Genomic DNA, 144,179 nt, shown 5'->3' with positions numbered 1-144,179 from the left:
TCGGCCTCCAAACATCAAGGAGCCCGAATTATCATTATTTATTTATTTTATTTTTGGCTGCGTTGGGCCTTTGTTGCTGGACGCGGGCTTTCTCTAGTTGTGGTGAGTGGGGGCTACTCTTTGCTGTGGTGCACAGGCTTCTCATTGCAGTGGCTTCTCTTGTTGCGGAGCACGGGCTCTAGGTGCGCAGGCTCAGTAGTTGTGGCTCACGGGCTCTAGAGCACAGGGTCAGTAGTTGTGGCTCATGGGCTCTAGGTGCGCAGGTTCAGTAGTTGTGGCGCATGGGCTTAGTTGCTCTGCAGCCTGTGGGATCCTCCCGGACCAGGGCTCGAACCCGTGTCCCCTGTATTGGCAGGCAGATTCTCCACTACTGCGCCACCAGGGAAGTCCAGGAGCCTGAATTAGAGGTGACGACTTTCCCCACTGACCATAACTTTTATGTGTCAACAGTTTCCATACCCCAGTGTAGACAGTTTTAGTTGCCTGCCACACCCTGCAAATCTTCATTGTACGGACTTCAAAATCATAGTACAGGAAAACAACTCAAAATAACAATACAGACATTTCAACAAAAGGAGTGGATGAGGGGGAACAATTTAGTTGGTTATAGAGACATCACTTAACTAATGATCATCGTGCTGTTATGTGATGAAAGTTATTGCATTTCCAATTCAGCCCGTTGTTCTCACTTATAAGGGTTAGAGACAGCCTTCAAATTATCAAAAGTAAAGAGCATCATACAGAAAGTATCTGTTTTACGAATTCAACACTGCAGAGAAAAAAAGCTGTATGTTAAAGTTCCAGTCTCTTTAACCATCTGTATTACTAGACTGTGTTTACTATGTGTTTCTGGTTCAGAAAATTTAAGAAAAAAATGGTTTATTTGCATTTCAAATTCCTGGGTTATGTCTTAGTTATGACTCAGATGTTCTGCTGATTGTCTTAAGACTGCTGTTTTATAATGTTTTTCTGACACCGTGCCAGGAATGTTGCAAAAACCAACCAACCAACCAAAAAAAAAAAAAAAAAAAACCAGATTGAGAAACCCGAGGCAAACTGAGGCAAACGAGCAACCTCCTCCGAATGTGAAAAGAACGAGCAGTTTTCACCAAATATTTCAAATGGCTGGGTGTTGTTTTGTTAAATGTCAACGTGTAAGCCAACATTTATCGAGCCACAATTGCATACCCTCTATTAAGGGCCCTGGGGATGGGACATAGGGATAAATTCAACACTCTCATTCCTGCCCTTAGCAACTTCAAGATTCAGAAATGCACTCATAATATTTTCTTCTGAAGTTCAGTTGAAGTTGACGAATAATGACTGAGGGTCTAGCGTGTTCCAGGCAACATGCTAAGCATTTGAAAGTCCCTACAGGATGCAGACAGGAATACGTAGCTTGCTGAGTAATACTGTAAAAAGCCACCACGGTGTTTACAGGTACAAGAATTGATGGTCTCTCAAAATGTGGATGTTTTCTGGAAAAGGAAATGCTGTTAAAGCACAAAGATGCTATCGTCTTTTGATCATGGAGTGCCTTTTCCCCTGGGAGCCTTGGAGCATGTACTGCACTTTGTTCAAACCAGTAGCAAGTTTGATAGTTGCCTCTTTTCCAGGTCCTTGGAGAACTTACATTATCCTGTGAAGATGTCAAGTTTTCACAGGCACCTCAGCAAAAGGCAAGGCTTGTTCCAGGAGCTAGGGACCTTGCCTTCTGAATTAGTCTGCTTGGGCTGCCACGGCAAAATACCACAGGCCAGGTGGCTTAAACAACAGAAGTTTATTTTTCTTTACAGTTCTGGATGCTAGAAGTCTGAGACTGAGGTGCCATTGGGCTTGGTTTCTGGTGAGTCTGCTCTTCCTGGCTTGTAGAAGTTGCCCTCTAGCTGTCCCCTCACATGGCCTCTTCCCTGTGGGCCCGTGGGAGAGAGATCTCTGGTGTCTTTCCTTTTCGTAGAAAGACACCAGTCCTATAGGATTAGGGCCCCACCCTTATGACTTCATTTGACTTTAATCACTTCTTAAAGGCTCTATCTCCATATACAATCATAGCGGGGGTTAGGGTTCCAACATATGAGTTTGGGGTTCAGTTCAGTCTATAACAACTTCTTTCATTTTCCATATCAGATCGTTTCACCTAGGAAATGGTGTCTGTACGTAATTGTCCCCCACCCCCAATTTTGTTAAAAAAAAAACAAACCAAACCCAATAACCAGATCATTCAAGGTGAACCCTGGAGAAGAGGAACAGCTGGATCTTATAGCTCTGTTGTTTGTCCCCACGTTCAACTGTCCTGGGGGGATCTCTCATAGGCAGCCCCAGCACCACCAGCGCCCCCATGGGGGTAGGGGTGAAGGTGGGGAGTATCATTTCCCCTTTGACAAAACTGGCCTCAACAGGGAAGCATGACCCTTCCACTCATGCTCGATAGCACAGCCGAGGTCATGTCACTGGAGAGAGGCTTTCCTAAGAGCTAGGACATGACAAAAGGCAGAGGATCACTGATTGCAACAGGAAGCACCATAGTCCTTTGGCCAAGTTGTCCCTGTTTATGGTCCACTGGAGTGAGCTGCCTTGTTCCCTGATTCTCAGGGTATGAGAGATAACTAAAGCTTCCAAATTCTATCCCACAAGAGAATTCTAAGCTCCATTTTTTCTATTTCCCATTGCCCCGCCAGCTGGCTCTCCCAGCAGTGACCACCCCTCTGCAGAGGAAGTCATGATGCGGAAATCCCCTGCCAGGAGGCCCCTCAACATTTTGGAAGAGGATGGCCCTTTGCCGGGAGTCGTCACCCCTTTGTCTCGTGGATGTGGCTCCATGGTGTCTCAGCTGTACCTCCCCAGTGCTCTGGACCAAACACCATGATGTGCCAGGCACCCTTTATGGACTACATTGCTCAAGTGTCATCTTTCTCTCTGGGTTCTAGATAGTCACCACTTTACTCCATCTAAGTCACTCTTGCATCATCCTTCCTTCCAAATGACAGACATCCACGTGCACAATACAGATCTTGCTTAGAGAGTTTAGTTTTCATAATTACTAAACAACCTCAGATAACATGAAAATCCACCCTGAAATCCCTATAGGCTCCCCCAGAGTTGCATGGCAATCATGAAAGGACTAAAAACATATATCTATACCTAGACATTATGTGAGTCTAATCTTTGTGACAACATTCAAAAAAAATACTGATTTTTATACATGCATTTTAACTACCAAATGAAAATTGAAAGAAAAAATTTCCTCTTGTAAAGGAGAGTTTTAACAGCAAACCACCAAGGTTTCATTTATTTTCCTGAATCAGTTGAAGCTATAATTCTCAGCCTTCTGATGTCACTCTTCAAAGCTGGTCCCCGGTCTGAGATCTGGGAGATGACGCCAATTCCTGATTCAACTCCTGACTCTCGTGCACAGGAGTCTTCTTTGAGCATTTTCTTGAAGAACTTAAACTAATTTACTTTCTTAAAGAGAAAATTACAGAAATTTAGAGCACTGTGTTGTGGTCTTAGTTGAGACAAATGTCCAAAAGGAGTTTTTTGGTGGTGGTGGTTGTTTGTTTTTATTTTTATTTTTAAACAGACAATGATAGAAAAGGCCAGGAAGACAGACTCAGTTTTTCTTCGAAAATGTTTAATTTCCAGGTTTCCGGTTTTGAGTATTTGGGCCTGGCGATAGCTATGAGCGAAACCTTTTCAATGCGCTAATGTCCTTGAATTAAAACAAGCCTCTCAATCATTCATTCTTACAGTAAGCATTTATCAAGGGCCACCTGTATGGGTAGCAGTGTACCAGGTGGGTCCTGAGGGATGCAGAGTGGGAAGGGGTGCCCTCCTAGCCTTCAAAGGGTGAACTGTCAGGACCTACGGTGGGGTGAACAGTGCCCTGAAGGAGCCCACTTCAGTAGTGTGGCCAGTTTCGTGGCCTTGGTGGGGAGAAGGGTGGCTACCAGGTTTAGAGCAGTTTGGAATGACGTGGGGTTGTGTCCCTTAGGACCTGAGCTGCTGGCTGATCCACAGCACTATGAAGCAGGATGTGAGGTTGTGACTAAGCAGGGCCCTATGGGGGCTTCCTGGAACAGACACCCACCCTCCATGTCCTCCACATGCCTCTTGTCTGTAGGAAAACTTTAGCCTCCTAGGCCTTCCCTGAGTTTCAAAGAGTAAATTTAATCAAAGAAGTGAGAAAAAGCAGAAGGAAAGGAAAACAGTCAAGCAAGACAAAATAATAATAATTTAGCCATTAAGCAAAGTCAAGGACATTTAGTTCCTTCTCAATGACTATAGATAATATTCTGAGCCACATTCTTTGAGCTGTTTTGCAGAGACTGAAGCCCTCACCAGGTGGGAGAAGTTAACTGTCTGCTGCCTACAAGCATGTAGACCCTAGACCAGTTGGAACCAGAAGGTTGAACACGTTGACTCCCGATTACCTCACCACCAACCAATCAGAAGAATGTCCACGAGCTGATCACACACCCCACAACCCCCTCCCTCACCCTGTCTTGATAACCTTTCCTTGAAAGCCTTCTAGGAGTTCAGGCCTTTTAAGCACTAGCTACCTGGACTCCTTGCTTGGTGCCCTGCAATGTATGCTGCACTTTCCTTCACCACCACCTGGTGTCAGTAGATTGGTTTTACTGTGAGTGTGGGCAAGTGACCCAAGTTTGGTTCGGTAACAAGTGGGAGACTGCAGCTTCGTGGCTCTCCAGGTTCAGCAGGGGATTTCAGAAAGAAAGTTATTTAGATGACTCAATAAAGAGAAGAGACAGGAACCCAAACCTCTTAACCAAACATGACTTACTCGCAGGAGGATGGGGCAGGGAGAGAAGAAGTTGGGGAGAAAAGCGTGCATCTGTACATCAGTGCAAAGGCAGAAGAGTCTAAAAGGCAAATGGAATTGACTGGATAGGGAAAACCTCAAAGTAAACACCACCAGAGAGAGCTGATGAACACAGAAATGTTCTGGTACAGGGCCTAGCAGGGCCAGCATCTCTCCTGGAAAACACTCCAAGGCCTTTGTGATACTATGAAATGAATTTTTATTGTCTATATCACTCTATAATATTTTAAAATCTCTGCGATCTTGCTTCTGCTGTTAGTCTCTCTCTCAACCACCCATGGGAATTTCCCCCGTCATTTACATTCCTCTGAGTCTTCAAAGCTGAGCTCATTCAGTTTTGTCTGGGAGGTGGCTGTGTCTAACTCGGTCAGCAGATGTCACTGTCGAGTAGTTACAGAGTCCTCCCCACCAAATCTTAGGCCAGAAGCTTCAGGTTCCCTTGGATGGATTTACTTGGTTGGCTCTGTAAGGTCTAAAACCTGACAGTGGTGTGGCCACCTCTTCATTTCAGATATGACGTTCGGGATGTGATTTGCCCTGGGGTCTGCAATCCCTGGCTTTCACCGGCTGCCAGCTGCAGCACATTGCCTCATGCCCCAAGAAGCCACAGTTGCCCTTCAAGGCTGATTCAATGGCATCTAATAGTATCTAACCCTGGCCCATTGCCCTCTGGACTTAGATCTTGAAGTTGTGGCCAAAATCTTAGCTCCGAAGATGGAGATGGGATCAGGTACCACAAGGTCCTGAGTGCAGGAGCCAGTCTGAGTGTGTCCTGTCACTTGATCGCAGACAGGCACTCTTCATCAGCTCCTCAGGACTCCAGGCGCCAGGAAGTAAGTTGAGGTCAGGGAGTTTGTTTTATCTACTGATTTGGAAAAATATTTAGCCTCCCTGGAACAGGGATGTGCATTCCGTGTGCCTGAAGCCATGAAATTTGGCAAGTCCCATATCAGATGCCTAAAACTGTTATACAACTCAGTCTAATTTAGATTGTAAGGCTTCCAGAGGGAACCAGGTCTCTCCCTTGGTCCAAAAGTCCCCTCTGGCAATTCTTAGGGCCCAACACTATCAAATCATAACAATAAAAATGATAATGATAATAATATTCATTGCCCAGATTTGACCTACAGTTCAAGACACACAGTTTTGGGTAATCAGAAGTTGATCTGGTCCAGAGGGAAATGTGAGTACTTGTGCAATAATTTGGCCATCCTACAAATGAAGACAAAGGTACTGACAGTGTCAGTTGTAGTGAAAACAACTCCCAAGCTAGTGCTTCTTCCACAGTTTGCTCTGGCAACCAAAAATGAAAAGCCATCTTTCTCGTAACTTTTCAAAGGAGAGGTAGTTGCATATCTCATATAATTTTTATTCAGAATTGTCTTAAAAAGATTTAATCCTACTTAGTTTTGCATGGTATGTACGGATCTGCAAGAGCAAGCACTAAAAAAACAAAACAACAAAAAAACAAACTTTGTTCTCTAGGAAAGTAATACTTAAAATGGAAACGCAAACTCAAAACCAGAATGTCTAACACTTACCTTCCAAATTGGGATTGACATGTGTACACTGATGCGTATAAAATTGATGACTAATAAGAACCTGCAGTATAAACAAAGAAACAAACAAAACAACTAATACTAAACTTTCTTTGGGTTATTTGTATGGAAATATGTTAATATAAATGTTTCAGACATTACATGAAATTTCTAAAAATCTTATATGTTCTGGTATAATGTTATAAGTCATAATTCTAGTTATTACTTTAAAATGTATATCTCAGAAATAACTAATTTTCCTTGTCAATTGCAAAATAATAATAATAACTTTGTTCTCTAGGAAAGTAACACTTAAAATGGAAACGCAAACTCAAAACCAGAATGTCTAACACTTACCTTCCAAATGATTTAATGGTACTTGTGTGTGTATATGTGCACGGAACCGTAGAAAGAACGTACGTTTTAGATTTAAGTAAATCTGGGTTCAACTGGTCACTCAGCAGATTCTTCAGGTTTCTCATCTTTATGTTCTGTTCCTTATACCAAGGTGTATCCTGCTAATTTTGTAGAATAGGAAAAAAAGATCACAGGAAAGAAAAAGGAACAAAAGTTAATTAAGTTTGGAAGGTGCTGGGTTAAATAAAGTTCAACTTTTAAAAAAAAATTAATTAATTAATTAATTTTATTTTTATTTTTTTGCCTGTGTTGGGTCTTCGTTGCTGTTCACGGGCTTTCTCTAGTTGTGGCGACTGGGGGCTACTGTTCGTTGCGGTGTGCAGGCTTCTCATTGCGGTGGCTTCTCTTGTCGTGGAGCATGGGCTCTAGGCGCATGGGCTCAGTAGTTGTGGCTCATGGGCTCTAGAGCACAGGCTCAATAGTTGTGGCGCACGGGCTTAGTTTCTCTGCGGCATGTGGGGTCTTCCCAGACCAGGGCTCGAACCCGTGTTCCCTGCATTGGCAGGCGGATTCTTAACCACTGCGCTGCCAGGGAGGTCCCTCAACTGACTTTTTAATTATAGGGTCACTCAGAGCCTTTAATATATTAAAATAGAATGAGACTATCAAAGAGGGGGAGCAATAGATAAATTAAAGCACAATGAATACCCAAGAGTTGCCCAAACTTATCTATGGAAACTTTTTCTCCTAGAGCATCTCATGGAATTCAGGAATTCAGGGGAATAAAGACAATATTCCTCAGGACTCTTCAGGCTTCAAATAATAGAGACCAAACATCAACTTAGAAACCATTTGCTCGGGGAACCAAATCAATGGTAGGACGTGGGTGGAGGTAGCCTCGTGGCCAACTGGAGAAGCTTCTAATAGTTAATGTTTATTGTGGGGTGACCATGTGCCAGACACCATTCAGCATGCTTCATGTGCATTAATTTGCTCAACCTCACAACAGCCCTGTGAGTTAAGGACTATTATTATCTTCTTTTTACAAAAGTAGAAACTCAGGTTCGGAGAGGTTGTTTCCTAGGGTTGCCTAGGCAGTCTGTCTCTAAGCCCACACTTGGAACCACTATTCATTGTGTGTCTCCAGGGACTTAAATGCTGTTAAAGTTTATTCTCTCTGTGTGACTCTTGTGTCCTTGAGTCTATTTCATTCTCTTCAGCTCTCCCCATAAGATTAGAGACCCGACTCCCACCTCTGAGCTTCCCCCCTCACCTCATTTCTAAGAAAGGGCTCTTCCCCCTTAATGTTCTATTAAAAACCTTCTGCAGAAGAGCTGCGATTAGCCCCTGACTTGAGGTCAGGTGCCTGATCTTGGTGGGCAGGTGGGTGGGGTATTCTATTAGCTCAGCTCATGTGCTGCTACTGTGGCCAGGAGAGTGGGGAACCACAATTAGCCACGTCCGCTCTATCAACATGGGCTTTACAGGGTGATGGGAGCAGCTCTGAAAGGTGAAGGTGTGTTTTCCAGAAGAGACCTGGGGCACTGACATTCTGAGCTCTGACACACCCAGGAACTTTTGGGATCACAGGGGAGATGTATGTAGGGCTGCCCACATAGCTCCAGGCACTGGAGTAGGTTGTCAGTTTATCGTGGCTACTCTTCTATGCAGGTTGCAGAAGAGAAATATTCTCCTTTGAGCGATGATGCTAAACTAAACAGGTGGAAGAACTAGCTGTGAAGTGTTCTTCATATGAAGCCATGGTGTTATAACAAGACGTGTTTGTCAGGTCAAGGTCTAGGTCTCAGAGGTCAGGCCAAGCTGGAGGACAAACAAAACCAGGTTAGAAGTCCAGGGAATGGGACAGTGAGATCCAAATTTGTCATAAAACACAACCATGCTCAGAGGAGACAGGCCAGGAGTCAGCTTCCAGAGGTCCCACCTCAGTGAGAGCCACAGGCAGCCCAAAGTGAGGTCTGGATGTGCCCACTTGGGCTGGAGCGTAGGATGCCAGGTGGGTGGAGGTCAGGGAGCAGTCCCCAGATGCAGAACAGGGAGACAGAGAACAAGGCTATAGATTCCAAAGTCTGGGACTCACTGGAGAGCCAAGGGATGCCAGAAAGAATTTCCTCCGATGCCTTGAAGGGAAAGTCGAAACAGACAACGCATTGATTTGTTTCATCCAACTATACCCACTAATTCTACAGGTCTCCATGGACTACTTGTAGGAATGGGCGGTCAGATCCCAGATGGTGATCCACATGGGGCCCTTGGTGCAGTGGCTTGGGTTCTGGTGGGCAGTCTCCAGGTCAGTCTCTGCAGCAGCCACTCTGTTCTCTGGATGCGTAAGGAGTGGGGTGCCTCTTCTTTGCGATCCTCATCCAACTTTGTCATTGTTTCATACCGCTCCTGCGATCAATTACCATGAACTCAGAGACTTAAAACAACATGAACTTACTATCTCACAGTTCTGGAGGTCAGAAGTGAAAACGGGCTAAAACCACTGAGCTGAAATCAAGGTGTCTGTGTTCCTTCTGGAGGCTGTAGGGGAAGGTCCCTTTCCTTGCCCTTTTCAGCTTCCAGAGGCTGCCCGCGTTCCTTGGTTCGTGGCCCCTTCTGCCATCTTCGAAGACAGCAGCCTAGCATCTTCCAGTGTCACTCTAACTCGGATCTTCCTGCCTCCCTCTTATTACGACCTTTGTGATTACCTTGGACCCCAAATCTTGCAGATAATCCAGGATAATCACCTCTTCTCAAGGTCCCTCACTTAATCATACCTGCGAAGTCCCTTCTGCCATGTGAGAAAACATATGCACAGGGTTTGAGGATTAGATATGGACGTCTTTGGTGGGGGGAATTAATTCGCCTACCACAGCTGTCATGTTCACCTTTAAACCTCCAGACAGCTTTGGCTGTTTGTCATGTGCCTATGTCATTGCCACAGTGCTTCCATTGGTCTGTTGCAGATTTTAGAAGCACCTGCCCGGGTGCCTGCAGGATGAGAGCTGCACGCCCTGGATGTATGAGGTCTCCTTGTGGAGGAGGATAGGGCTGGAAGGGCCATGCTGTTCCCTTAGTGAGGTGGGCTTCTGTAACAGCCATTGCATACAGGAGAGGCCCAGGTTACCCAGAGCCTTCCGGGACCATTATGTTCTCCTCCACGAAGGGAAGAATTTCTCAGCAACCTCTGGTTGCTAGCTATGGTTATATATATATTGCCATACTTAAGCAACCTTTATGGAAAAGCAAATGGGATGGATAGATCTCTCTGGAAAAACTCTGTTGCCTGTGTTCCAGGAAAAATGCATGAGAATATTCACCAAAATCTTGTTTGTAATGGTGAAAAACTGCAAACAACTAAAATTTCCTTCAGTAGCAGAATGGATAAACTATTGCTATACCTTACAGCAATCAGCATGAATGACTTAGAAGTATGCATAATGATATGGAAAAATATTAAAAACATAAGGTTAAGTGAAAAAAACCCCAAGTTATAGAATTATATTGTTTATGTACATAGGAGGTAAAAGTGTAAAAGTATGCTTGGCATGGAAACATTCCAGCTTCAGAATAGTGGCTTCCTCTGGATGGGAGGGAGGAAATGGCCTTGGATAAAGCCACATAGAGAACAGCGGCCGCATAGGTAAGTTTCACTTCTTTAACAAAAAAACTGAAGTGAATATGGCAAAATGGAAATATTTGTTATAGCCACGTGGTAGGGAGACTCTCTATACTCTTCTGTATGTTTTGAAATACTTAATAATAGAGCAATAATTAATTTAAAAATCTAAGCATAAGACACAATGTAGTTATTTGGGTTATTTTTATTTATTTATTTATTTTACATCTTTATTGGAGTATAATTGCTTTACAAGGGTGTGTTAGTTTCTGCTTTATAACAAAGTGAATCAGTTATACATATACATATGTTCCCATATCTCTTCCCTCTTGCGTCTCCCTCCCTCCCACCCTCCCTATCCCACCCCTCTCGGTGGTCACAAAACACCGAGCTGATCTCCCTGTGCTATGCGGCTGCTTCCCACTAGCTATCTACTTTACATTTGGTAGTGTATATATGTCCATGCCACTCTCTCGCTTTATTTTTATTGTTTATTTATTTTTATTTGTTTATTTATTTTTTGCGGTACACGGGCCTCTCACTGTTGTGGCCTCTCCCGTTGCGGAGCACAGGCTCTGGACGCGCAGGCTCAGCGGCCATAGGCTCACCGGCCCAGCCACTCTGCGGCATGTGGGATCTTCCCGGACCGGGGCACGAACCCATGTCCCCTGCATTGGCAGGCAGACTCTCAACCACTGCGCCACCAGGGAAGCCCTCTCGCTTTATTTCTAAAAACAACATTTTTTTTCTATAATAAAACGTTAAAAAGAAATTTGAACTAGTTTCATTATGGAGTCAAACTACATACCGAACCAATGAATGATTTATAGTTTTTCAACACTGTATCCGACTTAAAAATTGATTTGACTCAAATTTCAACTCTTCAATTATTATATAATTAGTAATTTGCCTACTTGTCTTTCTAAACAGCATGGTCAGTGAGAATGTATTCTCTTGTTTTCCTTTTATACAAAATTCCACGTGAAAAGGGGATAAAGGTGTTTTTTTTTTTATCAACAGTAATTCTTACTGAAAACCTCTCTAGTATGGTCATTCCAGCAAGGGCTTGCTTTAGCAGGGTAAATCAATGTTCCAGAATTTCCTCCCCAGGGACTTATGCAGCAGATGTTAATTTTTTCCATGGAATTAGATGCAGACATATGTTAGGTAAAATTTTTATATTGAATACAGAATTTCTTCACTATGATAATATTGAATATGACTTTATCCAAATGATAATATGAAAATCCAGCTTCACCAGTTCTACATTTCTGCCTCATACAAAATGTTACCGGCAAGTGTAAAAGCAACTGCCCGTTCTTCTCCAGTCACCTGGTACTTTGTACAGTCTTTACTCTGCGAGTATCATGTTGTCCTATTTCCCCAGTCTTCCCAAATTACAAGGGTGAGGTTCCTGACACTCTGCAGGGAAGGAGAATTTATAGTTGAAAAACAAGATTTTAAGAGCTGAGAGAGTGTAGTCAGAAATGAACATGTAACAGTTCTTACACAATTTTTTGTTGTTCACTAAAGCAGTAAAGATAATACATTCAGGGCTGCTGCCAGGTCATACAGCTACTCTGTGCAAAATTTAAAATGCACTCTTTCTCTGGGTGGACACAGCCACAACTGGCCACATGCCCTTGTGCAGTACACAACCTGCCCAACCACACATGGCAGCTCTGATTATCCATAGTGTTTTATACATCCTAAAATCGTGGATATGTTACAAACAATTTAAATGTGCAACCCCTTGCTTGGCAGAAATTTTTTAGGGTCTCTTTCCTCTGAACTTGCAACAATATGCATGCAAATGTGTTTGCTTTGCTGAGATGGCATGTGCAGTAAGAGGCATTTTTGTTCCTCTGCATCTGCATGTCCATTCAGATGGTCTTTGAGTCAGGACTGTTGAGTCATTTCTCCCACTCACCCATTGTTCCAACATGATGGCCCCAATAGAGCCTGGGGAGGGGTGGTGGGAGCAGGCATGTGTTCAGGGCAGTGATCCATGTGGGGCTCCAGCAGCATGAGAACAGAGTAGTACAATGGTAACTTGGTTCTGCACACAGACGGCACCCTTGAGTAGAAACAAAATAACCTGTGCGCCAAGCTATATCTCCTAAATATTTTTGCAATGCCCACATGAAGGCTCCTCCCGTCAGCTGAAAGTCAGCAGTCCCAGGAGACTGGAATTCTGAAACTCAGGAAAGCATCGCACTGGGAGCTTCTTGTGGCTGGAATACGTGACGGATTTCTTTTATTATTTAATATGCCTCCCTATAATTGGCTGGGATTAGAAAATTCCAAAAGGAAAGAAAAGCTGGAAATGTCCTGTTGAATTTTTTCAGACCATTGTCTCTGTTTCAATCAGAATTGAATTAGTGTTTCTATATGCACTTTAAGAAATATATATGTGTATACATAATACACACACACACACACACACACACACACACACACACACATATATATACATAATTTTGGACCATCACACAGAAAAGTTGCAAGTACAACACAGAGAACTTCTTTACCTCTGAAACTTCTCTTTTCCCCTTTGTAATTAATAAGTATTTTGTGGGGAGAGAATCTGAAACTATGTAAATATGTTCTACCTGTAAACTTACAATTCATTGGTTGTTTTATCAATATGAATATGGGTACATGTGTTTGGGTAATGATCTATGACTACCATAATTTATCTTGATATATTATCCCTGTTTTGCCCCCATTCAAGCTGGCTTTTGTGTCCTTTTGGCATGTCCCCTCATTCTTTGAGCACCTCTTACTTTTCTGGCATAAGATGCTCCAGGCTTACCTTATACTTTCCCCGCCCCAGCCTAGAGTCACCATTTCCTCAAAGAGTCCTGGTTCCTTTTAGTGGAGAATGGTGTTTAGGATTCAAGAACTGGGGACTTAGGTGTGCTCATTGCTATTGGGGTGTTGTTGCTCCCAGGCCCTTTTAGTGGATAGATTTTCTGCCTGTCTGTATGTCTCTCTCTCAATTGATGTATGTATATAAACACATACTTCCATCTAAGTTTATTGAAAACCATGACGTCACACCAATATCACCAATTCCAATCCATCACCATTGAGTTCATTCATCCCTCTCCATATTTACACCTCTCTTCTACATGAGAACCCTGGCTCCTTTATCTTTATTTACTCCTTTGATCAACCCTCCTGTATATTGTCAATCTACCATCTCTGCTGCTATCCCTTCCCCTGCCCAGAGGCCCTCCTTACTGGTGCTGACATCCCTTGCTGGGCTGCCTTTCCACAAAGACATCCTTCTCACCCTTGCCCCTATGCTCCACCTGGCACCTCCTCAGCGGGGACACCCTGTGCAAGAGCTCTGATTCCCCCCTGACTGTCCCCGTGTGTGGGTACCGTGTTCTCCTTGCTGAGCTCTGATACCTGCTCTGGGTCATCACGGCTCTTTCCTCTTCTGGTGCAAAGCCGCCTTGTCCTGCCTCACCTGAAAGCCTTAGAACTGCATTGTTTGAGAAGGAAAGAGAAGGGCAGCAGAAGGAGGGGGAAGAGGAGGAGTTATATGCACTTTTTTTTTTTTTTTTGCGATACGCGGGCCTCTCACCGTTGTGGCCTCTCCCGTTGCGGAGCACAGGCTCCGGACGCGCAGGCTCAGCGGCCATGGCTCACGGGCCCAGCCGCTCCGCAGCATGTGGGATCTTCTCAGTCCGGGGCACGAACCCGCATCCCCTGCATCGGCAGGTGGACTCTCAACCACTGCGCCACCAGGGAAGCCCTATATGCACTTTTTAATAATAAAAAGCCCCTAACCCTAACCTCACTAAATAAATGTTGAGCCATTTTTAAAAGTAGCATTGGTTTGAAAACGTGCTACATTGACGGCCTTCCCGGGCACCTTGTGTCCCTGCTCAGCCCTGGCTGTCAAGCCCTCTTATGTATGTCTTAGTTCCTTCCTTCTGTATGATTCCAGAGCACAATTCTAAGGAAGTAGGCTTCTCTCAGCTTCCTTTATCTTCTTAAGCGCTCACTGCAGAAATGCTCTGTGATTTACCTTCGTTTTCTATTTTCAACAATCCCACTTCCACCCCTGTTCTTCCTTATCTAAATATGCCCGTCAGGAATGACTTGGGTTTACTGGAATCAAAATTCTCAGGCTTGCCAAAGAGATGGATAGCAGTCAAGGTTTGTTGCTAGAATTCGTCTACCAGGAACTCGTGACTGAATTTCTATACGTGTTTATTCCTGAGTCTGAAGCTTTTTTAAAGTAAATTTTTTTGTCTTTTAAGACTTGGCATTGTACCTGGTACATAACAGGCAGTCAGCGTATGTTTGTTGGATTATAACAAGTGATCTTGCTTGATATTATAGCCCACAAGATTCCAACACCTGAACCGAAACTAGAAAAACTGTCATTTTCAGTCTTCTGACTTTTAAATTTTTGAGTAGGTTGTCCCTTTGTTCTGGGGAGAACCAGTCAGAATGGCCTTTAGCAATGAAAGGTGGAGCAAAGACCTTCTTCTGGAACGGAGAGGTGTGCGCTAAATGATCTGTCGAATCGCGTACACGAGGGCCATTACTGGGCCGAGCTGCCTCGCTGCTCTCTTCCCTTCAGGGAGGGGAGGGCTTTCTAGGTCCAGATCCGGGCTGTGTTGTTTTGTACGTCGCTGCTCCAGATACTGGAGCAATGTGTGTTCTTCAGGGTCTCTTCAGTGGAGATCCTGGGAACACACACAGGCCACATCTTCCCTTCCCTTGTGGTGGAGGAGAGACTGTGTCAAGGAACTTTGCTGGGAGTAAAGGGACCGTATGGGATTATGGCTGACCCCACACGGTGTGATTAAAGAGTGAACCCTCTTGGCAAACATCCTGATCTAGAAATATGTTCTGATGTCTTTCGGAGCTAAGGAACACTATCCAGTCCCGGGGGTGGAGGCTGGAGTCTCCCCTGAAATGAATGGAGAGTCTGACCACCAGTCATCCTGAGAAGAGGTGGGAGCATAAGAGGAGGGGGAAGAACGTCCTTTCTCTCCGAGGCCTTGGGTCAGTCGGGCCTGGAGGCTGACAAGTGGAAGCAACCTTGTGTGGTGGTGGAGTATGCAGGGCTATGTGACCTGAACACAGATGGGGAAGGACCCAGACAGGTGAAGTGTTCGAATCTATTCTTTATGTTGTACTTCTTTTCTGTGATTTTGAAAACACACACAGACACACAGACAGAAACATACACACAGAATTTAAGTCACCTAGGTTGGAAAAAAAATCCCTGGAGCTATGGGTAGAGTTCATCACCTATAAATTAAAGAAAATACGCCAGGCCACATAGGGTTGCTGTGTGGATTAAGTGGGGGTAACCTCAGAACACCTGTAACTGTGCTCATTAAATGTGAGTTTCCTCTACTTTGCACAGTGAGCTGCTTTAGGAACTATCTCCAGGGAAGCTTCTGTCTCACAGACTCTTAGACTTGCCTTGAGTCCTTCACTCCAACCAACCAAAGCCAACTCCTTACTCCACATTCTTAATTTTGATAAACGTGCTCATGTGTGTCATGGTGGCTCGCAGCATTTAATTATCTGGTTCATCCGACATAAATGTAAAGAAACAATGACAGAAAATAAAGTGATGAAATGTCCGAGTGAAAAGAACTTAGAGGTGATCTAGTTTAGTTCCACAATAGGACTCTGTTGGTTTTCCAGAAATAAAACAAATACAAACCAAAATTTTGTTTATGGGACTATTCCGCCTGCTCATCCGCCCACCTTGTTACAGGGCATTTAGCGTGTTTGATTCCCTTAGTTTTTGTGCCAACCAAAGGACACCCCACACATTTCCAACTGACCCCGAGGTGGGAGGAAATAATGTTCTGTTGAGAACCATTAAAACTTTCATTTTCACTTGAAGATAGGTAGGGCTGGTGAAGTCATATGATGTGTTGAAATTACAGACCAGATAAGAGAGCTAGAAAGGAAACCTACAGGTAAATCTTATTACCCTCTTTACCTGGATAAAGGAATTGAAGTTCAGAGTGGTTAAGGACATGCATTACATCACACAGTTCATAAATGGCAAAGCCTGTATTCAGCCCCAGACCCAGCTGGTTTCAAAGCCCACATTGTACTTCATTATGTGGTGCTCATAAGCTGATTCACATTCAGTTAGAAAATGAAGACCCTGACATGCTTGACACTTTCTGCTGGATGTTTCCCCCACTCGTAACTCACAACTAACCCAGGGATAAGCCAGAGATTTTCTGGTATTTTGAAAATTACCTAATTTTCTCTTGTAAGTTACTGTAATTTTCACTCATAAGTTACTGTAAAAGTGATAGATAATATAGAAACCTCTAGAGAATTTGTTTTTGTTATTACCTACCTATTATCTCATTTTGAATTGTGCAAATAAACTTGCCCAATCCTACATTCTTTCAGTATGACCAACTTCATCACAGGAGTTTTCATACAGAGATATAAAATGTCGGTGGAACATTTTACCCTAACTGTATTATTAATAAAGGCCAATTCTTTGAATAGCTGACCATGGAAGTTAAAGATAATTATATTTCATAAAATGAAACTAAATATTAAGAAAAGGTTTCTGTATAGCCTCTCTTCACAAACCTAGCACTTTATTGATAGCTCTGTTAATATGTCATCAGAATCATTCTGTCATTTATAATACAATCAGTACACACAAGATTGCCTTTTCTTATATGGATGATATGAGAGCTATTCTTCACCAAAATATTCTTAGTGCTATCTGTTTGTGTTTCCAATATATTTGTAAACAAGGCATAATTATAAATTAAAGAGACTGATTTCACCAGTGAAAATAAAAAGATTTCTCATTGTTATAACACAGGTGATCAACCAAATAAACCATAACATACTAATATATAGTTTTTTGAGATTATTTTAGATATATAAATGCAAAATTTAAACATTCTTGGGGCACTCTTATCTCACATATGAAAACATTTCTTCACAGCTATCAGTGCTCTGTCCTTTTTTTAAAAAAAAGGTGCTGTAATTCTTAGTGTAATTCAGCCATGTAATTTAGAATAATTGTTAGAATGCAATTAGAAAGACAATGCATGTAAAATTTGGTTATGTTGAGGACCCTCAAGATGGTGGAGGAGTAAGATGTGGAGATCACCTTCCTCCCCATAAATACATCAAAAATATATCTACATATGGAACAACTCTTACAGAACACTCACTGAATGCTGGCAGAAGACCTCAGACTTCCCAAAAGGCAAGAAACTCCCCACATACCTGGCCGTCTGGCTGACAGGGTCTTGGTGCTCCAGCCGGCTGTCAGGCCTGAGCCTCTGAGGTGGGAGAGCTGAGTTCAGGATATTGGACCACCAGAGACCTCCTGGCCCCACGTAATGTCAATTGGGGAGAGCTCTCCCAGAGATCTCTGTCTCAGTGCTAAGACTCAGCTCCACTCAACGACCAGCAAGCTCCAGTGCAGAACACCCCATGCCAAATAACTAGGAAGACAGGAACACAACACCACCCATTAGCAGAGAGGCTGCCTAAAAGCATAATAAGTTCACAGACACCCCAAAACACACCACCGGACATGGTCCTGCCCACCAGAAAGACAAGATCCAGCCTCATCCACCAGAACACAGGCACCAGTCCCCTCCACCAGGAAGCCTACACAACCCACTGAACCAACCTTACTCACTGGGGGCAGACACCAAAAACAATGGGAACTACAAATCTGCAGGCTGTGAAAAGGAGACCCCAAACACAGTAAGTTAAGCAAAATGAGAAGACAGAGAAATATGCAGCAGATGAAAGACCAAGGTAAAAACCTACCAGACCAAACAGATGAAGAGGAAATAGGCAGTCTACCTGAAGAAGAATTCAGAGTAATGATAGTAAAGATGATCCATAATCTTGGAAATAAAATGGAGAAAATACAAGAAACGTTTAGCAAGGACCTAGAAGAACTAAAGAGCAAACAAACAATGATGAACTACACAATAAATGAAATTAAAAATTCTCTAGAAGGAATCAATAGCAGAAAAACTGAGGCATAAGAACAGATAAGTGACCTGGAAGACAAAATAGTGGAAATAACTACCACAGAACAGAATAAAGAAAAAAGAATGAAAGGAATTGAGGACAGTCTCAGAGACTTCTGGGACAACATTAAATGCACCAACATTCGAATTATTGGGGTCCCAGAAGAAGACTTGAAAAAGAAAGGCACTGAGAAAATATTTGCAGAGATTATAACTGAAAACTTCCCTAATATGGGAAAGGAAATAATCAAGTCCAGGAAGCACAGAAAGTTCCATACAGGATAAATCCAAGGAGAAACATGCCAAGACACATATTAATCAAACTATCAAAAATTAAATACAAAGAAAAAATATTGAAAGCAGCAAGGGAAAAGCAACAAATAACATACAAGGGAATCCCCATAAGGTTAACAGCTGATCTTTCAGCAGAAATTCTGCAAGCCAAAAGGGAGTGGCAGGACATATTTAAAGTGATGAAATGGAAAAACCTACAACCAAGATTACTCTACCCAGCAAGGATCTCATTCAGATTCGAGAGACAAGCAAAAGGTGAGAGAATTCAGCACCACCAAACCAGCTTTGCAACAAATACTAAAGGAACTTCTCTAGGCAGGAAACACAAGAGAAGGAAAAGATGTACAATAACAAACCCCCCCAAATTAAGAAAATGGTAATAGGAACATACATATCGATAATTACCTTAAACGTAAATGGATTAAATGCTCCAACCAAAACACAGAGACTGGCTGAATGGATACAAAAACAAGACCCATATATATGCTGTCTACAAGAGACCCACTTCAGACCTAGGGACACATAGAGACTGAAAGTGAGGGGATGGAAAAGATATTCCATGCAAATGGAAATCAAAAGAAAGCTGGAGTAGCAATTCTCATGTCAGAAAAAATAGACTTTAAAATAAAGACTATTACAAGAGACAAAGAAGGACACTACATAATGATCAAGGGATCAATCCAAAAAGAAGATATAACAATTGTAAATATTTATGCACCCAACATAGGAGCACCTCAACACAAAAGGCAAATGCTAACAGCCATAAAAGGGGAAATCGACAGTAACACAATCATAGTAGGGGACTTTAACACCCCACTTTCACCAATGGACAGATCATCCAAAATGAAAATAAATAAGGAAACACAAGCTTTAAATGACACATTAAACAAGATGAACTTAATTGATATCTACAGGACATTCCATCCAACAACAACAGAATACGCTTTCTTCTCAAGTGCTCATGGAACATTCTCCAGGATAGATCATATCTTGGGTCACAAATCAAGCCTTTGTAAATTTAAGAAGATTGAAATCATATCAGGTATCTTTTCCGAACACAACACTATGAGACTAGATATCAATTACAGGAAGAAAACTGTAAAAAGTACAAACACATGGAGGGTAAACAATATGCTACTAAATAATCAAGAGATCACTGAAGAAATCAAAGAGGAAATCAAAAAATACCTAGAAACATATGACAATGAAAACAAGACAACCCAAATCCATAGGATGCAGCAAAAGCAGTTCTAAGAGGGAAGTTTATAGCAATACAATCCTACCTCAAGAAACAAGAAACATCTCAAATAAACAACCTAAACTTACAGCTAAAGCAATTAGTGAAAGAGAACTACCTCCCCACCAAGTTAGCAGAAGGAAAGATATCATAAAGATCACATCAGAAATAAATGAAAAAGAAATGAAGGAAACAGCAGCAAAGAGCAATAAAACTAAAAGCTGGTTCGTTGAGAAGTTAAACAAAACTGATAAGCCATTAGCCAGACTCATCAAGAAAAAAAGGGAGAAGACTCAAATCAACAGAATTAGAAATGAAAAAGTAGAAGTAACAACTGACACTTCAGGAATACAAAGGATCATGAGAGATTACCACAAATAACTATATGCCAATTAAATGGACAACTTGGAAGAAATGGACAAATTCTTAGAAAATCACAACTTTCCAAGACTGAACCAGGAAGAAATAGAAAATATGAACAGAGCAATTACAAGCGCTGAGATTGCAACTGTGATTAAAAACCTTCCAACAAATAAAAGCCCAGGACCAGATGGCTTCACAGGCAAATTCTATCAACCATTTAGAGGAAAGCTAACACCTATCCTTCTCAAACTCTTCCAAAATATAGCAGAGGGAGGAACACTCCCAAACTCATTCTATGAGGCCACTATCACCCTGATACCAAAGCCAGACAAAGATGTCACAAAGAAAGAAAACTACAGACCAATATCACTGATGAACATAGTTGCAAAAATCCTCGACAAAATACTAGCAAGCAGAATCCGGCAGCACATTAAAAGGATGATACACCATGATCAAGTGGGGTTTATCCCAGGAATGCAAGGATTCTTCAATATAAGCAAATCAATCAATGTGATACACCATATTAACAAATTGAAGGAGAAAAAACATATGATCATCTCAATAGATGCATAAAAAGCTTTTGACAAAATTCAACACTGATTTATGATAAAAACTCTCCAGAAAGTAGGCATAGAGGGAACTTACCTCAACATAATAAAGGCCATATATTACAAACCCACAGCCAACATGGTTCTCAATGGTGAAAAACTGAAACCATTTCCACTAAGATCAGGGCCAAGACAAGGTTGCCCACTCTCACCACTATTATTCAACATAGTTTTGGAAGTTTTAGCCACAGCAATCAGAGAAGAAAAGGAAATAAAAGGAATCCAAATCGGAAAAGAAGAAGTAAAACTGTCACTGTGTGCAGATGACATAATACTATACATAGAGAATCCTAAAGATGCTACCAGAAAACTACTAAAGCTAATCAATGAATTTGGTAAAGTAGCAGGATAAAAAATTAATGCACAGAAATCTCTTGCATTCCCATACACTAATGATGAAAAGTCTGAAAGAGAAATTAAGGAAACACTCCCATTTACCACTGCAACAAAAAGAATAAAATACCTAGGAATAAACCTACCTAAGGAGACAAAAGACCTGAATGCAGAAAACTATATGACACAGATGAAAGAAGTTAAAGATGATACAAACAGATGGAGAGATATACCATGTTCTTGGATTGGAAGAATAAACATTGTGAAAATGACTATACTACCCAAAGCAATCTACAGATTCAGTGCAATCCCCTTCAAACTGCCAATGGCATTTTTCACAGAACTAGAACAAAAAATTTCACAATTTGTATGGAAACACAAAAGACCCCGAATAGCCAAAGCAATCCTGAGAAAGAAAAATGGACCTGGAGGAATCAGGCTCTCTGACTTCAGACTATACTACAAACCTACATTAATCAAGACAATATGGTATTGGCACAGAAACAGAAATATAGATCAATGGAACAGGACAGAAAGCCCAGAGATAAATCCATGCACTTATGGTCACCTTATCTTTGATAAAGGAGGAAAGACTATACAATGGAGAAAACACAGTCTCTTCAATAAGTGGTGCTGGGTAAACTGGACAGATGCATGTAAAAGGATGGAATTAGAACACTCCTTAACACCATACACAAAAATAAACTCAAAATGGATTAAAGACCTAAATGTAAGGCCAGACACTATAAAACTCTTAGCGGAAAATAAAGCAGAATACTCTATGACATAAATCACAGCAAGATCCTTTTTGACCCACCTTCTAGAGAAATGGAAATAAGAACAAAAATAAACAAATGGGACCCAATGAAACTTAAAAGCTTTTGCACAACAAAGGAAACCATAAACAAGATGAAAAGAAGAATATTATGAAAAAATGTTTGGTTATGTTGAGTTGATCTTTTTAAATAGAGCAGAATGTCATTTAATCTTACTGGATGAGAAATATTTCAAAATCAAGTCCTGTGTTTCACAATCACTAGTCAGTGAAATTCTCCACATGTGCATTTACTCAGGAGAATAGCTAATTATTAGCAATTTCATAACTAGAAGAATGGTCTGAATCTTAAACTGTACTCATGGATTCAATTTACATGCTTTTTTATACAATTTGAAAAATATATATTAATATATTCATGGAAAGTAGAGCTTTCACCTACTTAATGGAAATTATCAGAAGGCTGTAAGGTATTTTTCTTTTTAAAATACATTTGCAGAATATCAAGGGCCTAAGAACTATCAGAATGCATGTGGAAATTTTACACCACATACCTATCTAGGAATTTATAGCAGCAAATCATTGCCATACCCTTCAAAGGGTTTATCTTAGGAGGGTACACATTTATGCTAAGGGGGATGCCATTGCTCTAAACCGCTTTTTCTCAAACTGGGGGTCATGATTCCTGGGGTTCCAAGGACATAGTCTCAGATCCTCCAATAGATAGTTTAAAAGTCGCATTTATATTTCTAAGTTATCTCAAAAATTTCATATCAGCACTCAGTTATGATCATCTGAGTGACCAGCTCATAACTGAGAAGTGCCAAGAATTGTTACACCTCTATTTGCATTTGGGTTTTCAATTCATTAACAGCAAGTAACAGTACTCTAATTATCATGGGCTGATAGGGAGAGATATTTTCACACCAAACGAAGGCAAAGTAATGAACTGGCCCAGCTGTCGCAAGGTTTTCCAGTGTATTGAAGGGATAAATGTTGGGGGAATCGAGTCATCATAAGGCAAGCAGTGGCATAGCAATGCTGAGCTCCAGGATGCCCGCAGTATAGCCATCAGTACTACGTTCACGTCGGGAGTCACAGCTCAGTTTCAGAAAAATATCACCTGTCAGGTTAAACTTAGGTAAGTAATTTGAATTATATTGGTTTTGTCATTTTGTTTGAATTGAGTGGCTGTTGTGTTAAACCTTGTTGTGGCTTTATAATTTTATAAGTGCTATAAATCCAAAGATTTTTACCCCTAGTTTTATATTGGTACACATCTAAGTAACATTGCAGTAAAAAGGTAATTGAAGACAACACTAGATGATCCACGAGGGTGTTTGTTTTATAATCTTTTATGTATTTTTTAAAAAGTGGTCCCTTTGAGAAACAGTGCTCTAAATGTTTTGGGCTCTTTATCAATTGCCTCTATGTGCATTTCTTTTTATATTTTCAAGAGTATAAATCTTTCTCTCTGATCATGGATGTGTTAAAGTCATTGCAGCAGACCTTTTGCACTTGCTTGCCTAGCACCCGCGAAGCCTTCTTTTGGTTACTTCCCCTCTGTTTTCCTTTCTGGAATGCAGTCTTGGTGGAGCTGCCAGTCACAGTGCCCCATCCTTCCTCCACCCCCATCCCCTGGCGTAGGGCTGGACAGAGGATCCAGATGATGTCAGTCATACTCTCCCTGGAATTTGAGGCTTGAAGCAGAGTGACACAAGGACTGAAAATAGTTGAAGCTGATTCATCCCAATGGTGGAGTCTGTCTACTACTTCCTGTTACCTTATTCCCTGCCTTCGCCTGGATTCTGTCCTTTCCAAGATTTGCTGGTCAGCTGCTGCTTAAATTCTGTGGACTAACCTGACCTTTCAACAAATCCCTTTTTTTTGGTAAATTTAGCCAGAGTTGGTTTCTGTTTAACAAGCCACCATTGATGGGGATGTAAGAGTGAAGTCTGATATAAAGGGTTAGTGATAATTCCAGGAAATTTTGTTCGGGGTCAGTAAAATAATGTGGAAATGCTACGGATAACATTTACTGGGGCTCCTCATTTGGCTCTTCATTCTATAAACACTACTGAAAGAAGCCATGGAGGCTTGTGGCTTTAGCGTCAAAGAGCTGGTCCTTTCACTTACCAGCTGTGTGACCTTGAGGATGTTACTTATGTTAAACTCTCTAAGCCTCAGTTTTCTTCATGGATAAATGGGGGGATTAAAATGGTGTATACCACATGGAATTGATGTGAAGATTAAATGAGACAAGGTATATAAACCATATAGTAAACATTCAAAACATAAAGATTATTGTTACGATAATTTTGATATCACAAGAGGTCGTTTTATGAGGCCACAATTGAGCTACATGCTGGGGCTGCAAAAATAATAAAAGAAATTAAATCCACTCATATTCTTCTTGGAAAAAGCATTGACTTTGTTTGAAGCAGCACACTGATATTCTATTTCAGGTAGAAAGCAAGGAATTAAGTACCCCCAAGGAAATGCTTAATTAATAGTCGAGTGAGCATGGAGAGAGAAGAGACATTAGCCAGGGAATGACAGATTAGAGATTTTAGACTGAAAAATGATGTAATATGATCCAGCCCGTGTAAAATGAGGGGACAATTGCCATCTGTGTTTAATTCTGGCGTTCTATGTGGGATTATTGAACTAAGGGACAAACCCAGTTATAATTTATATTCGTTCTCTTTATACATAGAAAACAGATCCTTGAAACAGATTTTGGGATTGGATTGTGTGTATGTTCAAGGAGCACAGAGATTACTTCCTTGACAGGGGTCAGGGGAGTATGGGCCGTGGGTAGTTCGTGGCCTGGAGTGGCATCATGACTATTCCAGTCATCACTGCGTGGTATCCAGGAGTGAAGTGCAGGTGGCAGGAAAGGCGGGGGGAGATCAAGTGGCCGTGGGACTTAGTTGCTATAGTGACAGTAGTGTTTGTAAAGACTGTGGAGTCACTTGGCTTCTGAGAACCCTAGACAGTACGAGAGAAATGAAAAGCTATGATCATAGACTTAAGAATACTCATAGGGAACCAGAAGCCCTCCACACAGCTTTGAAGGAATTCTCCATCCCTTCTAACTTCAGGGTTGATACAGCTGAGGGGTAAAGGATGAAGAATTGTAAGTCAATTAAATGCTTAAATTGCTAGGCTTCTTAGCCTAGGGTAAGGGCACTCGTGGGGCTCCAGTGGGACAGGAGCCATGGCTTGAAGACATTAGGACAAGGCTGAGAACTTGGAACCTGTAAATTCCCTTCCACTCCCTTGCCAGCAGAGAAAACCTCACCGCCTCCGAGGGAATAAGCCTTCCTCTGCTAAAAGCCTTTAAAATGGAAACATCTGGTGATTGCCTCCTAAACTAATGTTACCACTTATTGCCTTGAGGCCTGTAACAAGAGTTAAAATCCAACAGAGCCCTGACTGAGAGGCACAAAGGCCAGGCTTGGAAGAGAGAGTTTATACAGAGTTACAAGATGTCACTGATCAGGCTTGGCGAGAGTCTGAGGAACATACATGAGAGTGGATTCTAAAGGTGTTAGACCAAATAAGACAACATTGAAGGCGCTTTTGGCTGGAATTGATTAACACTGGAGCATTCTTACGGGATTCCAGATTTCACGTGCTGGGTAGGCTCAGCCATGGTTCGGCAGCATGGTGTATTGTCCAAGGTGTTTGGAATATATATCCCATCCCGTATATGTCAGTTCTCTTGCTATCACAGTATAGTTTGGAGAAATAGTGGCCATTTTGATATTCCCATAGTAGTTGGAATTATGCTAATGGGACTTGGTGATCAAGAAGTAGAAAATTCTTTTGATGCCTTTGCATGCCCCGGTATGAAAAATAAATACTGAGAAAGATTAGGGCTTTGCCATCTTGGTGAATTTCCAGAGTCCAGTGATCTGGGTATTTGGGGATGTTCTTTCTACAGTGAGAGAGGTGTTGTTGCACCACGCCTTGCTCACCAATAAGAACTGGTGAGCTTCTGTGGAGTTTGGAGGCCTATCCCATAGGGCAACAGTTTTGAATGGGACCTGGAATAAGAAATGGCTCTGCAGAAGGTCTAGGCTCTGACCCAAGCTGACCCTGGCTGCCCTGCCACTGGAGCCTTGTGACCCAGCAGAACCAGCAGTAGGAGAAAATTTCTTTGGGAAAAGAAACTCCAGTATAATAAAATAAAAATAAATATTTTTATTGTCTCATCTTTTCCCATTATTTTCTCATTTTTATAAAATAATACATACTTATAGAAATTTTAAGAATATAAATATGGAGAAAGAAGAAAATAAATCAACTATAATCTCACAGCCCATATCTACGGTGGATCCCATCTTGGTGCACATTCTCTGTATCCTCCCAGCCTCTTTTTTTTTAATGCATGTAAATACTTTTTTTTACAGAAAAGCAGATCACCTAGAACACAGAATTTTGTAACTTACATTTTTCATTAAGTGTATTGAAAATATTCATTGTTCTTCAGCAACATTATTTGAAATACCTGTTTCATGTTTCATTGTATGGATATCTCATCATTTACTTAATCTCTTAGCTTTGGGTATTTAGATTGTTTTCAATTTCTAGCTACTCTGATAGGTTTTGCTGATAAACACATGTTAATTTTTATTCTATTCAACTAAACCACAGCCTAGAAAAGAAGGAAAACTGCTATTGGAAAAGTAATATACCTTTAAATAAAAAATGTTAATGCAGAAAGAAATATGTACATATGTACAGTTTTTTTTGTTTTTTTTTTTTGTTTTGGCTTAAGACAACAGAAATTTATCCTCTCACAGTTCAGGAGGCTAGAAGTCCAAAATCAAGGTGTCAACAGGGCCATGCTCCCTCTGAAGGCTGTAGGGAGAGGATCCTTCCTTGCCTTTTATAGCCCTGGTGGTTCCAGGCATTCCTTGGCTGGTGGCAGCCTCATTCCAATGTCTGCCTTTATCCATATATACATTCTAAATTGGAGAGGAGGAGGGCAAAGCATCCATCTATCCTTACAATAATGTAAAACTTCCTGAACTTAATTATACTTCTGTGATTTAGGTTATTAGTTCAGTAATATATTCTACCAGCATTGATCAATGTTTGGGACAGAACCACATATAAAATCCAGAGATTGTAGATTTCCTCTTTTTTTTTCCGTAAGACTTAATGAATATTAAAGAGCAGTTCTACCATGATATTTTGTTTTTGGTTAACTCCACCAAAGAACAACTTGCCTAATAGTTGCCTTTTGTATTAATCATGATCTTTATCTGCTTTGACATCTCTGGCCACCCTTGCTGGCTTGGGAGAGACGGCCCCTCCAGGATGAGCTGCTTCCTAGAGAGAGCAAACAACTTTTCCATGAGCTTAACTTTCGTATGCACACTAACCCATCCGAAGACCCTGTCCCTGGCCACCTCCTTTGTTTAACTCACACACCAAACCAATTTCCTTGCCCTCAAAATCAGATACTGGACAACTGGAGACCACTCCAACAGCCCATAGCCCTACAAATTATTCAAATGATTCAATTCTACGCTTGTTCAAACTTGCCAACCCTGCCTTGCCCATTCCTTCCCTCAGAAACCACGAAAAAGTCTCTGGCCATACTTCTTCCTTCTCCCCTTCTGCCTCCTGACCCACCCACTTCGGTGCTTCCCCACGTGGTCCTGCGTGGTGTGTCAAGCCCCCTTCTCTTGGGAAATGTAAGCAATAAACTCTTCTTTCAAAGGCAGTGTCACTTCACCATACCTGATTAAAACAAATCCCGGGTACATTTTAGAACACCTTCTTTCTCTTCTTAACCATAAACATTCCAAGCTGCCTGGGGTCCCAATTCTATGCCTATCCTCAGCGCACTTTTCCAGTTTATAGCAACATCCAGGCAGGGTCAGTGTGCATCTGAGGTTTTAGGATTGCCCAAGCCCTGAGGCTCTGCACACTGTGTGGGCAGAGTTTTTTCCATAATACAGAATGCCTTTTGGATATTGCAATTTGTTTTTTATTTTTCTTGTTTTTTAACTGTGTCTTCACGGTTCTTCCTTGTTCAAAGGAAGAAGAAAACAATCTATTACTTTGCTTCATCATCTTTGAATAGCTGAATGAAACAAGAGGCCCCCTGGATTTTCTATGACGAAAATATGTCTACGGCTATGCAAATTTTACACAGTGTGAATCTTTCCCCAAAGTCCAGTAACTAGTCATGTAAAAGATGTGTCAGCCAAAGCTTCCGTTTGATCTTTGTGGCTCTGGCAGCTTAAAAATAACTCCCGTTGAGAAATAGAAGAGTGTCTACTCATGATGACACTAGGAAACACAGGAACTTTTAAGAATGAGTGATTCATTAGGAGGATAAACCAAATAGAAATATAACCCAATTAAAACCATTATTCCTGAAAAATAAGATGTGTAGATTTTAAAAAAGGACTTACTTGATAAAAGGCTGAATATAGAAAATTTAGAAAATTAGGTCAAATACTAAACAATCACCGAGTAACACCTCCACACACTTCAGGCTCAGAACAAAAATCTCCAAAGTTCTTAATAATAATGTATGATAACACAGTAAGACATATCCTACTGAGGGATGCTAGAGTCGTGATGCCTTGCTTCTTGGCTTGGCTTTATTTGGTGGCACTGGCCATTCACGGAAATTTCTAGGCTCTCCTTCGTCTGTGAAATGAAAGATGGGACTGGCTGAATTCTTCTAAAAATTTGACATGTGAATAATTTACTTGGGATTCATTCTATGACTGTTCAAAGCCCATCTTTAGGTCTTAAAATAGAAGCCCCCAGTAGTAGAGACCTTTCCTCTTAATTTATTAGCAGTACCTAACACTTTTGATATATGCTGAAAAATAGATGCATGGACTTTACATTTTGTAATAAATGAAAAATGACCTGATTTCCACAGCAGGAGGCAGAGCGCCGAGCCCCACCCATATCACCCTAAAATCGGAAGGGGTGAAGGTTGGGGAGGCTAAGGGAAGAAAAGCCTGACAAATATTCATTGCAGCCATCACTTTGGCCTCTCGATTTTCACCCTCAAGAGTATCCCCATACCTCACAGCCAAACAAGAAAATCACCTCACATGATAAGTTATTCCTCCTGTGCCTAAAAAGGCACTCACTCTTTCTCCTGAGGAAGAGCAACTCAGATCACATTGGTGATAGTAACCAGACTCTGGATCAGGAGTTTTCGACAGGGTCCATTATTTCTCTAATTCTGTGATGATCCCATCTCAATATTCCACAGCTGATGGACCACATTGTAAAGTTATCAATGTGACAGTGGAGCAAACAGAGAGAAAAAGAGAAAGTAGGTAAAATATACAAACATACGCGGGATAGAATGAGGATGGAAACAAGAGTAGAGATCAGAACCCTCAAATTTGTACCAAATCAGGAGGCTATCATGGGGTTTAGGGACTCTGCCATGCCGTGGATCCTTTGACTTCAGCCGGTATCTCAGCTTGTTACTGCTCTTCACCTGATGAATTGACCCCCAAACCTTTAATCCACTGGAGTCTGATTCCTTGGCTCAGATATGCTGCCTGTGTTCTGAGGGTTCTGGTAGTCAGCCCTGTCTGCTTATCACTGGTGTTTTCATGCGAGGAGGACCTCATGGGGGCCCTTTAATTCCATTCATGTTTCTGTGTTTTGGCACACCTAGTTCCCCTTAATAGTTAGGATTAACCCTTCTAGACAATGTAAGACCAACTTAGGACTCATCCTGTATTTTGCTTATTTACTCATTGGTACACAGATTCCGAGTAGCCATTGTCAATTGTGAAATCATTCCTTCCTGGGTTCAAAACCAGCAGAACCCAGAGTCACAGAGATGGCAGCATAAAATTTGAAAGTGGGTCATTAGGAGTAATAATGACATGTGACAATCCCATTTCTGTCCCTTCATTCCTAGAGCCATGTATTCTGGCTGTGGAAGCAACAGCAACGTATTTTGATTGAACCTTAAATAGGTTTTTCCTATGTTCTTTAAAACTAGCTGCTTCTGACAGATAGTGAGTATGTGATAAAACCTGCAGATCTCATGGGAATGAGATTATTACCTACCTTTTTTCATTGTAAAGTTAATTCCTTGGTCATAAGTAATGGTGTGTGGGATACCATGAGAGTAACTCCACAGATGATGGAGCTGGCAGAAGCATTGTGATAAGGAAATGAATCCAAATACAGAATAAGTATACATTTCAGTGAAAATATTACATTGCTACCCAGAGGAAGGGATTCAGTGTAGTTAGCTTCCCTTCAGAGAGGTGGATGTTTCACCCAGAGAATGGTTATTGCAGGGTTGTTCCCTGCTGTTGTCAAACTGGGTACTCATAGTAGCAGTAGCTAAGCCAGTTTTGCTAAGGCAAAGTCTATTTTGTGGAGGTGATGTATAACGTCTGCTCCTGACAGCATGGATAGTTTGTTTATGAGTCCTTTGAACAGCAATGGAGTGGCTGGGGAAGGAAGTTGCTAGACAAGGTCATCTTTCCCACCTGAATAACTAAGACCCTCCTCCAGGGTAGGAAATTTCTGCTGAGCATTGACATGGAACACAAATATTCTCACACTCTAGGCCCATTCAAAATGTCTATCAACATACCTTATCCCTACATCTCTTTGTCAGCAATCTTCAAATCTTCTTCCGACCAGAGCTCTGACCATGGAGTCATTCCATTAATCTTTTTCCATCACGTGAATTTGGATTAAGTTCATCTGCATATCACAGAAAAACTCAATGTAGTGGCTTAAGCAAGAAAGAAGATTATAACCTAGAGAAATCTTCAGCTGTACCATTCAGGGCTATCACTACCTCTTCTTCTTTAGGTGAGATCCTCATCCCTTGATCCAAGATAGCTTCTTGAGCTCTAGACATCATGTTTCCTTCTAACTGGAGAAAGGAGGAAGGGGGCAGATAGCAAACTCTGATTTCTTTCATAAGCCTCTCTGGAAATGACACATGACATTACTGCTTACATCTCATCATTAATCACATGTCTACATCAAGCAATGTGCCTAGCTAAAATCACCAAGACTGAAGGGGACAGTGGATCTTGAAAGGCAATTAACAGTCTCTCCCATATACATAAATCAAATATTCTTACTCAGGCCATATCTCCTTCAAGGTAAAGTAGACAGGTAAAACCTTTTCCACTGTCTCTTCGAGGCCACTTGCAAGTGGGTGAGATGGGGGGCTGTAACTTCAGAGTCTGCTTCTAGCTGATGCTAATATACTTTGCAGCATTATCCTTAAACCAGGCTTGTTTTTCTCCCCTTCACCAGTGAGTTGGCTGGAATATATTTCCTATGACCAAAGGTGTAAATTAAGGAAGGAGTATCAGTATGGAATGAGTAGTATTTATTCAGAGAGAGTAAAAATCTTCCCCATGACCCTCCAGTATCTGGTGGGCTTGAACTTATACATACTTCTTCCATTTGATGTGGGGAACTGCTGGGCATGTTTGGCTTTATGTGAAGGGATTAGATAAAACTCAGTTCAGGATGGACAGCTCAGGACACATAGTCACTTGGTGGTCCATGGTCAGACATTCTGTCTTCATCAGGGTCCAACAGCAAGCCGAGGAATGCTCCTCACGAGGAGACTATTTACTTGCTCCAACTCCAAGGCCAGCTATTGTGATGCTTCTAATGAAGCTTGTATCTAGACAGTATCTCCATCTTCCACAGACACTTCAAGGATCTCCTACATCATAATGACAAGTAGCAGACTTCTTATACTTCAGCCTAGACTTGTTGGAGAGCTTGCTTTTACTTTGGTCCCCACTTAAAGCTAACAGTCTTTCAGTTTAGCTGGGTCACTGTAGCAAACCCAAACACAGTATACAGTGCCTCCAAAATTCAAAGAGGCCCAGCAAGTGAAATGTATCTTTCTTTTTTAAGGGTATGGAGTATAAGATGCGTAAATTTGTCCTTTATTTTACAGTGCAAATACATGTATTTTCATGGGTTCTATCTTCTGTCTTCACCTAAGCATATATTTTAAATGGTCTGAATAGTATTTGTCATTTTATGTTTCCAGATACACTTAATATGTTACAAAAGTACTTGATCAGTGTGATGACCTATGAGATATTAAGACAGTCAAGGTGCCTGCAAAATTATGTTTCAAGCTAGTGAGTTGAAATACACCTGAGGTGCTGTCATAAAAGTATATTGCTTTCCCTGCCAGGTCAAAGAAACTTGATCTGGGGTTTTTAATTTATTAGGCTAGAGCTGGTGTCAGAAAATTACAGCTTTCTGTTCTTGTAAATCAAGTTTTATTGGAACACAGTGATATGCATTCATTTATGGATTCTCTATGGCTGCTTTCATGCTACAAGGACAGAGTGGAGTAGTTGAGACATACTATATGGCCAGCAAAGTCTGAAATATTTACCATCTTTATTGGCAAATTTTCTAAATCCTGGGTTGGAGAAATAACTTGTTAAGTCAGTAGTTGCATAACAGTTTCGAGGGGGCTGTTTGGTTTGCCCACATCTGTTTAGATGACTACAAATACTGTCTCTATAAGATTGAACATCAAATAGTTCACTGTCATTTCCCCAAGATTATACTCTTTTCATTCCAGCCAAATTGGACATATAAATGGACATGTGATAGGAATCATCCTCTTCCCTCACATATAAGAAATATTTCATGATGCCCCCAATCTTGGTAATTTCTCAGAAATGCAGAATTGCTTTTGGTTTTCAATTTTGGAAAGGAGGGGAAATCCTTGAGTTTCCACTTGGTCCTGTCTACTAAAATAGTCTTTACTCTATGGGTTAGAAGGCAATGAAAGTATTCTTGAGTTGCTGAGGATATCTATATTTTTGGTAATCATGGATAGTATGACTGTCCCATTGGATCTCTGGTGAGGTGGATAAAGTTAAAGAAAAAGTCAGCATATCGTGTGTCCTTTATTATCTCTCCTGTGATTGGTAGACTGTAGTGATATCTGGGAGCTCTGGGAGTTAGAATTACCCTTGATTCAGTGTAACAATAGTTTTCCAAAATTTGGGGTATTTCCCTTTTTTCTTAGTGCATGGTTATACTGATGAATAGCTAAAGGTCCCTTTGGAGAAGAGTCGGAAGAAGAGCCACAGTACTCACTTGTGGTGTTACTTCAGGTTCCTTCTTTCCTCAATGGAACCCAGACTTTTCTTCACCAACTGTGTGAATGGATTCAGGACTGAAAATTGGGCAAAGTGTTGTTACTCTTAGGACTTTGTGTTTTTTATTCAAGTCAAGTAGGACCTTAGCAGTTTAACTTTATATTTTTCTTCTAGGGACCAAATAATAAATTAAAAGTCACCAAAGTTTCACATGGATCAGAACATTTTAATTGCAATGATGACATTGCTGTTTATAAGAGCAGGAAGGGGAGGAAGGTAAGGCAAGCAAGGTGCCTAGGATACAAAATTTAAGGAGGCACTCACTCTCGGGGGTAACATGAGTGCTAAGCCCTTCACTGCCACAACCTTGAGAGTGATTAAATTTTGTGTCCGGTGTGTCTTGATTGCCTCGCGCTAGTCCCAGTCCTGTGGAATAGTAATCATGTGTTTCTACTTTACCTTGGATTGCTAAGTACTGCTTCTGGGTCTCCAGCATCTCTAACACATTGGATTCATTCATTCCTGTTGATATTTAAGAGACCATTTCACTTGCGGTGTCTCCTCGGCTATGGTGAATGTGTTCTGTGCTTTCCAGATCCCCGTTTTAGGGCAGAGACACACTCATTCCATCAGCTGCTGGGAATGTTGGTAGCTGAGGACTGTCAGCTGAGTTGCTCTCCAGGAATTGCCTTTATAAGCTGAAGAAAGCCACTTCATCCAAGGTCATTCATCTCTTAGGGGTCACACTTCAAGGTGAAGCTGGATACCTTGCTTCAAACTTGGGCATCCTAGCTCCAGAACTCTTGGTGGGATTGTATTGCAACTCAACCCCTCTCTCTGCCTAATTCTCCTGCTTCACTCTCCCACAGATGTTCTCATCATGAAAACATTTACCAGTAAATTTCCTGCATACAAATCTTCTCTTAGAGTGTGTTTCCCAGAGAACCACATCTATGAGAGTTGGTGTCAGGTGTGGTATGAGGAAGCCAACCCTACAATGAGATTTTGGAGCCGGATCATCTTCCAGCTGACTGGCATTGAGGACAGCATCAATGGTGGCAAGTGGAACACAGATCACCCCAGGCTTGTAGCAATGCATTCATTAAAACTGTCACGGTTGGTGTACTGGGATGGGATACCAACGGAAAGGAATTTATGGGTGGATTGTGGAAAGGAGTGCAGAGGTAGGGGCAATACCACAGGTGTCTGAGAAGTTTGGTGGAAGTAGTTATTATAAGAACTGTGGAATTGGATGGCTATTCCTGAGGAAAATTAATCAAATAGAGTAAGACAATGAAAACTGAGGGATATTAGCTATTAATTAAAGGTTAAGTATGAAAGTCAGAAGGCCTTTTGGGCAGCATATAAGCAGACACTTAAAAATCAAAGGGATCAGGCATAGTGCATATAAGAATACTAGTGCTCCAGAGGTGGTTGAATTTTTAACATTAGAAAGTCTGTGACACCAAGGCCATGGCCCTGACTGGGAAAAAGTAGTAGCCTATGACATGAAATGGGGAAATCGGAACTTCCTAGGGCTGCAGAAAGGGCCCACTACTCCTTGTTAAAGGACCTTCCCTCCCACCCTCTTGCTTGAAAACAACTTGGAAGCCTCTGCCACGCAAGACAATAAGAAGTGCCCTTGGGATCCACACCCATCTCACATCCTGGCTACCAGGTCAATAATTAGGGTCAAATCACAATAAAACTCATCTGTGGAAGTGCTGGCCTGCTAAGGAAGGATAGCGACTCTACCTGGAAGGAAGTGCAAGAACTTACCAACATGGTAGCTGCTGCTGGGAGGATGGGTATGGAACTGGGTCCTGAGGGTGCTGCACGAAGGGAAGTTAGAACATAATAAAGGAGTTTATCACGTGAGCACGCTTCCATGATACATGATTTAACGATATTGGCAATGACCCTGAAAAGAAAGGGAAGGCTCACACCAAGCGAAATAGAAATTCCAGAGCTGCTGTGGTAGGCAGTGAAAAACAGATCAGAAGTTTCAGAGAAGAGGGCATGCTAGAATAGACATACAATCTAAGGTCAGTCAGCCCATTAGCTGATTATGTTCTGGGAAAGGGCCCAGAGAATAGTCTATTTATCAATGTATTAAACAAATGCTCTGGTGAGAGGGCACCAGATTCAGTGAAATGCTCACTGGTATTTGTCCTTGATGATAGGAGACGCTGATATAGAACTGAGCTTCCTGGTAACAAGGGGATAATAGGATTCTAAAATAATAAAGACCTGTTGGTCTTTAATCATCAGAAGAAACGAGGCTACAAAATCAGAGGGGCATGGAGTGAGTGGGTTTGACCTCTAAGAAGGCTCAGGGTTGGTTAACAGAAGATGTCTTCCCTAGGAGCAAGACAGAAGGCAGGCAATAAGGGTATTGCTTAATTTATGCAACAAGAGAAATCAAGGATGGATGATAAAAGGACTGAATGCAGCCAGACCCAAAAGTCATGATCCTTTGCTCAGTTTCCAGACCCTGAGCTGTTTTAAGACCTAGAACCCCTGAATTAAGGGAGAGGCCATATCTCCAGGAGGAAGGACCCTGCAATACCATGGCAAGTGTATATGGTGACAATCCCCCTAGTCCTTTCCCAAGGACACCTATGGCATTTACGCAGATAACCAATCACTGGGGAAAAGGCAATACCCAAACATTACAAGGACTGTTGGACCTGGGGTACAATTTAACATTGCTATCCAGGGAACCAAAACATTTTTGTGGACCACTTTTATAGTGGGGGCAAATGGGAGACCAGGTAATAAATGGAGTCCTGACTCAGGTCCATCTCACAGTGGATCTGAGGGTTCTATAGACCCACCAGTGAGAAAAGTCTTCAAAGGACTTTTCTGTATAACAGGAAAGAATAAAAGGAAAGTAAATACCAAGTTTCAAGAAACCACAACAGCCTAATTTACATAATACAAGTTATTCAACCTACCTTGATGGACTAGGTTAGGACTAGGTTCATGTATATTGACCAAAAACTCAAACAAAGAGTGGCATAAAAATATGAATTCATTCACTCTTGTAAAAGAAGCCTGCAGGTCTATCATAGGGGACTCAGACACTGATTTTTCTATTCCACCATCCTTAACATGAGGGCTCTATTTTCAAGGTCATTTTATAGTCTGATATGATTGCTGGAGCTCCAGCCATCATGTACATATACCAGGAAGGAAGAATAGAAAGGAACAAGCGCCTTAGTGTATGCCCTCCCTTTAAAAAGAGCCTTCCTGAAATTTTTACCCAACTTCTAATGTAACTTGTAGTTACATTTGATTAGCTAAACTTCGTTTCACATGGCCATGATAAGTGTCAAGGGAGGATGATCAATAATAGTTTATCAGCAGAGAAGATTGTTTCCTTGAATAAAGTGGGGTTCTAAGAACAAAGGGGAGAATGGACATTGGATGGACAATAGCCCTGTCTGCCATTGTCATAGACGGCATCCATGGCTCAGAAGCTATATTCAGTAGATGTCCTTCAGCTTTAAAGAACTGGGAAAAATCCAAAGCCACATTGCCTGTATTTTGTCTGTACCTTGAGCTCCTCTCCAGAATCCATGGGGAGTTTTCATCTTAGAACCCATCACCTCAGTGCTCCCTCAGTCTCCTAGGCTGGCTCAAGCCAGAAGAGACAAATTTTTCTCTGGGCTTCTCCTACTTGGTTTCAGTTTTTGGCCAGGGAGTCATACCTCTTCCCTAGGTGACTCTCAGTAAAACTCACCATTTTAGGGTAGTATGTTGTGGAATTTTCTGTCCTCTAGCATGGTAGATTCTTATTTTAATGGCTGCCAATGAATCATGCATCTGGTACTCACTCCCTTATGTATTGTATCGCCTTCCCACACTGACGCTGGCCTTGGCCATGTGACATGCTCTGGCCAATGAGACATCAGCAAATGTCAAGCCAGAGACTTGATATGTGCTTTTGTACTGGGACTTGTATTCTTGGATCACCTGTAAGAAAGTGTAAGAAAGCTAGGTCATCTTGTTGGAGAGGTTGCATGGATGAGAACTGAGACTTAACAGCCAGCAGCCCCAGCTAATCTCCAGGCATGTGAGTGAGGCCCTCTTGGATCTTCCAGCCCTAAATAAACTACCAGATGATTGTAGCCACGTGAAAAATCATAAATGAGAAAAATCCCAGAACCACCCGGCTGAGCTCATTTGCAGAATCATGAGTAAATAAATGGTTGCTGTTTTAAACCATTATATTTTGAGGTGATCCTTTATGTAGAAACAGAAAACTGAGACATATTGGAAATTGCTCAGAGAAGTTATGGCTAGGGTTAGGGTTATGGGTTGGTCATATCCCCTAACCACAAGGCTATGGTTTTAAGAATGTGCTCTTCAGTAAGCATGTGTTGTTTTTGGCCACCCAGCATCCGTTCCTCCCTCATTTGGTAAGAACACTAGGATTTTACTCAGGGCAATCAATTATTCAATTCTCACATGTGATTCCTTTGGCCACAGTGTTTAGACAGGAAGAAGTAGGTGACTTAATTCAGACAATTAAATGTCTGGTCCAGGACTTTTGTTCAAACTCTCTTTTCATCTAGAAAGCAGACTCTGAAGTTATGAAAGACCTGAGGAAACTGGTTTGGCCCTCCTCTTTGGTAGTGGAGACATACCAAATAGCCACTGGAAACATACTGAATTTTTACTGTAAAGAAGTTCCTAAAGGAAACCCTCATGTAGAGCTGGAGGGAGTATAAATTGATGCTGCCATTCTGTTGTAATCTGACCATAATAAGTAAAGTAAAAACACATATACATGTTGATGCAGCAAAATATACCCCAGGGAAACTCTAATATAAGTCCAAAAGGGGACACAGATGAAAATCATCATCAGAGCAGTTTCTGGTAGCAGAGAATGGACACAGGTATCAAAAACTAGGAGAATGGGAGTTCCCTGGTGGCCTAGTGACTAGGATTTGGCACTGTCACTGCAGTGGCCAGGGTTCGATCCCCGGTCGGGTAACTGAGATCCTGCTAGCTGCACAGGGAGGCCAAAAAAAAAAAAAAAAAGAAACTGGAGGAGTGAACAAGTAAAATATGGTAGAATACTATGCGGCATTCAAAAGTAATGATGTAGGCCAGCAACATGGCAGGCTAGGAGGTCTCAACGCTTGCCTGCTCAACAAAAACAACAAAACAATAAATGAGCAACTACAAACTGATAAAAATAGCTCTGAGAAAGCTCTGGACTGTAGTGAAGAAGTAGTAGAAACTCTGCAGGGCTCAAAAATGGAGGATGGCCACATGGAAAAGAGTAGGAAGCATTTTACCTGTGTCACCCATCCCCCAGTCCAAAGCAGCTTGGCACTGAGCGGGATCCCCTTGGAGGGATTTTACCCCAAGAGGCAAGGGACAGCAGTAGAAACCCAGCAAGCCTCATTGCTGTGGACGTTTGCAGGCTTTGCTACTGAGAACCCCCGCAGTCCTCACCAGCACCAAACTCAGCTAATGGAGCTGCCCACTGCTGTGTCCCCACTGCTGTGTCTTCCCCAGGGTTGAAACTGTCACTGTGGTGACATAATAAAGGCTATATATGACAAGTCCACAGCTAGCATCATACTCAACATTGTGAAGTTAAAAAGACTTCTCCCCTAAGATCAGGAACAGCAGTTGGCCACTCTCACAAGGAAAAGGCAAGGAAAAGGAATAAAAGGCATCCAAATAGGAAAGGAAGAAGTAAAATTATCTCTGTTTGCAGATGACATGATCTTATATATAGTAAACCCTAATGGCTCTCTGAAAAATTGTTAGAACTGTACATGAATTCGATAAAGTTGCAGGATATAAAATCAACAAACAAAAATCAGTTATGTTTCTTTACACTAACAGTGAACTATCTGAAGAGAAATTAAGAAAGCAATCCCATTTACAATGGCATCAAAAACAATAAAATACTTAGGAATAAATATAGCCAAGGAGGTGAAAGACCAGTACACTAAAAACTATGACATTGATGAAAGAAGTGGAAGAAGACACAAATAAATGGAAAAGATATCCCATATTCTTGGATTAGAAGAATTAATGTTCTTAAGATGTCCATACTACCCAAAGCAATCTATAGATATAATGCACTGCCTATCAAAATTCCAATGGCATTTTTCACAGAAATAGAAAAAACTGTCCTAAAATTGTATGAAACCACAAAAGACCCCTAATAGCCAAAACAATCCTGAGAATGAAGAACAAAGCTAGAGGCATTATACTTCCTGATTTCAAACTATATTAAAAAGCTATAGTAATTAAAATAGTATGGTTCTGGCATAAAAGCAAGCATATAGATCAGTGGATCAGATTTAAGAACCTAGAAATAGACCCATGCATATGTGGTCAACTAATCTTTTTTTTTTTTTTTTAATTGCGGTGCGCAGGCCTCTCACTGTCGCGGCCTCTCCCATTGCGGAGCACAGGCTCCAGACGTGCAGGCTCAGTAGTTGTGGCTCACGGGCCTAGCCGCTCCGCGGCATGTGGGATCCTCCTGGACAGGGGCACGAACCCGTGTCCCCTGCATTGGCAGGAAGATTCTTAACCACTGTGTCACCAGGGAAGCCCAGTCAACTAATCTTTGACAAGGGCACCAAGAACGGAGAGTCTCTTCAATACATGGTGTTGGGAAAACTGGATATCCACATGCAAAAGAATGAAATTGGACCTCTATCTTACACCACTCACAAATAGTGACTTGAAATGGATTAAAGACTTAAATGTAAGACCTGAAACCATAAAACTCCTAGAAGAAAACAGGGGAAAAGCTCCTTGACATTGGTCTTGGCAATGATTCTTGGATAAGACACCAAAGCACAAGCAACAAAAGCTAAAATAAACAAGTGGAACCACATCAAACTAAAGAGCTTCTACACAGCAAAGGAAACAGTCAATAAATTGAAAAGGCAACCTATGGAATGGGAGAAGATACCTGTAAACAATATATCTGATAAGGGGTTAATATTTAAGATATATAAGAACTCATACAACTTAACAGGAAAAAGCAAATAATCCAATTAAAAAATGGACAAAGGACCTGAATAGACTTTTTTTTTTCCAAAGAAGACATACAACTGGCCAATACATATATGAAAAGATGCTCAACATCACTAATCATCAGGAAATGCAAATCAAAACCACAATGAGATTATCACCTCTTACCTATTAGGATGACTCTTACCAAAAAGGTAAGAGATAACAAATGGTGAGGATGTGGAGAAAAGGGAACACATACACTTTTTGGTGGGAATGTAAATGGGTACAGTCATTATGGAAAACAGTGTGGTGATTCCTTAAAAAATTAAAAATAGAGCTTCCATATGATCCAGGAATGCCACTTCTGGGTATATATCCAAAGGAAATAAAATCAGTATCTCAAAAGAGATATCTGCATTACCGTGTTCATCACAGCATTACTCACAATAGCAAAGATATGGAAGCAACCTAAATATCCTTCGATGGATGAATGAATAAGAAAAATGTGATGTATATGTATATGTATGTATGTATTACAATGAATATACAATGGAATATCATTCAGCCATAAAAAAAGGAAATCCTGCTATTTGCAGGACAACATGGATGAAAATTCAGGACCTTATGTTAAGTGAAATAAGGCCAGAGAAAGAAAATTACTATACACTGTATGGTATCAGTGGAATAAAGAAAAAGTTGATTCCATAGAGAAACAGTGAATAGAATAGTGATTGCCAGGAGCTAGGAGGAGGGGCATTGAGGAGATGCCAGTCAAAGTGTGTCAACTTTCAGTTATAAGAAGAATAAGTTCTGAGGATCAAATGTACAGTCTGGTATTGTACACTTGGAAGTTGCTGAGAGTAGATTTTAAGCATTCTCACCACACACACACACACACACACACACACACACACACACACACACAAATGAGTTACCTCTATGAGGTGATATATGTGCTAATCATCTTGATCTTGGTAACTACTCCACAATGTATATCACACCATCACGTTGTACATTAAATACGTATAATTATATTTGACAATTATTCGTCAATGAAGAGATGACTAGTTCTAAAAACTAAACAAAATGAAACTAATGATGTAGATTTTCTCCCTAATAGTTTTGTTAAGATCAATCCATGACACTGTCTGTGAAAATAAGAAGTAGCATAATACAGTTTCTGTATTAGAATAACACATGTATGCACAAGACACACTCTTTTTTAAGAACATAGACTTATCTACAGTATGTATTAAACACATAAAGAGGATCTTATAGAGTGAAGGGAATATGAAGGGAGCAATGAAGGGGAGAACTTAAAATAAGACAAGAACCGTACAGATTGATCATGAATGTGCCAAGAATTGAGCCTATAGTTAATTAAAACAGTTGTACCTGAGGTTAAACAAAAACCCCCAAATGATTCACTAGAACATGAATGACTTGCAATTTGAGACAATTTGTACACTTATATACACTTGAATATGACAATTTGCCCAAGTGGAAAGTCATTTCCATATCTCACCTCCAGACTTCCAAAAGTCTGCAAAGCAACAGGGTTTATGTTAAAATAATTCTTACTATTTTCCCCAGGCAGTTAGTAAAGGGAAAAAGCACATAAAGGCTGAAAAGGGAATATTTTTGTGGGAAGGATGAAGAGAAAAGAAGAGCATTTAATGTAGAGGAATTACCAACAACTGAAAAGTAACAATGTTAACTTGATGAAACAGTTTTCTCCACTAGTGTCAGGGCGAAATTTGATGTCACAACATGATCACCAAAAATATGAGAGGGCAAATGTCAAGCATTTTCCTGATGTTTTCCTCATGGCATTCTATTCTATTTTAGTCTCATGCATCAGCTTTCCAAGATATAATACCTCTTGGAATGTACTTGCTGGAAAGAAATAAAAAACTGTATCTCACAACATTGTACACGGTGGTAACACAAATTTTCCTCATAATCTTTCATTCCTGTTCACAGCGTTACAAAAGATAATGTACTGAGTTTTTCTTTTTTCTTTTTTTAGAATACTGCATTTTTCTCTTAGCGAGGAAATAATCAAGAATTAGGTATGAGTGATGAGGTGCTGGTATGTCAATGTGTTAAGATCTCTTGAAGTTAGTATTTAGGATGTTTGGCTTATGATATTATTTGCATAATCGTAACTCCAATGTGATGATATCTGAATATTTAAAAAGTTATTTTAGAAGTTATGTATATGAATATATATGAGCTAATTTCTCTTTGAATTATCTTTTCCTTTCACTGCTTTATTATTTCTCTTCTAAATTCTGTTTTATAGGAAACTTGCATTTTTTGGATTTATCATTGGTGAAATGAAATTTCAAGTGCCTACTACATCATTCTTGAAGGAGAGAATGCAGGATTAAAGAAAAAAAATATCCCAGTCCTCATGGAGTTTACATTCTAGTGGATTAATGCTGATTAATTTGGAGTATAAACTGCTCAATATTGTGATGTAATAACATCAGGAAAATGATTTTTATAAGATTTTAAAAAAATATTATGTTTATAAGATGAAATTTGATATATTTTTGTCCTGATAATGTTTCTCTTAAACTTTGCACACGCGACTATCACATAGATTCAAATATAACTTGGGTCAAATCATATCCCCAAATAAAACAAGTGAATGTCTGATGCAATAGGTTTAAGCTAGAGAACACCATTGTCCTTGACACACTGTAGATGTTTAAAAAGGTTTTTTGAATTGGACAAGAGCATTCAGCCCTGGGTCTGACAATTTTACAGCCTGGGTTTTAATACATTAGGACATTCTACTCTTTTCTCATTACTTATGGTAATATCCATGATCTATAAATTAAATACATTCCTTCCAGTACAATCCTCTTCGTGCTTCCATACAGCATTTGCTCCCCTTTATCTTGAAGGTCCGGTCCCTTGCAGGCACCAGCCACTTCTATTTCTTCCATTTTTAAAACTGCTCTCTGATTTGCCCCATTTCCCCTTGCTCCCTTTAGCCTGAGTTTCTGGAGGAGCCTTAAAGCTGTGAAGGGTAGCTATGCGAATGAGCTCTTGTTCTCTTTGCCCCACTATGCAGAGGAAAGAACACTGAACAAGCTCCTGTCTCAAGCTTATCAGGAAATATCTGAGTCTGGGAATCCAGGGCCAATATCAGAGTGATTGCCAAAAAGTTTCCTCCAAAAAAGCCACTGTTAAAGTTAAAAAAGAAGGCTTATTAAATAAAGTCTGTTGTGATCAGGCAATAGATAATTCCAAACAAGGTACGCATAAACCATCGTGGTTTTGGGTTTTAAATTCATTCATTCACTCATTTCATAATGAATTTATGGAACATTGATCGAACACTTACTTGGTATAGTACTCTTCACCAGGCATTGAAGGGAATGTAATAGCAAGAGCTGCCATTTATTAATTTCCTACTGTATACGAAGCACTGTGAGTCTCTCAATATTTTTTTTTCTGACTCTTACTTCTACAGCACCAGGGCAAGACCGTTATCTCCATGTTAGAAGGAGAAAACTGAGGGAAACGAGGAAACTGAAGGACAAATAAGTGAGGAGATAATCTCGGGACATGTTGTGAGGCTTCCAGCTGCATGCTGTTCCCGCAGGACACTGCTCTGAGGACTTGATCCCTATCCAGACTGCTTCCTTGTAAATGGAAATAAAATTGAGTGTGATCACGACCCTGAGGGATGCTGTGGGAACTCAGACGGGAGAGGGGACCATTGCCGAGGCTTGCAACTGTTAGTAAAACCTTAAGAAAAAAAGTAGGAGAGTAGGATGCAATGGCTGTGCATTTTGCCCTGAGAAAAATTCTCTAAAATTCCATTTTATATTTTTACATACCTTCTTAAGTCCTTTTTGGAGTAATGCCATGTACAACTAAATAAACCAATTAAATGGAGTCAGAAGTGTTATGGATAAAGTTGAGGCACATACACTTGTTTTTGTGAATCTAATGATTTATATTAAATGACTTGTCTATAAACGGTGAGAATTCTTGATGTAGCTTGCAAATCCTAGAAAACCTTATGCCAGCAACTCAGGTTAAATCACAGATGAGTTCTACATTTTTCGGAAGTGTTTCTAATGTCATTTTATCTCAGGACATCTCCAAAGACATGAAGAGAGATTGCGGTTGATGGAAACCTAGGAGGACAGTAATACAGAAACAGATCTGATCATAAGGAGATAAATCTGGTAGAGCGGCATCTTCAAAAGAATCCCTCGAGGCCACATTTAACTGCATTTTCTGATGAAAGTAAATCATAAGTTTAAATAGAAAAAATATGTAATTGCTTTTACTTACAGTGCTGGCAAAAAATTGTAGATTTGTATAAAAGAAGAAAAGAGATCAATTAACAGAGTCCCTGCTAAGGAAAGCTAAAACCTAGAGGCAAGGTTTCAATTTAATTTTTTGCCCTTTATTGATTTTCCTCCCATGTCTTGAATGGATGGTTCCCTCTAAAAGATCAACTATATGTTAAAAACAAAATCTCAACACTTATGGAATTACAGAAATGTTCTTGAATTATGTGTAATATTCTTTCATCTTTTCTGCCTCTAGGGGGAAGTGTGTTTTCAACAATTCTGTCCCCAGAGGACACTTTCTTTGTGGGCTACAGGCTTCATAGGGTTATTCTTCAATATGACTTCAGGGCTGGCTTAACAAGGGAGAGGAGATACTCTTTGAAAGGCACTTTAGAGATTGCTGCGCGAATTCTGAGGGAGATCACACAGACTGTGACAGTTGGTAGAGAAAACTTCCTTCTGATACAGCATTTCTAACACATTTCAAAGAATCACCGGTTGAGGTTCCCTATAGAATGTTGTCTTCCCTGGTGGAAAAGGAATGCCATAGAGACATGATTTCATTTCACAGATGGAAAGCAAACAGCTGAATACTTTATAGAAAACTTGCCACTTGATTTTAGTAACAAAGTTAAAAAATATGATTTGTGGATATCGATGAGAGTTCTAAATCCTATAAAAAGTCTATTATTGATGTTTTCTGTAATATCACATTTAGGGCTAACATTGCTTTTTATTTGGCTAATTTTATTTTATTTTGCAGCATTTCCCTGTAACTTCCTTTTGTTTTCATTCAGTAATTGTAGTCAGAAAGAATGCACTCGGTGAAAAGGTTAGCAATCTTTTGAATGTTAAAAAAAGTGCTTCTTTTTCCCCCCATTTCAAGTTTTACAGAATTGAAGGGAACAATATTGAAAAATTGAGTCCAAGGGATGAGTTATTTCTATTTTTTCTTTTTTCCTACCTTCTGGATTTGATTCATCTTTGTGATTATGACGCTGCAAAAGTTATACTATAATCTATTAGTAATTGTGTTACTATGCTGCATATTTTCAAAACAGCTTCGTATAAAATCAAAGTTTGATATAAAGCATGTTACTCCTTAATGAAATTTAACTTTGTTCCCAACACTCTTTTACATGGTATAATAAGTATTTATTTCTAATCCAATCCCATGTAAAAATATTCTCTGGGGATGAAGAGGTATTTATATTCTTTGGCCTAGATTCTCCACATAGAGAGTGAAGGGTCTCAGGCTAGGTGACTTCTAAAATTTTTCCTGCCCTAAGATTGGAGAACTTCATGATATGCACACTTTCAGTTGCCTGGGAAAATCTAATTTGATGGAAAGTGAATAAAACTGGTAATGTTAAATCCATATACATATATTACTTGGCAGGTCTTCCTATAATCTTGTGGCTATTTTCATTTGAAAAACTTTCTTCAAAAATCCTAAATTCTATAAAATGACGTCATGGGGATGTAATGTACAGCACGGTGACTATAGCTAATAATGCAGTATTGCATATCTGAAAGTGGCTAAGAGCAGATCTGTAAGTTCTCATCCCAAGAAAAAAAGTTTTTGTAATTCTATGGTGACAAATGTCAACTAGACTTGCGGTGGTGATCATTTCACAATATATACAAATATCATATCATTGTGTTATATCCGAGACTAACATAATGTCGTATGTCAACTATACCTCAATAAAAAAATCCTGCTCAATGGAAAAATTTCTGTTCAATGGAAAAATGTAAGGGGTGCTTTGAGCATTAGCAAGAGAGGTAACATTGGCTTTTCTGGTACTGCTGCCTAGTTTGGGGGCTCTCCCTTACACGGTTTGTCAGTGCTCTTGAATGACAAACTGGAAGTTGAGAGCTCTGATCCAAAGGCCACTGAGAGGCTGCGATACTCGCTCGAACATAAATGCACTGACTACCCTGCCCGTGACCCTTGGCGCGAACGGGCAGCGCCTGTTAGGGGAGAGGCGTTCACACCCGGTGCCACTGAAACCCCAGCCTTTCCGACTAAGCCCACGTTACACAGTGTGCGGAATCATATCGCCGTTGGCCAGTGTTCCCCAGACACGGGGCATAGCGAGCAGTAATAGTAAACCTTGGGTCCTTCACGTCTCCTGGCAACCAGTTTCGAAATCCATTAAGACCCTTGGAATTCGGGATTTAGCTTGTTTCTCTCTCTCCCTCTTCCCTCCCTCCCTCCCTCTTTCCCTTCTTCCCTCCCTCTTTCCCTTCCTCCCTCCCTCCGTCCCCCCTTCCTAGAGTTCAGGGGGGATTTTATCGCTGTGAAGCTCTACATCTCAATTTCCAGTATGTGAGGACTACCCTTTGTGTGGAATTAAATTGTACACAGATGCCTCGTTTGCTACTGGTTAGCAGCTGTAATAAAATAAATGAAAGTTTTCGCAGGAGTAATAAGGTCCTACTTGAAGATTCAGGGATCACAGTGCATAATCTGAACTCTAAATGCCCCGGAGGATGAGACGTTACTCATAATTACATTTACGGTGCCAGAAAGAGCGATAAGGAGGGTTCTGTTAAAGGTGACGAGCGCTGATGCCTGAAATTGCCACATCTCCGGAAACCCCAATTTGCCTTTTTATCGTCACAAATGAGAGCGACTGCTCTTTGAGGCCTCGGCGTTAAACAAAGAAAAATAAAACAAAGACCAAAAAGCAAACTCAGCGCCTGGGGTGGTGGCATCGGGGTTACAAGTCAGCTACAAGTTTCTGCCGAAAGAGGGCGTTGGTCTAATAGACTAATAGAAATTTGTGGACACGGACGCCCAAATGAAAGACCATTTTCAATTTATTTTAATTTGTGGGACTTCAGTGTCAGAATTCACCCGTCCAATGTAGTACGTTCCCAGCGCAAATGACCTCGGTGTGTTACCACGTTCAGAGGGTCAAGCTCCCATTCGGACCTGCCCTGCAGCACGGCGGACTCCGGCGAGGCTCCTCTGGCCACGGACTTCTCCACGGCCGTTTCCACCCTCGTCTCCACCGCTGCTGTGCCTGTGACAAGTGGCAAGACTGGGTCTTGGACGCAGGACCTTCCTCGGCACTACCGGAGCACAGGGTCTCGAGCTGCCCGCAGGAGAAGCGGTGGGATTTCAGAGCGCACGGATTGGAGCGGAGGACGCGCCTCCACCCAGGGGACCCTCGGGGTAAAGCTTTAGGGCGAAGGTCTCTTTATTTAATTACCTGGCTTAGCAAGTAAAGCCCAGACGACGCCTTGGAGATGCTTTTCAAGCTTTCTTTCTGCCACCTTCAGAAGAAATGTTCTCTCGCCTTTGGAAGCAACAAGTTTAACTTTTCTGCTCGCAGCGCGCCGGCGGCGATGTCAGTGCGCCGGGGACCCTGGATGCCCGGCAGCACTGCGACTCTGGCGCGAACTCGCGCGGCTCTGGGGGAGGAGGCCGGCGGGGGTGGGGAGCGCGGGAAGGAGGGATAGCTGGGACGCCTGGGCTAGCTGGGCGCTCCAGGTCCGCGACCGAGCCGCCTGCCCCGGGACCTTGGTCCCTGTTCCCTGACCTTGCGCCAGGGGACCGGGAAGGTCGAGTGCACGCCCCGAGTGGGCGCATCAGGAGGGAATGTGGCTGGAGTGAGAAAGAGGTGAGAGTCATCGGGACCCTAGGGTGTTTTTTTGTTTTTTATTTTGCAACGAAACCACCAATTTCCAGGGCCACCTCCTTCCTTTAATCCTGTTGTTTTTTGCACGGCGTGGGGTGTGTGTGTGTGTGTGTGTGTGTGTGTGTGTGTGTGTGTGCCTGCGCGCGTTTCTTTACTTTCAGACATATTTCCATTTTTAAAGCCCGGAACTGGAAAGAGAGCTGCCGCGTGCGGGGCCAGGGAGAGGCGGGGACCCCGCTACACCCAGGTGGCTGTGTAGCGCGTTGGGGGCTCCCGCCGGTACAGAAGTGAGCGACTGTGGCTTTAAGGAAAAGGCCCAGGTCTGGCGGGGAGCTGGGAGTTAGGGACAGGGGAGGGGTGGGAAGAGTAGGGGTGCGGGGAGGAGTCCTGATGTAAGAATGTTAATGAGAGGCTCCCCTAGCCCAGCCGCCACCCCCCCCCACCCTCCCCACCCGCTGGAAATACAAGCCGGGCCTCGGCGCGCCTTGTGTGGTAACACGCTCCGCCGCTGCCACGCTATTTAAACGCGGGTTATGGATCCAGGAACCGGCGCGAATCAATGAGATCAAACGCGAGGGAGATGCACCGTCAATTACAAGCACTTGGACAAGTCTAACTTTTTCTTCTTTTACAAATACGCTTTCAAAAGCAACCTTAGCAATGCCCAAATAAGAAGCCACCTCTAAGCAAAATAGTATATATTAAAGGGAGGGCGAATATATATATTTATAAGAAGTATATATATAAATATATTACAGACGTACAGGTTTACACCCGGTGAACTTTTTCTTTTTTTCTTTTTTTTTAAACGAGTGGCATTGCAAAGGAGGACTCTTCCTCTCTCTTTCGGCGAGTTAGTGAAGGGGGTATTCTGTTTTCTTAGAGCGCCCAAGGGGGCGCAGGGACCTCGGAGAGAAGAGTGGGGAGGAAAGAGGAAGGGTCGGTGGGGGGCAGAGGGCGAGTCCGCACCGAGGGCAGGCGCTTTCCTGCGGCACGATGCCGTCCCTGCTGGTGCTCACTTTCTCCGCGTGCGTCCTGCTCGGTTGGGCGTTGCTGGCCGGCTGCACGGGTGGCGGTGTCGGCGGGGGCGCGGGCCCGGGCGGCGGGCGCCGGGAAAGAGAGGCGCTGCCGCCGCAGAAGATCGAGGTGCTGGTGCTGTTGCCCCAGGACGACTCGTACCTGTTCTCCCTGGCTCGGGTGCGGCCGGCCATCGAATACGCGCTGCGCAGCGTGGAGGGCAACGGGACCCGGCGGCGGCTTCTGCCACCCGGCACTCGCTTCCAGGTGGCCTACGAAGACTCGGACTGCGGCAACCGCGCACTCTTCAGTCTGGTGGACCGCGTGGCGGCGGCGCGGGGCGCCAAGCCCGACCTCATCCTGGGGCCTGTGTGCGAGTACGCGGCGGCGCCGGTGGCCCGGCTAGCGTCGCACTGGGACCTACCCATGCTGTCGGCCGGGGCACTGGCAGCCGGCTTCCGGCATAAGGACACGGAGTACTCTCACCTCACGCGCGTGGCGCCCGCGTACGCCAAGATGGGCGAGATGATGCTCGCCCTGTTCCGCCACCACCAGTGGAGCCGCGCCGTGCTGGTCTACAGCGACGACAAGCTGGAGCGGAACTGCTACTTCACCCTCGAGGGGGTCCATGAGGTCTTCCAGGAGGAAGGCTTGCACACGTCCGCCTACAATTTTGATGAGACCAAAGACTTGGATGTGGACGACATCGTGCGCTACATCCAGGCCAGTGAGCGAGGTGAGCAGAAGTGCGCCTCGGGCCCCAGGCCCTAACCCAACCGCTCTCCGCGGCTCTCGCTACACGCTCGTCCGCTCCTCTGGGGACCCCACTACCCGCTGCGGCACTGAGGACCCGGGGAGGGCGCGTGCGCTTGGACTCGCCGGGCTGTGCGCTGTCTGGCTGCGACGACCTTTGACCATCATCCATGGCTGTGGTCGGGTGTACGCAGAGCGTCCCGGGGAGGTGGTGGAGCCTGGGGGAGGGGCATGTGAGCTCGCAACTCGCTAGTGCTCTGGTCCAACAGGTGCTGTCAAAGCTCCTGGGTTTTTTCTTTCTCGCTTCCCTGGCTCCGGCGCCGGGCTTGTGGTTAGGGGCTCACTACGGGTGCCCTTCTCCAACCAGGGTCTGAAAGCGTGACGAGGTCGAAGGAATTTGTTACCCGGTCTTTGCCGACGTGCGCCCCCTCCGAGTGCGGAAGTGTACGCTCTACAGCAGACGCTCCGCCTCACGGTTCGCTCCGGTCTCCGGGTTTCCCGGCTGCTCCTCGCACAGATCCCAGCTTTCTTTTAAAGGCTCATTGTATCGCCCTTCTCATTCCTTCCCTGGCCCCTCCAGCCGCTTATGAACGGGCTTCTGTGGTTTCCATCAAAAATGCCTCGCAGTGTCTGGACTCTGGCGACACTCACTGCCCCCGGCGCGTTCGGCATCGCGGTCTAAAGCGCCGGCAGCTAGGCTTTGCTAGAGCGCGCGCGCTGGGGAAGCGGGCGCTGAACCTCCTTTCCACGTCCTCCCGCCCCCGCCCCCTTGAAGTTTTCTCCGCGGGTCTTTGGGGGTTTGAATAACCACCAAACTGGCCAAAGAGCTCAAGGTTGAGGGTAGTGTCTATGGCTACAGGGAATGGGAGGAGAAGCGGCTGGTCACGGATATATAATCGCGGAATCCCCCAGTGCGGCTGCCTCATTGTACTGCAGAGTAGACCTGCGGGATGGCGGGCGGAGATGCCAGCATAGCGCAGCTCCCTCCTTACCGATGTCAGGTTTGGGTGCATATCACTCAGGGAATCCTGCCTGCTCCCGCTCGGCGCGCACGCGCCTCTATTGTCAGTGGGGTGCAACCCCAGCAAAGCTCCCCACTACCCGACACGGGGAGATGGAAGGGGAGAGGGGCCGAGCCGGGCGCGGGGCTAGCCCACGACTTGGCACGGCTGGGCACCTGGGCGCTGGCCGTGGGAGACAGCGCAAGCGGAGGCAGGGGGCCTCAGGAACAGGTGAGAGTGGGTAAAGGTTCCAAAGAGGATGGCGCTGCGGTCATCCCCCTTCCCAGTTTGACTACTTCGGACTCGGAGTGAACGCACTCTTTAGAGCGAGGAGGCGGGAAGTGTTGACAGTGGGGATGCACGGCCAAGTTTTGAGCATTCGAACTACAGGCTGTCTGCGCCGAATTCCTGCCAGCCAAGCAGGCGGGGCGCCGGCTTTGCTGATTATGAAAAAGGGCGCTTGTATACAATGGCTGCGGATTCGCCACGCCAGGCTGAGAAAGCCACATCTGCTCTCCCACTCCCAGTCCCCAGGTTACGGCAGACCCCTGCACACCTCGGGCTGCTCTAGCCCCCGAACCTGACTATTCAGCTCTCGCTCTCGAGGGCTTGGAGCTAGGAGTTGGAGACTTCCCAGCTTGGGCTGGGGCTGGGGGTGTGTCCCCCTACGGGCGAGATCCGCGGTCTGCCAATGCGTCCGTGATGCTACTGCCCTGAAGGTCTCAGTGCCAGTGGTGATCTCCTCGCACGTGGCCTGGGATTCGTGGCCGAGGTCGGCCCAGAAGAGGGCAGATCGAGGCCACCGGGGCCCCTCAGCCTCACAAGGGTGTGGCTGAGCCAGAGGGTAGGGAGGGCGTCAGGGCCCTAGTGGGTCTGGGGGCTTCAAAGAGATTGGGCTACAGTCTTGCTGCTGATTATTTTTTAATTCCGAAAGCCTCGTAGATGTTCCCAAGCCTCTTTACTTTTTTTTCCCCCCAAGTTTGAATCTAGCGGTGAAAGTTTGTTTGACTGACCGGTATGTTTTACAGGTGAGAAGGTTACCATTCTTACTCTAAAATACATTTCCAACAGTGACTTGGCAGTTGTTCAGAAATATGAAACAAAATAATTTCTCCCCTAAGCCCTCCTCCCTCCCCTGAAATTCCCTACTCTCAGGAGAGAAAGCTGCTTGATAACAGAGCTCTCTCTGGGGGTCTTTCAGTTTTACTAATCACCTTTATTTCACCATAAGTGGTTAATGGGTTAAATAGGGGTCCAGTACAAGGATTTAGTGGCGTTTGAATTTTCAGAGCTCTTGGCCTGGCTGAGGCATTCACTGGGGAGGGAGCTTGGGCTGCCATAAACCTCTGTACCTCGGGCTCCTCAGGTAAAGTGGGGGGATGCTGGGAGGAGCAAATGAGCTATCTTACAGGAATGCTCTGAAACAGTGCAGATGCCTCCTGAGTGCTTCATAAACCTAGGTTTTATTAGAGTTGTTATAATTATTTTATATATATGGTGATAATCTCCTTTACCGGAAGGCGAGACCCTGTCAAGGGTGAGAAGCAGACCCTCTGGATCTGGCGGCTGCACTCAGCTGCTGCAGGGCCTGCCTAAGTCACTTACTTTCTCAGAGGCCGAATTTCCTCTTCTGTGAAACGGAGGTGGGATGAGAATCAGGCCTCTTCAGACTGGTATTTGGTGGTTCTGATTTCTGCTCACTCGAGTGTAAAATGGAACTGACTCTATTTTTGTCTTTGAAAATTCCATATTAAATATCATAGAACTAGAGAGTCACCCCCCCCCTTTTGAAGATAATGCTTTTAGCATCTTTTTGGACTTAAGTTCATCTTTAAAATCAGATCACAAAAGTTTTAATCTCTCTTTTTTTAAAAAATTAATTAATCAAGTTTTTGGCTGTGTTGGGTCTTTGTTGCTGCGTGCAGGCTTTCTCTAGTTGCAGGAGCAGGGGCTACTCTTTGTTGCGGTTCACGGGCTTCTTATTGCGGTGGCTTCTCTTGTTGCGGAGTACAGGCTCTAGGCACACGGGCTTCAGTAGTTGTGGCACACAGGCTCTAGAGCGCAGGGTCAGTAGTTGTGGCGCACGGGCTTAGCTGCTCGGCGGCATGTGGGATCTTCCCGGACCAGGGTTTGAACCCATGTTCCTTTCATTGGCAGATGGATTCTTAACCACTGTGCCACCAGGGAAGTCCCAAAAGTTTTGGTCTCTTAAAGGGTAAAACTGATAATGCCACCATCTCTAATAATAATATAACTAAAATTTCATTTGGCTACGTGTGTGCTATAGAATGAAAAACTGAGGGGTATTATTTATTCTTCTTAGGGATTTACTATCAAAATCAATAATTAACATTTTTTCTCTCATGTTTTTAGCTAACATATATCACTAAAATACACACACCTGAGCATGTATTATTTTTAAAAAGTCAACTACTACCCTCAATATTTTATACTCAACGATAAATTTATTTTTAAAAAGGGAAGTTTAAAAAGAAATATTTTTTTAAGCAATAAAAGCCAGCAGTTGTTTTGTCTATACATCTCATAAGATGCAGAGCCAGAAGTGTGTGCACACAACATTTTTGTATGAAGAACTGTAGTTTTATCTTTTTAGTTATTAATATGTCATTATTCTTGGCCTGCATAACAACTGTAGTGATAATAGTATTTAATCAGTAGAAGAGTCATTTATTTTTAGAATTAGGCTGGGGTAAATGACAGAGAGTTTGGTCAGAGTTTTTAAGCAAAGAACCCATGATAAATGTAAAATAACTAATTCATAGCGGGGGTAAAAGAAGCATTGTAGGCTGCAGTGTAGAAATTCTGAAAGCCTTTGGAGTAGATGGAACTTTGTGAACAAAAAAAAATAAAGGTGCAGTCTCTATTTTGCAAATGAAACCTATTGCTTATGTAAAGTAAAAACAGCCAGAGAGAAATATATATTTTTAAATAATAGATTTTATTTTTATGAAAGTTATACAGCTATGTAGTTTAGAAAGTCAGAAAATGACACAACTGTTACTAGGAGTAAGAGTTTCCTATCTCCTGCTCCCCATATCTCACCTCCCAGAGGCAACTATTTTCAACTCCTGTAGCTATGTCTGTAGGTATTTGACTTCAGACCTCTAAATAACATTATTTTTTATTTTTTTCAGGTTTAGGTCTTATTTCTTGCCATCCCAGGGGAAGATAGTGATTTAGTTTTCTTCTACTGCCTGTTAACCACACACTCAAGCTTTCCTTCCAGTCATCCTTTCAATATGATCGTGTCAGGTTTTTTTTTTGGTTAGCTCAGTATTCAGTGTCTGTATTATTATTACCTTCTAAATGCTATATGTAGTTGAGCCATATAAGCTACTACAATGATATTTCTTTATTGCCCTACTTGTTTTCCTTGGGGTTAAAAATATAGTCTATTTTTGCTTAGTTTCCTATGAACTTATAACTAAATTATCTACCAATTCTCTATTTTAAGCCTCCTGAGTTGCTCCAGTTTGGTTATTTTCTAAGCATACCACATGGTTGCCACTCTGGATTCTTTCTTCCACATCCTCTGCAACTCTATCACCTCTCCCTTTTGAGCTAGATCCCTATGTGTTCCTATTTCTTGGTTTATGGCCTTCTTTTGGTGGAGCACATCCTCCAGGAGCTTTCTGAGAAAGGATGGTTGAGAGCTAAAGTCTGAGACCTTTCATGACTGAAGTTTCTTCTTCCTACCCTTATACATAACTATAGAATTCCAGGTTGGAAATAATTTTTCCTCAACATTTGAAGAATTGTCATTTACGTTCCAGTGGTGCTATTGGAAAGCTTGATTCGATTGTGATTTTTGACCTATTGTTTGCTATTTTTTCTGTAAATTTTTAGAATCCCCTTTTTCTCCCAGTGTTTTAACATTTCATTTTGATTGTACTTGTATGCCCATATTTTGCCGTATGCCCTTTAGGGTATTGAAGGGTAAGTCTCTTCCGTGCACAAACTCATGTCTTTTAGTTCCGGGAAAATGTCTTAAATTATTTCTTATATCCCCTCATTTTCTCTGTTCTCTCTTTCTACAATTTGTTTTATTTGTATGTTAGGCTTTCTGATTTGGGACTCTGTTTTTCTCATCCCTTTTCTCCTATTTACCACCTGTCTTTTAAAAAAAAGTTCCTCTTACTTAGATGTTTCTTTGGCTACTCCCACAGTTACTATTGAGTTTTAGTTTTAAATTTCTGCTGTCATATTTTCAATTTGCAGTACATGGCATATCTTGTTTTGCTTCCATGGAATAACCTCTCTTCTCCCTTGTAAGTTTAGAATTAAATAGAAGATGGATGCAAGAGTCAGATGGAGAATATGAAAATGTCATTTTTATTATTGATAACCTGTTGGAGAACATGGGTTTAGATCTGTTGCCAAAAGGGCCTGCCTGCTATTACTTCCCCTCATAATTAGGCAGGGTCATCCACTAAATCACAGGTAGCGCTGCAGGCCCCCCTCCAGGACACGCCCCTTACTACAGGGTGAAAGTTGCCCGTAATGTGTACTCTCTGCAAGCAGACACACCCCAAAGAGGAAGGAAGAAAGGGCTGCGTCCCGTATGCCCAGTTGTCTTTTCCAGACTCAGCAATCAGACAGTTCCCTCCTTCTCCTCCCCCACGGGAATGGGGGGAGAGGGACAAATGAAGGCACATGGGGAGATGAAGAGTGGCCTTCTGTTAGAGGTTGCTCCAAATGTAAACCTGAAAGGGGGAAAGGGTATCACCCTAACTCAGGTATGCTTCCTGGATTGTTTTGGGGTCTCTGAATTGACTTCTCTAGCCACCCCTTTGTACTTCTCTCTGCTGTTCTTAGAGTGATTGCAAGAACGTGTTGCAGTAGGGAGAAGCCACTTAACAGAAGACATTGTGGGAATCAGATAGTGGAGGGTAACATGGAATATCACAGATAGTGGAGGGTAACATGGAATATCACATGTTCTTTGGCAAGGGGGAAAAAATAGAGCAGAATGATGAAAAGTCTATCCAGAAACTTGGAATTGCATCATCATTTCCTCTTCTAGAAGTTTAACAATTTGACCAAAAATGTTAGTACTTATATATTTAAATATCTATTTAATATACTTAAATATACTTAATATATGTTTAAATATTTATATATTTAAATATACTTAAGTGTAGCAGAAATTATTTTAATTGACCTCCACTTAAGCAGCTTGCAGCGTTAGCTGATGCTCTCCTTTTCTCTATAAACTTTATTGGCTGTCAGTGAACGCTGGTAGCCGGTATACTTCTCCCATGTTTGCCAGCACATTTCTCATAAATCTGTTTAAAGCAGTTGTACTTATTATTATAAGTATGCAATTTAATTAGTTATTATGTAAACTGATGAAACATGAGTAAGAAGAGAAAGCTATTTCAGTGAAAACTATTTTCAACCTTCCGAAAGATTGTATAGAGGCATGTTGCTAAAAATACTTGCTGTTGAATTAGGCATGAATGAAAAAGCCATAAGAGATTAAGGAACATTCTACAAATGTAGAAGGACTCTGCATTCTGACTGCTCGGCCAGTGTCATTAAGTGCTTGCTCCAACTTAAACTGGGCGATAATGTGCACTATGGGTTTGTTTTGTGGAAGAAAAACAATACCTGACCCATGAAGATGGGAGTTAGGATTTCGTTTTCAGAATTGGACCACATCGTCCACACAAAACAGATGGGATCTACAATAATTCCAGTCTGCTCAGATAGGCTCAGTGCTGCTCTGTGTCACTCTTGCTTGGTCCAAGCAGGTACTGACATTTAAAGAAAGAATGTGTCTATCACAAGGGGTTGATCTTAGTGGTGATGGGAAGAGAGAGAAGGAGAAGGGCCAGGGCTGTAAACATAGAAAAGAAGTGACAGAGAGGCCAGTGTTGGGCTGACAGACAGCCCATCCAGGACTTGGGGAAGCCTGTGCTCTGGCCTGAGGACACAGCCTGTTCAGGCCTGGGCCAGGTGTAGCTCTTAGACGGATGCTTTGGGTTATCAAGACCTGATGCCTTTGGATGCTTGAACCCTGCAGCTGATCTCCCTGATTCTGACGTCACCCTCACTAACATCCTTCTGCTTATAATTTGGCTCCTCAATGAGCACTCCCAGGTTTATGTCGGCACAAACATGTTTGTGACCACTGTGGTCCTCATTGAAATTAATCTTCACTTCAGATTATCTAAAAATATCTGAGTTAGGTTATCGGGACTCTGCTCCCCCAAGCAATGACTCTACTCTTTATGTGCTGACAGAATCAGGTTCTGTGTCTTAAGGTTTAGAGCCAGACTCTGGACTATGGTCAAGTGATCAAAAGATGATGAGGTCTGCCAGTGGAGAGTCAGCCAGGCTTCCTGGAGCCTCCCGGTGCTGCCCACCCTTGGAATCCACACTCTTCCAACTTGTCCAGCCTTAGCCCAGGTTGTTTTGGGAGACACCTTGGCTCTTTTGTCATTTAGAGGACTAGAATCAAATCGGAGCTAAAACAAGTGTCTAGATCACAGTGAGTAATGAGGAGTTTCTTCAAAAGCTTCCTTACTGAGACATCTTGAAATTTGACTATTCATCCCAAATATATAACTGTATTTCCAGGCACAAACAACACCTACTCCCACAGTTATAAATCTATCGGAGTTTTGTATTGTTTTAAAAACTTGTTCTGCAGACTTTGAGCCTGTCGCCTGAGCCCTTTTGTCGAAAGAAATGTCAGAGTCATGATCTAACGCTCTGAATTAACCTGTGCAGTAAACGAAATGTCAGCAAGCGCCTGGCCCTTCGCGCAGGCTGCCAAGGAGGCTTTGGCACAGCCTGAAGTTTGTTCTGCATCTTTCAGCACCCATGCTTTTACAAAGAACATACACAACCTGCAGGGCTGGCACGCATGGCGATAATGTGGTTATGGCGCCCAGGCTTCTCCTCTCCTCCATGTGTGCAGAAAAGCACAGCGGGCACTGTCTTGGGGGCCAGGGGCCATCAACAGTGATCAAAATAACTGGATGAAGGCCAGGTCCCCACTTCCCTCTAGTCCGTTGCAGCTCTTACGTGGCAGACAACGCTATTCTGCAGCTGCTTAAAGCCTCTCAGCTCTGACAGTGTGGCTGTGAACTGAGAGCACGTGGGGAGGGACCTGGAATCTTGGTAACTATTTCCTATATATGTTGAGATAGCTTGAGAAAAAGGGTTCTACATTCAGACTGCAGAAAGCCTGTAGCGCTCGCTGCATCCTCTGATTTGCCAAATGAAAGCTTTCTCAGGAAAGTAGGTTTACTATGCGAGTAAAAGCATAAAAAGCAGCTGACAAGCCTCACTATCTTATATTGGGCAAATCTGGGAATTTATTGGAAGTATTTTTTTTAAAGGAATTCATTCTGAAACAATTGTGTATGTTTGGAAAAGACGTAAGAACGTATAAAGCACCTCCTATAGCCTTCACCCAGATTTTTACCAATGGTTAGCATTCTGCCGGTATGCTTTGCCATTCTAATCTCCCCCTTCCCTCCCTTGCCCCTCCAAATATATACACAGGTACATATACATGCACAAATATTACTATCTTTTTAATGAACCATTTGAGAGTAAATAGAGCTATCATGCTCTTTTACCCCTGAAAACTGAAGTGTGTGTTTCCTAAGAACAAGGACATCCACTCATATAACCACAGTAGAATTATGAAAAGCAAGAACTTTAACACAAACACAATACTATTATCCAATTTACAGACCTTATTCAAATTTCTCCAGTTGTCTCAATAATGCCCTTTGTAGAAAAACTTTTATTATTATTTTTCTAAGGTCCAGGATCCAATCCAGGACCACACACTGCAGTCAGCTTTCTGTTTCTCTAAGTCTCTTTTAGTCTAGAACATTTCCTCAGGCCATCTTTGTTTTTCATGAAAGTGACCACTTTGAAGGGCGCAGGTCCGCTATTCTATACACAGTCCCCCAAGCTGGGTTTGCAGAGCCTTCCTTCTGATTAGATTCAGGTCGCCCACTGTGAGGTTTGGGGCCCGGGGTGTGTTACACCAGGGGACTCCTGAGTCTGCTCCCATGGTGGGTGATGTTGATGTCCATCACTTTGTTATGGTGGCGATGGATAGCTTTCTCCATTGTCAAGCTATTATTCTGCCCTTTGTAATTCATGAACAATTTGTGAGGATTCTTTAGGACTTTAGCCGTGCCCTGTTCCCCGTCAGATGCTGTCCTCCGTGCAGGGGCGTTTCACGCGTCTGTTTGTTCCTCCCCGCAGTGGTGATCATGTGTGCGAGCAGCGACACCATCCGCGGCATCATGCTGGCGGCGCACAGGCACGGGATGACCAGCGGAGACTACGCCTTCTTCAACATCGAGCTCTTCAACAGCTCTTCCTACGGTAACTCTGCCTCCGGTTTCCCCTCCCACTGCCAGGGTGTCAAAAAGGGATTGTGAGACAGGGCCAATAACTTGAGTCATCTCTGTAGATTTGATTTCCATAGATAGGGTTTTAGAAATTTGTGATTCTGAACACTCCCACTTCTCATAAGGTCTCAAGCTTTCCTTCTCTGAGAACTCAGAGCAAAAAGTTACCACCACCTGTGATGCCAAGGGACTTGGGGAGAACATAGCTCACTCCAGCACTCCAAAGGATCATAAATCCAGGCCCTGAGGACCCCTCCCCAGTGCATTTCCAACTTTGGGTTGCCACCATGATGGACTGCTGGAGTAATTTTAGAGAGATTTGGACAGAATTTTTAGTAGCATGGAATAAACTCGAACACATCAACGTAATAGAATAGAACATGTCAAAGTGTGTCACACATAGCATATGTACGGTTTCATACAACTTTTATTTTAGGAATATGATTACATGTTTGTGTGTATATATTTATGCATGTTACACATGTATTTGTAATGGACCACAATGTGAAATAAATAAAATAACCATTACTGTAAATCGAGGTAAAAAATTTTGAAAGGTGCTGCTCCCAGTCCCTCCTCCTTCCAGATTACTGTCTCTTAGCTTCTCTTATAAAAAGTTGGGGAGCTTGGGCTTCCCTGGTGGCGCAGTGATTGAGAGTCCGCCTGCCGATGCAGGGGACACGGGTTCGTGCCCCGGTCCGGGAGGATCCCGCGCGCCGCAGAGCAGCTAGGCCCGTGAGCCACGGCCGCTGAGCCTGCGCGTCCGGAGCCTGTGCTCCGCAACGGGTGAGGCCACAACAGTGAGAGGCCAGCGACTGCAAAAAAAAAAAAAAAGTTGGGAAGCCACTAACAGTTACAATCAAAAGCATTTAACTCCTTAAAATGGATCTGGGGAAGTTCCCAGGGTTCCTGTGATGGAGGGTGTTCTAGGAAGTCATCAAGATCGCAGGTATAAAACATTTTCCCCAAATGTGTTTAGGGCTCTCTCTGAAGTAAACAGTGTAGGGCTATGGACCATTTTCTCAAGTCCTGCACGTTGGCAGTTACAGGGGAACTGTAAGTGTGTGTATCACGAACAGCATGTTCACGCTGAGCTCCACTTCTCAGTTATCATGGTCGAGATACAGTTAGATGGGATCTAAACCTTAAAGCATATGCCTCAGTTTCCTGCTCTGATAAGCTCCTGGCTTACTTAAGCAGTAGATCATTGTGTATAAACATAATGAATCATACTTCTCACGGGAATAAAGCAAAGTTGTTGAATCAAAAGTAACCTCTCTTCCTGTAGCGGATAAAATTGAAGATTTGAGGCTTGCAGGATAAACACCCAGTTTTCCCCTGCTTGCTCCCATCACTGTCTTTCCCCCTATCTTTACACAAGCAGAGTGGCAGTTTTGCTTCTTGACCCAAGATCAGAATGTAATTACATCATTGGTTACAGTATTGAATTCATTGAGACAGTGGTAGAGACTGGTGAAAAATGAAAAAAATTTATTCTGAGTTTTGCAAGTTGGCTACTGCAAGCATAGCATTTTGAGGCAATGCATGTGAATGCATATTATAAGTGCGCAAGTACAAATTAGGTACTGGAATTCCTTTCATCCACGGATAGAGCTTGCATTACTTTTCCCTGCTCATTACAATACACAAGTATTACAGAAACATAGAGAAGCATAGGGAAGAAAATAAGTTACTGAAACTCTGCCCTGCAGATAAAGGTACATTGATAATATTTAGATGTCCGTCTTGTCTATTTTATTAAAAATTATATATTTATGAAAAATGTTCAATAAAATGATCATACTATCTACAGTATGAATACATAGTATTTTATAATGCTGATATGCCATCTTTCTTAATCAGTCTTTTGTTTTTTAATATTTATGTCGTTTCCAGCTTTTTGCTGTAAGAGCAATGCTATATTGAGTTGCCTTGCCATGTGCATTCATGTGTGCACATACATACACACGTATGTATGTGTGTGTAATCTGTAAGACAAGCTTCTAGAAGTAGAATTCTGGGTCAAATGTTACATACATTTAAATTTTGATGGATATTGCCAAAGTTGTCCTCTAAAGAGGTTTGCCAATTTACATTTTTGCAACGGTGTATGAGATATTTTGTTTTCCTGTATCTCTGTCAACACTGTATCATCTAACTTTTAAATTATTTTATTTATTTGAATTTCTTTTTATGTCCATAAGCAGAGTTTTGCAGTTTTCTTTATTTGAATTCTGCACCGTTCTTGCTGAGTTCATTCTTAGACATTTTATGTTTTTTGGTTTTTATTATGTTCATGATCTTTTCCTATTACATTTTGTAACTGTAGTTGTTATAGAGAAAACAAGAATTCCACATATTAAATCCTCTGTTCTAATAGATTTTCTTAATCACTTTCAAATAATAACAATAGTTATGCCTCCATTTTGATAGTTGAATGTTATATTTATCTTTCTTTTCTTACTGCATTGGCCGTAGCCTCTAGAATAATATTATATAACAATGGTGATACTTAATTTCTAATATCTTGTCAGAAGTAGATGTTAAAATATTCTTTAGTTTATGAAGTGTGGTTTTAAAAATTGGAAGTGAGTGATGAGTGTTATCAAATATATTTTATCTGTACTTTTAATAAATTTCCTAGTATTGAGCCATTATAGTATTCTTGGAATTAAGCATAGTTTGTCATGATTTTTTTAGATGTATTGCTGATTTTAACTTTTTAGTGTTTTATTTACGATTTTTGAATCTATACTCATGAGATTAGACAGTTTTCTTGCATTCAGGTGGTATTGTCAGATTTTAATATCAGGTTAATATTAGCTTTATAAAATTAATTGGGACACTTTCCATTGTTTTTATGCTCTAGAACAGTTTATATACCATAAGAATATTCCTTGAAACAATTCAACTCTCGATCTGGACCTAACTTCTTTTCAGAGGTCATTTTTGGAAAATTAAAAAACAAATCTATTTTGAAATAATTTTAGATGTACAGAGAACTTTAAAAAAAATAGAGTTTGTGTATACCTTTTACCCAGATTCCTCTAATGTTAACAATTTAAATGGGCATAGTACAGTTATCAAAATAAGAAAATTAACATTAGTACAATACTACTGACCAAACTACAGGCTTTATTTGAAATTTACTACGTTTCCTCCGAATGCTCTTTTTCTGTTCCAGGATCCAATCTATTTAGTTGTGTGTCTTCTTTTTGTTTGTTTGTTTGTTTGTTTTGCAGTACGTGGGCCTCTCACTGTTGTGGCCTCTGCCGTTGCGGAGCACAGGCTCTGGACGCGCAGGCCCAGCGGCCATGGCTCACGGGCCCAGCCGCTCCGCGGCATGTGGGATCCTCCCGGACCGGGGCACGAACCCGCGTCCCCTGCATGGGCAGGCAGACTCTCAACCACTGCGCCACCAGGGAAGCCCAGTTGTGTGTCTTCTTAATCTTCTCCAGTCTGTGATAGTTCTTCAACCTTTCCTTGTTATTTATGACCTGACACTTTGGATAAGTCTGTTATTTTGTAGAATGTCTCTCAATTTGGATTTATCTGGTGTTTTCAAATGATAAGTTGAGTTTACACATTTTTGGCAAGAATACTACAAAAGTGGTGCTGTATCCTTCTCAGTGCAAAATACGAGTGCATAAGAAGTCATGTATATGTATATACATAGGTATATGACTTACTATTGGCTTTATGTATGTATGACTTATTGTTGGTGATTTTTGGGACAACGTTTTAAAACTTATTTTTCCATTAGTTCAGTTTTTCTGCTTCTTGAAAACTGAATTGCATGGAGTTATACAATGTGCTCTGATACAATCTACCAAATCCTTGGTTTTTCTTTTTTCAAATTTTTAAAAATTTATTTATTTTATTTTTTAAAACTTTTTACTTTATATTGCAGTATAGTTGATTAACAATGTTGTGATAATTTCAGGTATAGAGCAAAGTGATTCAGTTATACATATACATGTGCCTATTCTTTTTCAAATTCTTTTCCCATTTAGGTTGTTACATAATATTGAGCAGAGTTCCCTGTGCTATACAGTAGGTCCTTGTTGGTTATACATTTCAAATATAGCGGTGTGTGCATGTCAATCCTAAACTCGGTAACTATCCCTTCCCCCGACCCTTTCTTTCTGGTAACCATAAGTTCGTTCTCTAAGTCTGTGAGTCTGTTTCTGTTTTGTAAATAAGTTCATTTGTATCATTTTTATTAGATTCTACATATAAGTGATATCATATGATATTTGTCTTTCTCTGTCTGACTTACTTCACTCAGTATGACAATCTCTAGGTCCACCCATGTTGCCGCAAATGGTATTATTTCATCCTTTTTAATGAATGAGTAATATGCCATTGTATATATGTGCCATATCTTCTTTATCCATTCCTCTGTCGATGGACATTTAGGTTGCTTCCATGTCTTGGCTATTGTAAACAGTGCTGCAATGAACATTGGGGTGCATGTATCCTTTCAGACCATGTTTTTCTCTGTATATGTGCCCAGGAGTGGGATAGAGGGATCATATGGTAGTCCTATTTTTAGTTTTTTAAGGAACCTCCATACTGTTCTCCACAGTGGCTGTACCAATTTACATTCCCACCAACGGTGTGGGAGGGTTCCCTTCTCTTCATGCACTCTCCAGCATTTATTGTTTGTAGATTTTTTTTAACTTATTTTATTTATTTATTTTTTTAGATGTTTGGGGTACGAGTTTATTAATTAATTTTTGCTGTGTTGGGTCTTCGTTTCTGTGCGAGGGCTTTCTCTAGTTGTGGCAAGCAGGGGCCACTCTTCATCGCGGTGCGCAGGCCTGTCACTATCGCGGCCTCTTTTGTTGCGGAGCACAGGCTCCAGACGCGCAGGCTCAGTAGTTGTGGCTTACGGGCCTAGTTGCTCCGCGGCATGTGGGATCATCCCAGACCAGGGCTCGAACCCGTGTCCCCTGCATTAGCAGGCAGATTCTCAACCACTGTGCCACCAGGGAAGCCCTGTTTGTAGATTTTTTGATGATAGCTGTTTTGACTGGTGTGAGGTGATATCTCACTGTAGTTTTGATTTGCATTTCTCTAGTAATTAGCGATGTTGAACGTCTTTTCATGTGCCTCTTGGCCATCTATATGTCTTCTTTGGAGAAATGTCTATTTAGGTCTTCTGCCCATGTTTTGATTGGGTTGTTTGTTTTGATGATATTAAGCCACTTGAGCTGTTTGTAAATTTTGGAGACTAATCCCTTGTTGGTCACATCATTTGCAAATATTTTCTCCCAATCTGTGGGTTGTCTTTTTGTTTTATTTATGGTTTCCTTTGCTGTGCAAAAGCTTTTGAGTTAAATTAGGTCCCATTTGTTTATTTTTGTTTTTATTTCCATGACTCTGGGAGACAGATCAGAAAAAATCTTGTTGCAGTTTATGTCAGAGAGTGTTCTGCCTATGTTTTCTCTAAGAGTTTTATAGTGTTCAGTCTTACATTTAGGTCTTTAATCCATTTTGAGCTTATTTTTGTGTATGGTGTTAAAGAGTGTTCTAATTTCATTTCTTTTACATGTAGCTGTGCAGTTTTCCCAGTACCATTTATTAAAGAGACTGTCTTTCCCCCATTGTATAGTCTTGACTTCTTTGTTGTAGGTTAATTGACCATATGTGTGTGGGTTTATTTCTGGGCTTTCTATCCTATGCCATTGATCTATATTTCTATTTTTGTGCCAGTACCATACTGTTTTTAAAAAAAATTTATTTATTTTTGGCTGCATTGGTTCTTTGTTGCTGTGTGTGGGCTTTCTCTAGTTGCAGTGAGTTGGGGCTACTCTTCGTTGCAGTGTGCAGGTTTCTGATCACGGTGGCTTCTTTTTTTGTGGAGCATGGGCTCTAGGCTCACGGGCTCAGTAGTTGTGACTTGCAGGCTATAGAGCACAGGCTCAGTAGTTGTGGCGTATGGGCTTAGTTGCTCCACGGTATGTGGGATTTTCCCGGACCAGGGCTCGAACCCGTGTCCCCTGTATTGGCAGGCGGATTCTTAATGACTGTGCCACCAGGGAAGCCCAGTACCATACTGTTTTGATGACTATAGCTTTGTAATATAGTCTGAAGTCAGGAAGCCTGATTCCTCCAGCTCCATTTTTTTTCTCAAGATTGCTTTAGCTGTTCAGGGTCTTTTGTGTCTCCATAAACATTTTAAGATTTTTTGGTTCTAGTTCTGTGAAAAATGCCATTGGTAATTTGATAGGGATTGCATTGAATCTGCAGACTCCCTTGGGTAGTATCGTCATTTTGACAGTATGGATTCTTCCAATCCAAGAACATGGTATATCTTTCCATCTGTTTGTGTCTTCTTTGATTTCTTTCATCAGCATCTTATAGTTTTCAGAGTTCAGGTCTTTTGTCACCTTAGGTAGGTTTATTCCTAAGTATTTTATTCTTTTTGATGTGATGGCAAGTTGGATTGTTTCTTGAATTTCTCTTTCTGATCTTTTGTTGTTAGTGTATAGGAATGCAACAGATTTCTGTGTATTAATTAATTTTGTAACCTGCAACTTTACCAAATTCATTGATGAGCTCTAGTAGTTTTCTGGTACCATCTTTGGGATTTTCTACGTATAGTATCATGTCATCTGCAAACAGTGACAGTTTAACTTTTCTTTTCCAATTTGGATTCCTTTTATTTCTCTTTCTTCTCTGATTGCCATAGCTAGGACTTCCAAAATTATGTTGAATAAAAGTGGCAAGAGTGGACATCCTTGTCTTGTTCCTGATCTTAGAGGAAATGCTTTCAGCTTTTCTCCATTGAGTATGATATTAGCTGTAGTTTTGTCATATATGGCCTTTATTATGTTGAGGTATATTCCCTCTGTGCCCGCTTTCTATAGAGTTTTTATCATAAATGGGGCTGGATTTTGTCAAAAACTTTTTCTGCATCTATTGCGATGCTCATATGGTTTTTATTCTTCAATTTGTTGATGTGGTGTATCACACTGATTGATTTGTGGATTTTGAAAAATCCTTGCATCCCTGGGATAAATCCCACTTGATCATGGTATATGATCCTTTTAATGTATTGTTGGATTCAGATGGCTAGTATTTTGTTGAGGATTTTTGCATCTATGTTCATCAGTGATATTGGCCTGTAATTTTCTTTTTTGGTGACATTTTTGTCTGGTTTTGGTATCAGGGTGATGGTGAGCTCATAGAATGAGTTTGGGAGTTTTCCTTCCCCTGCAATTTTTTTGAACAGTTTCAGAAGGATAGATATTAGTTCTTCTTTAAATGTTTGATAGAATTCGCCTGTGAAGCCATCAGGTCCTGGGCTTTTGTTTGTTGAGAGTTTTTAAATAACAGTTTCAATTTCAGTGCTTGTGACTGGTCTGGTCATATTTCTGTTCTTCCTGGTTCAGTCTTGGGAGATTGTACCTTTCTTAGAATTTGTCCATTTCTTCCATGTTGTCCATTTTACTGGCATACAGTTGCTTACAGTAGTGTCTCGTGATCCTTTGTATTTCTGTGGTGTCAGGGTTTTTCTGATTATATCCCCTTTCTTTTCCCTTTTACAGCCTGGTTGCTTAGGCTTTGCACTCGGCTGTCAGCCTGCCTGAGAGTCTGTGCCATGTACTAGCTCTTGGCAAACTGACATAACCCTGCCCTTCCCCTGCAAGTCTTAGTTTCTTCTAATGATAATAATAGTACTTATCTCATGGCATCAGGCTGAGTAATAACTGAGGTGGTGTATGTGAGAGAAACAGAAAACTTCTTGGAACATGATGAGTGTTTAGTGAATGTTCACTATATTTACTATTAATTTTAGTTTACTTTGACCATTACATATAGTACTTTAAAAGTGATAAGTTTGTACATTTTCTTGTGGTGCAGTTATATAGCTTGATTTAGGCCATACTTTTTTTTTTTTTTTTGTGGTATGTGGGCCTCTCACTGTTGTGGCCTCTCCTGTTGCGGAGCACAGGCTCCGGACGCGCAGGCTCAGCAGCCATGGCTCACGGGCCCAGCCGCTCTGTGGCATGTGGGATCTTCCCGGACCGGGGCACAAACCCGTGTCCCCTGCATCGGCAGGTGGACTCTCAACCACTGCACCACCAGGGAAGCCCTAGGCCATACATTTTTTTGTTACCAAATTAGTCAACTTTTATCTAGCACATCCTCAGGACCTGGGTACATTAGGAATTATATCTGCCTGCAAATAACCAAGACTTCCAGCTATAGTAATTTAAACAAATGTAGAGGTTTATTCTCTCAACTGTAAGAAGTGCAGAGGTGGGCAGTCCGGGGCAGAATGATGGTTCCATAATGTCATCAGGGACCCAAGCTTCTTCTTGTTTTCTACTCCCTCAATCCTAGTGAATGGCATCCATCCTCAAGATCATGAGATAGTGGCTAGGATTCCAGGGATTGTGTCTTAATTCTAGGCAAGACAGAAGGGGAAAGATGAGAGGCAAAAAGAGATCCTTTTCAGTTGACTCAGTTCTGTTTGAAGGGCTCTCTGGAAGCCCCACTCATTAACTTTCGCTTACGTATCATTTGCTACCCGTGGTTGGGAGGGGGGCCAGGAAATGTGTGCTTTTAGCTGGGCTCACTGCTACCCCACATCAATTCAGGAATCTGTTACTAAGGGAGTAACAGAGAGAATGGATGGGAGAATGGATGTAGGGAGGTTTGCCGCAGACCCTGAAGCACTTTTCCTCTTCAGAGTAGAAGCAGGAAATAGAATCTTATGGCAGGCACAGTGACCTAGACCAAGGTTCTGGTGTCTGTCGCTCATAAAGGACTTTCTCTGAGATTTTTATACTCTAAGAATCAGATATATTATCCTGAAAATTTCTCCAACATCCTCTTCTCCCTGTGCTTCCTCACATCAAAGTCTACACCAGTTCTAGAAAAAGGCTCTGTTTTAAATAATACTTGAGATTGGTTTTTTAAGAAAACATATTGATAGCGTGTCCATATTTACTGATTATTACATTGTCTTGGTGAGCACTCAGAAAAATTCTCAGATCTGCCCCAATTATATTGTTACAGGAGTTCTGAATATATTATGAGGGAATTCAAGTGATGGAAAATAAGATTGAAAGGATAGGTTTTAAAAAAATCCAGAGTGAAGATGACATATATTGCGCTGCAGGGTTTTGAATAGCACCTGTTGGCATTTTCATTCGCTGGCATTATGTTCTTTGGATGTAAGTTAGGTGGAAAGTCATTTGCGCAATCTTGTCTGGGACTGTAAGGTTATTGTAGAGCTTTCCTGACTTCCTGAGACCACAGAGGCACTCAGTAAGGTGAGGATGGGAGAATTCCAGGGCTGGTCATGCACATAAATTACTTGACTCGCTAGAAGTAGAAAAATGGCAGAAAAACTGGGGAAGGGTTAGATTTATATTTTGCTATTAAAGTGATATATTCCTGTTATCGTCAGTTTAGGGTAATGAGAAAAGAGAAGGAATTCTCACACAGTCTTTCAACTGTAAGAGTTGTTAAACCACGTTTAGACACTTCTTCCTCTGATCTTTCTTCCTCTGTTACTTTTATTTTTAACATTCTTGTCCTCCACTGAATTTGAAGTTTTAAATCTTAGAACGCACCAAACTTTGATGAGATGAATGAAGAACAGGAACCGCACTGGAGTTTGGAGGCTGGCTTGCGTTTGAATCCTGCTTCTACTTATTAACCAAGTGACTTCGGGCATGTTAATCTCCTTGAGCCTCAGTTTCCTTATCTGTGAGATGGGGATCATACTTAAATATTCCTCATAGAGTTTTCATTAGGATTAAAAAATGAAATGCTCCAGGCAAAGCCGTTCACAATGGCATCGCTCAGGAAGTGGTGCTGTTATCACTGATGGGAGAATCTGGACCAGCCTCGCTCAAGGCAAGCAGGTAACTCCTGGGTATTTGGAGAGGTTGGGGTGAGGCAGGGTGGCCAATCCTTTTGTCTCACTTAATTGGCTTCCAGAGGGCAAGAGCCACGTACTCTGCAGCCAGCCCAGGTGTACTCCAGGCATCATTTTTTGGATGTAGTCTGTGATGTCTCAGCTCCGTCATTCAGCGCACATTTACCGAAGGCTTTCTATGTGCTGGGTCCTTGGTAAGTGCTGAGAGCTACAGGATGACACAGTTATCCCCGTACTGCCGGCTCTCACCAGCTCCCTGGCTGCAGGATTGCCAAGCACAGGGCTTGGTGCTGAACAGGTTATTTCCTCTTTCACAAATATTCTGTACCCTTCTCACGCTAAATGCGAGCTTGGGGCTCCATGATGTTTAAAACCAAACCAAACAAAGAAAGCAAATTCACTTTCCCTTATTCCTGAAGCAACTGCAAGCATCACCTTCTCTGCCCTACTTCTCATTAGCCGACTTCTTTCTCCTCTTCTTAATCCCTTGTTCAGGACCATTGTAAGAGTATGACAACAAGACCCACCACTCCTCTGAGAGTGTTAGGTCGCCGCTGACCTTCTCATCACCAAAGCCATCAGCCTTAGTGCAGACCGTGCCTACATGTCTCTAAAGCAGTGTTGTCCAGGGGAACTTTCTATGATGCTGGCTGTGTCCTACTGTGTTGCCCAGTACAGGAGCCACTGGCCACATGTGACTATTGCACATTTAAAATGTGGCCAGTGCGAGTGAGAAACTGAAATTTTATTTAATCTTGAGTAATTGAAATGTAAGCAGTCACCCATGGAGCTAGTGGCTGCTACAGTAGAGCTATATACAGCTGTAGTCCTTGCCGTACTGTTTCCGTCCATTTCTTTCCGGAAACCCTGTTTTTCTTAGCTTTGGTGGTACAGCATTCTTTGGGCTTTCTCTTAGCTCTTCTGTCTCCTTTTAGTCCTTTGCCCACTAAAAACAGCATCCCCAAAGTGTGTGTGCTCACCCTCCGCCCTCTGCTTCTGGGTACTAAGTATAAGACATGTGGACGCGACAGCCAGCATTCTCTCTAGCCCTCACTTCTCTTGCTGGCTTCAGACCCCTCTTTCCAACCCCAGCCTGGTGCTGCCCCTTGGGTGCTCTGTAGTCAGTCACCTTGGATTGACCATGACCCTAACTGAAATCACTGTCATTTCTCTGTCCACGTAACCCCTCCTCCTCCCTCTGGCTCTGCTATTTCTTCTGACAACCATTTGCTTTTCCCCTCTGGCATCACTGGTGACGCGCGTCCCTCTCGGCTGTCGTTCACTCCCTCACTCTTGTAGAGTCTTCAGATTCCTCTTGCACAGCCCTCTGCATTCATTCTCAAGGGCCCTCCCTCTTTTTATGATTATAAAAGCAGTAAATATACTGCTGAAAATTTGCTAAAGTCAGAAAAACACATAAAAAAAGAAAAGAAAAGAAAAGATGCCTGTAATTCTAACCACCCGGAGAGCCGTGTTCAATTTTGGGGGGGTGTGTGACTTCCCACATATAACCTCTGGTAACCCCTTGCCTGGATTACTGTGGCTGTGAACCCTCAGCGTCTCCCCAGTCTAGTCCATTGCTATTTCCCAAGGCATGAGTCTGATCATGTCATTCTTCTGTTCCGCTCGTAGATCTCCAGAGGCACCCAGTGTCTGCTGAATTAAACTTGTCCCCACTGATGGGGCATCATGCCAAGCCGACCTCTGCTTTTCCTAGGGTTCAGTGGCCCCGAGAGGTTACTGACATAGTACAATAAGAAACACACACAAAGCAGGAAGTCATAGTATTGGTTATGGTTGTGACTAGATACCTTTAGTTTGGCTTACATTTACTAAGCACTTTTGTTTCCATTCTTCTTTCTCTCTTTTTTAAAATTTTTGTTTGTTTTTATTTTTTGGCCGTGCCACACGGTAGTGTGGGATCTTAGTTCCTCGACCAGGGATTCAAACCCATGCCCCCTGACCACTGGACCGCCAGGGAAGTCCCTTCTTTTTTCTAGAAAACGAAACCCCAAGATCATTACCTTTTAGATTGTGGTAGACAGATTTATTGTACTGTATTTCACTTCTTTCAAGATTAAAAAAAAAAAGTTTTTTCCATATTAGTAACTAAGATAGTTGCTGTTTCCAGTTCTATGTGAATTACACAGCATAATACCCTATAGGGTTATTTCCTTTCTTGTGCCTGGAGGGTTCTCTTACTCAAAGCCGAGAAACTCTGACCCTCATTGCCTAAGAAACACCATTCCTGCTGATTCTTGATACCTCGAGTCAATTAAAAAAGAATCAATACATGTGGATTGCACACCTAGAAGAAATGGGTTCCTTCATGGATTGAAGATGGACATTCTTAGAATTTGGGGTCTTGCTGGCAAATGGATTTGGCCTCTTGACAGAAGGCTGCGTTGTCCATGTCTTCAGCACCCAGAGGGGTTGGCCCTGGCGGATGACAGTGTCACACAGCTCACTTGCCCTCTGAGCAAGCGCCGGCATAGCTGTGGCCTCCCTGGGATTTGGGAGGTTTCATAGTGGAGGAGGAGGACTTCATCAAGTTTTGTTCAGTGGCTTGAAATTTACTCTTGTGCTCATTGCGAATGGATCGAGCCCTTAATGAATTCTGTCCTTGACTCTGTCTTATTTATCTTTTAACAGCTCCCTGGCACATACTAAGCAATTAATAAATGGCTGCTATTTTTAGGATTATGATTAAACAGATGCCTCCACAAACAAATTCTTCGTCTCTGCCTTTTCTCATGCTCCAGACAGAGGTTCCCAGCTGCCCACTGGATGTCATGCACATTTGCACCTCTGCCCGTGCCGTAGATTCTGCCAAGCATGCTTTTCCATCCCCTTCTCCTCTTATTAAAATCCTATTCACACATTTAGGGCCAGGCTGATGCCTCCTCCTGGCATGAAATTTCCCTCTTTGGAGCTGGTTACCTCTTCCTCTGTACTCTGCGTGGTTTCCATGTACCACCGCCCGCCCCGCATAGTAAGCTAACTGTTACCCTGTAATGACTTCAGGTGTTTACATGCCCATCTCTAAATTCCCCTCCTGAAGTGGTGGAGACTGTTCAAAACATTTATGGTGCCCACTGTGCTGGCTGTCACAGAAACTTGCATGTAGTTCAGTTAATCCATGTTTGTCTGATTTAAGCTATGATAGAAATTCCAAAACCACCAGCTCCTAACTGAACTTTTTCTGTAAGAGTAGAGCAAGGGCCATGGAGCCCTGGCTGCACATTCCAGAAGCATCTTCACTTAGCCGCTGGGCTCTGGGCATCTGCACTGGACTCTGGGCTCAGGGCAAACAAATGACTGTGATGTTGGACTCCAGCTGGTTGAATGCCTTGTTGTATTTGCAGAGATCTCAAGAACTCATAATGATAATTCACAGAATTATTATTATTATTGTCAAACGTTAGAGGTCCATGTTTCCTTTTGGGGTCCTGCAAGCCACATGTTTTCTCAAAAATGAAATAAGAAAGAGAAGAGGAATGATTCTTATCCATGTAATTTGCCTTTGCTTTTGTGAAAGGGAGAGCTGTGAAGCAGCGGGGTACCCAGCTTCTGAATGCCTCAGTTTCCTCATCTGTAAAATAGAGAGGATAATTGTACCCACAGTCACGGGATCTTGTGAGGATTAAATGAGTTTATAAATATAAAGTGTTCAATAACTAAGATTTTACTATAATATATACATACATATATATATATATACACTCAACAAATGTTAGCAATTTTTATTTTATTACTATTGATGCACAGATCGACTTGTCCAATAAATAATCTTTTTGATGTTGCCAGCACTAGAGAGATATAAATCCTCAAGTTCACCTAAGCTACTTTTCAGTCTGAAGAGATTCGAGAAACATTTCAAGAAATATCAATAATCTCAAACCTTTTTTTTTTTTTTGCGGTACGCGGTCCTCTCACTGTTGGGGGTCTCTCCCGTTGCGGAGCACAGGCTCCGGACGCGCAAGCTCAGCGGCCATGGCTCACGGGCCTAGCCGCTCGGCGGCATGTGGGATCTTCCCGGACCGGGGCACGAACCCGCGTCCCCTGCATCAGCAGGCGGACTCTCAACCACTGCGCCACCAGGGAAGCCCTCAAACCTTTTCCTTTTAGCACCAACTTTATAATACTCGTGTTGTCGTACGTAGCCATCCCTGCCTTCCACATCTACATAGTGTCGGGTTTACTGTAGCGCAGTAACATCTTGGTTGACCTCCACAGTTGATTAAAAAATATTAAAAACTAAGTGTGAATGGAAAGGAATAGACCTACTGTTTACTCCTGCAGTGCTGCAATTCTCGGGGGTTGAAAATTAGTTACAGGGTTATTATAAGGCAATGAACCCAACAGTGCTTTTGTTTCTGCCTCACATTTCAAAGGAACACGTGTTCTTCTCCTTTGAGGATCTTGACATTGTCACTTTCTATCCAAGTGCAAAACTGTGACAATACCTCCTGCCCCAGCCACCAAAAGAAACATGTAGAGACACTTCGCAGTTGGAAAGGGAGAATGGCCCCTTTATGGTGACTGGCTTGGAATTGTAAATATTTTTCCTTCTCCCGTAGGAGATGGCTCATGGAAGAGAGGAGACAAACACGACTTTGAAGCTAAGCAGGCATACTCATCCCTCCAAACAATCACTCTACTGAGGACAGTGAAACCTGAGTTTGAGAAGTTTTCCATGGAGGTGAAAAGTTCTGTTGAGAAGCAAGGGCTCAGTGAGGAGGATTACGTAAGTAACTGATTATGAGTCTAGACCTTCGCATCCTGAAAACAGTCTTCAAATTAAATCAGGTGTGATAAAGCGTCCTGTTCTGAACCGTTCCTAGGTTCTCGTCTGAATGTCACTGTTGCTTCCTGTGTGTTTTTTTTTTTTCTGGCCAGCTCTGCCCCCTCCTCCCCACCAGGCGCCCATCACCCCACGCTTCACTTACACTTTGCCCGCTGCTGAAGGAAGGGAAACTGCTTTCTGTGGGTACTTGTGGTCATGCTGAGCAGAGATCTGGAGACTTCCATCACCTATTCTGCTAGGAGCGTGTTGGGGGAGAAGACGGATGAAGGATTGCCAAAGTTTTGCATGCCTGATTTTTCCAGAGCTTGGTGAGGAAGGTATTTTGGATTTTAGAAGGCTCCTTCTTTTGGCAATCTGTCTTAGCTTCGTGGCCAGTCTGCTTCTCTCTTTTGTGGCCGTGTTGTCGCCTCCTTCTGCTGCAGGCTGTTCCCTACTGAAGTATTCCAGAGTGTCGCACACCATTAGTGAGGTTGTTACTCATGCCTCTTCCAAGAGTGGACTGGAGTCAGGAGCTCAGGCCAGGCTCAGGATTAAGTAGAGGGACACCTAGCTGTGTGATCTGGGGCAGATTCCTCAGTCTCCCTCATTCAGATGAGGATGGGAGGGTTACAGATAATCTAGCTGAAGTCTTTAGCACTGTCAGGTCAAAAAGTTGGAACTCAACGAATGGTGCCTCTTTTGTACTATTGTTATAAGATCATGCCTATCTTTATAGGAATTTGCTACCAAATGACATACAAAGTGTCTTATAAACATGCATTAATGTCTTAAATGCGATTTATATATTATACACGTATCATTTAAAATACCTTTTGACTTTCTAAATTAACACTGTCTTCTAGATATGTAATGTGAGCCACAAATGTAATTAAAAAGTTTTTAGTAGCCACATTAGAAAAAGTTAAAAAAAAGATGAAATTAATTTTAATAATACATTTTATTTCACTTAAATAGAAAAAAATCATTTCAACATTTGATCAATGTAAAATTATGACTGAGATTGTATATATTTTTTTCTTGTATGAAGTCTTTGAAATCCAGTGTGTATTTTACCCTTACAGAGTATCTTAATTCAGTTCAAGTGCTCAGTAGCAATAAGTGGCCAGTGGCTGTCGTGTTGGACAGGGTGTTCTTAATTATGAAAGAAGTAGAGCTCAAGTTTGCAGAAACCTATGATGGTATTGTCATCATCCGAATCTTTTGCCTCAGGAATGTGAAAGGACACAAAGGACATTGTAGTTCTCTTCAGTAGTTCTGCCAGAGGTGGCCTGTGTCAATACTGAAAACATCCAAGTCTTATACCTATGCCACTGTATGTTACTTTACTTTACTGGGTTCATATTAATTTTCTGGTTTAAAAACTCAGAAATGGTGTCCTTTTGTCTAACCTCTTTCCTAAGGTTGTTGAAGCTCAAGTATTTCAGTACAGGTCGTCCAACATGATGATACTTAGTGGGCAAAAGTTGGCATTCCATTGCACTATCAGGTACATCTTCTTGGTCATTAGTTGTCCTGTGTTCAGAATGTTAAATCTTATTTTAATGGTAGTCTAGGCAAAATCTCCCTGGAAGGTGTACCTACTCCAGAGATCCATAATACATTCCAAATCCAACACTGCTGCTTTAGAGATTATTTGTAGTTGTAGATTACAATATCGCTTCCCTCTGATGGTGGGATCATTAAAACGGATTTTATACGTAAATAAAAATGATAATGTAGAAATTGGAGCTCCTCATAATGACTTATTCTGTCTTTCGTAGTTATGTGTGTTTTAGCTGTGCTCTTTTGAGTGCCACTGCAGCCGTTTATCAGGTTAGTTTAGACAGGTGGTCGTGGTGAGTATCGCGGAAGAGGGAGATACGGGGCCTCGCGGAGGCTAGAGCTTCATCTCCTGCAGCGGGAGATGCTGGAGCGGAGTAACAAGGCTTGGTGGTCTTCATCCTAAGCCTCAGCTCTTTCCTCATTCTTGCTGCTTCTCATGGGTTGAGACAACTCATGGGTTGTCTCATCTACTTAGAATTTCTGTTAGTGACACCCATCGTGAGCTCTTCAGTCCTTGTTACTGGATCTCAAATCCAGCAACTTGGGTGGACTCTATTCTAAAGTTTTACCATGCATTTTCTAAACAACCACAAGACCTGTGAACAGTAACAGTTTTGTTTCTTTTCAGTTCTTCTTTTAAGTATGCTTAATCAAGAGATATTTAATTACATTGTCTATTAAATTAAGTATAATTAATTAGATTAAAACTTAATGATACTGGCTAGGATCCCAATACAGTATTGAATATAAGTAGTGGTAGTGGGCATCCTTGCCTTGTTCTGAACTTTAAAGTGAACAGCATGTAACAGATTTCATATCTGTTCACATCACCATTTAAGTGTGATGTTTACTGTGGGGTTTTGGGGAAAGAGTCTTTATTAGATGTGGAAGTTCTCTTTTATTTGTTGGTGAGGTTCTGTTCTGGCAAAATGATACCCTTTATTAGGATAGCTGAAACAAAAATAGCACAGAAAACATAAAGATTCACATAATGTAGATTAGGAAAGGATCTGGACACAGGTTTTTTTCTTAATTGAAGTATAGCTGATTTACAATGTTGTGTTAATTTCTGCTGTACAGCAAAGTGATTCAGTTATACATATATATATTCTTTTTCATGTTTTTTTCCATTATGGTTTATCACAGGATATTGAATATAGTTCCCTGTGCCATACAGTAAGACCTTGTTGTTTATCCATCCTATATATACTAGTTTGCATCTGCTAACCCCAAACTCCCACTCCATCCCTCCCCCACCCCCCTCCCCCTTGGCGACCACATTTCTGTTCTCTATGTCAGGACACAGCTTTTGATTGTAGGCATTGTAAACTAAATGATATCCTTGACCCCATGTCATGTATGCTAGTATCACAGTCATCAGATTAGCATGTGGTTGGCGTCTTTGGAAAGCTTGGGATCTTCTCAAGATGCAAAAATTTGGAGCTTAAAAAATTTTATAAGGCTATACTGAAACATTAGAAGGATGGAATGGCAATTTTTAATAAAATTATTATTATATATTTTAAAATTACCAAATTTTGTTATTAATGTTGCTTTGTTTCTCCCCCTCTCTTATTCTCTCTCTCCTTCTCTCTTTCTCCCTACCTTCATCTCCAACTCTTGCCTTCTCTTTTTTTAAAGTGACTTTTTAACTGAGATGAGTGCAAATTTACATGCAGTTTTAAGATGCAATATGGAGACATTCCTCGTATATAGTGCCTAGTTTTCCCCAGTGGTAACATTTTGGAAAACTATATGTAAGATCACAACCAGGATATTGACACTGATACAATGCACTAATTTTACTCACATTTCCTCAATTTTGTTTGTACTTATGTGTGTATGTGCATGTGTGTGGGTATTCAGTTCTGTGGAATTTTATCACCTGTGTAGGTTGGGGTGTTTGAATATTATCAAATGCGTTTTCTATATCTACTGAAATAATCAGATTTTTTTCTTTATTCTGTTATAATGTGGTGAGTTGCCTTACCAGGGTTTTCCCTCTGAACCCCAGTTTTATTGAGATATAACTGACATATAACATTGTATAAGTGTAGGTACAACATAAGGATTTGATATTTGTATATATTGAGAAATGATCATCACAATAAGTTTGATTAACATTGATCATCTCACATAGTTACAAACAAATTTTTTTTCTGGTGATCAGAACTATAGAAATCTACTATCTTAGTAACTTTCAAATATACAATACAGTATTGTTGACTATGGTCATCTTGCTGTACATCTCATCCCTGGAATGTATTGATATTTATCTTATAATTGGACATTTGTATCTTTGAACCACCTTCATTACTAGAGTTTTCTAACTTTAATAATCTCTGCACTCCTGGAATAACTCTGCTCTCTCTCTATACCAAGTCTTAAACTCCTCGATTTCCCAGTTCATATCTTGGAGAATATAATTGTGGTTGAACCTGTACAAGTTTGCTTTGGTGGAGATTTCCATGCTGGGTTGTCTCGAAGGCTATTGGCAGCCTGTAGATTAGGCTCTCTAGGTTGGAAGTCCACTCCTGTTTCACTCATCTCTGGTGGGTAGTTGGGCGGGTACACGTGTGCGATGCGATGGAAAATAGGATTGCTTAGGGCTGGGCTATCATTGGGGCTCTGGGTGTTGCATGTACTGTAATTGTCTCATTATTACCACATGTATCTAGGACAGTGTCTCCGCCATTCCTTTGGGTACTATAATAGTATTTTTAAAAGTATATTTGTCCTTTTACTAGTGAACCTGGTGGAAACCTTATCTATTCTGATGCATCATCTTTTAATAGGACCCATTATATTGGGAGATGGTATAGCCTGATGGTGAAGTGTGCAGGCGTGGGGTTTCACAGACCTAGCTCTGCGTCTTACTGTTTTGGTCTTGAGCATGTGTCTGAAACTGTGCCTTAGTTTACTGACTCTAAAATGGGGATAAATAATTTTTAACTGACAAGGTCACTGAAAGAACTCAAGCATTGTATGTAAATAATATTGAACACAATGCCAAGCACTAAGTAAATATTCAATACATGGTAGCCATGATTTCTCTTACTTTTGTTTCTCATATTCCAGGCCAACGTAACCAATGTTTATGAGGCTTCTGCATGTCAATGTTCTCCCCAGCACCCCTGCTCATCCTTCAGAAGTTAACTCAAACACCACTTTCTCAGGATGTCTTTTCCTGACACTCCAGACGAGTCTCACACACTCCGCTCCTTTCTATCATAGCATGCCTCTCTGGTTGTAACCACATGTCTATGTGTGGGATTTTTTTAAGTTAACGTTGGCCTCTTTTGCCAGACAGTAAGTTCCATGAGAGCAGCCACCATGTCTGTTTCTGTTCACTCTTGCATCCCCCTTACTGTATGCTCGGCACATAGGACGCAGCCGATAAATGTAATCTATTATTATTATGCTTATTATTTGGGGTTATTACTGGACCAGAAGACATCAAATCCAAGCCCCTTCCTGTACAGTGGTGAAAACTGAGGCCCAGGGAGGTGAGGTGGCTTTTCCAAATGTAACCGCTATATTGCAGTCAGTACAACAATGCTGGGTGGTGACAGAGTCCTGTGCTTAGACCTTATCAGGTACACAAAGCCAGGAGTTCAGATCCACTTATACTGTGGGAGATGGTACTGGGGGGTAGTAATGGGTTTTTACAGTGGGGATTCTGAAGACCTTCTAGTGGGCGGCATCAGAAATCTGAAGTTAGAAGTAAAGCCCCACTGGAGAGGCCGTCAGATATCAGTGGGACTCCCAGCGTGGCTCAGACAAGTGCTTGCCAAGTGTCTGTCTAGCCTCCTCTGGTGGGGTTTTGTCTTGCAGCCAGGGTGGTCTTTACTGCCTTTCCCTTGGGCTAAGCCAGCACAAAGTCCTTCTGGAGACTCAAGCCCCACAGCAGGAATGGGAGGCGAGAGGGGCTGGGCTGACAGGAAGCCCTGCTGCGATGTCTGGGTCAGGCAGAAATGGCCCTTGTACCTTGGCCCTCTTGAGGCTTGACGGGCCTGCTTGGCCGTGACCACGGCGCTGAGGGGAAGCCTGTGCTGACTGGAGAAATCTCAGGCTCACAGGGTCCAGTAGGCGTCGATGAGGGTCCGAAGGAGGAAGATGGCCACCGACAGCAGCATGTTTTCCGGTTCTCCTGCCGAAGCAGCTGCAGCTCCTTCTCATAGTCGGAGGCTTTGTTCATCGGGCTGCTTTTCTCCTTCTCCAGAAACCTCCTGGCCTCTGAGCCCAGCTCCGCCCCGTAGAGCCTGGAGTTCACAGCCTCCAGGTCCCTCCGACGTGACAGCTTCTTCTCCAGCCCATTGATCTCTAGGGCGATGCCCAGATTCTCCAGCTTCTTCTTTTTTTTTTTGCGGTACGCGGGCCTCTCACTGTTGTGGCCTCTCCCATTGCGGAGCACAGGCTCCGGACGCACCGGCTCAGCGGCCATGGCTCACGGGCCCAGACGCTCCGCGGCACGCGGGATCCTCCCGGACCGGGGCACGAACCCGCGTCCCCTGCATCGGCAGGCGGACTCTCAACCACTGCACCACCAGGGAAGTCGTCCAGCTTCTTTTTAGTCATGTTACTTGCCGGGTTCCCGGAGTCATTACTGGACGCTCTCTGGTGGTTTATATTGGGTCGCCCACATGTGCAGTGGCTCTCACTCCAGGGTGTCTGGATGGAGCTGTTTGGCCTCTGCCACCGAATTGTTCCAATTCTAGAGCACTGGTATTTGGTTTTAGAATGCGCTGTGTGGTGGCCAAGCCAAGATTAGTTGCATCCCCTGACTCCTGGTCAGTGGCTTTCTTTATCCACTACATCAGTCTGACCTTTTTAACAACAATGTGCCCAATATGGGGGCAAACCCATGACCCGAAGATTAAGTGTCTCAGGCCCTACAAGCGAGCCCGGCAGGCGGCACAGGCAGGAGCGCTTCCTTCCTTTTCCTGCCCCCTGCCTGCCCAAACACACACTTTTAACATATCAGTGTCTCTTTACTCTTTCACATACTTGACAAAGTCCGGCTAGGACTGCGTCTCCTCTCCATCTGCAGCGATCTATTTTGCCTGTTTTCTTCTGAAGTGTCAACCACCATTTCCTAAATCAGCAGATGCTGTTTATTGAGCACCCCAGGGACCATGGCTGTGAACTTGATCCTGGACCATGTAATGGTCCCATCTTGGGTGGGATCTTCATCACCTAAAAATACTTGAGCAAGTATATAAATATCCATGGCCATGAGCTCTGGGAGGCTACAAGAGCTGCATTCCTGTGCCGGCACAGATTGGAAACATCATTCACTTCAGTGTCAGCACTCTGACACACTGATGGCATTCACACAAGTCTGGACCGTTTATCTTGCAGTAGACCAAATGTGGCACATGTGTGAAAATATCCATGTTTCTAGAGAAATGAAGTCAAACACGGTGGAGTGGGTTCACTTAGTTCGTTAGTAGGAGGCTCCCTCCAAATTCATCCAGCTTTCCACGACCTCTTTAAGTGGATGAGGGTTTCCTAAGTTAGGGTGCATTAACTCTTTACAATTCTGTGCAACATTTTGTACGTAAGGGCACGTGTGTATATTTCTGGAGAGAGGGGCCAGCACCCTTCATCTGATTTTTAATGGGGTCCATGTCACAAAAAGGTAAGAATCATTGAACTAGACCAGAGTTAGTCAGCATACCGTTTGACCAGTTACTGTCCCAAGCCCTATTTATTCCTACGGATAGGGTACAACATTGTGCAAGCAGGGTTGCATTGAAAAATCACTCCCCTGGAAGAAAATGAAGAGACACCTGAATGCTCTAACATTTTTTAATCTTATATTCTAAAACCATTAGTTTTATTTCTGAGATGAAAGAGATACTAATTCATTTATTTATTCCTTCATTCTGAACTAGGGAGTCAGTCCAGTCTTTACAACTATCAGTGTTTTCACATGAGATCTTTAAGAGGTAGACTTAACTTTGTCGCAGCTACTATTTCTCAGTTTAGACTGAGCCAATGTTGGAGACCTCTTTTCCCCTCTGGCAGCTGCTCTGACTTCTCGGTCCTGTAAATCCCACTCTTGGCTTTGCCCCATTCTCCTATTGTGTTTGGCACTTCTGAGACCCATTCACTGGCTGGCCCTTTAACAGTTGGCTCTGCCCTTGGGTGAAGCTCACCCTCTTTCCTTGATGTTGTAGTTGTTTAAATCAAAACGATACATGATTTTCTAGATTGAATACAATGAAAGAAGACCCACACTGAATTAAAAATGAATTCATAATACTCTGAGAGTTAAGGCAAACACAAGTCTCCCATTCTGCTCTTCTCCACTCCTGACTGCCATTCTTTGGAGGCCATAATCCTTAACGTTTTTATTGGCCTCTGCTGTTTCCCTTTATATTTCTAAAATAGCTTATCTATACTGATGTTTTGAATATTAAAAATTTTGATATTATTTTGTGATTTTGTAAAATGGAAAAAGATTTAGCTCCTTTATACACTCTTCCTCTACCAATACTTCTTTTTCCTCCCATCCTCCCAATATTTTGTGACATAATTTTTAGTTAAAGGTATAGTCACAAAATAAAATTTGAAGCTAAAAAAATAGAGCTTTTATTATTATGACATGCATATATATGTATCTGTATATACAACTGAATCATGTAGTGTTCTATGATTACATTTCTTTTCCTGCCTAGCTTTTTGTTTTTTCTGCAGTTAGTAATTTCCTTGGTTTTTTACTTGCTTCCATGTAATTCTCACTATTTCATTCTTATTCCCTCAGCCAAAAATTTTGGATAATGATGTTTCTTTTTTCCCCCTTTTGTCTTCCTGCTCTAGTTTAGAGTAATTGCTTTCTTCAGTACCAACCTTTAGTTCTCTCCTGTACTGGATCCTCTTTTTCTTGGATATCAAATCTCCTTCTTTGTTGAATTTCACCTTAGTTTTGAAGGACAGGGGTGCAAGGATTCTTCGGTATATGCAAATCAACCAATGTGATACACCATATTAACAAATTGAAGAATAAAAAGAACCAGCTTTTAGTTTCATTGATTTTTGCTATTGTTTTCTTTGTTTCTATTTCATTATTTTCTGCTCTGATTTTTATGATTTGTTTCCTTCTACTAACTTTGGGTTTTGTTTGTTCTTTTTCTCTAATTGCTTTAGGTGTAAGGTTAGGTTGTTTATTTGAGATTTTTCTTGTTTCTTGAGGTAGGATTGAATTGCTCTAATCTTCCCTCTTAGGACTGCTTTTGCTGCACCCCATAGGTTTTGGGTCATCGTGTTTTCATTGTCATTTGTTTGTATATAATTTTTGATTTCGTCTTTGATTTCTTCAGTGATCTCTTAGCTATTTAGTAGCATATTGTTTAGCCTCTATGTGTTTGTGTTTTTTTTTACAGTTTTTTTTTTCCTGTAATTGATTTCTAATCTCACAGTGTTGTGGTCAGAAAAGATGCTTGATATGATTTCAATTTTCTCCTGCTGAGAGAGGAGAAATTTACTGAAACTTCATTTGTGACCCAAGATATGATCTATCCTGGAGAATGTTCTGTGTGCACTTGAGAAGAAAGTGTATTCTGCTGTTTTGGGATGGAATGTCCTATAAATGTCAATTAAGTCTATCTGGTCTATTGTGTCATTTAAAGCTTGTGTTTCCTTATTTATTTTCTGTCTGGATGATCTGTCCATTGGTGTAAGTGAAGTGTTAAAGTCCCCCACTATTATTGTGTTACTGTCAATTTCTTCTTTCATGGCTGTTAGCATTTGCCTTATGTATTGAGGTGCTCCTATGTTGCGTTCATAAATATTTATAATTGTTATGTCTTCTTGGATGGATCCCTTGATCATTATGTAGTGTCCTTCCTTGTCTCTGTGACAGTCTTTATTTTAAAGTCTAGTTTATCTGATATGAGTATTGCTACTCCAGCTTTCTTTTGATTTCCATTTGCATGGAATATCTTTTTCCATCCCCTCACTTTACCTGTATGTGTCCCTAGGTCTGAAGTGGGTCTCTTGCAGGCAGCATATATATAGGTCTTGTTTTTGTATCTGTTTGGCCAGTCTGTGTCTTTTGGTTGAGGCATATAATCTGTTTACATTTAAGGTAATTATCAATATGTATGTTCCTATTACCATTTTCTTTATTGTTTTGGGTTTGTTTTTGTAGGTCTTTTTCTTCTCTTGTGTTTCCTGCCTAGAGAAGTTCCTTTAGCATTTGTCGTAAAGCTGATTTGGTGACGCTGAATTCTCTTAGCTTTTGCTTGTCTGTAAAGCTTTTGATTTCTCCATTGAATCTGAATGAGATCCTTGCTGGGTAGAGTAATCTTTGTTGTAGGTTTCCCCCTTTCATTACTTTGAATATATCCTGCCACTCCCTTCTGGCCTGCAGTTTCTGCTGAAAAGTCAGCTGAAAACCTTATGGGGATTCCCTTGTATGTTACTTTTTGCTTTTCCCTTGCTGCTTTTAATATTTTTTCTTTGAATTTAATTTTTCTTAGTTTGATTAATATGTGTCTCGAAGTGTTTCTCCTTGGGTTCCCCCATTTTTTCAACTCTTCCAACTTCTTTTATTTTCTGTGATTGCCACAACTTTATCTTCCAACCTGTCTACTGAATTTTTAATTTTTGATATCATATTTTTAATTTACAAGACCTCTTTTTTGTTCTCTTTTAAAAGAATAACACACTGACCTTGTTTCCTGGATGCAATATCTTCTTTTCCTGAGTATACTCTTTCATCAGTTCTAGAATATACTTCGTTCACATTTTAACTTATCTAAAGTTGAGATTCATTTTATAATTGGTGGGCTGTCATAATTTTTTCTTTCTAAGGGCACATATAATAAAGGTGCTTCATATAATTGCAGATATTTCATCTTTGTTGAGATTTTTTTAAAGTTTTCTTGTACTTCCTGCTTGCCTATTTCTTTCAAATTCCTTTCTAAAAATATTCATTTTGAATTCTTTCTCTTTCATATTATAAGCTTTTCTTAAACTGTTGGTAATCCTTATCTAAGTTCTATGTGCATGGGAACTTGTCTAGTGGTGGACTTTATTGTAGGGTAATAACATGTCAAGTTGGCTTTTTCAAAGGGTTATCCCAAATATGATTATGTGAGGGTTGTTTCTCTTAGGCTGGTCAGTTTCAATAAATAATTCTCCTCCAAATAACTTCTTGAGAGTCATAAGCCTGCCCTACATTCTGGGAGCCTAGAAAGGGGGGACTCTCACCTTTAGGATTGAGGACTTTTCACCTACACCTCAATTTTCAGTATTATGCTTCACCCAATCTCCAGCTGTGCCTTGTACCCTCCCAGTCGGATCTTTGTGTCAACATATTCAGACAATAAATCTCCTGTCTTCTGCCTGGATAGGAAGGGACAGTTTCTTCTCTGTTTAAGGCTTGGGGGTGGGGGGATCTGACATTTAAGTGCTTCTTGTACAGATTTTCAACTAATCCCAGTATTTCCAACCCCACTGCATCCCTGCCTCCAGAGGTAACTAGTGTCTCCAGGTTAGAGCCTCTGGACTGGAGTTCTTTGCTTCTTGTTGGAATTCCCTGCCACGCTCTCATGCACACTTGGATTTAGGTTTCTCAGGTCTGTTGAGTCACCTACCCCTTTCCAACTTCCAAACTTTTTTTGACTTTCCTCATCTACTATTTCCTTCCTGTACTCTTTCAACTGGTAAACTTACATCTTAAAAATTTCATTGTCATTTTAGTGGGGATTTTGCAGGGAATGTATGTTTCAATGGTTGTGACTTACTGAAGTCTCTCAGTACCAGGCAAGTATGCAGAGATGGTGGTGCCATCTTTATTTTTTGGGGGTGGTGGTGGTTGTGGTGATCTGGTTACATTCAACGCAAAGAAGGAAGAGGAGGAGAGAGACAGAGTGTATGTTTGAGAGAGGGGGTCAGTGTATTTCTTTTAGTCCAGAATGCTCTTGCTCCTTTAGAAATTCCCACTTGGTTACAGCTTCTCTTCTAGGGGCTACTTAATCTTGATTTATTAGCTCAGTGCTTTCTTTCTTACCCTCACAGATATGCCTGCCCTCTGTGATTCTTCAAAAGCAGTTGTACAGAAGCAACACACATGAACAATAATATATACTCACTAAGAAAAGGCTTGTTCTTTTACAGGTTTGTCGTACTAGTGTATGAAGACCTTATTTTACTCTGTGTCCGGGGCTAAACTGTTTCTTCTAATACAGCTCTTATGCCAGTGTCATTTGAAAAAGGAACACGTATAGGAATATCATCTAGGAATCCTGGTGCCAGTGTAAGTAGAAGTTTAGGTTTTAATGTGGATTTTTTAAAAAGCTAAGTTTTAAGGTTAAAAAATGGAATATTTACATAAAAATAATGGGACCTGTTTGTGTCCTGGTGGGTTATTTGTAATTTATCACAATGCAGTGGTAGCAATTTTGCACCCTTTCTAGAATCTCTTAGGACTCTCTTATTGTACAACAAAATACTTCAGAAAAAAGTGAAAACACTGGAAGACATAAACTTGTATAGAGGGTTCCAACATGGGACTCAGTCACCTTCCAGTGCAACCTTGGGTAGTAGAGACCATCTCCTCTGAAGAGGATCTGTTCCCTAGTAATCTCCAATGTTGCAGACAGCATTATTCTAGAACCAAAGGCAATCCAGCTGGGAAAGGAGCTGTAGGAGAGAAGGCAGCGCTCCTGACCCTGGACTTGGGCTGAGAAGGCCCTTGGCTGGGTCCCTTTACTTCTTAGGGCTTCCTCTGTTGTAAAACCAGAGATTGGGGCCACCACCTCAAGGGGCTTTCCCATTCCCAGGTTTCTGTTATTATATGTTGAAAGTGTTTTTCTAACTTTAGTCTTAATTTAGATGTTGCTATTTCATTGTCAATATCTGGATATGGAATTTACTTACCCTTTATTGAAAAATCACAATGTAACGATCATCACAACCCACCCACCTGCATTTTAGGAGAATTTTATTCCAGTAAAGTATTCTGCTGCTTATAACATTATATCATAAAAGTCTCTTGGAAATTTTCATTACTCCAGCTTTAAAATACAAAGGACCAACTTTTCTTCAGCTCCAGACTGGTCACCGTTCTGCAGCCTGAAACCCTTTGTATATGCAAAACTCATCTTTGTGTACACAAACTAAGTAATTGCAATGTTCTGCGTCCAATTTGAATTTGCAGGGATCCAGCTGCAAGTGTCGTTTTGCAAACACAAAATTAGAGCCTGGTTTTTAAGAGTGGTTTAGATGCATTTTTTTAAAAAAGTATTTCTCCAGTTAATCTCAGCGATGGCTTTTTGATGTTGTTGTTAAAGAAAGGTGTTTTAGTTATAGAGAATGTGCAGAGTCCATTTTTTTAATGAAATAATGCTGCATCCTTGGTACTCTGGCTTTCAAATTCAGTTTCATACTTCTTAATGCGACCTCTGTTCTTGACTTGGGGTAGAATTTGGTAAATGCTGTTTTTATTTCTAACCAGGTATTCTGAGCAGGAGGTGATTTTATAACCTTGGATATTTGCTCATTTGAGGTTAGCAGGCCACCCATAGCTTGTTTTTTCTCCTTATTTAAAAGTTGAAAATTTAACTAATTAAACAAATATTCCGGCAGTGTCTGATGCACAGCAGAATTGTTAGGGAGGTGGGATGTGTATTGGGCCATCCCTCCCTCCCAGGTTCCCCTCTGACGCTCGAAAACGAAATGGGAGCCTGGAGCCTGCAGCTTATCTAGCCACAGTATTTGAAAAGAGACAAGGTTTAATAAATCATTGTTTAGATAGGCCAGGCATTACATTTTGGAAAGTCCAAAATGTTGAGAAACAACACTCTCATTTCCTTCAATGAGGGGAAGGCCCAGCAGTAAAGCTGTCGAATCCAGCTTGTGTTTTGACACTGGTTTTCCACAGATGCAGTGTGGGAGGTGTTATCAGTTGAGAAGTTATCAGCTCATCAGTGAAATCTTGGCCAGGCACTTCCCCCCTTACTGTCTTATATAATATCACATAATTGGAACTGGATACTCTCTTTTTTTTTTTTTTTTTTGGCGGTACACGGGCCTCTCACTGCTGTGGGCTCTCCCGCTGCGGAGCACAGGCTCCGGACGCACAGGCCCAGCGGCCATGGCTCACGGGCCCAGCCGCTCCGCGGCATGTGGGATCTTCCTGGACCGGGGCACGAACCCGCGCTCCCTGCATCAGTAGGCGGACTCTCAACCACTGCGCCACCAGCGAAGCCTGGAACTGGATACTCTTACTGAAAATTTTCAGTTAGCTCTTCAGTAAAACCAATGAAAGAGAAAAAAAAAAAATGCAGCAGACGCAAGAAGTATTTGCCCCACTTCTGGTGAAGGTGTGCACAGGCAGCCTTTTGTGTCTGCCAGAGCTGCATCAGAATAGAATACCCCCAACACCACCCTGCCCTGGGCCCTCACCCCCTTTCTTTAAAGTCAGCCAGGGAATAATTTGTCCAAATGAAAAGGCCCTTTCCGGCACTGGAGGGCTTTGCTAATTGTATTTGAAAGAATCAAAGCAAACCACAAGTTGGCTTTTAACAAGAGAAAAGTAATGTGTTCACATACCAACATATTAATAAGATTAGTTTTATTAGGAAGAGGTAATCAGGCAGAATAAGGACTGCAAGAGGAATGGCTTTTTAAAAGCCATTCTTTTATTTTCTTGCTAAAGAAATACCAGTCGGCTTTCAAAACACATTTAAAGAAAGATGTACCGAAATCTAAAAAAATACATCAATTTCACTTTCTTGACATAAAAGGGAAAAATGTTTTAAAATTGTTTATTTCTGTAACTTTTAAATAGCTTTAGTTGTGCTAAATTAGAATAGTAAAACAACTTGGGAATCTCCTGGCTAAAGTATTTTTGTTTGATTGTAAATAGGTATCCATTTACTTGTGATTTCTACATATTGGCAGGTGTGGATTTATTAATTGCAAAAATGCTGTTGAACTGGTGCAAGTGGAAAATGTTCAAGGAGAATCCGCAGCACCCCACTTGGAAATGATTTTTCCAAGCAGTAGACTTCATTTTGACCTTTCAAAAGACAATCACTGCATTTTTTTTTCCATTATATGCAGTGATGTAGTTTCAGTTAGAAAGCTATTTTGCAATAATGGTGACAATGTACTCAAATGCGCATGACTAAAATAGCAATGCAGTGTGGAAATAAGTTTCACAATCCAAAAGCCAAGCGATTTTCCTTTGTTTTTCTTCCTGTATCGTCACTGAATGGAGTAGAAGGGCGTTTCACGCATTTGGCCAAACTCTTTACAGCAGAAGCACATTCTTTCTAGAAGAGTCAGGTCACTTAAAATATGGACTAGAGATGCATTACCAGTTCAGCTTGCAGAAAGAACATACATCAGCTCGAACAGTTATACCCATTAGCATAAGTGAAGGAGCATGGGGCAAAACTGGAGAGGATGAAAGCTCAGAGTTCTTTTTTCTGCCTTTCTCCTCCCTTCTAACATCTCTGTGCTCTGGGGGCCTCAGCGTCCTTCTTTCTCCACTTGGTGAGGAACTCATTTCCACAAAGATATTGGGGGTTCAGTAGATTAGCTTTACCAGGATATTGCATTTCAATGGAAAAGGAAGACAACATAAGTAAACCTAAAGGTGATACTTTTCTGTTCCGTGGAGGAGATGAGTGAGTCTTTCAAATGCCAGGCTTTAGTCTTTCTGCCAGAGAGCTCTGCTCAGGAAACATTTATTTAGTTGGGCCACCCTGTGGCTAGAGCAGCGTGGTACTTTCTAAACTTACGTGAAGCTTTGCATTTTACTAATAGAGCAGCAGCAAAATGGCTGCATTTCCCATAATTTGACAGGAACCAGAAAGGAGTGCCCATGTGTTCAGCCTTCCAGCTTGGAAGAGGGGAGGGAGGCCGATGGGCCCCGTCGGCTTCGTTGGCCGCTGCACTAACAGAGGACTCTTGGTGTTTGATGCTGACTGCAGCCACAGTTTTGAAAGTCCATGGGCAGAGTTGGGTTCATAAGGCCTGGCCATTGATGCTTCTGTCCGTGTGAGTGGATATGGCGGAGGAGCCCAAGGTAGTGGTTCAGTAAATGTTAATTGATAGGCATTAAAACAATCGGCGACCCGGGGGTGTGCCACCTTGTGTGCCGAAGACGTTAATCTGTAAAATGGAGAAAACCACACCAGGTTGCTCTTGGAAGTTATGAAGAATGATTGTAAAGGGGTTTTCGAAGCTTAAGCGCTTTGACTGATAGTGTCCGAAGAAAACAGCCCCAGCTGCAGAGAGCAGAGCATCTCCGTGGCCCTGTGAGCAGTGTGCAGCAGCAGTGTGCAGCAGCAGTGTCAAATGGCATCCTTTCTGGGGTCCAGCCAAATGTTAAAAGGGAGGAACTAGAATAATATATTGCTGGGGGCTCAACCCCTTCCTGGTTATGAAATTCGAAAGTGACTTAAGCTGTAGGAAATTATTTTGGATTAGTCTTTTTTTTTTTTTTTTTTTGCGGTACGCGGGCCTCTCACTGTTGTGGCCTCTCCCATTGCGGAGCACAGGCTCCGGACGCGCAGCCTCAGTGGCCATGGCTCACGGGCCCAGCCGCTCCGCGACATGTGGGATCTTCCCGGACCGGGGCACGAACCCGTGTCCCCTGCATCGGCAGGCAGACTCTCAACCACTGCGCCACCAGGGAAGCCCTGGATTAGTCTTTATCATCTGATTTCCCCCCTGGAGAGAACTTGCTTCATTTTATAAGGTTCTAAAAATCTTTTTTTTTTTCTTTTTTTAAAACAAGAGGCATCAGCCACCGTGTCCCTCGCTCTTCTTTTTTTTACAAAATTTTATTTATTTATTTTTGGCTGCGTGGGGTCTTCATTGCTGCGCGCAGGCTTTCTCTAGTTGCGGCGAGTGGGTGCTACTCTTCATTGCGCGGGCTTCTCATCGCGGTGGCTTCTTTTGTTGCGGAACACGGGCTCCAGGCGCACAGCCTTCAGTAGTTGTGGCACACGGGCTCAGTAGTTGTGGTTCACGGGCTCTAGAGCGCAGGCTCAGTAGTTGTGGCGCACGGGCTTCCTTGCTGTGAGGCATGTGGGATCTTCCCGGACCACGGATCGAACCCATGTCCCCTGCATTGGCAGGCGGATTCTTAACCACTGCACCACCAGGGAAGTCCTGGTTCTAAAAATCTTGCTCCCACAGACTGTGGTTTACAGATAGGGAGGAGGTGAGCAGAGAATTTGTGTGTGTATAATGAACAATTTAACAATTGGCCTAAATTTGGGGACCTGTATTATTCCCTTTACCGTTATCTCTATGTGGGATAATTACTAAATCACTGAAGTCAGCCAGCTTTGTTTTTACCCTATCCTAAAGATCTTAAAGAGATTTCATTTATTAGTAAATAGTCCTGCATCAGATCGGCACTCTAATTTGCCCATCGTTGCTCTACAAACTACATTCATTTCAATTTGGGGCCATTTTCTCTTTTCGTAACTCAGCAGTGACTGAAATATACTCAGCAGTATATTTATGGTAGCCCTATGTCTAAGAATTTCTTGGGTAGAACAGATTTCAGATACAGCACATATGCCCTCTAGATGCACATGTGTTTTTGTTGATCATTTGACCCTATGTATCACCAGGCATACAGTTAAGCCTGCAGACGGTTGTTCATTGAACCTGTGTGCCCGCCATTGCACACTTACTGAGCGCCTCCTTCAGGCAAGGCATTGTGTCTTGTGAGGACAATTCATCACTTGTGTGGGTGGCTCTTGAAGGATGGGTAAGAAGAGGTGGGTGCAGAAGAGCCTCCTCAGAGAGGCTAATATAGGGAATCCCAGCTTAGAAGAAGGAGGCAGTAGACACATTTAGGGAATAGTGAGCAAAATCACCTGCCTTGAATGAGGGGATTTTTGTAGAGGAGGAGTTTGGAAAGGTCTCTCGTTTTTGAAATTTGCTCCTCCCTTGGCTGCCAAGACACCACCGTGTCTAAGTTCTCTGCCTACATTGCAGACTTTCCTGGTCTCCTTTCATGACTCCCCTTTTCCACTTGCTCCACAAATATTAGTGTTTCCCAGATTCTTTCCTTGGCCTTTTTTCTTCTCTAAACACTTTCTGGGCAGCACATCCACTCGCCTGGGTGGGATGTTCATCTTGATGTGGATAACACTTAAATTTCTATCTCCAACTCCAGCCTGTCTTTGAGTGGCAGACCCCGAGTTCCAATTGCCCATTGGCACCTCTGCCTGAATAACACTGTGTCTACCTGCCTCATCCTTTCATTCAGAACTGCTCCATTCTGAGCTCTGCTGGACCAAGCCTAGAGGGGGAGTCAAGGAGGATGGAGCTCCGAGTTCAAAGAACTTATTCTGCATGCAGAAGAAAGTAGAAAGTAGGAGACTGTAGTCAAAAAGAGATTTTCAAGGATTTTGAAAGTAGAGCAGTTCTGGGTGATGATAAGATCTTTGCTACTCAAAGGGTGGTCTATGGACCAGTGGCACCAGCATCACCTGGGAGACTGTAGAAATGAGGAGGTGTAGTGCTCTATCCCTCAGACCTGCTGAATCAGAATCTGCATTTGAACAAGATTTGCAGGTGAACTGTGTGCACAGTTCTGAGAAGCTTTGGCCTAGGGTATGTGCATGAGAGTGAATTGATGAAGTTCAGTGGAGATGAAGTGTTCAATGTTCAATGAATGGATAATGCACGGGGAGATTGAAATGGTTCAGTACGAATGCAATAATGTGGGTGGAGAGGAAGAATGTGAGCTGACTGCCAACCTTAATGCATTCATTATGCCCTGGGAGTGAGGGAGGGTCCTTGCGTCAGATGACAGTGATATTTGACATAGGATTATTGACGTCTTAGTTCTTTGAGAACAGAGCCTCTGATTAGGATTTTTCCCCTTTAAGTTCTGTGCCTCAGCTCTTAAGAAAGATATAGCAGATCCTTAAATAATGATGAATTGACTTTACGAGCAGTGGGCTTAAACAGATTAAGCCTTTTGGTCAATTTACATTGTTTTAAAGGGAACCTGGAGCTAACGTAAACAATCTGGTATCCAATATCACCTTTTCTCCCCCCTCCTTTGATTATACTTTCCTGACAGGTAATTAAAAATGTGTTTGCTAGGGCAAACTTCTTCGTTCTTCTTTTCTCTCTCTTGATGTGCATATAACATCTTGGAAATCTTATACGTGTTAGAGAACTCATATTGATGCTCTATCCTTGGGTGTGAGTTTGGTCTTTAAGGAGGTGCCTTGCTTGATAGACAGATCAACACTGATGATGCAGGTACTGATTTGGAGCCAGGAGATTTGAGCTCCAGTCGCAGCTCTGTTCTTACTATCTGTGCAACGTTGAGTGAATCAGGCAACTATTACAGGCTTCAGCTTCTCATTTACACAATATGCTGGTTGGACTATATGAGCTGTAAATTCCCTTCGAGTTGTAAACTTGTGATTCTGTAATTCTTTTAGGCTGTTAAGAATGCCTGTGAGGTTAACATGATGCAGCTCCCTAAGATGTGTACCCAAGGGTCTCTCTTGTATTGTGGCCAATATATTTATGAAACTCAGTGTCATTCTATCCATGATTCAAAATCATGATACATCTGCATCTAGAGTACTCTGCATAGTTCTGGTAACTTTCTTAAGAGAAACGAGTCTCCTCACATTAGTAGAATATGTTAGCCCTAAATGTTTTTAAAAAGAAATAGAGTATCTTTTAATTGCCCAAGGGAGTGAAACAATTTTCTTACGAAATAGACTTAAAAAGATCCATCTCTTTGAAATGTTGCACCATCCAACCTTGTGAAGACCATGGGGCATTTCTTGAAATCTGAAGACTTAACTGAATTCTCAAGCAGTAGACCTGAAGGGATACTTTCAGGATAATGACAAGGAATGACTATTTTTCCTGGTAGTTAGTAAGCATATGAAACTCATTACTTGCACATTTTCCAAAGGCTGTCTTAACATGGGTTCCAGAATGATTTAGATCAGTTCATTATGCTGGATCCCAAATGGGATTCAGAGCGTGTTGATCTTTTGGTGTGAGGCCCTATTCTTTAAAGTTGATATTGGCGATATACAAATACCTTTAAAGACTTATTCATTTAAAAATTAAAAATGAATTTAGTTCAGTGATAGAAAACAGAACTGGACTGGACAAAACATGAATGTTGACCTTATGATTATGTATTTTCATATGTTCTTATAGAAGCTACTGTGGAAAGTTTTCCACAATTTTCCGGACTTGGGATATTCATTTAGGGAATTAAGAAAATGTTTATTATGGGAAATTTTAAATACATACAAAAATGGAGAGCACAGTATGTGAAACTCTGTGTCCTCACCACTCAGCTTCAATAATTAACCAAGTCAGTCTAATTTCATCTCTAACTTTTTTCCCACCCTTACCCCTCGGCGCCAGTAATTCTGAAGCAAATCTAAGGCATCCTCGTTTCATCTTAAGCATTTTAATATGTATCTCAAAGATAAGTTTATTATTTTATTTAATAAAATTTATACACAATGAAATCCATAGCTCTTGATTGTGCTATTTGATCACCTCTGATAAACGTGTATGTCCATGCAACTACTACTCCTGTTAAGATATAGGAGATTTGCAGGACCACATGCAGTTTCCTCATGTCCCTTTCCAATCAGTTTCTACCCCCATAAGCAACCACCCTCCTCCCCCCACATCTTTAATGAGCTATAATTGACAAATGTATTCACATAAATTGAAGGTGTACGACATAGTGATTTGCTATGTGTGTACATTGTGAAGTGATTGCCACAATACGGTTAGTTAACACACCATGACCTCGTATAGTTACGTTTTCTATTTTTATTTTCTGGTGGTGAGAACATTTTAAGATTTACTCTCTTAGTAAATTACATGTATACAATACAGTATTGTTAACAGTAGTCACCATGCTGTACATCAGAGCCCCAGAACTTATTCATCTTATAACTGAAAGTTTTTACCCTTTTACCAACATCTCCCCATTTCTCCCACTCTCCAGCCTCTGGCAACCACCGTTCAACTCTCTTTTTCTATGAATCTGACTTTTTTAGATTCCACACAGGTGAGATCATATAGCATTGTCTTTCTCTGTATGGCTTATTTTACTTAGCATAACGCCCTCCAGATTGTCACAAATGGCAGGATTTCCATACTTTTTTATGACTAAATTCTATGTGTGTCTCTCTCTCACACATTTTCTTTAATCGTTCATCTGCCAGTGGACACGGTTGTTTCCATAGCTTGGCTATTGTGAAAAATGATGCCATGAACAGAGTGCAGTATCTCTTCCAGACACTGACTTCCGTTCCTTCAGATATATACCCAGAAGTGAGATTAATAGGATTAATAGGCCTTTTTATTCACAGATGGGTCAGAAATCCTGATTCACTTGATCTGAGCTGCTGGTTTAAATATCTGCTTAACAGTTAGTGTGTTGCCTCATGTCCCCTCTCCTCTTTTCTTCTTCCATCTTCTGCTCTCTCATTCTGTCTCTAGGTGTGGGTTCTGTCCCTCCCTCATCTTCCAGTACATTGTTAGTCTTCTCTTTTATAGACCCTCGCTGGTCTTTCCAGCCTACGTGCTCAACTTGTAGAACTCCTCAACTATTAGCCGCTTAGAAGCAGAAACCAGAGCACAAAACTTTTACAACCTTAGCTGGCTGAACATATGTGCCAGTTGGATAGATGTCATAACTAGGCAAGACTGGTTTGGACCCCTACTTAAGAACTTGCCCACCCAACATTTTCTGCAGTTTTGACCCCATCCACTGACAAAGATCTCTCGTTTCTGTTTAGGATGTTAGTCAGAGTGTCTCTTATAGGATAATAACAGTGTCCATCTATGAAGGTTTTGTAAGAACTAAACACAGTAGAACTTAAATTCTATTAAGTTCAGCTCCTAGAATACAGGAGATGTTCAATATCATAGTTAATACCTGGAAGTAAAGAGAACTGCTTGACTTTGTTCAATCTAGCATTTTGTAAACCTGTTTACCCCTGATGGTGCTATTTCTCGAGCCATCTGTTAACATGTTAAGGAATGCTGCTGCTGTATGGAATCCAGCTTCGGAAACTGAATTAAGAATTGAACAAAATTAAGCTGCTGACTGTTCACAGTGAGTGAATAAACCAGAGCTGCTTGAACTGGGAGTCGGGCTTCTGGATCTTAACTCCGTCCTCACCACACCTTGAAACTGCTTGAATAAGAAGGAGAGGTTTCATTTTAAGACACAAGACAGAAATGAAAAAAAAAAGTCATCCTGATACAAAGCCTAGATTTTTGCTTATCTCTTCCTTGTAATCACATCTCCAGGTGACTCGAGAGATTTAAGGAAAGCTGTCTGAAGTTCTCAGGCTCAGCTTTCAAGGATGTCGTCAAGGTGGATAGAGTAGAGTCTAGCCTTTCAGAAGGAGTGAGGCCAGAAATTGTCCCCCTGTGTCCCCCGGTCTCCATCTCACTCTGGCTTGGTCACCCCACTTGCAGTCTTGGGGCTGCCCCACCGTCCAGCAGAGTGAGCGGGACACTTGCTGCCTGCCTCGGCCCTTCCCCCTTGGGTTTGGTGTGTGTGTTTACCCACCTCGACACTGTGCCCGACAGGAACATAGACCCCTGGAAAGAAGGCCAGCAAGTGTCCAGAGCAGTCTGTGGGGGTCGGCTCCCCAGGCTTTCCGGAGGCACATCTGGTCGGGCACTGGTGGGACATGAAGGCCAAGGACAGACATTGCTCACCTGATTCATCTGGACGCCAGAGACGATTATGTCATTAGGTATGTGCATTTCTCAGCTAAGCCTTCAAGAGTGATAGGTGATGAGAAGCATCCTCATATGACGTGTGTGTGGGACACATTCAAAGGGCACATGTATCAGATGACCGAATTCCCTGTATGAGCACTGGGAGAATTTTAAAAAGTCATTCTCGTGCTTGCGCTCCACACCCACTAATTCCAGCAGCCCAGTTCCACGGAGTTCTCCTCCACCTCGTTTCTCGGGGCGGCTCTCCTGGCTGAGGTTGCCTCATGTAAGTGGATGCCGTCCACCAGCACCGCGGCACCTGCGCACAGCCTGCGCTGCCGTTCCCGTCATTAGAAGGGCAGCCGATTGCGGTAGCGTGGGAGACACCTGAGGGGTCAGAACTTGACTTAATGATCTTCCCCGGGGCTGCTTTTGTTTAATGATCCATTTAGTTTTAGGTGATGAGAGAGAGAGAAAAAGCTGCTTCTATTTGCAGGCAGCCACACTTTAGGCTAGGAGACCCAAGTTAGTTTCCCAGTCTAGGGCATTACTGTAGGGGCAGGGCTGAGCCTGGGATGGAGACAGTCATTTGGGCGACTTAGGGCCCATCCCCACCCCAAACAAGTCTGCCAGACGATATGGCAATTCTTCGGCCAAGCACAGGGCTGGACCCTGGCTCTCTCCCAGGTCTGCTGCCTGACTCTTGGTAAGCCGCTTGCCCTTTGCATTTCCTCGGAGTTACTAGGATAAGGGTAAAAATGTAGAACTTCACTTTCCTCAAGGCTAAAACAAGTCAGCAAGTGACCAAGTGTGAATTCCATGAAGGCAGGCCCAGTATAGAAGAGCAGTATAGAAGGCCCGGTATAGAAGAGGGGTGTATGCCAGTAAGAGTGAGAACCCCTCTTTTGATGTTGAAGAATTGGTGATATCGCTTGATTTATGGAAGTTCCTGCTGTTGTTACTCTATATTGTAGATTTAAAATTTTATGTTTCAAAAGCAAATGGAATGAAAACAGATAGGATCTATACTTTTATTGTATGGAGGTCATGTGTGCAGTGTTCATCGAATGCATAATGTCCTTTAACCTTCAGCCTCCCCATGCAGCATGGCCAGGCCACTTTCTTCTGTGTCTACCATCTCCAGTGGCCTAGGAGGGCAGGACAAGGTTCATTTTCAGGGTCTTATTACTAATAATTCAAGATGAAGCTGCCACTGTTTCTGCTGTGATAGGGAGAGGCAGGTCCTGGACCATCTCTCCTCTTATCTGCCTGCCATCAAAATGTCCTTGTCCCTGATCTCCCCTTTAACTGATGGGGACGTTAAGGCTCATGTCTTTTCAAAAGACTCTTAAGAAACACTGCCCCAAACCCTGTGCTCTCCTGATTTGCATTTGGAACCGTTGGTTTGTGGTGAGAAAGACAGAACCACCTTACGACATGCTTGAGTACATGTGAACACCACGAGCGCAGCCCTGGGAGAGCCCAGCCTTGTGCTTAACTTTGGTAGCTTTCTCCCACTGGTCTCCATCTGAGAGCTTTACAGGCTTTCTCAGGTATCCAGACGACCCTGGGAGTGAGATTACTGCCGGGTGGTCCACTCTCACTTTACAAGAACAGCTGAGGCATGTAGCATTCTCTGCTGTCTTGTTTGGAGCACAGGCATTGAGGAATTCACCTATGAATTTGTCTCCCCAAAGAGAAATGAGAAAGACTGTGCTCACTGTCACAGATAAGAGCCATGTCAGGAACGGCAACTCTTTATGCTCAGTTAAAAAAGAACTAGATTTCTTCTTTTTTTTTTTTAATTGAAGGATAGCTGATGTACAATATTATATAAATTACTGGTGTACAATATAGTGGTTCATGATTTTTAAAGGTTATATGCCATTAATAGTTATTATAAAATTCTGGCCATATTCCCCACATTGTACAATGTGTCTTTGTAGCTTATTTTATACCTAATTGTTTGTACCTCTTGATCCCCTATTCCTATATTGCTCCTCCCTCCTTCCCTCTCCCCACTGGTAGCCACTGGTTTGTCCTCTGTATCTGTGAGTCCGCTTTGGAAAAGAACTAGATTTGTATTCAGCTTTTCCCATGATAGAGAATTAAGAAGAAACTACACTAACAAATAGACGTGGCTGACAGGTGCTATCAGGGAGAAGGCCAAAGGCAAAAATGGCTTTCTTTTATGTGGAATAGCTGTCACTGGCCAGCACCAGAGGACAGAATCAAGGGAACTGAGACGAAATGACGGGAGAGCATGCTTCCTTGTTCTGGGCAAACTCCCCAGAATGAGCGGAAGATGGTGAACGATTTCCATCTTGTTTGAACGAAAGACACTTTGATGCACAGCGCAAATCATTATCATCCTGGAGCTGGTCCCTCACGGGGGTCGACTTCACCAGCTGCCTTGTGTGGAGTCCATCTACGCACCAGTGGGGGGCGGCGGTGCTGTTTGGTGGAGACGAAACTCCTATGGCTCATGAACTGTATTTGTTCTCTTAACTCTGCCATCGAGCAGGGGAATGGCTGCATTTAGGAATTTAAGGAAGACTCATGGCTGATGACAGTAAGGAAGGGCTTTCCGGCTAGAAATGAGGCTTACTACTAGAACAGGTCGGTCAGAAGAGGGAACGCTGTTTTCTTCCTTTAGTAACCACTGCCTGATCTGTCAGGCAGGAGTTTGAAGTCGCAGTGTTGTTCTGGCCAGAGGCGGAGGTGGGGGAGTGGGGGAGGACGGACCAGATGACCTCGTTCCTTTCAGCCTGGGGGCCAGTGGAAAGTGTTCCAAAGGCAACTTAATACTCTGGATTTATTTTTCTCCCTCATTTTTTAAAAAAATTGGCACTTCCAATTTTCAGTGTCTATAATGTGCTAATGGGCTTTCCTCCCATTAAAAAACACGTGTGGATGTGAGAATGTTCTCCTCGAGAAAAGACGGTCTCTGGGGTCTTGCTTCTGGCTTGAGGTCCTATGAGGTAGGTGTTATGAAACGTCCCCCGCAGCGGGCTGGGGTGTGAGTGAACCTCAGTGGGGGCCAGCAGCTCTCCTGCTAATTTTGGCAGGAGAAGGAGACACTCAGCCAATTTGAGAGGAAAGAAGGTAAATTTTGCATTTCATTTGCAAACCCAGATAAAATGAGTTTTTGGACGCGAGCAGGTATTGAGAGCCTATCTATTCTCTTCTACCATTAAGCCTGTGAAGACAGAAGTAATCCAAGTTCATGTTTTTCAGCCAGATAATTATTCTTCCCATCCCGATTGTAGAGGGGGCAGCTCAGAGGGCGTATCAAGAAGGAAGGGAGCTCAAGAGCCAGACAGAGGGTGGTGCTGGGACACGTGTCCAGTGCTTTGGGTGGCCAGTGGCAGCGTGGCGGCCCAGGGTTAGGATTTTGAGAAAGAGGAGGGAGCGAGGTGGACAGGTGATGTCCAGCAGCTGGTACTTCACAGTCTAAGTAGGGGCTGTCTTAGACTCCCTCAGAGCAAGGACTATAGGTGGAACAATTCTCACTTACAGAATGCAGGGAGATGGCAGGTGAGTGATGCCTTTAGGTTCTCAAAGTAAGGAGTGGATCGGACCAGGGCTTTTCAAAGGCATCTTATGTTTCCCATATTCCACGATTCTATGATGCTTCCCTCTGTAGCAGGGTGGTTTTTATACAATTATCAAAGGGAAGATTGATCTTTTGAAAAAATAGTTTTCATTGTGGCCTGAGGATTAAGTTACACAGCTACAGTCCACTCATTAACTCATCAGCATGCTACGTTCTCAAGCCATGATGACTTCGTGGCCTAAGTGAAAATTTCATATTCCTCTGGAAAATTGAATTAGCATAGCACAATCAGCAGAAAATTATCTTTGACTAGTAGATTTTATTTCTACACCATTCTGCTTTGCCTAAAAAAATAATGACTCTGAGACTTGATGGCTAACAGTAAGAGCTAATGTCTACCATTTGCTTTCACAGTCCCAAGAGCTGTGTTAGACGTTTTACGTGCACTCGTTCATTTAATCCCCAGAAGAGCTCTATGAGATGAGTAGATACTGAACTCACATTTAGTCGATAAGGATATTGAAGACTTGAGAGATCAACTAACATGTCAGGGCCAGGATTAGACTCTGGGTCTAGCAGCTAACTGAGGGGTCTCCTGTAAACCATACTCTTCTGTCCTCTGCCTCTCCCAGAGGGTCAGTGGAATTGACTAGCTTGGGCTGCACCCATCGCAGTTGGGTGGAATTAAGGACGTGACTTTGTGGAAGAGAACTGTTTGGAATATGAAAGCATGAACAAGGAGGCTTAGTTTCCATTAAGTGTAAAGTGGGTCAATAAGATATGTTGTAATAGTAATTAGGTCCCTTATTTTCTGAACACTGCTATGAGGAATTAGAAGCTAAGCAGGATTCCTAGGTTTATAATTCTCTGTCTCTAGACAATAACAACAAAGGTAACAGGGAGTGCTGACTTTTACATATTTTACATCTATTAGTTCACTTAAACATGACAGCAGCCCCTTGAGATAGGCACGAGTATTTTCCTCATTTTCCAGATGGGGAAAACTGAGACCCAGAGTGGTGCAAAAGCACAGCCAGGAAGTGGCAGAGCTGGGTGGCGAGCCCAGGCTCTTTAGCCATTATTCTAGCCTGCCTCTCGGCACTAGGCTTTGGCAATTCTGAAATATTTGCTCCTCTGATGCAAACACGACTTATTGTCCTTCAGGGTGGGATGAGGCCAAGAAGAACTGGACGTTGAGCCATGTCTTATGTGAATGTTTGTGTATTTGAACCAGGTGGCTCTCTTCCTCCGGGGTTTCTTTCTACGACTGGGGCAGGAATGCCTCTCTCAATGCCTCACCGTGGTTGTCTGTGGGATGCCCAATTCACTCTGCTGCATGGAATTCCATTCTTCTGAAAGAAAAAGGCTGGAATTTGGGGGTACTCTTATACCTAATCTGTAAGCTACTAAGTGTTTCAAGATTGTATTTGCTCAGTTCATGTTCAATGACGTTACAGTGGGTTTAAATGTGGTATCAGAACTTGCCAAATGGTGCTTATAGAAGGACACAAGGCTCAGAAGGATTGACTTCTCCAATTTCACATGAAGTTGTATGTTTCTGAGCGCAAGGGCTATCTTACTTGAGCCAGGACTCAACTGAGATAAACCAATGGGCTGTTTCCATTCTTGTCTTTGGAGCTTGGCAGGGACTGGAGGTAGGGAGTGGTCAGATGCCCTGGAACTACTCAGAACACAAACTGGAAAGAGAAACTGAGATGTTGATGCTGGTAGAGGAGAGGACAGAAATGCTGGGCAGGCAGAGATGGCAGCGTCCGTTCCTCTTTGCCCCCTTTGTGCTCTACTAGGAGTTCAGTAGTATTTGAATATGAATGAATGGATCCCTACTGTGTTTTTAGCCATGCTCTACATTCAGAGCATGGAGATCACAGGGGCTGGTGAAGATGGAGAAGACCTCAGGGGGAAGGTTGGACTCTGGTTGGCTTGAGGTAGAGAGCAGATGTGGGAAGAAGGAGGGCACGTGTGCAGAGGCCTCTATGGGCAAAGGCTGATGCACCTGGAATACTTAACCTGGCCCACAGGTACAGTGTTCTTGACTTCTGTAATATCTTGTCTGCTCTCCAAACTCCCAAACGGGGGAAGGGTTTTCCTGACGAAGCCAGTGCCAAGAAGATTGTGGCATGAGTCTTTTTAGCTACTCTTTCGCACACCTCTGCCATCGCTTACAGGCCTCGAGTCTAACTTGTTAACCACTTGGATTTGCCCACATTATTCCCGAATGTGAGTCGTTTGTTGTCTGGGCTCACCCAGCTGGGCTTTCCTTTCCAGGTTAACATGTTTGTTGAAGGATTCCACGATGCCATCCTCCTCTACGTCCTGGCTTTACATGAAGTACTCAGAGCTGGTTACAGTAAGAAGGATGGAGGGAAAATTATCCAGCAGACTTGGAACAGAACATTTGAAGGTGAGGTTTCAGTCTACAAGGCAACAACACTCTGCAGCTGACCAAGCTGCTTCTTTCCTGGTTCTGTTTTTCTCTCTTACAACCTTGGGACCTTGCCAGTGTCTTACTTTTCTCAGCTGTAGAAGAAGGAGAATAAGTTAAGATCAACCCACTTCACAGGCTTGTTGTGAAAATTAAATGAGATAAACTTGTGAAAGTGCTTTGGAAGAGTCCCACTGATATAGGAAGTGCCTTGTCTCCTGATTACTAGATGACAGCTCTAGGCTTCTTAAAATTAATCACAAGCCCCATTCACAACAAATAATCAGTTTGTGAAGAGTTCTGTGATCAGTTTTTTTTTTTTGGCGTTACGCGGGCCTCTCACTGTTGTGGCCTCTCCCGTTGCGGAGCACAGGCTCTGGACGCGCAGGCTCAGCGGCCGTGGCTCACGGGCCCAGCCGCTCCGCGGCATGTGGGATCTTCCCGGACCGGGGCACGAACCCGTGTCCCCTGCATCGGCAGGCGGACTCTCAACCACTGCGCCACCAGGGAAGCCCTGTGATCAGTTTTAAAAGGAATAATCCCAGACATACATTCCTCTGTTCAAAACTAGGAGGTTTGAGATGATAAGCAGGTCCATTTGAGCTCTCTGCTTATATTTTATTTTTTAAAATGGTGAATACCAGCTGTTGCTTAAGAACAGAGAAGTATAAGAACAATGACAACAACAAAATGGCTCGTCATCTCATCACTCAAGCAATCTCCGTTGACATTTAAACATTGTACAAGAATGAGACCATTCTTGGCTGGAAAATTTGAATGCTACAAAAATGTACAATATGAAAAGTGAAAGTTTTCCCTTCACACCCTAGTCCCCTGTCCCCAGTGTAATCACTATTAACAATTTCCTATGATTCAGCCTAAAAATATTTTATGCCTTCTGCCAGCACATATGCATTTGTATATCTTATCTAAAAAATTTACACAAAAGGGTCATACTATGAATGCCATTCTTCATCTTAGCTTTTTCACTTGTATGTCAAGTAGAAGAATTTTCCATATAAGCGCTCATAGATTCAGCACATTTTTACATGATGGTTCCATATTTTTCCACTGTTTGGCTGTACAAGTATTTCTGTAACCAGTCTCCTATTGATGGGCACTTCAGTTGTTTATAGTTTCTGCTATTATGCAAAATGCTATTATGATCTTACACATCTTGATGAATTTTTGTGAGTACATCCAATAGGGAACATTCTCAGTCATGGCCTATATGGGTCCAAAAGTATGTTGGTACCTTTTAAAGTGCATTAGGTATTGCCAAATATCTTCCAGAAAGGTCTACCAGTCCATATTCTCGGTAATAGCATGTGGAGTGCTAGTTTCCTCTCACCTCCCCATCAGTCAAAAAAAAAAAAATGAACATGAGACTCAATATGAGAATGATCCAGCTGCTGGAGCCCTGCGGATGTCAACTTCAGATTCACTCATTCATTCATGCATCAGATATTCTTGAGCACTTACTATGTGCCAGGAGCCGGTCAAGGCGCTGAGGATTCAGCGGTGAACTAGGGAAATCCCCCGCAATCAACTGAGCTTCCATGGTGGTAGGGGAAACTGGCGATAAACGAATAAATATACCACTTCAGGGGCTATAAAGTAAAGCAGGTTAGGGGGCTGGAAAGTGATGGGAGGGGTGTGGTAGGACTGCTAATTTAAATAGAGTTGTCTGGGAAGGTCTTTCTGATAAGCGGTGGTTGAGTAGAGACCTCAGAGTAGTGAGAGAAATTATGTAGATGTTTAGGAGAGAATATTCCAGAGGCAGCAGCAAACACAGAGACCCTGAGTGTGTCTGGCAGGAGAGTGCTGAGGGCCCCCGTAAGAGCGAGGAGGCCGGTGTGGCTGCAGCAGTATGTGAGCCGCAGTGTGATCGTAGCCAGAGTCAGAGGTAGTGGGGCCAGATCCTGTGGGCCCGGAAGCTGCCCTGAGGACCTTGGGTTTCCACCTGAGTGAGATGGAAAGCCACCAGAGGGTGTCGAGGGTCAGGATCTGTCTTGAGTCTTTTTTAGATGGGGGCTTTCTGGGGGCTGAGGAAAATAAACTGTAGTATGCTGGTGGGTAGCATCTGAGGACCGCTGCCATACAGGTCACTGACCAGAGGTCAGGAAACCCACAACCTAGCCACTGGCTGTGACCTCAGTCCTTTGGGCTTCTTCTTTGTCACCAGTACTAAGGGGGCTGGACTAGCCGATGACTGACAAAGACCCTTTCAGTTCTGCATCATGCCAACTCGTCCTTTAATGCACTGGGGCTATGCCTATATGTATTTATCAAGGCTAGATTTGGGGCACGTGTTTTTTTTTCCCTTGGGACTCCCGTCCACTCCACTGCCTCGTCTTGCCCTTGGTTATTAGAAAGGGTAGGACGGTACAGAGAGGTCAAGTTCCAGCGAGAGTTGTCTGGGCAGCAGCTATGGTGACATTTGGTGGATTTCATTTCTCCTTGGTGGTTTCAGTGGATGCCACATCTTACTCAAAACTAGAGTGACATCTGCTTTAACTCTGGACAGATTGTAGGACATGAACGAATAAAATAAGCCTCCAGGATTATCTTGCTCGACCTCTGACTGCTTCAGCTGAGGAGTTGGAATCAAATAGGATAAGTCAGGGGGCATATTAGGACTGAGTCAAATTTCCCAGAAGTTGTGTCCTGTGCACTGAGAAACCGGCATGTGTGGACATGACCTTGGTAGGCCACATCCTGTTCCTAGTTACTCCTCACTACACGATGTGGTCATTTGCTCTTGGTCATCTGAGGGAGGTTGTTAAGGGAAGGGCAGGTGCCCACAATGGCTGGAACTCAGTTTTCTTTAGAGGACATGGACTAAATTTTCCCATAGGCCAACCTGATGCTTCCATTCTAGGGCTGGGTCTACACAGGCAATACGAAATGAGTCCCAAAACAATCAACTGTATAGTTCAGTCTAAACTTAGAATCTCATTTGTCCAAATGTAAAGATAATTGAAGCCAAGGTAAGTTTTGACCTTGAATTGTTTGAAGAACCCCTTTTCTTTGCTAAACAATGATCAATCTGAGGGTAGCCCACAAAAGAACTATAAAAAAATCCCCAACTGTTCTAAAATTAAAAACCATTTAAATTTTAATGGTCACTGTAAGTGACCATAAAGTTGTCAAGGGAAAAATACTCTGGACGTTATTTGACAGATTTGGATTTCATTACCGTGAAACCTATGACCAAATCTCAAGGTTTTCAATAAATGGCCTGGGAAGAAGCTGAATTTCCTCTCTGTGTGAGACGTCAGAGTGACAAGGTAAATAGGACTGTGGCTCAAACCTTGAGCTCCGCTACAGGCCAATAGAAATGAGGGTGGAAAGTCTCATTACTTATGTACAGGAAAATTCTGCTGTCAGCCTGACGATCTCACCTTATGTACAATACTCTCAGGTGAAGTCTCACTTGCTAATTGGCCACCTGAGGGTTCACACCCCATTTCTTGGCAGAATTGTAATAGCTTAAAGTGTAGTGAGGTCTTGGATTACTAGGGCCACCTTGCCTTATAAAATACTCTGCAAAACACGTAGCAGAACACACCATCATAAACACCTCTGAACAGAACGGCATGTGGTTTTAGACAGCCAATATGTTTGGAGATAAATATATATATATTTAAATGACATTAATTACTTAAAAGTTGTATAGACTGTCAAGGATAAGCTAGCTTGAGATAGGTGTATCCTTTGTAATCAGTCTATGTTAAGAAGACAAAGAAATCAAGATGAATAGTAGCTCCATTCTGTTTCCGGCAAAGTAGACCAAAGTCTGGAAAAATCAGTGGGCCTTCAAACAGCAACCCAGAGGACAGTAAACCCACATACTTGCCCTCTCCAAACCACACTAGAGGATGGAGCGTTCCCTTGGGATCCCTTTTCCCAGACATTCATTTTACTTCCGGAGAGAACCACATCAGTAGAGGTGCCAATTAAGAATTACACTGAACTTGGCCACAGTTTAAATTGAAAGAAAACAAATACTTAGAATGTGGCTGACATATAAATTCTCTTAGTTAATGAAAATTGCAATATAGACATATTTAATATCAACTAATAGTATATACGTATTTGCTTTTATTGATTAGCTGCTGTAAGCCACCATTGCTAACCAAAGTAAATCCAAATCCTCTGTGTGGCGCTCAAGGCCCTCCATGCTCTGGCCACCCCGTTCCAGCTGCTCCAGCTTTACGTCTCACTGTTCCCTTCCATACACATGGGCCACCTCCCCCAAAACCTCACCGTCCCTTGGATTCCTTTCAGCTTTTGTGGCTTTGTAAATACTAACAGGGCTGCCTTTCTGCCTAGAACACTCCCACACTCTGCTGGCTGCTTGTCTGAAACAGAGGCTTCACCAACATTCCTATAAAAGACCTGCTCTCTTTTACTGAGTCCCCCAGGAGTCTCCAACTAGATGTGCCAGCTCCTCTTCTGAGTGGTGTGGGCACAGTCAGAATGTCCTCTCCCAGATTCCAGGCATAGCGATAGAAGTCACGACAAAAGAAGGAAACGACCGACTTCTCTTAAACCCATGTTGAAAGTACTTTACCTGTTTCAGCTCACTTAATCTTTTCAGCAGCCTCTTGGCAGGGAGCTACTATTATGCCTCTTTTACAGTCCTGGAGACTGAGGCTCCGTGGGCTAAATCCTTGCCCAAGGTCATAGGCTAGGAAATGTGAAAGCTGGGATTCAGATGCAGGCAGTTGGATTCCAGCGCCACCAAAATAAACCCCTTGTCTAGGCTGCCTCTCTCTTGAGCAGACACTGTGTCCAGATCATCTTTGCCTCAGCATTAAATTCAGCCCCTAGTTATCACTGGATAAACAATGAATACTTTACTGTATCTATATGAGATGATGAATGTTAAACTCATTTCACAGTACCTGTTAAGTCAAACCTTTATGCTGTACACTTGAAACTCACACAGTGAGATATGTCAGTTACATCTCCATTAAACTGGAAGACAAAAACAAAACCCCCAAAACAATGAATGAATGAACACAAGTGAGATAAAACTAGCTCAGCTTTGCTCTTGGCTCCCATGACCTGCGAAGCAGGCCCTTTGCTCTCCTGGGCGTCCACGGAGCCCACAGGCAAGCACATTCACTGAGTCCTGGGCCTGGAATGGGTTTTCTTTTATAATGTTTGCCCAGTGATAACGTGAACCCATGACAAGTCTAGGAACTGTACTACAGCTCCGCTTCTCGCTCTGCATTTTTAAAAAAAATTAATACAAAACTCTGGGATAAGCATACTGCTTTCAGGATTAGCCTTAATCTTTTTTTTTTTTCTTCTTTAACATATTCCCCAAAGAAGGTCATTTGTTTCTTTTTCTTTTCATTTTTAAATGGAGAAATGTTAAGAATTTAGGAATGCAGACACAGATGAAATTACAATGTCTTTTCAAATGCCAACAAAAATGCTCCGAGTTTGATGAGATTCCCTGTGGCATGAGTTTGTTTAAAAAAGTCCTGTCGATTCATTTTCTTGTTTTTGTTGGCGGACAGAGGCATTTTAAGTAACCAACTGGAGTCCTTTCCATCTCATCCTCTAGGTATTGCCGGGCAGGTGTCCATAGATGCCAATGGAGACCGGTACGGGGATTTCTCCGTGATTGCCATGACCGACACGGAAGCGGGCACCCAGGAGGTAAGCAAACAGGACTTCTGCCCCAGCCGCTCCTCTGCTTGTTGAAATTCCAAGGAATGTATTTGTCCTGGTGTCCAAATAGCTGCCCCGAAAGCAGCCTCCAAATAAAATGAGCTGCACACAAGGAGTTTCCAAGAGAGGGCTTCCTTCTGGCTGAGGGTATCAGGGAAGACTTCAGGAAATGGTTCCACGTTTATCCTAAGTGGGGAAATCCTACCTTTCAAGTGGCCAAGAATCACACCTCAGTCCTAAGATACAGGACAGCATCATCAGCTGAGAGACGTAAAGTGAAATTGTGTATTTACTTCCTCCCTAAAAATTTGAAAAAAAAATTGTTTTTGGCGGGGGTGGGTACAAACTGGACATGCATTAGTATTTCAAAAGATGATGGAGTTTCAGGATAGCATCACGAAGAGAAAAGGGTGCCCTGGACACACAGAGGAGTTTCTGACACTTCCTGGGGTGTCAAGCTCTTGGCCTCAGCTTCCTCGGCTGTAATGAGGAAATCATAATCACTCCCTTGCTGACCTCACGTGATGATCACAAACACCAGATAAAATGGAACCTAGAAAAGGACTGTATAAACTTTACATGATAAATACATAAATAAAGATTATAGGGATAGGCAGTGTTTCAGGTCCCATAATGAGGCTCCCTCTCTGCTTCTCTGAAGGCTCTCACCCAGAGTTGATGCTCCTGTCACACTTCCTGCGACCCTGCATGAAGGACTGTCTTCTCTCAGTCCACACGTACTTGGCCTTTGTGGGAGGGGCTGAGCCGGCAGGACCCACACTTGCTGCATTTACTGCACGGTTTTTTACTCTTCGATGGTCTGGGTCTCGTGTATGTTCGAGTCTCCCCCTCTATAAAAGGTGGATAGTAACCGTCTATTATAGATAGGGTTGTGGTGAGGAGTCAGGAGTGCATGTGTGTAAAGTACTTGGTATGTGCTCAGTACATGCCAGTGATTGTTAGTTTGGTGATTATCTAGAATTCTTTTCATTCTGACATGAAATGGCCTATGAGAGCTTGCTGGGCCTCTTTCAGGAGAGAGAGGGGGAGGGAGTGTCACAGGCCGCTCAGGAGCAGGGTGCCGGTGCCCAGACAAAAGGGAAACGGATCCCGAGAACCTGGGTGCGAAGGTACTTCTAGGTCAGGGCTCAGGGAGCTGATGAAACGGCTGTTGAACCAGAAACTGAGAGTGAACCTTGAACTGACCCATAAAAGAATACTGATTTTTTTCAGGGGCCACAGGAGCTAATTGAAAAGGAGTTCAGCTTGGAAGTGGGGTGTAAATAGGGTAAATTCATCAGAGAGGAGAATGTAACCCCTGAAGTCAGGATGGGGAATAGTTTTGCAACCCGAGGAGGGTGAAGTGGGAAGTTCCTGAAGACGCTTTTTAATGCTTGAATTACATGCCAAGCTAACTGAGTGGTGTGAGGCCCACTTAGCCTGGGACCCTTAAGATGGGTCCTGACATCACTCATCCCTGAAAGGAACTTGGGCCTGACAGATGGCTGACCACGTGGGCTGCTCTGTGGCAGGTGGGAGAAGCAGTACCCTCTCCCGTGAGCAAGGGAAAAGCCATGCCTTCCCAGCTTATTGCTTTCTGTATAACCACCTTCCCTGCCATGGGGAGCCCGCTCTCCATAAATTATGCTCACCTTAAGAGCGCTGTTGGCGCCTGAAAATCTTGACCTACAAAGTCCTCAGAAACACACCACTGTAGTCAGTGTGAACGACAGGGGAGCCCACTCTGTGCCTCCTTTGGAACCAGATAACTTTGACCTTTCAGTGTGTATATGTATATATTTTTTGCCTTTATATAGGTTATTGGTGATTACTTTGGAAAAGAAGGTCGTTTTGAAATGCGACCGAACGTCAAATATCCTTGGGGACCTTTAAAGCTGAGAATAGATGAAACCAGAATGGTGGAGCACACAAACAGCTCTCCTTGCAAAGCATGTAAGTTTAGAGACTTAATTCGCTCTGTGTTTCATCATCTATGGTATCAGTATAATGCAGGGGTCATGCCCTGAAAGTGCAGATTCCTGTTTCTGATGTGGTAAACCCATGGGAACAGTTCACAAACTGGTATCCGCCTTCAGCAGAGGCTTCTAGGTCCTTCTTCCCTTCCATCCTTTTCCAAAGTGGTAGAAGGCATCTCCCTATTTTTATATCTTGTACTATAATTTCTTAGTATTTGAGGTTTACACTTTTAGGGAGGATTAAAATATCAAATACTAAATGTCACTCGCTTATTCATCTCTTGTTTCAAAGTTTGTATTTATTCTCTTATCCCTCAGAACCAGTGTCCCTTAGGCACCTGAAAATTTACAAATTGGCAAATAAGTGTGAAATCTGTTATTTATGAGCAGCCTTGTCATAAATATAGAAGCAAGTGGAGGGTCTCATAAGGAGCTTAAAAGTAGGAAAATGGTTGGAAATCATTGTTTTAGCAAGACCCTTTGATAAGCTATTGAGGGAGGGCAAAGTGAGTATCGACCTTTCAGGGAACTTGTTCACTTTAGGCTAATGTATGTGTGCTCCTTATGTCTTGGGAACAGTCTTTAACCTGTGAGGTATTTTTGTATATGCAATAATTACGGGAAGGCATAAGGCAGAAATATGTTAAGAACACAGTCTCTGGAGTTATTGGGCCTGGATTTGGAATCCCACCGTTGTCACTTACTGGTTTTGTGAACCCAGGAGTGTTCTTCTATTTCTTTAAGCCTCAGTTTTCTCATATGTAAAATGAAAGAAATGTATCCCACTCTTAGGACTGCTCTGAGGATTAAATACGAATGCATATAAGACTGTGTCCTGAACTCTTTCTACACAAGCTAGCTATTTATCGTTTTTATATAATAACTGGGACACTACTGAACTTGATTGTTTCAAACTGTTACATTTTCACAAAGCTATATAAGACATTTTGACATGAAACTCTGGCTTTGGTGAGAGAACATCTAGAAACAGAACATTAACCCAATGAATTTTCTCACCAAATCTTCCAGCACTTGGAAGTGTCACCATCCAAGTGACACTGAAAATGAGAAGAGCCGGCTCAGTCCCATGGTCTCCATGGTTGTCTTCTCTGCCTGTAAACTCAAGAGTGTGGCTAGATCTGAAAACTTCAGTTTCCAGTTTTCTTCAAATCCTCCTTGAACCTGCTTTATCCCCACTGTGCTCACTTTTTTTTTTTTTGTAACAATCATTCATCTAGTATTTTCTTAAGTGCTTTTTTTTTTTGCGGTACGCGGGCCTCTCACTGTTGTGGCCTCTCCCGTTGCGGAGCACAGGCTCCGGACGCGCAGGCTCAGCGGCCGTGGCTCACGGGCCCAGCCGCTCCGCAGCATGTGAGATCTTCCCGGACCGGGGCAAGATCCCGTGTCCCCTGCATCGGACTCTCAACCACTGCGCCACCAGGGAAGCCCTTAAGTGCTTTTTAAGCTTTGCACTTGGTAAAAAACCCTCAAACCCCAAACCAAACCACAACCACCACTGCCACAACAACGAACAGGATCCCCTAGAAAATAGTTCTCAAAAAGAAAGGAAAATTGGAAAATTTGCCCCAAGTGGGAAATTGAGAAACACCTTCCAATGAATGAAAGTTTTCAATGACTGAAACGTCAGAATGAGGGATTTCTAGCTATTTCTCAACATGAACTCAGATTATCTCTGTTTCTTTTTCAAGCAGGTGGCCTAGAAGAGTCAGCGGTGACAGGAATTGTTGTGGGAGCCTTACTAGGAGCTGGTTTGCTAATGGCCTTCTACTTTTTCAGGTTAGAACCACTTTATAAGGTTTTAAAATTCACTCCCCTTTGCCACTTGCCTTCGAACGATCCTCCTTGTGGCCTGTGCCTATCTTGCTCTTACCCAAAAAGCATGTGGTGAGAAGAACTGAGCCATTCCTTTGGTGTGATGCTGGTTTGGTGGTCAGTGGGTTAGCATACCAGGCAGTGGGTCAAGGTTTCTATTGCCTCCCCCTATGGGCCACAGAACCACTGCTGTCTTTGGCTTACAAATATTCTGACCCCATTCCTACCGCCCACCACATGCAAAAGTGGAGAGGGAATCTGGACAAAGGGAGAATCAACTTCCCCAGTCTCCGGCTTCCTCCAGTTTAGAAACAGGTGCTGGGCTCACCTTCTGTAGAGGACGTAGTGGCTCCAAGCAGCCTATGCTCTCAGGACAGCTGTGCTCAGTATTTGAGAACCCACATGCTTAGTGACCACTGTGGTTAAGCCCCGAGTCTTGTAAAGTTGTAATATTTATGTGTGTTCAAGATACCGATAGTTTCGCATCTTGAGACCTGTTCATTCCTCTGCAATCTTTGGTGGTTGAGTTTGTGGCTTATTCTTAAGTCAGCGGACCATGATTTTTTTCATTTCTGTATGGAACTGTAACTGTGGGCGTATGTGACTCTTTGTGGGGACAATTGTATTCCTGTACGCTTCATCTGATCTTTATCTAGGGCATATCCTGGGAGCTGGGGAGAGCTTCTGTGGCAGAATAGACAAGACTTAACCCACGAGGCACCCAGGGAAGAAGGGGAAGGCTTGTTCTATGGCGTCTGGGAAAGCAGGCCAATTTTCCTCCTTGAATAAGGGCACAATGCCTTAGGGCACACTACTTTAATCTTTGACCAGGGTTTCATATTGTGTCACTTCTCATTTATTAACCCAAACCCAGATGTCCCTTGAGGGCATTCTTTGTAAGAGAAACCATAGTATTTTGTAGCCAAGCGAGGTTTTATTACTACATTCTCTTTCCCTTTACCCAGGAAGAAATACAGAATAACCATTGAGAGGCGAAACCAGCAAGAAGAAAGCAACGTTGGAAAACATCGGGAGTTACGGGAAGATTCCATCAGATCCCATTTTTCGGTGGCTTAAAAGGAAGCCTATTCTTTTGGCTTGAGATTCTTTAAGGAGATAAATGGGATGAAAAACATCAATGGAACAGAAGGGGCGCTCTTGAAAAACTCATTCTTTTAAGCAGTTAGTCATTTCGTTGTAAAATTTCTTTAGAAGCTCAGGAACTGTTATTAATCACCATATGCCTCCCGGCCTTTCATCTCGTGACAAACAAATATAAGAATATAACGTCACTTTGTTCAATGTTCATACTATTTCAAGGGCACATGATCAGATTTATGTTTTGAAGGTCTGATGTCTCCATATCTTGATGGCTTTTGCGGGGATTTTATGCAAGGCTATAAAATGTGTTTTTCTTAAATGAGATGTTTTATAGCTAGAATAAAATAATTTTTACAAGTAGAATATCCTTGAAAAGAATTTAACCCCAAGAAGAAGAAAACGTAATGAAAAGTCTCAAGGTAGGAAATACATCATTCCTTTCTCTAGGGATGGTGGACAGATCTGAAGTTGAAAACTGCTCTGTCCGATGTATACATTCAGGTCCTGACTTCATATCTCGAAAAAGAATCCCCCCCTGCCCCCTGTCTCCTTCAGCGTCTCATAAAAGCTACTCTGGAAAGTTGTAACTATTAATAAGTTAAGAGGATTTATACAAGAAAAGCAAATCTAAGATGTTTCATTTTTTAATATAAAAAAGCCCTATTTCACACTAACACTTTATTTTTAAGTATTTTAATCTTATATTTTACTATTAGAAAATGTGTCTATTTTTTCATTTTGAAGATTAAATTTCACTTCTATTTTAAAAGCATGGGTAAAGTGTACAACAAACCAATAATGATGAAAGATGCCTCTCTTTTTCTCCCTCTTTTCCTCTTCCCCGTGGCTGTAGCCCAATACAAATTGCTGCTTTAATTACAGAGATCTGGAAATGTACTTAGATTATAGACTCTACAGGAATATATCAATTTACCTGTTTTAAATGCAACTTGTTTTAGGGATAGACTCCTTCCAGTTCTGGCCAGTGATGAGTGTCAAGACCAAGGATGAAATTTAATAGAATTAAGTCAGGTTTTATAAAAGGGAGGCGGTCCTTTTTTCTCAAGAAGAACTTTATAGAGTTAGAACTTGACAGTAAGCACAGAAACGATACATTTAATAGATGACATTTTACCAAAATTCACAATGACAATTTTGGTTAAAAGAGGGAATCTAAATAGCTATTATATTCCCTTTTAGTAAACTCCAGAGAGGCTTGCAGTCATCCACTAGTAACCCATGTAACAGGCGTAGGGATATGAGGAATTTGGACAGGGTTGAATAAGTATATACCAAATCTCTACTTTGTGCCTAGTACTCTGCTCATAGGTTTAAACTCAGGTTGCCGCTTTCATGTATAATTTGTGGAGAAAATAGACAATAAGGGAAGAATGGAAAGTTGCCAGATCACTGTCCCATCTTATCATGACGTCACGAGGGTCTTTCCTCAATAATGTTTTGAGCAGCCGGAAAATAGTTTTAAAAATTATCTTAATGTCTGGAAAAGACCATCTATAGGAGGAAAATGGGGCAGTTTAAGAAAATAGGGGAATATCAGAATTGGAGCAATTCCTAGGTAATGATGGAGGCTGTGGCTCACACTGGTAATGGTGGAGGTGAGGCAGGGCGAGTGAGAGCCGCGTGTCCTGAAGTTGGCCTGAGCTTGCTTCCCTGGAGGTGTCCGCCACTCCTACTTCAGCCAAAGTGAATGGATTATTTCTGCGTGAGGCACATTCCCCCTCTATTGTTTAAAAATGGAACGCAGGCAGTTGGAGAACATGATAAAAGAATGAACTCTGATCAACTCAAGGGCCTATGTTGTAGTTCTCCATGCTGGGTGCAAATGAAAAAGTGCTGAATTCAAAACAGGATGGAAAAAGCAGGCAAGAGAGGCCAGCGCCAGAAATTCTGACACAGGAAGACAGTTTGGGAAGTAAAATCCAGGAAAGTGACGCGTGTAACATCTCAGGACTCAACGTGAAAACAGAATGGAAGAGTTGCATCCATCTTATTTTTGTGAGTTGAGAGACTATTTCTCTCTCATTTATGTTTTTCAGTGATGTTTTCCACGTATTTTAGAGATACTCATTCTCTATTATCTTGTGTTTGTAAAAAAACATTAAAATTTTGAGCCTATGTGCTTATTACAGGGAAAAAACACTCTTACCTGGCTGCAGTCTTTGGGTAGAAACATTTCTAACCTTTCTAGAATTTATATAGGGACTGTTAACGCTAACCTTTTTAAAGCAAATATCTTTTATTTCTACTTCAGGTAGAGGAATAGTTCTAAACTTAATATTATATTCCCAGGTAAAATCTTAAAATTTTTAAGTGAGAATTTAGTCTTTTAAAAATGGTAGAGCAGGGCTTCCCTGGTGGCGCAGTGGTTGAGAGTCCACCTGCCGATGCGGGGGACACGGGTTTGTGCCCCAGTCCGGGAGGATCCCACATGCCGTGGAGCGGCTGGGCCCGTGAGCCATGGCCGCTGGGCCTGCGCGTCCGGAGCCTGTGCTCCGCAACGGGAAAGGCCACAACAGTGAGAGGCCTGCGTACTGCAAAAAAAAAAAAAAAAAAAAAAAAAAATGGTAGAGCAAATCATGAGGTTTCTGGTATTTGGACGCCATTCTCTTCCAATCTTAAAGTGATTCTAGTGTTCTTAAGATTGTTTATTTACATGTCTGTTTGCTATCCTTTCTTCCTTGAAATTGTCACATGAGTTACAAAACTCTATTAAGTTTTTAAAGCTCCCTTAAGTTGGGAAACGTTTGCTAAAAGTGTAGGTGTTTGGCCCAAGGTTACCCTGGGTTAAGACTTCTGGAGGTTATAAATCGGGATTGAAATTCCTAACTGCTAACATGTTTGACAACTAGTTATTCATGGGGCAACTTCACCAGTAGCCACATATCATATGGTAAAATAAATAGGACTTTAGTTCTTAAATCGTTCATAAATTATTATCCTGAACTCCAGGGCGTTCAGATTTCAAAAGGGATACTTTATCAGTATTTTCTTATCTGGCCAAACATAAGCTGACATTGATACAGGTCAGAATGAGTATATACTTTTTGTGTGTATACTCTTGGTGTTGGAAATAAGTATAGGTTTTTATGGTCATCATCATCATCTTAGATTTTTTCTTTTCTGGACTCAGAAATAAAAGCTTTCTCTAGGTGATCACTTCTATCCAGGAAGAACTTTCTGTGTAGAGTGTGGAGCTTCCCCCAGAATGACCACAGGCTCCACAAGGAAGTCCCTATAAACACTACATTTCTAGGAAGAACCATCAGCTTGTCCTTTCCTGAACTGCAGACATGGTTCCACAGGCTTTAAAATGGTTCTTTACACCTCAGAAGCTATATTTAATGGAGGAAGGGGAGAAAGGTAGGGAAAGTGAATGCCTCCTTTTCTCGTCTTCCGTAAATTCAAAGTCTTTTGCTTTGGAATGTCAAGCACTTCTCCCTAATCACATGCTCCTGGTATCATTCACTTATTCAAGGCACCTGTGCCCTTTGCTCCCCTAACTGACCACTTTACTTCTGCTTGCCGCCGATTTTGGGAGTGTGAGATTTGCCGTTGACCGTGAAAGTAAGGCCATTGTATAGACCTTATACAGACAGAGACAGGAATTCGGAGTAGGTCCGGTGGGCTGACCACCTTCTTGTGAGTGAGCATAAAGTAGCTGTTTGTGGAAGTCTCTTAGGAGACCAAATAGAATATTATGCCGCTGGTATTAAGGGAGTGTTTATAAACTGAAAGGAACACATACCTATGTTTCTTGGGACACAAAGCATTCGGATCCTGAGTGGATGCAGTCATAAAGCCAAACACCAACCAAAATCAGGTCCCTCGGTCTACGTTTCATGGGGTTGGTTTAGTTATGCCGTGTGGTTCAGTGCTTCATAAGGAAGCTGAAGACGAGCTGAGTTTCTTCTTCAGTAGAAAAAATGGAAACTAATAACATGGAGTATGTTTGGGGGGCAGTGCGGAAGCACAGAGAATGAGGTGGCGCTGTTCAGAGGAATCTGTTTCTTTTTCAGTTGATCTTTAGAACTATAGAATAACCTATAATTTAGCTCCTCTTCAGTAAGAAGCTTGGGACACACCCAACAAGAAGAATCAGGATCAAGCTCTTCCGAAAGAAACAGAAGAGGGTAGTGTTGCCAGCTGCCAGCATCTTTACCGCCCCTCCCGCCAACACCCTTTCCACTGTCCACCATGGCTCCAAAGATGCAACAGCATCGTGCCATGCAGGTAGCAGCTTGTGAGTACCTCCATGCTTCCTCAGGGGGAAAGAAGACCATGTGCTGGCTGTAAGAATGTAGCTGGCTTTTGATCAGAACCCTTACCTAACTTGACCACGTGCTCCCAGGGCAGTTCAAGCCTCTGATGTGCATATGCTCCAACAAACCTGGCTTCGGTTTTCAGCATGTAGAGCTTGCAGGTGTGCCCCCATAGCTAGACTCCAGGATTAAATCGACTTTCGAAAGGTGCTGGATTGCAGTTTGTTCAAATTTCTCATTAACCACTAATGTTAATTCCTACCAAAGGCAAAGCAATTCTAAACCAGCTGATGCTGTTGATGTTCATATTTTAAGCCACTTCAAACACAGTGAAGGGGTTTCAGTGGGAGCTGAGTCTCAGAAGTAAAAATCCATATATTACAATAACTCTTTGATGTATCAGGTGTGGGATGATTCCTAGGGGACATATTTGAACAAGCAGAATTAAGAGTTAGCTACAGTGCTGCATTGCTTTGATTCACATGTTTAAAGACCTAAATTTCTACGTGCAAGGAATAAAGAGCCCATTCACCAGGGTAAGTCACAACATAGGCTACCAAAGTGTATTCTATTTGCTAGGAGAACAAAGCTGTCATAGCACATAATAATTGCTCAGAGAAGGTTGAGAAAGAGGAAAATTTGGATTTTGAGACAGGCTATCCTATTTATTATTCAATGCCAAGATCTTAAAATGTTCAGTGTGGTGTGTCCTACAAGACAGCAATGAGGTGCCCATAACAGCCTGGAGATGCTGTGAGTTTGCAGATCTTTCTGCTGGGTCCTGGGAATCTGAGTTTTGTTCCCTGTGCATGGTGCATAATTGAATTCAAGAGGACACAGAACAGACACGTGGGGGATTACTTCTGCAGCCCTTGTCTTCTGGGCCATATTATTCACTGATAATTTACTATATAGGACTACCGAACAGTACATACCTACCATGAGTCTGGTAGAAAAGTAAAAGTAAAAGCTGACAGCTACATACAGTTTATTATTCGAATGTAAGTAGAACTATCTGCATATAATGTGATTTAATTTATTGTTGTTTTGTGTAGAAAACGAGAATTAATGACTGTGGATATAACCCCTGTTTTGTATAATATATTTTATTTCTGGTGCAAATTGGTCAGTTAAGATATCTTCATTTGGTGTTTGGATATAAATGTGTATGTGTTCTTGTAAATGTTTCTGTTAAGCAAGAATGCCACATGCTCACAGTATAACAATGTGTTCTCATTAAAAAAATACGTCCCACAGAAACCTTTTCCTGTTTATAATTCAACCAACATACACTGCACATATCCATATTCTCCGAGGACTTTCTCGTCTCCTAGGACCAGTTTAAGTAAAAGATTAATTAGCAGATGGGATGAATTGTGCTGTCTGAATGGTACCCATGAAAGAACTCAAGAATTTCTTCCCAGGACAGGGAAATTTGCAGAAATAAGAAAAGAATATATTATTAAACTGAGGAGCAAACCTTGAATTGGCAGGTAAGGGGAGAAATCTTTGTGAATGATATCCTGAGTCTCCACAGCTTGAGGACACCACATAGCTCCACGTTGGCCTCATATTATTATGTGCCTTGCCCACTCTGAAGAGGTCTCAAGTCAGTTTTGTCATTCTAAAGAGCTCCTCAGTTTCTAGGGTACTAAACAAGTCAATAGCCTGGAGCATCTACAGGTGACTCTGGCTTGTAAAAAGCTGCTTCACTCTCTGGGAAGTTAGTCATGATTTACTTTAAGCCCAAGAAACACATAGCAATCCTCAGGGTTGGATCAATGTGTCCCGGGCCCTGCTGCTGCTGTTGCCACCACCAGTGAGGTCCCCTGGCAATACCACCAATGACACATTGGGTACTGGAGTTTGAGAAGGTTCTGCATCAGGATGCTGACTCTAGGGTTGGAGGTTGGGTCCTGGCAGGAATGAAGGGCGGAGCCAAGAAACCTCCAGGAAGCACAGGTGTCTCAGTCTACTTGGGCTGTTGTAACAAAATACCATAGGCTCGGGCTTATACAACAGAAATGTATTTCTCACAGTTCTGGAAAGTTTGGTTCCTGATGAGGGCTTTCCTCCTGGCTTGTAAATGGCTGGCTTCTTCCTGCATCCTCACATGGCCTGTCCTGTGTGTGTGTGTGTGTGTGTGTGTGTGTGTGTGTGTGTGTGCGTAGAGAGAGAGAGAGGGAGGAGGGAGGCTCTTTGGTGTCTCTTCTTATAAGGACACTAATCCTATGATGGGGCCCCATCTTTATGACCTCGTTTAACCTTAATTGCTTCCTTGGAGGCAAATACAGCCACACTGGGGTTTGGACTTCAACATATGAATTTTAAGGGGGACATAAACATTCAGTCCATAGCACAGAGTATTATCACTACTTTCCTACATCACTTTGGGGACCATGGCCTCCCTGAATCTTTCCATTCCACATCCTACCCATTTTGAATTTCTTCATGAACACCCAACACCCCACAATAGGCTAAAGATGCCTCATGACTGCAACTAGCGGGAGGTATGTCCCTGGAAGAACCCTTGGGAGCTCCAAAAACCATTGATTTAGGGCCTCACCCTAACCCTAAATCATGGGCTTCTGAGGTTGACTTAAATAGCATCTACTATTGGGAGAGGTACCAATGGCTGCGGATCTTTAAAAAATTAGCAATTTAATAAGCGATCTATTATCATCAAACTAGAACCACGAAAAATAATTCCTTTTGCAGGCTTTGTGCATCCCTGTCATAGCTGCCAAAGCCCTATCATTCCCATTTCATAGACGAAGACACAGTGGAGCCAGACTCCTGGGGTTTATATCCTGACTCTGATCCTTGCGGCTGTGTAACCTGTGTGACAATGGGGATAATCATAGTGCCGAGTTCATCAGCCTGCTGGGAGGACTTCAAACTTGCCACACAGTGAAGCATTCAAAAGAACGATTACCACACTTTCCTGTTTCCTTGGATAAGGAGACAAAACTCTCAGCTGGCCATTTTTGAGCCTTTTCAAGGCAATTTGGCTTGATGACACCTAGTCCTGCCTTCTTAGAGGATGAGATGAGAGACTATGAAGAGAAAGAGGTCCCTTTTCCGTACACTGTCTCCCCCACCCGCCAAAAGGTCCAGACAAGGGACAGGAGGGGACAGTGATGAAGCTCTCAGAGGGCGTGAGCAGTTTCATTCAAATCTGTTTTCTCCTCAGCTGGACCAGTGTGTCACACCTGCCACACACATCCTGATTTCCGCCACTGGCTGAGAGGACCTTAAGGACCGCTCCCTGGACCTCATCCCCCCTGGGCAATGACGCTAGCAGCTGTGATCAGTCAGAGCAGTACGTTCTCCCCTGCAACATGAGGGACTCTCGTGTGCCCTAAAGAACATCTTTCCCACCAGGGGCTGCCCTCACCCCAGGCCTCCCCTGAGAAAGCCGGGATTTTGTCCCAAACGCAACAGCGGCACCTCATAAGTGTGTTAGTGGATGGGGGCGGATTTTCCAGTGTAGACAAAAGGGGGTTCTTTTTCCATGGCCACTCCAGTGGGTCAAGAGAGACCAGGCATCCTGCTGCCTGCTGGAAAGTGACCTCATCAAAGCCATGAAATCCCTGGTGCTTGTGGGGCTTCTCCCCATGGGACCTAGTGGCCCCAGAGACCAGATGAAGACAGAGCGCTTTTCTGGAGAGCCCGTCACAGTGCAGAGGGTCGGGTGAGGCAGGTCTGGGAGGCTGCATTCCAGGCTGCGGCCCCTCCTCCACATCCCTTCTTGCAGGCGCCAGTGCTGGGCACCCTCTGGCGGGGGTGGACCAGTTCCATCAAATGCTTGAGAAGCCCCAGCTGTGCGTGAGAGCTGTGCTCCCCCAGCTGTGGCCGTCGTGGGTGCCGTCAAAGGTATTTTATGCTTTCAGGCGAAAATCCTGCAAGAGGCCCTATCTAAATAGAGCTGGCCCCCTGGTGTCTTAGTCGTATACCCTTGATGACTGTTCTCAGCGTTTTATTCGGAAGGAGAATGAAGAAGGAGAAGGAGCGTGTGCCCATCTCAATCCAACCCCAGTGGCTATTTCTGGGGAGCTCCCTACATGGCAAGGCTGCGCCAAGCACCTAAACTGTGCTCGTTTATTTCACCAGACATGGTTATCCATACGTCACCCCTACGAAGCAGGACTACGGTCAACCTCCTCACCTTAGAGGCACAGAGAGGCTAAGTAACTTGCCCAAGGCCTCCCAGCTACTAGGCGGCAGGGCTGGGGTTTGAAGGCAGACCGGTGGCCGTAGCGACGGCCATGCCAAACTGCTGAATCCCGTGGCTCGTGGTCAGTTCAGTCTCGATTAGTAGACCTCGCGCCCTTTTCACTCTCCACAACCAATCAGATTCTCATCCATCTCTGCCTCTCCATGTTTACTGCCGCCAAACCAGGCCTTTATCTAAACCTCACCCCAAATTAGCAGGGAGCAGCCTCCTAACTCTTATTTCTAAGCTCTCCTCTTTTAACTCATTTGTCTCACCACTGCCATGTCAGTCTCCCTAAAATACTGCTGTGATAATGCTTCTCTTTCTCTCTTTTTTTTTTTTGTAGTATGTGGGCCTCTCACTGTCGTGGCCTCTCCCGTTGCAGAGCACAGGCTCTGGACGCGCAGGCTCAGCGGCCATGGCTCACGGGCCCAGCCGCTCCGCGGCATGTGGGATCTTCCCAGACTGGGGCACGAACCCGTGTCCCCTGCATTGGCAGGCGAACTCTCAACCACTGCGCCACCAGGGAAGCCCTAATGCTTCTCTCTTGTTCAGTAACCTATAATGACTCCCAATCCTCAGAGGTCAGCTTCCATATTCGGTTCCTGGTGTCACAGCCCTACCCCCTCAGTCTTCCTTTATTGCTTATAATTCACTATTCCTTGTTCAGTCAAATTATGCTGAAATTGACTTACTCAAATTGATTTACTTGTCATCCACTAAACTTTCCCTGCACTTTCCTGCCAGCAACGTTTTATTCCCACTGTTCGCCCCACCTGGAAAACCCTTTGCTTTCTAATCAGGTCCATCCATCCTTTATCTGCAGTTCACATCCCAACTCCTCTGTAAGCTTCCTCATCCACCCTCGCCTCGGATGAGCGCTACTCTATTTTGTGGCATTTGTTGTCGCAGGGGTTACGAATGGGTGGTCTGCAGATGTGTTTTGTTTGGCCAGCCAGTGTTTAGAAAGGAAAAAAAAGAACAAAAGGAATTTGGATGTGTTTGGATGGGGCAAATGCTCTCCAGTTTGCCAGATCCCCACACTCTCGATGTTCTTACACCCAGTTTTCTGATTTACATCAGGGCTTCGGGGCTTGCAAGCTCTGCACGTACAGCTAACTGGACAATCACGTGGACCTTTGCCCCATTTCTTCTACTGCCACCTTACTTATCTTTTCAACGTCATAACTTCCAAGCTGCTGGTCTTCAAAGATTTCTCTGACACTTTAGATTTGTTTCTCTTCCTGTATCATCTTTGTCAAGTGCTAAGTGATTCCAAAATAAAATATTTCCCGCCCCAGGGGAATTATTACCCAAAGAGACTCCATGTAGTTTTGTAATGTTAATACTCAATCCATAATCTTTCTGCTTTGTGAAATTTTCTTAAAACTGGGATATTCTTAAATGTCCTCCCACAAGGAGGACTCCAGAGCTTAAATTCCTGCTTTTCTGTTTACTAGCTCTGGGGCCCAGCAAACCACAGGCCTCGCTCAGCCTCAGTTTCGTCCTTTGTACAATCAGGAGAATATTAACTACTTTGTAGGGTTCAAGCGATGTCTGATATGCAGCAGCAGCTCAATAAACTGGAGCTGTTACTATTTTCATGAGACAGCTTTACTTATTGCCTCAAGTTCTTGGGTTCCTGGTGTCAAGCCTGGTCCCAAACAGAAGACGTGGGGTCTTTTTGCCATGAACCTTGTGGTAGACATGCATCCTTCCAACCTTATCCTCATTTCATAGATGAGGATGCTGGGGGGTACCAAGATTGTGGCTGTGAGGTTCCTGGCACAGAGCAGCTGCAATAGCTTGCGTCTGTTGCACAGACCCTCTGCCAGAGGCTGTTCTAAGTCCTGTATCTTACGCAGTCCTGTATCCCACCACAGCCCTACGAGGCTGGCTCTGTGGTCACCTCTGAGACACAGACTGCTTCAACACCTTGCCCTGATCCCCAGTAAGGAAATGACAGCACCAAGGCGTGAAAGTAGCAAGTCTGTTCTAGAACCCGAGCTCTCCTCCCTCTAAAATACACCAGAGGCACCCTCGGTGTCCTAATGTCCTCAGTATGTCTACAAGACCCCCAAAGACCCTCCACCTTTAATCCTCTGTCACCTCTCGTCCTACCACACATCAACCACTATGATAAGAAAAGGATAGTATGTTTATAGCAGAATTTAGCACTGTAGCTCAGAGGTTCCCAAGTATCAATACCATTTGCAGACTTGTGTCAATCCATGGAGTTTTACCAGTTTGTGCTGAAATAAGAAATATTAGGACAATAATAGGGAAATGTTCATAAACACAAGTTGAGTCAGTATTTAAAGCACTGGCTCTTCTTCTGAGATTATAACTTAGTGATTTTGTGTCTGAGTTGTGAAAAAAATACCTTTTCTATTATAAAATGGTAGTGACACTAGTAGTGGGTTTTTTTTTTTTTTGTGGCTGTGTTGGGTCTTCATTGCTGCGCGCGGGCTTTCTTTAGTTGCGGCGAGAGGGGGCTACTCTGCGTTGTGGTGCGTGGGCTTCTCATTGCGGTGGCTTCTCTTGTTGCAGAGCACAGGCTCTAGGTGCGCAGGCTTCAGTAGTTGCAGCATGCGGGCTCAGTAGTTGTGGCATGCGGGCTCAGTAGTTGTGGCCCACAGGCTCCAGAGTGCAGGCTCAGTAGTAGTGGTGCAAGAGATTAGTTGCTCTGCAGCATGTGAGATCTTCCCGGACCAGGGATCGAACCCGTGTGCCCTGCATTGGCAGGCGGATTCTTAACCACTGCACCACCAGGGAAGCCCCAGTTTTTGTTTTTTTTTAATGTCTTTATTAGACAAAATAAAAAGTTGGCAAATAATGGTTGAAATTCCTGAAATCCACCAGTCTAGAAACAAAGTCTGTTGTCTGATGGAATTACAAAATGTCCGCTTGTTTATTCATTGTTACACGAGACTGTATCTTGTCTTCTGGGCCAGCCTTCCCCCCTTTGTGTATCCCAGGAGCTTAGAGATATTTTTTGAGTAAATCCCTGCTGGCTGATTCTTTTAAGGGCCACACAAAACCTGTGTCCCAGCCCAGACTCTTTCTTTTTTTTTTTTTTTAACATCTTTATTGGGGTATAATTGCTTTACAATGGTGTGTTAGTTTCTGCTCTATAACAAAGTGAATCAGTTATACACATACACATGTTCCCACATCTCCTCCCCCCTGCGTCTCCCTCCCTCCCACCCTCCCCATCCCACCCCTCCAGGCTGTCACAAAGCACCGAGCCAATATCCCTGTGCCATGCGGCTGCTTCCCACTAGCTATCTACCTTACTACGTTTGTTAGTGTGTATATGTCCATGACTCTCTCTCGTCCCGTCACAGCTCACCCTTCCCCCTCCCCATAACCTCAAGTCCGTTCTCTAGGACAGCCCAGACTCTTAATAGTCTATCTTTGCCCTTCTTTGAGCGATCCCTCACATTCTGACTAGTCATGATTAAGTCATCTTCAAACCAAAACCGTTGGCAGAACAAATATCTCAGACTGAAGCTCTTTCCTTCAAAGGTTTCATAGCTGTTTCTCAAAACCAGTCCCCAATGCTGAACTCTTAGCTACCTTACAAGCAGCTTCTATAGTGAGACAGATCACTACTTATCAGCTTACTATAATAACAACAATAAGGATAGTGACAATAATGTGACAACACATTAGAGACCTCCACTTAGTGTGTCCTTCCAAACCATCACACTGAAACTGTTTTTTCTTACTTTAAGCCCTTTTAAACTTAGCTGCTCTGACTTAAGAGAAAAAAGAACAGCCCCTGGTGCCCAAGTCCTGCATATCACTGTGGATGCTTTTTCCATTTTATTCTCATTTCTACCCAACCAAGATCCTATATCTTCTCATTCAAGTGAGCCTTGGCTGAAAGCCTTTCTTAGATTTTATTTAAGAATGAATTGTCATTCTCTGGTTCATCTCTGTCATATAAAGAAACCAAACCCACTGGTGGTGTGCCGGAGCTGGCTCCTACTGGCTTGTAAGAACAAGTTATTACATTTTCAGGAACTCCGTGAGCTGGTGCGCAAACAAAGCCATTCTTAAAAACTAGATCACAATCAAATAAATTTTATTAAAAGCAAAGGAAATAAAGACTCGAACCATCACTTTCTAATTACTACATTTTCCCATTACCTGTGCATTTGAGGTTATTTTCATTATCTGTAAGGTGTCTGTACGGAAATACAAAATAATGGTGTGCTTGCTACAGTACATCTCTTCTCAGCTCCACCTTCAGCGACATCGCACAGGTAGCTAGAAATGGGCCATGGTACGAGTATTTACACCACGGAAATCAACAAACACTCCAAACCACAGCACATTCCCTTCAGAGACACGGTTGTTAAATGCTCACCAGCACACCACCGTCTGCCATTCTTGTCTTCCTAGTAGGTGAACCCAGAACTCAACCCAACAATGACACTTCTCTTTCACAGATAAAGAAATTGATGTTCTGAGAAGTTAAATGATCTGTTCAAAATCTCACAGTTGACAAACAATAATCTCAGGTCTAGAACCCAGGGCTTCAAAAGTCTAGTGCTTTTTTTATACTAGCGGATGAAAGACACCTCAGACCCTAAAAAGAATCTTGAGTGTTAGGATGAACTTCCCAGCTTAACAAGAGCCCTGGAGTGAGTTCTGCCCTAAGGGTCTGCTGAGAGAGCAAAGATTTCGATTCTTATAACAGAAATCCTTAAAATATGAAAATGTTTTTGCGGCCTCAGCTAATATTCCCAAATTGTTGTCTCACAAGAAACCCTTAGTATTTTAGTGAGGTTTGTGTATGGATTGCAAGTTGTGGGATGGCAAAGGGAGAATGGCACAAAAGGATGAGAATCCCTGGGGATCTAATAATTGGAAGCTTCGTTGTTGAACTTTTTAGACTCTCCCACCTCTTTAAATGTACACCCACCCTCACTCACCATGTGGCACACATGATAAATTTGGCAATATGATAAAAAATATAGAAAATAAAAATCCAATTCAAGGGACTTCCCTGGTGGTGCAGTGGTTAAGAATCCTCCTCCCAATGCAGGGGACATGGGTTCAATCCCCAGTCCAGGAAGATCCCACATGCCACGGAGCAAGTAAACTCGTGTGCCACAACTGAGCCGGCGCTCTAGAGCCCGCGAGCCACAACTACTGAGCCCCTGTGTGCCACAACTACTGAAGTCCACATGCCTAGAGCCTGTGCTCCACAACAAAGACGAGCCACTGCTATGAGATGCCTGCGCACCGCAACTAGAGAAAGCCCGCATGCAGCAACAAAGACCCAACAGAGCCAAAAACAAAATAAATAAATAAAATAAATAAATAAATAACTCAATTCAAAACAATTGAAATATAGTAGGCCTTCCAAGTAAGATCTCAGTCCATACCATTTGCATAACACTATCTTGTGACATTTTATTTTATTTTTGCGGTACGCGGGCCTCTCACTGTTGTGGCCTCTCCCGTTGCGGAGCACAGGCTCCGGACGCGCAGGCTCAGCGGCTATGGCTCACGGGCCCAGCCGCTCCACGGCACGTGGGATCTTCCCGGACCGGGGCACGAACCTGTGTCCCCTGCATCGGCAGGCGGACTCTTCAACCACTGCGCCACCAGGGAAGCCCTCTTGTGACATTTTAAATATTGTATTCTAGTGTAGAAACGATCTAAGCACACTCATAGTGGAGCAGAGAAATTTTTACAGGCTTCCCCAAGACAAGTGAATATAATTTCCTAAATAGAATGAGAAATCCATCATCAGCCTCCATCTTGGAAACCATTTGTGTGAACTATGTAAACTCTCAGAGACCGGCTACCATCTTTCTTTAATCTCTTAGAGAGCAAATGGTGTTTTTAATATACTTAATTTTATTCCTATAAAATCAATAAAATGACTGCAATAGCTGATAATAAGCGAATTTTCAGGTTATTATCTGCATGGCCCAGCTACTGCTTCAAAGGACCGGCATTTTCCTCTCTCTGCCCTCACAGCTAAGCTTGCTCAGTCCTCCTCAGGCATCATGTCTATGCTTCCGTGATGGAATTTCTGACTCAATATTCGACTCTCAATTTCATACCTAACCTCCAACAACCCAAACTTTATCTTCTTTTCTCTTAGGAGCTCAGGTACATTGTAAATGTTTCTGTTGACGAACCCAATATACAGTATTAATACAGTGTTTACATAGATGCAATGTTATGCTAAATAAAAAAGAGCAGGGAATGTTCTTCACACCAAGCCATAGACTCGGGTATTCAAATTGCAATGATTACCTGAATTTTTAAAGTATGAATGACTCTTTCTGCTATATAAATCAAGGACTATGAATAGGCAAGAAAGAGTGAGTGCACCCAGTGGCCCTCTGGAGGGCTGGGGGCCAGTGAGATGTTCACATGATTCTCCTTTTTACAATTATTACATCCAAGCAGGATATGGAGAAGCGTAGTACACTGTTAGTTTAACACAGAACTCGAAGAGAGACGATCTATCTGGGTAACCTCAGTAGATTTTATATTGCTGTTCTCATATATCATGTAGAAGATATAGAGTCCAGGCATGCCTTATCTCAATGAAAATCGCTAATTCTTTCACTCCACTTGGTGAGCACGATTCCTGATGTGACCTGGCCTTCTCACCCCTTGCTTGAGAAGCCCATGGTAACTCAGTTGAACTGGTCAGTCCCCAAGGGCTTCATTCTTTAAATCCCATTTGAACATGTACAGAAGACATTCCTGCAGCTTTCTTAGGAAACTATTTCTTGAGGAACAGTCATCACATTTCTGAAAAATTATGGAGGCAGCTGATCCAAAGTCTTGGCCTTGAACCCCAGCCAATGTTTTCTTGACTCCAAAGTGTCCTGCCAAAACAAAGTAATCGCACAGCTGACAGAACCTCTCTTGTTACCTCTTAGGAATGACCATAATTTACAGCCTGCAATGCCAGTGGGGGTCTCCCAGTGAACATACAGCTACTCTGGGTGCGTTTCAGTGAGTCATCTCAGGGCTAATAAACTTTTCATATTTACCTTCTCAGGAAAACACGGAATTCCTTGTTTAAGGACAAACATCACCGATAAGGAGTTCTGTTTCTACTGTAACTGTGCGCTCCTTTTGTCCTTCCAAGGTGCCTACTGGTCTCCTGACCTGACAGTTTGGTGCCATGTCCTGAGACCTCCAAATTTTCTCCTAGATGCTGGTTCCAGACTTGAGGTGGCGGTGACCAAAGTTGTCACTATGGAGACTTGTTAAAGTAAACGCATCATATTTGGCTTTAAAAACAGACAGGCTTCCGCCTTCTAAAAGGAATAATTGTTTAATTTTTCAGAAAGAACATTCTAGGCTTGACTGCTCATTTTAAGGCAAAGTAGGCTCTGAACTCAGGATCCTCTGGGCTAGAGATTCTAGACTCTAGGTGCCTGGGAGCGGGGCAGGCAGGAAGAGTGGAAGATGTACCCCTAAACTTTGTGAATCTGTGTGAGAAAATGAGGAGCTAAAGGCTCTCAGGTGACTAAATGCCCAGAGCCAGAGGACACTGAGGGTCTCCAGAGTTTATAAATTGTACTTAAGTACCTTCAATGTCCTCTGCTTTCTGACAGAGATAAACATATCCAGAAGAACCACCAAAGAAAGTTTACCAGGTTCTTTCTCAGGACCAGTCAATGGGAAGAAAGATCTGGACACTGGTTCTGACTAGAAGGCTAGAAGTCACCCAGGGTCACCTAAGAGAGATACCTAGTCATGGCATATTTTCTCAGAAACATTCATTCTCTCTTCCTGTCTGGCTAAAACCCAAGTCCTGGTTTCTGTAAACTGACAAATCCCCACCTGCTTTGTACCAGGGCTCATGCTTTTACTGTTCCAGTGTTCATTCCGCTCCTTATGCATTTTGGGTTCCTGAGCTTTCCATTGATTTTTTTGGTGAGCTCAAGTGTGTATTTAAAGGAATGTTTGTTAGAGTTACCCAGCATTTCTAGCTGTTCTGCAGTGGGCAGTTTCTAGGTAATCCCATCCTCCATACTGCCAGAAGTGAAGTCTTTGAAATCTGATGTAAAGAGAATGGAAACAGATCAACAACAGATGCACCTTCTTACCCTTAGTAGAAAGTGTCAGGCATTGGTGAAGTCCTGAATCAGAGTCTTTGAGATGAGGTGAGTTTCTGTACTGGGTGGTCTGTATTACTCCTGGGAAGAGCTCTCTGACAGGGGCATCAGTTACATTTTGCTGCAGGGCTTCTGCATCTGCTGCCTGGACCACCTGACTGAGTCCCTAAACCTCTGTTGGTCATACTTCCCACCTGGGGAAGGGAGGCTCCTAGTCATGTCTATGGTCCAGACTACTGGTCTCTGTTTCTTAGGCTCTGACCCACTGGCTGGCCTTCTTTTCATTTCTTTGTAATCCTGTGGTTTATTGTGTTAGCCTGTGCCTGAATATTTTGAACTATTGCCTTGATCCAACCTAAAGAACCATGTGTTTCCACCCTTAGATGGCTCACCTGCCTCTTGTGTTGTAGCTCTCAGGACGCAGTACTTTCTCTGAGTCTTCTCCCCAGCACGATAGAGGCAAATCATATGAAGACTCTGCTTTGACAGTTCAGGTAGTACAGATTCTGAGAAGGACAGAGTGAGTGCGTGTGTGGTATCAAAAGATGCAGATCTATCAAGAGATTCAGAATTGAGGAGACCTGAAGCTAGCAGGAAGGAGGTCTTGCATAAGCCTCTTCAATCCCTTTTGTATCCCAAGGTTATTATCTCAGCTCTCTCTTCATTTACGCTCTGCAGCCTCAATAGTTCCCAAGTTACTGGGAAGGACAGACAAATCCAGACCCCTTAAACTCTCCGTATTCTTTCCCCCATCCATCTTCCCATTACCTGTGAGGAAGTCTCTCGCCAAGTCTCTCCTAAAGTTAATTGCCAATGAAGGAATTGGCAATGTCTTTTTTGTTATGGTGGTGGTAAAAAACACATAACATAAAATTTACCTTCTTAGCCATTTTTAAGTATGCAGTTCAGTAGTGTTAAGCATATTCACGTTGTTGTGAAATGGATCTCCAGAACGTTTTTTATCTTGCCAATCTGAAACTCTTTACCCATTAAACAACTCCCCCTTTTGCCCTCCCCCTAGGTCCTGGTAACCACCATTCTTCTTTCTATTTCTATGAATTTGACTACTAGGTGCGTCATATAAGTGGAATCATACAGTATTTTTGCCTTTTGGGGACTGACTTATTTCACTTAGCATAATGTCCTCAAGGTTCATCCATGTTTTAGTATGTGTCAGAATTTCTTTCCTTTTTAAGGTTGAATAATATTCCACTGTATGAATACATCACATTTTGTTTTTACTTTCATCTGTTGATGAACATCTGGGTTGTTTCCATCTCTTGGCTATTGTCAGTAGTGCTGATATAAACGCGCGTGTGCAAATATCTCTTTGAGATCCTGCTTTCAATTCTTTTGGATATATACACAGAAGTGGGATTGCTGGATCATATAGTAGTTCTATTTTTAATTTTTTGAGGAAGCTCTGTACTATTTTCTATAGCAGCTACCCATTTTACATTCCTACCAATAGGGCACAAGGGCTCCAAATTCTCTACATGCTTGCCAACACTTGTTATTTTCTGTTTTTTTGACAGTAGCCATCCTAATGGATGTGAGATGGCAATATCTTTCTTATATTTCTTCATAAGATTCCTGGAATTATGGATGTTTTGAAAATATCCCATCAGTAAGTCTCTAGTTGCTTAGTTCAGTTTTCAATGGCGATGGGTATTCGAATGATCTTCAAAATTAAAAGAAGTTGTTACAAATTAAGAGTTTTCTGATCAAGAGTAGAAAACATCCAGAAAGTTCATGTTTGCTTTCCATCCAAAATTATCACTCAATTAATGTTCACTACCAAGTTCCACCTAGGTTCATTACATAAGCTTTATAGAACTCTCCTTATAAGTCTTCTGTGTGTTTTCCTAATGATGGAAAGACCACTTCATCTTGGCTTCTGCTTTTCCTCTGTGAGCTCATGCTAGGGTCATTGTGCCATGTCTTTTATATGCTTGGAACAGACTAGACTAGAACTATAGGAGTCCATTTCCTTCTGATTTTCAGTCTCGGTCTCTCCTCAAGCTAGGGTGGTTGGCTTTGTTTTGGAGGTCGCAAAGGTTGCCTTGGCTACCTTTAAGTAATGACTACAAGCAACATAGAACTTTTACTGTAAATGACTTTCTGTTCATCAGATTTTATTTGCAGTTAATATTGGATTAGAACCTGGTGTATTTAGCTTTGCAAGCTGTATTCCTGTCAGCATTATGCCATTCCCAAAGAGGGTATCTCATGGTGCATTTCTGCCTGGTGTGCCTCTCCCCAGAGCATGGCTCTAAAATAAGAAATTGTACTTCTTACATTCCCTTTTATTTCCTTATTATCTCTTGAGTTACAGCCCTGTACCCATTTAACACAACAAATACATGGCAAGGGGAGAATTTATGACTCACAATCAATAAATATTTTATCTTATTGGGAGGTAGCTTGAAGGAAACACAGTGTGCCAACCTATTCATGACTGAACACTATTAAACATTTCATTCCAATACAACAATTTTTCTGACCTTGAAACTCATTGGCTTCTGCTGCTTTACAGATAAGTTAGTAAGGGACCATGACCCTTTTTCGCCATGTGACCAGTGTGGTTGTTCTCAAAAATGTGCACCTTAGTGAAGCAACATATCCCAACATATTAGGTAGGTAGGACCCTACCTAATCACACTTGAAAGTGCCTTGCAAAATGCCCTCATCATAATTAAAAGACAAAATGAGGACACTCTAAATAACAGTTCAATGAAGGATTGATATGGGAAGAAAATGTTTCCTTAATGAACAAACTATGGTGAACATAAACCAGAAATCTTAAAACAATTCAATGGCAGAGAAAAAAGATGGAGGAAAATTGGGTCCTTGAAGATGCTGATGATCCATCTGGAGCCACCATTTTAAGGACTTCTTGTTAAGTGACATCATTATTAGTTAAGCTAGTTGAGTGAGGGTTCTCTGTTATTTGCATCCAAAAGCATCCAAAATCAGGAAGCCTTGTAGGGTTTGGTCTTTAGCTAATGAACGAGAAGCTGTTAAAGGATCTTAACAAAAGTGTGACATGGTCAGCTATGAGTTGGAAAAAAGATGGTCTAATTTCAGTGTGTGGAGATAGGGTTGTAGGGGTTTAAGGATGGATGCAGGGAGTAACTATAAAGGAGGACCAGGTTTAAGGGGGAAGATTATGAAGTACATCTTGGAAGTGTTGCGTTTTCCTAGTGGAGATGCCTAGTAGGCAGTGAAATATATGGAACTTAGAGATGAGATCTTGACTAGAGAGATAAATTTAGGAATCATTGATATTTATAGCTTGAAGTCGTGGGTATGGATGAATGGGCCTGAGATGAATATTTGAGGAACTTCAATATTTAATGACAGGGTAGAAGAGGATGAGTCTCCAAAGGAGACAAAGAATGAGAAGCAATGTAGAAGGTCTAAATACTCTAAAGTCAGTCCATGGATTTCTACTTAAGAACCCATGGGATAAAGGATTGGACTTGAAGATTTCTCAGAAATCCTTGATTCTAAGATAAATCTGATTGCTCCTTACTGTGAAGTCAATGGCAAATACTATTGAATATTTTTTTGACTCCTGCCAATCCCAAATAATCCTTCTGTCTTCAAACTCACATTTTATATTACCTGTATTCCTCTTACAGCGTATCTTACCTTGTATTGTGGTTGTACATGACTATGTCTCATTTCTTCCACCAAGACTAGTTATTCTTAGAGGCCAGGAATTATGTCTTCTTTATTTCCTATGTTTCTCTCCAAACTGCTCTTCTTAATTGGCAAGACATTTTGAATGTAGTTGGACACAAATACATTTTTTGGTGAGTGAGTATTTGATATGTAATTAAATACACTGAGTGAAATTGCTAAACATTTTCTTTTATTGAATTCTTGAATGTGAACTAGAAAGTCTGAATGAACTCCAAGCTAAGAAAAAAGCCCATCCTGAAGAGATCTAAGGGTCACAAAACATTTCCCTGAAGTCCTCCATCTGATGAGCATCCAGCTATCTGTTTAAGGTGGTAAGATCACTACCAATCATTGACTTCCAGATTTTTGATTCAGTCTAATTAGCAAAATATACAGAAGATAAAATAATCCTTGCTCTGACCAGGCATTCTTATGTCCCCAAAGTTACTCATTTTCCTATCTCCCATAGTTCTTCCAAATTAGATCCTTCCTCAGTTGAGGAAGAAAGGAAGGTTGCATTTGACCAACGCAAGCTTCACAAATGGATGCAGCATCAGAGATTGGATAGTCAATATTCTCAGCTTAGTCTTACTATAGTCCAGTTTTGTGACTGTGTTTTAAACTGATCTTCATCCGAAACAACACATTTAACATTCAGCTTAGTTCATTACAAAATCTAAGAGTTGGCAAAGAATTGTTCCATTATCATGGGACATTTGAATAAAGCACAGAATGGAAGATGAAATGAAACCTACATTTATTTTTATTTTTTAATTTTAAATTAAAAAAATTTAACCTTTTTATTGAAGTGTAGTTAAGTTACAATGTTGTGTTAGTTACAGGTGTACAGCAAAGGTACATATATATATTAAAGAATATATATAAGATATATATAAATATATATATTCTTTGTCAGATTCTTTTCCATTATAGGGTATTACAAGATATTGAATACAGCTCCCTGTGCTATACAGTAGGTCCTTGTTGGAAACCTACATTTATTGACACCTTCTATTTGCTGGGCTCTTTAATATTGTTATTTCATTTGACAAGAGGAATAAAGGTATATGTATATTCGTTTTCTGGTTTTACCTATATGTTTCTAAGTAGTTAAGAATTTTGAATATTATTAGACCAATTATATGATAAATTTAAGATAAAAATTAAATTAAATGACTTAATTTAAAAAATTAAATTAAATGAACTTAATTTAAAGTTCTAGATTTTTAAGAAATCTAGGTTGGCTCTTCTGCTTTCACACATCCAACAATAGCTCAAAATTCCCTCTTTCTTAAGACAGCAATCATTAAGTTACTCTTAAACCCACACTAAGTGCTATGTAACACAGGGGACAGAAAGCCAGATAGGTCTGGTTTTTGGTATCAGTAGTGTCTTTGTTGTGGACAGATGTCAGTTTCCAAATTCTCACTACACTGTACAGACTTGTATACCTCAGGCAACTTTATAGCTCAAACCCTACTCCTCGGGGACTTACAGCAACTTGTAAATCCATGAGGAATTTTTCAGCAAAGTTTTATTTCTTAGTTTATTCATGGATTAGACTTGTAAGAGTAGATTCATGCTAAGGCCTTAATGAGCAGGGCTTTTTTTTTTTTTTTCACCCTGAAAAGAACACTTGCTTCTCTTTTTCCAACATTCAGCTTATGATGGTTTTAGAATTTATGTTCTCAGTTTTGCCCCCATTGACTTTGAAATCTTAGAAAATACTCACCATGGCTCTTCCCAGAATCCAGCACTATTCAAAGCCTTTCTTTATGTGGCATTAGAAAATGGAGACCCACAAAACTATTTCACATGAGTTTGTTGCTCGGGTTTACTTCTAGGAACATTGGCTCTGCTCTTCCGACTAACAAGAAGTCATGACAGTGGTCTAATAACTGAGCAATGCCTGGTATTAGGGGTGGAGAACATGAAGAGGATTTCCACAGAGTTTCTCAGAGTTGGGCTAAAGGTAAATTCTTTTTTCTTTCACTGGAAAAGACTTGAGCTAGATTAAAAAAACACCCAAACAATGGATGTCTTCAGAATGAAGTCCATAAAACCAAAGGTGGGAAGTACTAATGGTCCTATTGCCCACTTGGCGGGGTGTGCCAGCGTCGTGTCTGTAATTGGTCTGGGTCATTTCACTGACTTCTATGGAGCCATCAGTATATGGGCTTTTTAAACTTTCTATTCTGAGCTGAATTTCCTTTTAGTCTTCAATACTTGCTCATTTCTGTTCCATTATGTCCAAACTTCATTCTTTTCTGCTTCACCTCAGTTCAAATGCCTTTCAAGGGTATCTTCCTCTTTTTGGGCCATAAGACAAAAAATTCTTGAGCTGTAATGGTCCTTAGAGTTCAACTACTATGATATCCTCATTTTACAGGTGAGAAAAATGAGGCATAGAGAAGGGAAGGAAATTGCTGGTCACAATTTAATGGGGACTGTCTAATGGGATCCTAGCTCTTCTGAGTCCTGATTCAGCCACCTGACTAAAGGGGCAATATAATCTGAAGCAGAACAAAGGCACATGTCTGAACAGTTTGTTCCCTCACTATATGACCCTGTATTAGATTTCTGTGCCATGTCACAAATTGCTATAATCATAGTATCTTAAAACAGTATACATTTGCTATGTCACTATTTTATATATATATTTATGTACTATATATATTCTATACTATATGTATCTTACTATTTCTGTGGGTCAAGAATATGATCAAGGCTTAGCTGTATTCTCTGGATTCAGGCTGCAACAATCAAAGTATCAGCCAGGCTGTGTTCTCATTTGGAGGCCTGACTGGAAAAGTATCCTCTTTCAAGCTCTCTCAGGTTGTTGGCAGAATTTATTCCTTGTGGCTGTGAGACTAAGGGCCCTAGCTTCCTGCTGGCTGCTGGCTAGAGCGTATCCTCAGCTCCTAGAGGCCATCCTCACCTTTAGTATAGAAGGTTACAGATTACACTATAATACAGCAAATATATTGAAGACAGCTCACAAAACACTGTGTACAATTCAATGGCTTTTAGTATATTCACAGAGTTGTGCAACCATCACCATAATCTAATTTTAGAATATTTTCATTATCCCAGAAAGAAACCCTGTACCTATTTGCAGGCAACACCCCTTCCTCCCTCCCCTAGCTCTTGGCAACCACTACTGTTGTCTCTATAGATTTGCCTATCATGGCTATTACATACAAAAGGAATCATACAACATGTGGTCTTTTGTTACTGGATTCTTTCACTTAGCATAGCACTTTCAAGGTTCATCCAAGTTGTAGCATGGGTCAGTATTTCATTCATTTTTATTGCCAAATAATAGTCCTTTGTAAGACAGGCCACATGTGATTTATCCCTTCATCAATCGATGGACATTCCGGTTGTTTCCATTTTTGGCTATTATGGATAATGCTGCTTGAATGTTCCTGAACTGGTTTTTGTGTGGACATATGTCTTATTTCTCCTGGATATATAACTAGGAGTACACTGCTCCTCTTTGGTCTCAGACCATTGAGGTTTACTATAAGTAACAGAGCAGAGGGAACTTAGGTATGATGTCTCAGAAGCCTCTGCCATTAAAGAAGGAAGGAAAGCTCATTCCTTGCAATCTCAGAGGGCTGTGGGAAGGAGGAAGGAGCTAGAGTAAGATATGGAGGTCAGACGTAAGGGCTTTGGGGACTTTATTCAAGGCCAAAAATGTAAGGACTGAAGAAATATCCAGATATGTTTCCATAAACCCAGTCATATTGGGATGATTGGTCAGTTTCTTTAGATGTAGACTGAGATGACTTGCAAAATTCTGGAACTGGCCTCTCAATGGGTTGGGCAGCCACAGCTTCCAATGTGGTATGTCCCAGACAGAGAAGCAGGTTGATGGAAGGATCAGACACACCACTTCCGGCCTCCTATGATCTGTTTGTTTCATTTTCAGAGCCCAGACATTCTCCCGTGCCCCAAGGAGGGCACATGGAGAAGCTGAGAGGACTTAGAGTGAAAACAAAAGTTCACAGTGATAGTGTTAGACCTTACCCGAACCCTGTGATCCTGGAAATCAAGTAAAGGATAAGAAATCCCCCAACCTTTTGTGTTCCAGGAAAGGGATCACCGTAAAGAACCACCCTCCCTCATAGGACCTAGAAAAGACTTTCTGATGCCACCTTGTCTATCTATGACAAGACCAGATACACAGTCCCCAAATGCCCATTTTTGCCTCATAAATGATTAGCTAAACTGCTTGTGTATACTGATCAATTGGAACAAAATAACTTGTTAAGCAAACTGGCTTAGTTAGAGTTAGGATTCTCTCCTTCTCCCAGGTCTCTGAACTTTGGCCTACCCTGAGCCAGAATACAACCCCTCCTAAGAATAGGCTGGTCTTAGAGTACAATATACTCTCTGCTCTACTATTCCATCACACCACCCTTTCATCGAACTTCCCCACACCCAGTTCTTTTTAGCCCTGTTTACTCCTCTCTATAAAAGAAAAATTATTTTTTGCTGAATTCTTGAGAGGCTTGCAGACCTATGGTCACAAAGTCCTCCTATTACAATAGCCCCTCCTCCTTCTGCAATAACCTTTCCCCCTTTTGCAACAATCCTTTGGATAAAGTCTCATCTTATTAAGTCTGGATTTGTTTTTATTTGACAACAGCACACGGTGAGTTTGTGACCAGAGGCAAATGGCCAGGGCTACTGATCCAGCCGTGGGTGCGAGTATGATAACCCAAGGCTCAGTTGGGGCCATTGATCTCTCAGGGATGAGACTGGACAAGCTGCTCCATGGTTAGACCAGTGAGAACCAGAGGATGCCACTTGGATTTGGGGACCCTTTTCCATCGTCATGAGGTCTCATGATTCCCTCCTTCAGCTAGTTGACATCTTGGAGAAGAAGGGCTGGAGTGCCCCAACGGACTGAAAATTTATTCAAAAGAACTGAGTCAGTTTCTTCTGGCTTAAAAGTCTTCTTTAATGAAACATCATTACCGGAAAATTTATTTTTTTTCCTGCCACCCAGCAGGGTCTTATGAGGGTGACTAGCTCTGTTACCAAAAGGTTACAAAAGCCACATTTTCTTAGCACAACTGAAGGTAGTGTGTGCAAATTTGTGACCAGCTACACTAGAATTATGAATCAAATAAAACCAGATGATGTTCCATAGCAGTGAATGTAAGATCCTGCTTTTGAGTTCAAAAATCCGTAAGTACAGGTTGTGAATATTTGGTTTAGGAACAGCACAGCAGCACTCAGGAAGAAAAAATTACGGGTTGTTTTAGTCAGGAATTTTTTGGTTGCAAACTTACAGAAACCCAACTGGACTTAGGCAAAAGGGCAGAAAGGGAATTGATTGGCTCTCGGAATCCAAGAACAACCAGACCAAGGGAAGGAAAGGAGGCTGCTGGGTTTCAGGGGTAAATGGGGCAAGGGACACAAGAGCCCTGGGGTTCTCTCCATTCTAGTCTCAGCTTCCCTTTGGGTGGCATTTTCTCCTTTGGGTTTTCTTCTTTCTCGCTACAGACCATCCTTTTGCATTAGGCAGGGTCATGGCCCTTAAATGCTTATGAGTCTCACGTCTTCTGACTTTTGCTATTGGACTTGAAAAATTGGCTCAGAAAAATTCTGTGGAAGATTTCTGATAGGAAACCTGGTAAGGTCTCTCCTGTAACCAGGGAAACAGAACCATATAAAAAAGGGCAGCTCTCAAAAGAGCCATTTAAATGTCCTTGAAATTCCAAAATTTCAAGAAGTAAAGGAAGTTTCTGGGTAAATAGCCCCCTATAGTCTAAGCATAAGCATGTGGTCAACACTGTTAATATTAAGTCAGCAAGAGAATGTGTTTTTCAGAGAAGCTGATGTGGCCACAGACTGGGTCTGTGAATGTGGAGTTGCAGGTGCAGTTGTCAGCACACCTGGAGGCAGGGGTTCTGTTATGGGGATCATGCTCAGAGGAGCTTATAGACCAAGTGGAGAGAATTTTGAGGGAAGCAAGGAGACTGGTGGAGCAACTCAAACCATTCCATGCTATTCCTGATGTAGCTATCTCAAGGAGCCCCTGAAAACACTGAGCATGTTTAGACTGGAGAGGAGAAGGCCCAGGGACATAGCAGCTGTCGTCAGCTGCTCCTATTCTTTATGGACTAATACATAGAAGCTTCAGGGCAACAGACTTTGATTCAACATCAGGACTTCCTCACAGTTAAAGCTGTCCCGGATGTCTGGGGGTATACGATGAAGCAGTGAGACAACAACATAAGACAGTATGGGGTTCATTTATTCGCTCCTTTGACCCTTCATTTATTCTGCAAATATTTATGCATTAACGAACAGATAACATTAACAAATAGACAACAGGTTCTACAAGGCAGCTCATCACTGTACTACCTACACCTGGCCCAGAGTGCTAGCACTATATTAATATCTGTTAAATGAATGAAAGAATACATGAATGAGTGAATAGGGGTGGTCACTGGGCCAGGTACTAGAGATGGCCATAGGACCCTCACAGAGCTGACAATCTCACAACAAAGGCAGCTGATCAAACAGTGGTGATGCCCTGCACACAGTGCTCTGGTGGATGTTTGCACATCCAGAGAGACTTTGTTCTTTCAGGGGACTTAAAGAGGAGCTTGCCTTTATGTGTTCTCTGTGTTCCAGGATGGGTGAAGGCAGAGAGAATGCCTCTCCTACTGCGGAGTTCTCTGTCGTAGGTGGTTTTTACGGATCAGGCTGCTTCCTAACTACACTCTGATCATTTGAAAAGTGAAACTCCATTTTGTTTATGGTTTCCTTTGCTGTGCAAAAGCTTTTAAGTTTAACTTGGTCCCAGTTGTTTATTTTTGTTTTTATTTTCATTAATCTAGGAGGTGGATCAAAAAAGATATTGCTGCAATTTATGTCAGAGAGTGTTCTGCCTCTCTTTTCCTCTAAGAGTTTTACAGTATCCGTCCTTACATTTAGGTCTTTAATCCATTTTGAGTTTATTTTTGTGTATGGTGTTAGGGAGTGTTCTAATTTCATTCTTCTACATGTAGTTGTCCAGTTTTCCCAGCACCACATATTGAATAGGCTGTCTTCTCTCCATTGTATATTCTTGCCTCCTTTGTCATAGATTAGGTGACCACAGGTGCATGGGTTTAACTCTGGACTTTCTATCCTGTTCCATTGATCTATATTTCTGCTTTTGTGCCAGTACTATACTGTTTTGACTACTGTAGCTTTGTAGTATGGTCTGAAGTCAGGGAGCCTGATTCCTCCAGCTCCATTTTTCTTTCTCAAGATTGCTTTGGCTATTCAGGGTCTTTTGTGTTTCCATACAAATTGTGAACATTTTTGTTCTAGTTTTGTGAAAAATGCCATTGGTAATTTGATAGGAATTGCATTGAATCTGTAGGTTGCTTTCATTTTGACAATATTGATTCTTCTAATCCAAGAACATGGTATATCTCTCCATCTGTTTGTGTCATCTTTGATTTTTTTAAATCAGCATCTTATAGTTTTCTGAGTACAGGTCTTTTACCTCCTTAGGTAGGTTTATTCCTAGATATTTTATTCTTTTTGTTGCAGTGGTAAATGGGATTTTTTCCTTAACTTCTCTTTCTAATCTTTCCTCCTTAGTGTATAGAAATACAACAGATTTCTCTGTATTAATTTTGTATCCTGCAACTTTACCAAATTCATTGATGAGCTCTAATAGTTTTCTGGTAGCATCTTTAGGATTTTCTATGTATAGTACTATGTCATCTGCAAACAGTGACAATTTTACTTCTTTTCCAACTTGGTTTCCTTTTATTTCTTTTTCTTCTCTGATTGCTGTGGCTAGGACTTCCAAAACTATGTTGAATAAAAGTAGTGAGAGTGGACATCCTTGTCTTGTTCCTGATCTTAGAGGAAATGCTTTCAGTTTTTCACCATTGAGAATGATGTTAGTAGTAGGTTTGTCATATATGGCCTTTATTATGTTGATTTAGTTTCCCTCTATGCCCACTTTCTGAAGAGTTTTTTTTTTTATCATAAATGGGTGTTGAATTTTGTCAAAAGCTTTTTCTGCATCTATTGAGATGATCATATGGTTTTTATTCTTCAGTTTGCTAATGTGGTGTATCACATTGATTGATTTGTGTATGTTGAAGAATCCTTGCATCTCTGAGATAAATCCCACTTGATCATGGTGTATGATCCTGTTAATGTATTGTTGGATTCGGTTTGCTAGTATTTTGTTGAGGATTCTTGCATCTATGTTCATCAGTGATATTGGCCTCAGAATGGGAGAAAATATTTGCAAATGATGTGACTGGCAAGGGATTAATCTCCAAAATATACAAACAGCCCATGCAGCTAAATATCAGAAAACCAAACACTCAATCAAAAAATGGCTGGAAGATCTGAATAGACATTTCTCCAGAGAAGACATACAGATGGCCAAAAAGCACATGAAAAGATGCTCAACATCACTAATTATTAGAGAAATGCAAATCAAAATTACTATGAGGTATCACTTCACACTGGTGAGAATGGCTATCATCAAAAAATCGACAAACAATAAATGCTGGAGCGGGTGTGGAGAAAAGGGAACCCTCCTACACTGTTGGTGGGAATGTAAATTGGTACAACCATTATGGAGAACAGTATGGAGGTTCCTTAAAAATTAAATATAGAAGTACCATATGATCCAGCAATCCCACTCCTGGGCATATATCTGGAGAAAACCATAATTTAAAAAGATACATGCACCCCAATGTTCATTGTAGCACTATTTACAATAGCCAAGACATGGAAGTAACCTAAATGTCCATCGACAGAGGAATGACTAAAGAAGATGTGGTATCTATATACAGTGGAATATTACTCAGCCATAAAAAGGATGAAATAATGCCATTTGCAGCAACATTGATGGGCCTAGAGATTATCATACTAAGTGAAGTAAGTCAGCCAGAGAAAGACAAATATCATATGATATCACTTATATGTAGAATCTAATAAAAATGAAACAAATGAACTTATTTACAAAACAGAAGCAGACACACAGATCTCAAAATCAAACTTATGGTTACCAAAGGGGAAATGTTGTAGGAAGTGATAAATTAGAAGATTGAGATTAACATATACACACTACTATATGTAAAATAGATAACTAATAAGTACCTACTGTATAACACAGGGAACTTTACTGAATATTCTGTAATAACCTACATGGGAAAAGAATCTGAAAAAGAATGGAGATATATATATATATATAACTGTTTCACTTTGCTATACAACTGAAACTAACACAACATTTTAAGTCAACTATACTCCAATAAAATTTTTTTTTTTAAAAAGTGGAAACTCCAGGTAGCAGTGGCACAGTGAGCAATTCCTCTGACTTCTCAGAGCCCTCAGACCCAGTGGAGTAAGTGGTTACCTTAATGTTATAATATCAATATTTCAAGAGCTTCAGAACATGCCCTCCCTGAAGTTCCACCTTACATTAGCCCCAATGAAAATTTCATATACTGGAAGAAGTCACCTCTGAGCCTTAGGTGTTATCTAAATTTTAGTATAAAAGGTTTTTTACTTAAAAGGACAAGGTTGGGGAAGGCTGGGAATATCAAATGTTACAGCATTTCTCTCACATTTGGCCCCATGCAATTTGAACAGACTTGTTTCATAGTTTAATAAATAAAGGTTTATAAAGAAGCAATGAAATGAAAAGTGGCAACAAGGGTCGCAGTAACCACTATTTTAGGGAGATACAGACCATCATGATTATCAGGAGGGAGGATGGAGTTACTGACAATGCTGACTGAGAAATGGCAAAGGTAATCTTTTAAGTAGAGCTTTGCTTAGAAATGAATGGTCTGCCTCCGGTTCTAGCAAAGTTACAGGAATTACAACAAATATGATCCAAGTTTCACTGGAAATGATTTATGGACCAGAGAAGCATGTTTGGAGAGACAGTTGAAGAAAATTCAGTGAAAGCTATGAAATGTAAATGAAGTCTAAGAGGCTGGAGACTTCCATGAATGCCTGTGAGGAGTCTTTCAAGTAGGATTATTTTGGGGATGTAATCCTGCATTCTTGTTTTCTTCACTGGGAGCCTAACCTGTGCATCTCTCCTCTCTGTGAGCTGGATATGAGTATATGTAACATTTCTCCCACTTCCTCACACTGCTTAGCAGGATGCAGGGGTTCTATGGATAAAGGCTGAAAGGAAGGAAGGAAGAATGAAAGGGAAGGGAAAGGCAATACAAGGCAAGGGATACAAGGGAAAAAACGGGAGGAAGGAAAAGAAAGAAAGTAAAAGAAGCAAGTCCTATTAGAGCCTAGAAAAGAGAATGCAGACAGAAATAGAGGCAGGCTTTGTTTATCCTGTTTGAACATCAGGCTGCAGGAAGGACTGATGCCTGCTTCCTTGTCCAGGGACCAGCAGGGATCTTGTCCATCTGGGATATGACCAGGAGTGGGATACATAGAATGAGCAGGACCCACAAGTCCCCCTAGGAGTCAGATTGAATGAATTTAAAGAGGTAAGAAGAAGGAGCGAAGGAGAGAAAAAGGCCCAGAGGTGTTAGGCAGGAAAAAGTGAGGCAAGTGAGTTTATTTCCAATGCACAGCAAATGTTTTGCAGGTTGTGCAAACTAATAGTAGATACATGAGGTTGGCCTTGGCACAGAGTAGGTAGTCTGTAAATGTTGCTGGGTGAGGTCTGATAATGCAAACTAAGGGTAGGCAGAGAAGTAGGTGCTAAAAGATTTAAGGGAATAAATTACTTTCAAGCATATTGGAAGCATTTATGTTTTGAATTGATGTGCCAGTTATAAATCTTTTTTTCTTTTTTTTTTTTATGTGAAACAGGATCTTGCTGGCAACACGCTCTTTTGTTCTGCTGTGGTCATCATATGGACCACTTCCTAATTCAAGACTCTAAAGTATTTACTTCTTGTTTTGGAGGCCAAGCCAGAGGCTCATCTCCCTACAGGCATGACCGCTTCTGTGAGGGGCCACCTCTTCCTCCTCCTGTTTCCTGACTCACCATTTCCTCCACTGTTGTCATTCAGCAAGGATGGAGACC

At 42.2% G+C, this 144,179-nt stretch overlaps 1 protein-coding gene and 1 pseudogene across 2 annotated transcripts; one reads left to right on the top strand and one right to left on the bottom strand.

Annotated features, from left to right (window-relative positions):
- Positions 1–48,924: 48,924 nt before the first annotated feature.
- NPR3 (natriuretic peptide receptor 3) lies at positions 48,925–112,996 on the top strand. Of its 2 annotated transcripts, none has more exons than XM_060007082.1 (8): positions 48,925–49,838; positions 59,113–59,235; positions 73,743–73,909; positions 102,084–102,219; positions 107,822–107,916; positions 109,746–109,881; positions 111,617–111,701; positions 112,703–112,996. In XM_060007082.1, exons 1-8 carry the CDS (start codon positions 49,082–49,084, stop codon positions 112,812–112,814), a joined length of 1,611 nt encoding a protein of 536 aa, XP_059863065.1. In that variant the 5' UTR covers positions 48,925–49,081; the 3' UTR covers positions 112,815–112,996. The 2 variants fall into 2 exon arrangements, with proteins under 2 accessions (XP_059863065.1, XP_059863064.1); XM_060007081.1 differs by having other exon boundaries at positions 111,614–111,701.
- Positions 79,585–101,974, bottom strand: LOC132421639 (coiled-coil domain-containing protein 167-like; annotated as a pseudogene).
- Positions 112,997–144,179: the final 31,183 nt, after the last annotated feature.

This window comes from Delphinus delphis, chromosome 3 (genome assembly GCF_949987515.2).
Source record: "Delphinus delphis chromosome 3, mDelDel1.2, whole genome shotgun sequence".
Taxonomy (NCBI): Eukaryota; Metazoa; Chordata; class Mammalia; order Artiodactyla; family Delphinidae; genus Delphinus; species Delphinus delphis.
The sequence above is the reverse complement of the archived record's forward strand: the minus strand, read 5'-3'. Positions and strand labels throughout refer to the sequence as shown.

Excerpts from the sequence above, each read along its gene's own strand:
- NPR3 (XM_060007081.1), top strand. The coding sequence starts at position 49,082 with ATGCCGTCCCTGCTGGTGCTCACTTTCTCCGCGTGCGTCCTGCTCGGT. Across the intron at positions 59,236-73,742 it reads CTTCAACAGCTCTTCCTACG|GAGATGGCTCATGGAAGAGA; the intron begins GTAACTCTGCCT and ends CTTCTCCCGTAG. Across the intron at positions 107,917-109,745 it reads CGGAAGCGGGCACCCAGGAG|GTTATTGGTGATTACTTTGG; the intron begins GTAAGCAAACAG and ends GCCTTTATATAG.